At 42.3% G+C, this 140,539-nt stretch overlaps 1 protein-coding gene across 3 annotated transcripts; it reads left to right on the plus strand.

Moving 5' to 3' along the window:
- The first annotated feature begins 596 nt into the window (after window positions 1-596).
- MST1R (macrophage stimulating 1 receptor) lies at window positions 597-84,157 on the plus strand. 3 transcript variants are annotated; one of them, XM_089525989.1, is made up of 21 exons: window positions 597-743; window positions 3,806-5,118; window positions 31,817-32,005; window positions 33,013-33,138; window positions 34,743-34,913; window positions 36,781-36,959; window positions 41,993-42,167; window positions 43,832-43,977; window positions 45,605-45,766; window positions 54,952-55,045; window positions 56,112-56,339; window positions 56,908-57,054; window positions 62,460-62,616; window positions 63,525-63,617; window positions 64,427-64,630; window positions 69,362-69,442; window positions 70,776-70,957; window positions 74,085-74,194; window positions 77,836-78,001; window positions 81,080-81,216; window positions 83,470-84,157. In XM_089525989.1, exons 2-21 carry the CDS (start codon window positions 3,916-3,918, stop codon window positions 83,702-83,704), a joined length of 4,185 nt encoding a protein of 1,394 aa, XP_089382115.1. In that variant the 5' UTR covers window positions 597-743; window positions 3,806-3,915; the 3' UTR covers window positions 83,705-84,157. The 3 variants fall into 3 exon arrangements, with proteins under 3 accessions (XP_089382115.1, XP_089382123.1, XP_089382133.1); XM_089525997.1 differs by having other exon boundaries at window positions 64,430-64,630; XM_089526007.1 differs by having other exon boundaries at window positions 3,806-3,868.
- The last annotated feature ends 56,382 nt before the right edge of the window (window positions 84,158-140,539 follow it).

Raw genomic sequence — 140,539 nt, forward strand, 5'->3', positions numbered from 1 at the left:
TATTTGAAGGGGTGTCACACTGAGGAGGGAGCAAGCTTGCTTTCTGCTGCTCCAGAGACTAGGACCCGGAGCAATGGATGCAAGCGGCAAGAAAAGAGATTCCAACACAACATTAGGAGGAACTTCTATCCTGACAGTCAGGGCTGTTGGACAGTGAAAGGGTGGTGGAGGCTCCCTCCTTAGTGGTCTTTAAACAGAGGCCGGAGGGCCATGTGTGTGGGGGGGTGCTTTGACTGAGAGTTCCTGCATGGCAGCATGGGGCTGGACTGGGGGGTCCAGCTGCGGGGCGGCCAGGCAGAGAAGGGAGGAGGAGGAGGCGAGGCTGCCTGGTCCCCTCCCTCCCGGCTCTCTCCCCGCCCGCTCCCCTCCTGCTGCTCCTGCTCCTGCTGCTGCTGCTCCTCCTTCCCTGGGAGCCTCCGTCCTGGGCAGCAGCAGCAGCAGCAGGTGGGGAAGCAGCAGCAGCAGCAGCAGCAGCGCAGTCCCTGGGTCTGGGCCACGAGGGCTGCGGACTAGGGCTAAGTCCAGGCGCCCAGAAGGAAGGGAGCCAGCCAGCAGCAGGAGGCGCCCCCCCCCCCCGGCATCCTTCCTTCCTCGGTTTCTTCGACCCACTGGGTGACCTTGGTCGAGCCACACTCTCTCAGCCTCAGGGGATGGCCGTGGCAAATCCCCTCTGAAGAAAGATGCCAAGGGAGCATGCCAAGTTACACAGCGACAAGAACAAGCTCCAAGCCTGCCGAAGGGAGGTGAGGATGGGTTGCTGCTGGGGGGGTTTGTCGAGGTTGGCCCCTCTTGCCCTGGGCTGTGTCCACACTGGAGAGATAATCCGGTTTGGCACCGCTTTAGCTATTTTCTGGCTGAAGGCTATGGAATTCTGGGAGTTGGAGTTTGTTGTGGGGCCCAGAGGGCCCCACAACAAACTCCAACTCCCAGAATTCCATAGCCTTCAGCCAGACAAAGAGTTAAAGTGTGGCCAAACCGGGTTATTTCTCCAGTGTTGAGATAGCTGTAACCACTATGCCACAATGGCTCTAAATGTAACGCATGGCAAGGTCAGGGAGAGAAGCCTCTTTTGGCACAGTGTCCTTCAGAAAGCATTTAAAAACAACAACTTTTGTCTCCTGACTTCCTGGAATTCTGTACTCTCTAGACTTTAGGCTGCTGGTGTCCATCTAGTTGTGCTGCTGTTTTGCTGGATCTGTGATTTTTAAGGGGATAAAACGATTTCACAGGAGCCCCCTTGAACGTTCAAAGGTGAAAGGGGAGGCAGAAATGTTTCAACGAAGAAATAAAACACATGTGTAGCGTGTGCTACGCAGGTAGTCTAGCAAAGGGACGACTTGGACTGGCTGTGGTTTCCCAACTGGCACACATCCCTGGGTAAATCTGGATGTATTGTTATGTAGTGTGCAAAGCAAACCCCCCTTTCATTCCTTCTGACTTTTCAGTTGTGTACTGGAGAAACTCAATGGGTGATTTCAGTCACAGGCCTATACTTACTAAATTGAGATTCAATTCTACAGTCTTACTTGGCACATCTTAGTGAATATGCATAAAGACCCTTGCACTTACCGTATATACTCAGCTATAAATTGACCAAATTTATAAGTCGAGGGCAAGTTTTGGGGCCAAAATTACGGATTTTGATATGACCTGTGGAAAAGTCGAGGGTAAAACTTAGGGGCATGTTACAAAGAATCTAATGATACAAAACAAAATAATGTCAAAGAGCCTACAAAATCCCAGCCAACCTAACTCTGTGCCTACTCCCAAGGCTGGATGGATGAGAGAGTAAGTAAAGGCAAGCTTCCAGGACAGATTATACTCTTGCCTTTCACCATGGTTCCTTCTTTTAAATAAGAGTTAAAATACATTGCTTGACCTGTGATAAGTCAACTCAGGTTTTTTGGGGTCATTTTTTTGACCTACATTTCTAGACTTATGTATTATACAGTAAATTAGATGAGACTTATTTATTCAGTTGAATATGCTTAAGCGATTCTCATTGATTCACTGGATCTACACTAGTTAAGATTAACAACAAGATTTCGGCCTTGGAGCTAATGTAAATCCACTTCTGGGGTGAGCCAGCACTTTTATAGAAATCTGGGTGTTCCATTTTTACCTGCCAGACACACCCAGAAAGACGCATTTGCACAGGAGCCTTTTCCGCTTGCATACAAATGTACATTGTCATAAGTGATAACTAAGAATTGCTGTTTGGCCAATTACTTATAATGTATGTATCATTTGTTAATTCAAAACAGAAAGTGTAAGAGAGGCGATTTAAAATTGGCTTGCATTCTAAGTAATATAGGTCTAAAATTCCAGTTATGGACATGGGAAGCAATACTTTTGAAACTGGTTACATTTCAGACAGCTCCCACTCTGATTTATTCATAACATTTTTAGGGGAAGGAGAGTGTTTGTTTTATTTTAATTTTCATGAGGCTTTCACTATGATGTGGGCTATGAAATGTATTGTGTCTCTAAATACCACTTACTCCTAAACTATCTGTTGATCGCTTCCTCTCATGCATATGTCTACGCATATACATGCAGTGCATAAGATTTCACATTGGTATGGGACAGAAAACATGAGCTTCTGATTACGTGATTTAGCAGCAATAGAAATGTTGTTTAGGAGAGGCCAACTAGAGAAGGCTGTAGTAAAATCTCTGAAATAAAGTGTTGTTTTGGGAGGGTGAGGACAAAACAGCATCCTTGGTGTACTCTCCAAAGCTGTTGTTTGTAAGGTAATCTTTGGGTGATGTGCAGTTCCTTTCTGTTTGCATAGTTAAATTAGAGAAATGTCAGCAATGAAATTATTCCCAAGTTCAAAAAATATTTATTCATTTTTTTCCAGTTACAAGCTGACCTGATTTTTGATTTTGTCCAATTTGCAATCATTCACTAAAACAGAATAAGAATTAACAGGATAGATGCAAAACAAAGTTATAAGACATCACACTCTATCTTGCACACCTTTCTGCCTGAATCCTGCCCATAGTTCTTTTTCTGTGTGTTATTTAGAGCATTGATTACTCACAGCAACAGACTTATAGAGGCTATTATTGTAAGGGACCTGGGCAGTTCATCGATTGCATAGACAAACAAAATCTCTTCCTTTGTCCAATGAATGCAAGTAACTTGTACATTTTGTTTTATTTTTTCTATTTGCTAAAGTCCAAATTGCTTGTGTCAGTGGAATGACATTGGGTATTCTGAACAATGAGGCTTCCTCCCCCCCCCCCCCCGACTTTCCAGTGTAGTGTTTTAGCAGCAGCCCAGAAGCAGAAACTGATCCGTATCTGTAGCAGGGCTAGGAATTTTTTGGCCCTTCAGATATTTTTGAATGCAAGTCCCAGAAGCCCCATACAACACAGCCAATGGTGAGGAATATTGGGAGTTGTAAATGAACAACATCTGGACGGCTGCACAAAACACTCTGAGCTATAGGCTGGTACGGTATGAAGGTTGCAGTTCTCTTTTGTGGACCATGTAGGGGTATTCTTCCAAAATCAACAGTGCTACTAACTGTATGTGTTCAATTGCAGATACTGTGTGATAATTTAAATCCTCATAGATAATGCACAAGTGTGATAAATCTTTCAAATGCTGTATGAGATTTAAAAAGAACCTCCATGTAGAAAGGTCTTTGGAACTGAATCCTTCACATAAGGAAGTATCATCTTTTTAATTAAAACATGCATCTATTCTACCAATTGTTCAGCAGTGTTAAAATGTAGGTATCACTCTTTAAAACATTGCTGCAATATTACTCATTTGTGTTCTCTGTCTTTTTCAGCTCTAATGCAATGAGAACCTATACCAGATGGAGTGCAGATCCGCACAGAACTGAAGAACTGAGGTAGCGGCTGATATCTGGGACTCTGTATTATTATTCCCTCCTTTATTATGGATACCTCATTTTTGTTTAGCCTCATGTTGGGGCTGCTGCCCATAAGAATCAATGGGAACACTTGGCAATGCCCACATATTTCCTATAACCAGACTAGTAATTATTCAGTGAAATACAATATCCCTACATTCATAGCAGAGAGCTCTATCCAGAACATAGTAAGCTATGAGCCTGCTAATGCTATCTTTGTTGCAGTTCGGAACAAGATCTACATATTGAATTCAGAGCTAAAAATCCTCTCCAGTATAGTGACTGGACCTTGGGGCAGTGCCAATTGTACAATCTGTGCCCTGTGCCCAGTGAAAGGACCAATGGATTTTGAAGAAACAGATAACAAAGTGTTGGTGATGGATCCTTCTGAACCCTGGCTTTACAGCTGTGGGAGTTCTCAACATGGAATCTGTTTCCTGCATGAAATTGAAATAGTGGACAATGTTGCTTCAGTTACAAAAACCTCATGCTTGTATTCAGCTCAGCTTAACAAACCTTCTAAGTGTCCGGATTGTGTGGCCAGTCCCTTAGGCACTAGAGTTGTAGTTATTGATCAGTCTGCTTCATACTTTTACATTGCATCTTCTATCAACAGGAGCACCGCAGAAACATATAGTCCCAAATCAGTGTCTATACGGAGACTGAAAAGTACACTGGATGGGTTTTACCATTCTTTCCATTCCTTAACTGTGCTACCTGAGTATCAAGACCCATATCCCATTGACTATGTGTATTCCTTTAACAGTGAGGACTATGTATATTTCCTAACAGTCCAAAGAGAAAGTCTCAGCTCCAGGTTGTACCACACTAGGATAGCACGGCTCAGCACTAAAGAGAGTGAAGTACGCATGTACCGTGAACTGAACTTGGAGTGCCGTTTTGGGCACAAGCGAAAGAGGAGCCTTGTAGTGAACCCCAGGGAAGTGGCCTTTAATGTCTTGCAGGCAGCTCATGCTACCCAACCTGGCTCAAAACTGGCTGAAGAGCTTACTCTGAGTGTCAGAGAACTGGTTCTCTTTGGTGTGTTTGCTGAAAGCCAGGCAGAAAGCAAGGTGCCCCAAAAGAACTCTGCAGTTTGTGCTTTTCCTGTGAGCAAGATCAATGAAGCTATTGATAATGGAATGACAAAATGCTGCAGCTCAAGTTTCCATGACGAGATTTTTCGAGGTCTATCATTTTACCAGGATACGGAGTATTGTCCACATAATGTAAGTCCCCAAAGTAAACACTTTCTGTTGTTTTGTGATGTGTTGATGGGTACACTTGTGCATAATAACTTCAGAGTTTCTGCCTAGTATTGCTTGATGTTGTTGTTATTAATCCCTTATACACATGCTTTAATCTGCTAAATGTTTATAGGATTTATTCATCTTTATCACAAAATAGTTCATTTTAAAAATGGGAAATTAACTGTGTACCAAGATCACAACAGCATTGTTAAAGGTTAATAATAATAATAACAGAAGACTCTACAAGTGGAAGCTGGTAATAGAAAGAGACTACATATGCATTAGATGCATAGCCCAGCATTTCAGGAGCCAATCCAGGGTGGCTTCAGACTTTGTGAACTGTCAGTCAGAATATTTGTCAGTTTAGGGAATTTAAAAAGTACAAACCCACTGGGTGATCATGAATTAGGAACACCCTCTCAACCTCAAAAGAAGACAATGGCAAATCCCCTCTGAACAAATGTTCCAAGAAAACTCTAATATAGGGTCTTCAGAAATTATGTGCCTTTCAAGTCACATAAAAACAACAAAACCGAATGCATTCTGTTTTCTTAATGAGGGTTTTTTGTTAGTGGCTGTATTTATTGGTTCAGATTTTTCAGTATATCCAGGTTTTCAAAAAAATTGTTGTATGCCTTCAGGTCATTTCTCACTTACAGCAACCCTAAGGCAAATGTATCATGGGTTTTCTTGGCAAGATTTGTTCAGAGGAGGTCTGTCATTGCTTTCTCCTGAGACTGAGAGCATGTGACTTGCCCAAGGTCACCCAGTGGGTTCCATGGCTGAACAGGATTCAAAACGGTCTCCAGAGTCATAGTCCAGCATTAAAATCACTACACCACGCTGTCTGTGTTTCAAAGGGTTACCCTCACAAAAGTTTATCAATAATGTACACATAAACATTTTAAAAACAGCACTGCCAGAATGGAGGTAGTTAAAGAAAACAGACTGTTGAGAGTTGAACAAAACTGGGAAGACCAAGGATACACCCATTGAACTTTGAGGATCATTCAACTCAGTAATTACCTTTAGCAGCCTACTTCATAGGGCTGTTGTAAGGATAAACATGGGATGGAGCACAATATGTGCTGCTTCAAGCTCCTTAGAGGAAAGTCAAGATATAAATATCATAAATAATATCATAGCCTTCAGCCAGAAATTAGCTATCTGGTGTGGGAATGGCTAGCATGAACAAGTACATTCTATAAAGCATTCTTAAAGATCTGAACAAAGATATAAGGCACAAAGTAGCAAGAAAGGAGTTCCTTAATTGAAGACGCTTACTGAATGCTGGCAAAGAATTTTATCATACCACATTTGTAAAGCTGGGCTTTATTGGCAAAAGATTATTAATCCAATATGGGTGTACCTTGCAACAAGCGTAGGGCACAGCAGGAAATCACTAGTGGTGGCTGGGATCCAGGTCCACACCCATTTGGAGGTGTAGGCGGTAGGAAGATCAAATCTGTCTCTGCCTTGCAAAATCTTTCTGCTGGGATGGGCTGGAAATGTGCTACTGGTGTGTGTTCTTTGGACAGAACAGAAGTCTGGGAGTTGAATTCAAAAAGCAACAATCTTTGCGGGGGGGGGGGGGGGTCGTCTACCAAAAGCAAAAATAGTTAGGCTGATCATAAGAAAAGTTCCAAAATCCATGTTAACATAATACCCTTGGCTGGCATAATAAAAGTTGTTACACACCTGTGTGGATTTTGTTCTTAGGGTTATATTGTTGTTCCTCAGTGCTGCTGTACGTGTGCACTTGCTTATTTTGTTACTAGATATCTGGAGGGGAATCTGGAAGCGGCAGTCCTAATGTACATGCAGAATGGTTCAGATGATACTCTTGTTCCCTTATCTTTTGTTCTGAAGTTCTTCTGCATGTGCAAATAGTACTGTGTTAGAACTGGGATCTCTGGAATACTGGCCAAATTTGTATCCTTTGCCTCCTAAAGTCCAATTTTCAACTGGTAAAATCTAAAAGGATGGCCTGGTTTACATGATATGTTGATTGAGATGGGTGTCTCCACACTGCACAATTATAACAGTTTGATACAACTTTAACTGCCATGGCTCCATCCTATAGAATCCTAGGATTTGTAGTTTTGGCATCTGAAACGGTAATAAATGGCTATAATTTTACAGTTTAATTGTGCATTATCCTCATAAAAGAATAAAGTAGTCAAAGTTAACATCTGAACTGAACCAGAAACTAAAAAGGATTATTTCTGAAATTTTTTAAACAGTTTGTGGCTTCATTGTTGCAAATAAACTTTTATAGTTTGGAATTTTATTTTAGTGCTTTCAGATAAAACCCATTAAAACAGTAACAGAAATAAATAAGCCTTTGAAAGTGAGTCCTGCTTCTCACACAGCAGGGGAATGAAAAAATGGACTTTTCAGCCAGGAATGGAATCTAGAAATCCAAATATTTAGAGGAGTTACATTCTGATGGCCAGATATTAGAAATATGCAGCTTATATGAATGAAAGTAATAACTGAATTTGAATGTATGCAAGAGGCCTTAACCAGCTGTTTGCAGCTGCCTAGTCTTTCTAATCTTTAAGGCTGCAGCATTTCCCCCTTGAATTGTGTTAATAATATTCCTGTCATCTTTATTATACTTTAGTTGCTAATACTTTCAGTACATCATGTTCTCCTGGTGGCATGGAAACAGAGAGCAGATTTAAGCATTGAAAATAAGTGTAACAGTGCTTCTTGGGCAGGGCTTCTTCAAAATCCATTGTTACTTGATGTAGATTACAAGATTTAAAAGTCTGTTTGAGAGATTGTGTCTTCTGACCACTGGAAAAGGTTCCCTGGATCTGATTTTGTGGGATGAAGATGGTTAGCTGAAGTTTATAACAACATTTGAAGTTTTAAACAACCCACATAAAAATGGTAGAAAAGAGGTAATGCATTTAACTAATCACTAATAAGCAATCCCATAATTTACATTAGAAGGGATAATTAACTATTTAGTTTACATTAAATTGCTGTTTAAATTTAAGTTAAATAACTTCACTAGATGCCTTAGCAAAATGAAACTGAAAAATACAATCCATGATTATTGCAGTCATGCAGTGGGTCCTTGGTATTTGCTGGAGTTTGGTTCCAGGAGCTCTGTGGATACCAAAATCCATGGATGCTCAAGTCCCATTAAATAAAATGGCATAGTAAAATTGTGTCTCTTCTATAAAATGGCAAAATGGCAAAATCAAGATTTACTTGAATCTGTGGATACAGAAGGCCAACTGTACTTATCCTCTTACTTTTTAAACAATTCCAAATGTATCACAGCAAAATTTCTAGGGTGAAGAGCTTCAAAGTTGAATTTCCTGGAACAGACATGGAGCCTCTATGTTATGTCTGATGCAGAAAACAGGAAGACGAAGAGCCTGTACAGACTTGCAGATAGCACTGGCCGGTGGGTGGAGTCAGGGCTCAGCATCCTGACACTGAATGCCCTAACTCCACCTCCAGGGCATCATGATGCCGCACGTTGCTGCAGATGGCGTGTGGCATCATGGCGCCTCTCCAGCACTGCATCCACATGATGCAGCACCAAAGGGGCGTCATAAAGCCGCACCACTGTAGCTATGGAGCCCTTTGGAGGGCACCAAAAAGAGCCGCTTTTTGCGGCTCCTTTTTGCACTCTCCAGAGGTCGGATCGGGGCCGCGGCATGAGGTTGCTGCGGCCTTGATCTGGCCAGGAAAGGGGCAGCTGCATGCCACCCCTTAGGGGTAATCTGCATAGCCCCTAACTCTTCCAAGCTGCCCTTTGTTGTTGTGGTTAACTTCCCTCAAGTTGGCTTTGACTCATGGCACCACCATGAATAAGACACCTTCAAGGCCCCTTATTTTCAACTCATCTGTTCAGGTCCTGCAGGTTCAGGACAATAGCTGAGTTTAACCATCTGGCATTCGGTCTTCCTCTCTTTCTAATACCCTCCACCCTTTTTAGCGTTATTGTCTTTTCTAGTGAGTGATGCTTCTTCATGATGTAGCCAAAGTATGACAGCCTCAATTTAGTAATCTTGGGGGTCAAGTAGAGTGGCAGCCTGGAGTGGCCTCTGGCTACGCTAGCCCTCGTCGTTTCCCATTCAGCACATGACCGTGGTGACTAGATGCTGCGGTCCTGAGGCCAGCCACTGCTGTGGTCCTGAATGGGCTACCAGCAGCAAGCACTTTTTTGCACTCTTTTTGTGGCCGGCTTTGGGCTGCCTTTGGCTGCCACAGAGCAACTTCTGCCCAGTTAGGGGGCATGTGTCATCTGTACATCATGCCCTCAGATCAGCCTGAAGTTGGTGCTTTTGGCCTGTGTGTTTTGGACCTTGGTTGCCAGGGAGAGGTCAGACTTGAGCTGTTCTAGTACCCATTTGTTATCTTTTTGGCTGTCCACAGTATCCTCAGCACTGTTCTCCAGCACCACAGCTGTAATGAGTTGATTTTCTTTCTATTGGCTTTCTTCACTGTCCAGCTCTCACATTCGTACATAGTGATGGGAATTACAGTGGCTTGGATGTTCCTAACTTTGGTGTTAGTTTAATATATTGGCACTTTTAAGATTTTGTCCAATTTTTTCATAGCTGTCCTTCCCACTCCTAGTTTTCTTCTGAGTTTTTACTGCAATCCCTGTTCTGATAAATTATTGATCCAAGGTATCAGAACTCTTTAACTATTTCAATTTCCACATAATCTACATTGAATTCTTGTAGTTCCTCCATGGTCCTCCTTTGTTTTCTTGATCTTCAGTAACAAATCTGCCTTAGCACTTTTCTTTAATCATTGTTTCAAGTCTTTGATGTTTTCTGCTAGTAGTATAGTGCTGTCTGCATATCTTGTTTTATTGTTTCTGTTCCTTCCCTCAATCTTCACTTCTCCTTCCTCTAAGTCTAGACCTGCTCTGTTTATATTTTCTGCAAACAGGTTGAATAGATAGGGTGATATATTGCAGCCTTTTCTGACCATTCTTCTGATTGGGACCCATTCTGTTTCTTCATATTCTTTTCTGACAGTAGCGTCTTGTCCTGAGTACAGGTTGGTTCTCAGGATAACCAAGTGTAATGTTACACCCTTTACTGTAGTCTATAAAGTAAATGCTGATTTTCTTCTGGAATTTCCTGGTGCATTCCATTGTCCATCATATGTTTACAATGTGATTCCTAAAGCCTCTTCCTTTCCTGAACCCAACTTGCACCTCTGGAATTTTTCTCTCTGTATGTGGTAGGAGTCTCAGCTGTCCTTAGTTGCTTTAAAATGTTTTAACCTTGCATTTAACTAAATGGTCATGAAATCTGTTGGCTATTAGCTCTGTCTCTGTTTTAGGTAATGAATAACTTAATTCTTGAATTCTTGGATTCTAATTTTAGTTTTTAAAAAATCTAATTAAGTTTCAAGGATGGTCAGAGGTCTTTCTCATACTGACACACAAGAAGAGAATTGAGGTCACTGGAAAGTTGACTGTGAATAACTTACCTAGTAATTTGCAGATGAAATCACTTGTGTCTGCTCTGGCTGGCATGCTACAGTTAAGACAGGTATAGAGGATGTACCTTTGGTCTCTGCTTCTCAAGAGATAATAAATACTTCTAACTACAGTATGTGGAAATATAGAGGAGTCTTGGAGAAGTGAACACCACTGTGTATATGTATTAGACTCTTTCCCTTTCCAGCTTATTAAAGATCCAGAAGAAGACTGGCTAAATGAGTAGAAGGAGTGGTCAATGCTTCCCTAAAACAAGGCAGAGTTCAGTTGTGCTTAAAGGAGATAGTTACAAGTCCATTATAGAAAAAGCTCTTCCTGGATCCTCCCATGTTAGACAACTACCAGCCAGTTTCCATCATTCCATTTTGAGTGAGGTACTGGAATATATGGTTACTCCCCAGATCCACGTATTCCTGATAAGAATGATTATCAAGACCTATTTCAATCTGGTTTTTAGCCTGCCTATATGATAGAGACAGTTTTGGTCACCCCAGTGGATGACATATGAGAGGAACTAGACAGGAGGAGTGTGTCCCTCTTGGTTCTGCTGGCCCTCTCAGCAGCTTTCAGTACCATCTACCATCATTCAAGTCCATCTTGCAAGGAAGGAACCTGAAGGTACTGCTTTATGACGACTCTGCTCCTTCCTGGAGGGCTGAACCCAGAAAGTGGTGTTATATAAAGCCCAATATGGCTTGGGTTTAGGTCAATTGAAGGACTGTATTAGCCTGTGTGTATCTGCACATGTCTAAAAATCTTCAGTGAAGACCTTTCTCTCTATTCTGTTACTTTCACAGGTATTTCTGGTTGGAACACAGGCCAAGCCTTCTTGATGACTGTTCCCAGATTTTCTTTCTACGGCCTATACAGATGGGTAGGCTATCATGGGTGTCCCTTGGTATCCTGCTTGTATTTCTGACCTGGTTCTGTCCCTGGGCCAGCCATGATGGGTGCTGTTGTGCCATGGTGCCATGCCACCTGCTACCATGCCGAGAGAAGGCCCCTGCTGTAGCCTGTAAGGTTAAAAACAGGGCTGCACTCACATGGCCAGGCACCCCATTCCACCATCACAGGCTGTAGTAGGGGCCTTCAGATTGGATATAGCAGTAGCAGCTGGTAAGGGGTGCACAGGACCATGTGGCCAGCGGGCTATTGTAGCAGAGTCGGGGTATGATGTCCACACAACACACACCCCGACTCTGCCCCCAGGGCAGCGTGACGTTGTGTGCTGCACCACATGACAGGCAGCCTCATGGCGCTCCTCTGGCACTGCATCTATGGCGTCAGTGGCTATGGCGCCCTTTCCACAGTGCAGAATGGAGCTGCTTTTCTATATTAATTTTGCACCTCCTTTTTGCGCCACGGAAAGGCGAGATAGTGCGGTTGCTGCAGCCCCAGTCTGACGCAGAGAGAGGCGGCTACAGGTTGCCCTTTAGGGGGCCGTCTGAACAACATCTGAGTCCACTTTCTCAGGTGCACTTTCTCATGCATCTGAGGAAGCAGACCAAGTTTACAAAAGCTTGTGCTACAACTTTTGCTCATTTAGTCTCAAAGGTGCTACAAGATTCCTTTGCATACCAATATTCTAGACTAGCATGGCTTTGACTCTGGACTCTACCCCAATTTAAGTCTCAAGGTAACATATAAATAAATAAAACAATAAAAAGGACATGATATAAATAAAATAATTATAATAAGATAAGTTTACCCTTTTTGTTAGAACATTTCCAACTTAACTGATACCTTAACTTCATTTTAACTTGTCACTTGATTTCTGTGGCCCCTCATAGTCATGCTCACATTTAGGGCTCTTCCAGTGGCCACTGCTATACATGTTGGCATGGCCAGTGCAATGTAGCTTCTGTTTGTTAAAAGTTTCTTAATAATTTCATAGAATCATAGAGTTGGAAGAGACCGCAAGGGCCATCCAGTCCAACCCCCTACCATGCAGGAAATGCAGATCAAAGCATCCCCGACAGATGGCCATCCAGCGTCCGTTTCAAGACCTCCAAGGAGGGAGACTCCACTACACTCCGAGGAAGTGTGTTCCACTGTCGAACAGCCCTTACTGTCAGGAAATTCCTCCTAATGTTGAGGTGGAATCTCTTTTCCTGCAGCTTGCATCCATTGCTCCGGGTCCTAGTCTCTGGAGCAGCAGAGAACAAGCTTGCTCCCTCCTCAATATGACATCCCTTCAAATATTTAAATAGGGCTATCATATCACCTCTTAACCTTCTTTTCTCCAGGCTAAACATACCCAGCTCCCTAAGGCGTTCCTCATAGGGCTTGGTTTCCAGACCTTTCACCATTTTAGTCGCCCTCCTTTGGACACGCGCCAGTTTCTCAGTGTCCTTTTTGAATTGTGGCGCCCAGAACTGGACACAATATTCCAGGTGGGGCCTGACCAGAGCAGAATATAGTGGCACTATTACTTCCCTTGATCTAGACACTATACTTCTATTGATGCAGCCTAAAATCGCATTGGCCTTGTTAGCTGCCGCATCGCACTGTTGACTCATGTTCAACTTGTGGTCTACTTGGACTCCTAGATCCCATATGTAACAAAAGTCACTTATTAAGGAAAAGAAATGAAGTCACATTCAGCCACACTGAGGTCAAAATAGCCATAGAAAAATCTGTGTTTCCCAATTAAAATGATACCCCAGCAGTTCATCAATTTATTATGCTTTGGTTGATTTAATTTTGTAGATCATGCTGTATAAAGATTGCAGTCCTAGTGAGTGCTAGTATGAAACATAGTTTTGCTGGAGCAGTTTATTGCGGCAATTCCAAAGGAGTTAAATTTTTGGCTTAATACACTGAAACTGGAAAAAAAAACATTCACATGTTCTGCGAATAGAATTAGATGTAGCTAGCAATTTCAAGTCACAACTTGGCTAGTTGAGACCCAGCTTCCACACACACCCTCCTAGCTCCCTAAGTCTACACAATCAAAACAAACATGTTGCCAAGATGAATGAATATCACAGGCTGTGTAGTTTTGTGGTTGTAGTTTAAGGATTATGCAAGGAGCCTTAGTCACCCCCACTTCCTCTTCCCTCTGTATCCTTACATGGGTTTCTTCCTGGATGACAGATTTCCTCACTGAATAAGTATAAATGAAATCCCTATGTACGACACTCAGAAAACAAAGCTCTCTGTGTGTGTGTGTGTGTGTGTGTGTATTTTCCAACAGTACACTGCTAAGTAAAAAGTATTTATGTCACAGTGATGTCTATTTAAAATGGGTATTTCTACATAATCAAGTATCTCCCATCTCTAATTTGTTTGGCACACATTTCACAATGCAGCTTCCATTAAGGCTGCTGGACAGATCTGGAAGTATCCCAGTTGTCCAGCATAAAAACAGTACTATTTTATTCCTACAGCAAATGAGTCTTTACTTAGTTTAGGGAAGGAGTATGTGCAACCTTCCTAATATTGCTGGATTGTAGCTCTTGTCCTGCTTTTAGGGATGCCATATCCCGCCTGCAGGCGGGACAGTCCCATTTTTGGCAGTTCCAGCCTGGTCCCGGCCCGGTTACTGCCAATTCACGGTTTTGGTACCGGCCACCCGCCTCCGCCTCCCCGCGCTCCGCTTCCATGCGACCGTGCCAGGCAGTTGCCCGGGCCGCAACTGGTGGAAGCACGTAGTTGCCCTGCTTGTGCACCCGCGTGTGGGGCTAAAAAGGGAGCTCGTCCCCTTGAGGCTGGCTGGCCAATGGCAGAACAGAGGGGGCAGGGCAGTTTCCAGCCCCAGTCTGCCATTGGCCAACCTCAAGGAGGAGGCGGAGCCTCAGAGGAGGAGGAGGAAGAACACCGAGGAGGAGGGAAAAGGGCCCATTCCTGGCACCACATGGTGCTGAGGAGGAGGCGGATGAAGAGTAGGTGGGTGGCCATTTCCTAAGTGAAAACTGATATTTTTTCTAGTGTGGTTTTTTTGTGGCTTTTAATGCTAACAGGCCTCCCTTGTTGTGACAATGATAGTGATGATGATGGTGATATTGATATCAGCCAGCTTAAGAGGCATGCACCCACTGTTTCTGAAGCCGAGAGAGTGTGACTTTCCAAAGTGCATTTTTTGTGTATTTTTGGTGCTTTTAATGCTAACAAGTCTGTTACAACAAAACAATGATGATGATTATGGTGATATTGATATCAGCAAGCCTCTGAGGCATGGCCAATGTAAGTTGCTCTGAGTTTTACAAACTCATGAGCAGTGAAGAAAAATCAAAGTATCTTGACCAAGTACACACTTCTGAGAAGTACAGTTGGTGCAAGACACCTGAAACCGAAGGCACATCCACTTCTTGTTAAGCCACCTTGACATGTTAAATATGCATAGCCATGTTAACCCATATTCAGTGTTAAACCCAAAGGGTTTGGTTATGCAATAAGCCTCTGAAATATTCAAGAGGCCATGTTAAATAAAGCCATGTTCAATGCCCAAATGTGCTGTCGTGTGTGCTTTGGAATGGGGGGGGGTTTGGTTGGCCAGAAGGGGAAGTACATTTCTGCCATCTGTCTAGGAATAATGCCATAATGTCCTCCATTTTGAGCATGCCTAAGAAACGTGTTTATATTAATGCTTTTTTAAATTATTTTTTTTAGTTGGTCGCATGTCTTTCATCCTAAAAATATGTCCTACATTTGGGGGGTAAATTTTGTCCTACATTTGTCCCAGTTTGGAGCTTGACAGTTATGGCAACCCTACCTGCTTACCTCTACTGAGGGCAGCACAGCAAGGGAGTGTACAAAGGAATAGTTCAGAGTCTAGTTCAAAGGTCATACAATACCAATCAATCAGTCACAGCAAAGGGCAGCGGCAAGAACGTAGTCACAAAGCAAGTCCAGAGGTCATGAATCCAAGAGCAAGGAACAGGAACAATAAGGCTGCAAGTCTGGTTGTCAGCTGCAAAGAATCTCTGCAGCTGGAGGTTTTTTAAAAGGCCTCAGCTTCTCTCAGCTGAAACCTATTAGCTCTCTTCTTGGCTTCTAGCCTGGAAGAATGCCTCAAAGACTCCTTGACCTGTCTTCGCTCCACAGATCCTAGCACCTGTAGCCTAGAGTCCATAGAGTGTTTCTCCCTCTGCAGTTTCCTGAGCCTCATCTGAGACTGCTGAGCCAGGCAGCCCCAGATCTGGCTCCTCCATGTCTTCAGAGTCTGAGTCCTCAGGCTGTGCCTCTAAGTTGGGCCCAGGGCAGTCCATGACAGCTCTCAGCATTCCTTTCCATTTACTATGGTGGATAGAGCTGATGGGAGTGATGATCCAACAACAGTTGGATTCCTCTGTGTTCCCTGTGACTGCTTTGTATAGTGGATTAATTGCCATTAGAATGTGTGTGCGAAAATAAGTCCATGCATGTCATGTGCTTGGTTTCATTGGTCACATCTTGTGATCTGAATGGTGCTGAAAGGAGAGGACCTGTGCCATTTGTAGAAGCCTGTGTTGATTGGGTCTTTCTGCATGACAGGAGGTTGGACTTGATGGCCCTTGTTGTTTCTTCCAACTCTGTGATTCTATGTGCATGCTGAAAGCACATGATTAGGGAGCTTTGGCCAGATTTCCTAATCACATGAATAGTCCCTAATGCTTACGCTGACTCTTTTATAATTTCTGCTGAATCAGACCTTGAACATTTAGGACTTTATCACACAGGGGAAAATCGGAGGATTCAAAAAGCATTATCCAGGGAAAGTTGTGCAACCCCCATGAAAGATTTGTTGCTATTATCCTCTGGTTATTCCCAGGATAAGGCCTCTCTAATCATGACATCATGTGATAAGCTTAACCATGACTGCACGACTTTTCTTGGATAATTCCTTTTGAATCCTCAATTTCCCATGTGTGATAAAGTCCTTAGTTTTCAAAGACAGCACCATATGTACTTCACTGCAAAGCCCACCATTGTCACAGTTTATTGCTGTTAACAGTAAAAAAAAGTAACATTTAATGAGACAATGAAGTTTATCACACGGCAGGAAAATGTCTTTCTCCCATCCTTAAATTCTGTTAATGACCCATTACTCTTTATGGATAGGAGAAGAACAGGATAAGCATACAGGGGTGTCATAATCTTCCCCTTGATCGTGCCATTTACATGATTAAAGGACAGGAAAAGGATGCTTACCTGTTCTGTGTGATAAACTCCTAGTCTCATATTTTTCAATTCTGTGCTAAATGTATGCTAAAATGTATGTGGGGAGGAGCGAGCATGTGTGTGCTCCCCATTTCTATATTAATTTTCTTTTGATGCTTGTAATGAGAATGGGCCTGATAATTTGAGGGGTGATATTTTCCTTGTTTCAAATAATACAGCGGGCCCTTGGTATCCACTGGGGTTTGGTTCCAGACCCTCCATGGATACCAAAATTCATGGATGCTCAAGTCCCATTAAATACAGTGACATAGTAAAATAGTGTCCCTTATATAAAATGGCAAAATCAAGGTTTGCTTATCGGAATATATACATGTTTTGAATATTTTCAAGCCCATGGATGGTTGAATCCATGGATATAATATCAGTGGACACCAAGGGCCAACTGTTCTAGCAACAACGCATAAGGCTCACACAAAGAGATTCTCTCCTTTGAGAGAATCAGGAAACTGTCCTTGAATATACTGCTGTAACGTAGTCCCAAAACGTCTGTATTAATGGATAATGCCTGTCTTCCAGTTCTTCAGTTAGTTGAGAACATGATCCCTTATGGTGTTGCCAAGAAAAAAGGATGGGCAGTCAAGTAGGCTTAATACTGCCATATTTTTGCCTGAATTTTTGCCTGAATTCCTAACACATTTTCAGGAAAAAAAATGGCATAAGTATGCAATATTGTTTCATGCAGGTTTATTCTAGGCTGCAAAAAGGGAGACCTCTACACTTAGCAGTGGTTTGATTTCATCCTCTGGTTTCAATATAGCACTGTATATCTAATTGTTCCGTTGGCTTTCTTTTTATATCTATTTCTCAGCCTCTTTCTCTTTCTGATTTCTCTGTGCTATAGTCTAAAAATAATTACTAGAACAGGTTGCTCCTACCTGCTCTGTTGGCAATGGGAATTAACCTATCTATTGCAACTTGCTTCTCTTTGCACTAGAATGGGCCTTCATGGTAAATAACCTGTGTTGCAAAGTCACTAAAGATTAAAGTGTCGGAGTTAAAAAAAAAGCACGGATTTCTTAAAAGAATACTTTATTATCTTAAGAGTGATGTAATGAGATGCTGTAATCTCCCTTTTCAGAGTTGCATTTCTTTGTTGACAAAGGTGGCTGCAGAGTTTAATCCTTAGCTTGGGTTTTAGGACTTCTGAAAGCTGAAACAATTCTGGCATAGCACAAAAGCTGGGTCATTAAGGGTGGAAAGTGACAGTTTACTTAAAGGCTTAGCGATCAGAAGCTGTAATTTCAGTCCATGTAGAATGCAAAGTGCACACAATTATTGACATCTTTTCCAGATTAGTACGTATTTTCCTTGGATTCATTGCCTGAAGTTATTCCTTGGTTCACAAAGGAACTTAAAGAAACAAATTCATCCATGCATTCTGTGTTCCAAGCATATGCAGCATTGTTTCTGTACAAGACAATTTTTTAAGTATTCTTTTTATTTTAGTTATGATGTCCCACACAGTGGACATTCAAATGTTAGTAGGTTTACACACAAAAGAGTAATAGTAATCATTTAAAAACCCTTATTATTTAATATAGTGTTCTAGTTCTAAAGTTTTATTCTATCTATGCTTTGATATGAATCTTCTTTAAGCTTCTGTAGTCTGATAATGTCACTTCTAGTTTTGAAAAATAGGCCTAAAACAGGTCAAGAAGAAGGAAATACAACAAAGTGGACAATCACTAGGGTTGTCGTATTTCACTTCCTCAAATCTGGTGATCAGTGATGATGATGATTTCATCCTATTCAAATTATGCTAATTCTCATTATGCAAAATAGACACATTTTTCTTCCACTATGGCCTGTTACAGACAGCCAAAATAAAGCTGCTTCGAGTCACTTTGGAGGTATGTTGTTTCAATGATGCATGTGTCCTAAGAGTCTGGAAGCTTCACCAAAGCTGCACTCCAGTCCTTAGGACTGGAGTGTGGCTTTGGTGCGGCCTTTGGATTCTTAGGACGCATGTATCATTGAAATACCATACCTCCAAAGTGACTTGAAGCAGCTTTATTTTGGCTGTCTGTAACAGGCCTATGTTTCAGCCAGCATACTGTCTTGTACAGACAGTCTGAATGGTATTTTCATCAGATAAGTTTTTTTTTTTAAAAAAATTCTTGCACCCTTGCAAAAAAAAATTCTGCTATTAATACCACTCATTCTCCCATCTCTCCTACTCCCTCCCTTGGAGAAACTGTGGCCTTGTTTCTTGCATCCTACATCACTTGCTTTCCTATTACTCCTACTATCTCTCACACCTTTCCTCATACTCTTGCAAGGCTCTTTGCAATGTATTTATCCATTGCTTCTTTCATTCTGCTTCTTGCACCATCCAATATCCCTTTTCTTCTACTCTTTCCCCAGCTTTCCATGCACCCTTGTTATGTGTCCTTCCCTTGCTTGCAGCCCCCAATTTTCTCCATTCACTCTTTCTCCCCTGCACCCGAAAGGCACGGACAGACATGTTTCTTGCAGAACATTATGATGTAACAATGCCTGAATGTTTTGCCCCATATCTTGGTTTCTGTTGTGGCTAGAATCTTACTTTTAAAGAGAAAGAAAGAAAGAAAAGCTTGAAATCCAGGCTAAATGGTGGTGCAAATAGGCATTCAGTGGCATGCCTAGAATCTGAGTAAAATTTGGCTACCTGGGTGGTATGGCACCCCTAACAATCATACTCCTTTGAGGATGTAATGGACTATTTGGGAGCAAGAAATAGCAGCCTTTGAGAGTCCTAGCAAATACAAATACAAATACAGCCCCATGAACTCTCAAATTGCCCACCTCTGCTATAATGTGTGACTGTATCAGGAGCAAAAGTATTGTGTATTAATGGCATTCTCAGATCTGCAAGGACCAACATGGCTAAAATCCATTTGGAATATCAGCACTATTACGTAAATAACCCATTTCAGAGCATCAACCTAAGGGCTCATTCCAACTTACATTTAAACCAGTTTAATTCACTCCGTGTTGGTAAATCAATTCCAAAAGGTCTGTCGTTCCCACTATGAAAGCAGATCTTTTGCTTATTTCCCTGTAATCACTTTTTTGGCACGATTGTCATTCCCCACTAGTTTGCACTGCTTCAAAATGCATGTCAATCATCTGTGCATCATCAGTGACATAAGCGGCAGCCCGAACAGCCTGGCTTGTAGTCTCTCTCTCTGTCTCTCTCTCTCTCTCTCTCTGTGTATGATTCGATTAATTGGTTTTGCAACTACTTTTCTCACTGATTGCAGGTATTTGCAAAATCAATGAATCGAATCTTCTATCAATTTTATTATTATTTTTTTAAAAAAATACATGCACCCATAGGTCACACCACAAGCACAAAGGCAGTGCTGAGTGGGAAGGGGAGGGGGATGCTGGATCTACCAAAAACTGAGGAGGGATGGTAAACATTCATATCTGTTGTTCCCACTTGTTGAAAATGCTTCAGAATTGATTATTTTCAAAAGAACCGCCAAAGAACTAGTGTCAGGAAAGAGCGTTTTGTTTGTTTGTTTGTTTTTGCATTTGCCTCACTTCATCGTGATTGAAACTGATCACAGTAGGATTGGAACTGATTTCAAATGGGAACAATGGTCATTTAACCTGATCAGCAATTTAATTCATAGTGGGAACGCAGCCTTAGGGTTGCTAGGGTAAGATACCATTCTTCTTGGAACACGAAACAGTTTAATATGCTATGTATATTGCCCAGTGTCTTTCTGTGTAAAGTGTTGATACTGAGGAGGAATCAGGTGGCAGTGGAGAATATCTCTACTTTTAGTCCTTTTTTTAAGATATGGAATCAATGGAATTCTGGAGTTGATGGCTCTTGCTAGATTTATGATTCTCTCCCCACCTCCCTCAATGCACAAAAGTTTAAAAACTTAAGGGAACTGAATTAATTTTTCCATCTGTGTGACTATTATATTGATTGTGAAAGAGGAAAAATGAGTTGTTTAGCAGTATTAGGAAACCAGAGGGAGACTTTCAGGGTTAGGACTAAATTTTGCTGAATCAAAGCAGTCCAAACCTCTTTTGTTATTGTCAAATTGTTTCCTAGGCATTTGGCAACAGGCTCATAGCATGGGTACTTTACATTGACTGGTACTGGTGGGAGCCTTACATCACTTGAGGTTAGCTCTGACATTAGAAAGAATGAGGCAACTGCCTTGAATACAGAGAAGCAGCAGATACAACTAGGTGGCAGCCTCCCAGTTGTTCCTCCTGAGGCCCCAGGTGTTGCTATTTTTTGGGGGAAGACTTACTTGTCTATGACCCTCTCCAGACAGGCCCTTTGCGGCGCGTCCATGACGTGTTAGGGTTGCCTTGGGGCGGCGCATGCACACACACCGCAACCCTAGCACGTTGTGTACGCGCCGCGGTTATGCAGTGCCTTACACACGGCGCGCGTAACCATTACATCGCAGCTGTGCAGCTTCCATACAGCGCTGCGACGTTTGCGGTGCAGCAAAAAGGAGCCACTTTTTGAGCTCCTTTTCTGCTGCGCAGTTGCACCGCACAATTTGTATGCTGCGGCGCAGCTGCACAGCAAGAGACAGGCGCTGAGAAGGCGCCTTTTCTAGGCTGTCTGTACCCCACCTATGCCACACAACCTGCCCCTTGCATCCTAAACTAGCTCTTTGATACTAGGAAAAACATTATTCCATCACCAGTGTTGAGGTAAGATTCAGCAACCAGTGGTATCATCTCATGTGTGTGGAACAGGGACAGAGTGCCACCCTGTTGTTGTTTTTATATCAGGCCGTAAATTGTATTGGGACAGCCCTGAATTACAGTGTGTGCATTCTCTTCCTTGCCTTTGATGTTTGTGGATAATATTACTTGTTTGGACCAAAACTAAAGCTTGTGCTGGCTGAATTAGTTTTCAAATGTCTACTAATTGTAGCATTACAACTTTTTGAACACTCTATTCACTTGCCATCCTGGTGGTCATGTTAAAAATAACAATGCTCTTGCCTTTTTTGCACAAGCACTGAGCATGAGACAGTTAAAGCAAGATACTATTCACCTAATTACATGTGCTATTATTTGCAATTAACAATTGCATAAGGAGGAAAGGCTACTTGTTTTTCCCTCTGACATGAGGCTTGGTTGACATCATTGAGTTCTCTGTCCAAAAATGAGGACTTCATGTCCATTTGGACACACAACTGTTACGCTAAAAATGTGTTGGAGTGGTATGCTCTGATCAGTGCAGGAAAGGGGAATTTTTATCCCAATATGTATACATCTCAGCATTTTTCAGAGGATACTCCAATGCTAACTGAAATCACATTGTAGGATGTGGCATATAGGCAGATCAGCGTGAATTCAAAAAACCTAATTTGAATGCAGACTACAGTGTAGTATCTCCTGATCTATCTAGCCTTTTATTTCTCAGATTCTGAAAAGGTAAACTAGGATATATTATGGAACATATATCAGAAAATTCAGTCATAGAATCATAAGAGTTGGAAGAGACCGCAAGGGCCATCCAGTCCAACCCCCCTGCCATGCAGGAAATCCAAATCAAAGCATCCCCGACAGATGGTCATCCAGCCTCTTTTTAAAGACCTCTAAGGAAGGAGACTCCACTATACTCCAAGGGAGTTTGTTCCACTGTCAAACAGCCCTTACTGTCAGGAAGTTCCTCCTAATGTTGAGGTGGAATCTCTTTTCCTGTAGTTTGCATCCATTGCTCCGGGTCCTAGTCTCTGGAGCAAAAGAGAAGAGGACCAGCCCTCCCTTCAGCCACCATCTGGGAGAGAGAGGCAGGCGAGCTCCAACTGCCTTCCTCGAAGAGGACCAGCCCTCCCTTCAGCCACCATCTGGGAGAGAGAGGCAGGTGAGCTCCAACTGCCTTCCTCGAAGAGGACCAGCCCTCCCTTCAGCCACCATCTGGGAGAGAGAGGCAGGTGAGCTCCAACTGCCTTCCTCGAAGAGGACCAGCCCTCCCTTCAGCCACCATCTGGGAGAGAGAGGCAGGTGAGCTCCAACTGCCTTCCTCGAAGAGGACCAGCCCTCCCTTCAGCCACCATCTGGGAGAGAGAGGCAGGTGAGCTCCAACTGCCTTCCTCGAAGAGGACCAGCCCTCCCTTCAGCCACCATCTGGGAGAGAGAGGCAGGTGAGCTCCAACTGCCTTCCTCGAAGAGGACCAGCCCTCCCTTCAGCCACCATCTGGGAGAGAGAGGCAGGCGAGCTCCAACTGCCTTCCTCGAAGAGGACCAGCCCTCCCTTCAGCCACCATCTTGAAGGGGAGAGAGGCAGGCGAGCTCCACCAGGCCTGCCTGAAAGAAGCAGAGCCCTCCCTCCGGTCCATCTGCCTTGGTCCAGGCCTCAGAGGGAGTGAAGAATGCTGGACCTGATCCCCTCCCCCCTCACCATTCCCTTCTCCTTTTATGTCATGTCTTTTAGATTGTAAGCCTGCGGGCAGGGAACTGTCTGGTTAAAAATAATAATAAATGTAAGCCGCCCTGATAGCCATTAGGGCTGAAGGGCGGGATATAAATACCTAAATAAAAAAATAAAAATAATTAAAAAAAAAACTACTTAGCTCCCTCCTCAATATGACATCCCTTCAAGTATTTAAACAGGGCTATCATATCACCTCTTAACCTTCTCTTCTCCAGGCTAAACATACCCAACTCCCTAAGTCATTCCTCATAGGGCATGGTTTCCAGACCCTTCACCATTTTAGTCGCCCGCCTTTGGACACGCTCCTGTTTTTCAACATCCTGAAACTATGAGAGAAGCTGGAACTTTTTGTCAGGTAGATAAAGTGCTATACCTTAGATCTGAGAGACCTCTGTCTGCTATGGATTCTTTGTATGACTTTGGAAAATTACTATCTGCCATTCTCAGTTTTTCGTGTTATTTTAAAAAGTAGCAATGTATGACTAGCCTTACAAGTTCCCTAGAAGCAACTGTACGAGTACATCATGGTGATGACACGATGCAGCCATTGCTCTCCAAAGTCCTATGGAGATTATCACACGGAGGATAAAGATGGGAATGAAGATAGGGAGCAAGCGGGAGGACCCTCAGCCCCATTGCCTTGGAGTCAGCTCAGCTGATCCAGCCCCAGGGTGATGGGGCCGAGATAGGGAGCAAGTGAGGGGACCCTCTGCTTCCTCTCTTGGCCCCATTGCCTTGGAGCCGACTCAGCTGATCCAGCCCCAAGCCTACAGGGCCAAGAGGGGAAGCAAGTGGGCAGCCAATAGCCATGGCAGGGGAGGGGCGTGTGCCCAGCAGGAGGGGAGCTTGCCATGGTGGCTGGCTGGCGGGGCACAGATTACTAGCCATAATGGCCACCGCACCCTGGCTCACTCTCCCCAAACTGAGGGAAGGCCCCTCCCAGCCGTTGAGGCAAAGCTATGCCTAGGTGGAGAAGAAGGAGGTAAGGATGGAGGGGACAGAAAGGAGCGTGGGGAGAGGGACTTGAATATCTGTGGAACGCATCCCCTGTGAATTCAGAGGAAGAACTGCATTGAGATTGGTTCATAAACAATCTTATGTTGGAAAGGAACAATGAGATATGCAAAGTGTCAGGATGGAACAATGCAGGATCAGATTGTCATGATGGGGAAATGCAAAGGAGACTGTGAAGAACTCCAAAAATTATTTCTTCCAATTTTGTGAATGGTCAGTAAATATCAGATGAGATTGAATTTGTGAAGTCATTTGTGCAGGAACATACAGAGTTCTGACTTCACATATAAACATCTGGGGGTAGAGCTTGGAAAAGTTACTTTTTAATTAAAACTCTCAGAATATTCCATCTAGCATAGAAAACAGCCATGTTGGGAGCTGTAGTCCCCCAAAAATATTTGGGGGGGCTCTGGTTAGCAACTAGATTGACATTAACAGCCCCAGAAAGAGTCATACTGAAAGACTGTTTTGTTTGCTTAATCATTTTCAGCCTGTCTGCCTTTCTGTATGGAAGTGTATAGCAACTCATAATAAAACAACCACAAAACCAAAATAAAATCATAAAATAACAAGTCAACCATAAGACAGTAAAAGACAGCAGCTCAGCCTTCAAAGAGACCAAACCAGGGGAAATGTCTTGAAATGCCATTGTCTTAACTGTTTCCTTGTGACAACAAAATCAATGCTGAGGATTACTAGGAAGAGGCCTGAAAATAAATGAAAAAGCATCATGATGTTACTATGTGACTACAGACATTCACAATGCTGTGTACTGTTATGAATATTCTATAAAAATAGGGGGATCATAACTCAGTGGCAGTGACAGATCACATGCTTTTCTTGTAAAAGGTAGCAGGTTAATTTCTTGGCAATTCCAGGAAGGGTTGGGAAAAACCTGTCTGAGACTAGCAATCAATGCAGACTGCTGTAAAAAGGATGCATGCCACACATGAAGGAGAGGGAGAAGAGTAACACACAGGGATTAGGGACCATGATGTAATGTAGATTATCCAGATAGCTGATGAAGAAATACAGAAAGTGGGAAGAGGGATTTATGTTTCTGGCTTAAATAAGAACAATTCAATTATTCAGTTTAGTATAGTCCGTCCTCGCCTTACGCGGGGGATCTGTTCTGGATCCCTCTGCATAAGGCGAATTCTGCCTATGCTCGAGCCCCATTGGAAACAATGGGGCTCGTGCGCAGCGGCGTGGGCGCACGCGGGGTGCAATAGGCATGCGCGCCCATTCAATTGAATGGGACATTCCGCCCCGCGCGTGCCCCATGGCTTGAGCGCATATGCTCAAGGCCGCGTATGGCACGCCCGCGTATGGCACGGGCGCACTGTAAGATATCTAATAAGGTTTTAAATAATAGCTCCAGTATGATATAGCTCCTGCCCCTCCCCATTCCATTTCCCTGACATCCATTGTTTTTTAACTGCACTTTTGAGATGTAAAACTCCACATCTTATACCATGCAGTGTATAGATTGTGGTGCTGAAGTGATCAAATCGAGCAGGAGCACTATTTGGTGTTTTGCCCCTTTGTCTTTCCTCTAAATCAGGGGTAGGCAACCTTTTTGAGCCGGGGGCCGGGTTGCTGTCTCTCAGACAACTGGGGGGCCAAAGCCAAAAAATAATTAATTAATTTTTATAAATAAATAAATAAATAAATAAACCAGGACAAATGTAGGACAAACATTTCAAATGGAGGACATTTTTATAAAAATGGAGGACATGCTATAAATTTGCTGATTTTTTTTTTAAAAATGTTAATATAAATGCATATTTCAGAGGCTTCTATAGATAATTGCCCCTCTTGTCTGCCGCTTGCCCCTCCTTGCCCGCCTCCTCCTGATAGGCCAAAGGCACCACGCCCTCACGCGAGAGGCCAAAGGCTCCAGCGGCAATCGGCAGCAGGACCAGGCTGGGGCCGGTCCCAAGGCCTTGCCGGGCCGCAGGTTGCCTACCCCTGCTCTAAATCATCACCCAGGAATGCTGACATTCCTTCTTTCTGAAGCCCTCTTGCCACTAGTCTTTCCAGCGCTGAGACCATACCCTCCTTCTTCAGATTTGTGGCTTTAAAAAAAATTCCAGTCAGGACATGTGCACCCTTATAATATGTTGGACTGAAGGAAGATGAGACAAATTTCTGGATCCTACTTTGATTTATGGGTCTTGGGCAGTCAATCCTAAGTGAGCGATAGCAGGGATAAGCAGAAAAGTTGATAAATGGGAGCAGAAAACCCATCCAGGGAAGTCCCACATTGAATACCTTTCAGAACATAGAAAGGTGAGGCCCTGAGTCAGCAGAGTATTGTAACTGACTAATGGCTACATGACAAGACTGTAACTGGTTTCAGTTTTATGACTTCCGCACAAGGCCCCCTGAGAGCAGTAATGGAGAGCTTGTGTGTGGAATGATCACGAGCTGAGAATACTTATTACCCTTTAAGAAACTCATTCACTCCAAGAGAGGTTTTCACAAACTACTTCGTCCCATAATTATACCCCACAGCTATCTTGTTAGAATGTCAGATTATTCACACAGTTTTCTGTGGTTTCTTCATTGTAATAGCCTCAGGGTGACTTAACCCTGTCCATCTACATTCAATGCAAAATGGAGTACAGAATGTTATGGGAATTTCTGCTGGTACTTGCCTCTTCCATAATATAAATAGGAATTGTTAGGTTTGTAAGTGCGTAACCACCTAAGAGAGGTTTTGCTTAAAACAAAACATAGGTGCATTTGGAGCATACAGATAAATGATCCAGATGTTAATGGAAAGCATTCTGATATTTGATTGCTCTCTCTCTCTCTCTCTCTCTCTCTCTCTCTCTCTCTGTGTGTGTGTGTGAGAGAGAGAGAGAGAGAGAGAGAGAGAGAGAGAGAGAGAGAGAGAGAGAGAGAGAGAGGGTGTTCGGGGGCGGGAATAATGTTTGAAGTTCAGTATCTCCTCCAGATTAAGGACTCCTCTGCAGAGCTAGGCAGAACCTATGACTAGCTGTGTACTTGGTTTCTGACCCGATTCAGGCATAACAGAAAGCCATGGTTAATAATTGACTAATTAATAACTGCAGTATGCCTGAGGCTCATCTACTCCACCTCCGTCTTTTTTGCACCTGCAAGAAGCTTAAACTTCTAATTTGAAACAAGAAATTGAGCTCTATTATACCTGAAGAGGAGTTTATTTATTTAAAACTGTGGTTACTGAGAAGAGGGTTGCCATAAGTCAGGACCTCCAAACCGGGACAAATGTAGGACAAATGCAGGACAACATTTTCAAATGTAGGACACATTTTTTAAAATGGAGGACACGCAAAAAAATCGAGGCTTTTTTAGAAATGTTAATATAAATGCATGTTTCTTAGGCATGATCAAAATGGAGGACATTTTGACATTATTCGTAGACAGATCGCTGAAATGTACTTCCCTTTCTGGCCACCCCCCTCTCCCCATTCCAAACAGCACATTTGAGCATTGAACATGGCTTTATTTTAACATTGCCTCTTGCATATTTCAGAGGCTTATTCCACAACCAAACCATTTGGGTTTAACACTGAACATGGGTTAACATGGCTATGCATATAGAACATGCTCAAGGGACTTTGGTTTTTCTTCATTTTGGCTTGTTTTGTCTGTATTCCTCCCCACTAAATAAAGAAGACATGAAATGGAGTTAATGGGTACAAGTTGTTCAACAAAAAAGTCTTGTGAGACTCTGTAGGCAAGAGGTGCACCATGTTAAGAACTGCATTAAGCACACTTAGGCTGCTGCCACACTGCTTTCACTCTCATCACTCCATCCTATGGAATCCTGGGATTTGTAGTTTGTTGTGGTGCCAAGGCTGGGCTTTGAAATCTCAGGCATAAGAGAGGCAAAAGGCTTGGGCTGCATCTACACTGGAGAAATAATCTGGTTTCAGACCACTTTAACTGCCTCGGCTGAATGCTATGGAATTCTGGGAATGGTGCTCTGTTCCAGCTCCACAGCAGAATGGCAGTTAAACCCCTGGAAAGCTCTCTGACTTGGGTGACCAATGCCCTCACCCCAAAATGTAGGGCACCCAAGCAAAAAATGTAGGACATGGCCAAAAATAAAAGCTAAAAACACCCATGTACTTATAAATCCATGCTTCTTAGCCATGATCCAAATGGAGGACATTTTGAAATTTGACAGAAGAGGGCATGTCCTGGAAAAGGAGGAGGATGCCTGGTCACCTTGTCTCTGGTCCAAAATACACTGCAGAAATAAAACAATGCTGGACTGAAATGCCCAGAGTTCCTCACCAAAGCTGCATCCACACTGAGGAAATAATCCAGTTTGAGAGTGACTTAACTGTCCTGGGTTAGTGCTGGGGAATGCTGGGAATTGTAGTACATTGTGGCCCCAGAGCTATCTCTAACAGGGAGTCCCATAACCCTCCAAACGTAGTTGAACTGCAGTGCCCAGAATTCCTCCCCAGGTGCATCCACACTGAGGAAATGGTCCAGTTTGAGACTGCTCAGCGCTGGGGAATCCTGGGAATTGTAGTCTATTGTGGCCTCAGAGCCATCACTGTCTCCCAAACACTAGCATTCCCAGGATTATTATTCCTGCAGTGTGTGAGAGAGATATAAAAGCTAGGGACTGGATTCATTTGGAGGATCTCTGTGTCCAAAACACACTGCTTGGACTGCCAGGGCTCAGTGCTATGGAATCCTGGGAATTGTAGTTTATTGTGGCACCAGAGCTCTCTGACAGAGAAGGCCAAATGCCTCACAGACACCAGAATTCCAGAGCATCGAGCTTTGGCAGTTAAAGGGGTCTCAAAGTGCGGGGGGGGGGGGGGGAGAGAAAAGCCAGAGAGTGTGAATGAGCAGCTCACCTTGGCTGTGGGGCTGCTCTGAGAGGAGGAGGAGGAGGAGGAGGAGGAGGGAGGGAGCCAAGGGAAGTGGCCAGGACCATCCGGAGGAGGAGCCCCTGCTTTCCCTCATCATCGCAGCCTCCTCACTGCTGGCAAGAGGCTCTGCCCCCAGGCAACGCCACCTCTGTGGACCATTCAGCCTCCTTTTGTCAAAAAAGCTCTGGTGCCACAAGAAACTACAATTCCCAGAATCCCATAGCACTGAGCCATGGATGTTTAAGGGGGGGGGGTCAAACTATTTCTGCAGCCTTCTGCTACCCCAAAGCCCTTCCTATTTACAAGGCAAAATCTCTTCCTTCACCAAGCCATTGAAAACCAACCCAAGCGGAGGGCTGATTGCTTCTTTCCCATTGGTCAGCTTCGGGAGAAATTTGCATATTACAAGTAAAGGTGTTTAGGGCCTCAAAAACGATCCTGTGATAAAGAATTACAACAGTACTGAGTGGTAGACATTTAAAAGATGAGGCATTTAGACTCCCAGTGAAACATGAACGATTTATGGCTTTTTTTTCCTTTTCTCACTGTAACCTGGAAAGTAAGGCCTCTTGCAAGACATATATACCAACGTGGGCGGGCAAAAGCTCTGAGTGGCAGATGTCCTGAAGACCTGCTCTCTAGGCTACGCCAGTGCGCCAGGTGGGGAGAGTGGCGCACAGCCGCGCAGGACTGTGGGGAAGGAGGCAGGGGAAGGCCGAACCGGACCGGGACCGGGAGGGGCTCCCCAAAAGCGGGTTTGTCACGGGGGCCGCCAGGTTATGGCATCCCTAACTGAGAAGCAAAGATCAAAGTTCAGTTTCAAATTTTTAATCCACAGTTTAACCAAAAATTTTGGCCTGTTACAGACAGCCAAAATAAAGCTGCTTCGAGTCACAGTGGAGGTATGGTGTTTCAATGATGCATGCGTCCTAAAAGTCCAGAAGCCACACCAAAGCCACGCTCCAGTCTGGAGCATGGCTTTGGTGCGACTTCTGGACTCTTAGGATACATGCATCATTGAAACACCATACCTCCACTGTGACTCAAAGCAGCTTTATTTTGGCTGTCTGTAACAGGCCAGTGTTCCCTGACTTAGTTTTTGCAGTTTGATATGACCTGCACTTAGAGTAAAACCAGAAACAGATGTGTCCATTCTTGGTAAATCTAAGGCTTGCAAAGCTCACGCATGTAGCAAGAAACCATAGTTTCCAGTTAACCTTTGAACTGGGTCCTTTGCATGACACTTGTCCAAGTGTTTTTTTCCTCATCAACATTGTGAAATATCCCATCTGATTTTTCTTTTCTTTTAAAAAAGTTGGCTAGATGTGTATTTCACTGCTGTGATTTATATTAGGACAATTTATTTTTCTTCTCTCATAAATTACTCTCTCTCCCTTTCTGAGATTGTCATTAGGATGTTCTATTTCCTTTTGCTTTGGTTTCTGCTTCTGCCTCATTAATGTGAGTTAATTGAAACTCCAGATATCTTTTCCATTTCACAACAGTACCTTGCACAATTTTTTTGTCCATAAGCTTACTGTGTTTACAGTAATTGGCTGCTCTCTGTAGCAACTGGGTCTTGATTTTTTCCAGGTCCTGCGTGTGACTGAACACCATTTGGTTATTTGAATGCTAGGAATCTCAAAGGTTATCCAGGACCAGTTTCATTTGTGTGTGAACTGAGCTGTATACATTTGGAAGACAATGTCCCAGGGCACTGCCATGATGATAACAGGAGTGTCCTGCCACCAAAATGTTTTGTGCATTACCTTTGATGTCATCTTGTTAGAATAATTTAGCCAACAAATAAGTGAATCCCAATAGGTTCAGCCATGAAATACTGCATATATAATACACACAAGGCTTCTGTTGTGATTTGGAGGATGATAGTATTGGGTAGTACTGGGTAGATAATTAATACTGAAAAGGAAAAGAGAATATAGGTTGGTAGATAATTAAATAAAGGAGGTAATTATTTATTTGGGATCTATATCGACCATGAGCTCATCCCCAGGAAAATTTCTCGAAGAAAATTATGGAATTTTAGAACTTTCTGTCTTACACTTTGTGGTCTTAGCAGCAGCAGTAGAAGAAGAAGTGTGTGTGTGTGTGTGTATATAAAGACCAAATATTTTGTATTGATCCTTACTATATCCATAGCTTAGTCTAACAGTCTAACCAAATCAGAAGCAAACTGTCCGCTCCTATTATCATGTGCCAGAGCAAGCAGACAATGTTTCTAAGGCCTTTGGTGCTGTCTAAAACAGATGGTAAATCAGGTTCATTTGTTTGGGGAATTTATACTCTTTACTCATATTTCCAAAGCAGGTAGGTGAAGCAGGAGTCTATTTGGCATCTTATCTCACAGACATGATGCCCAGACTGAGGAAATAAGCCTGGAGCAATGTCTGTATAAGACCAAGTAGGCATTTGTTCATTCTTCAGGTTAGCTGGCATGGCTAACCTGACAGCATTACTGCAGGCTCTGGACATTACACAGCTGACATTGAAACACAGCAGAGATCAAGTGAAGACACTCCCTGTCCAACAGCTGTCCTGGTGATACAGGGCAAAAATGCATAAGCCCTTCTTCGATCAGAAGGCTACTGCACCTTAACCATGATGTAGAACAGGGAGTGTCAGCTGACACAGCCACAGCATTCATGACCCTGATGTTTTATATTCTCAGTTATCTAAAACTACTTCTGTTCTTTGTCATACCAGGTGAATTATTCTGCTGTGGTGGTGGACACCAGCTGCCAAAGGAAACCCACCTATATTGCTACAGATAGCTACAGATTAGACCTTTTTAATGGACGCATGTCTGACGTGCTATTGACATCCATCTATGTAACAGTAATAGATGAGGTGACTGTGGCTCACCTTGGCACATCAGAAGGGCGTATATTACAGGTCAGTTAAATTCCAACTTTCAGCACTGGTGTATCTATATTTCCATGTATCAGTTGTGTTGATAATATGGTGAACCTCTTGGTGCTGTGAACTACCACAAATGTTTAAATGTCTTTTTGTGTTGCATGGCTGGGGAACAAATAATTAAATTGGTTAATATTTACAAAGTTTTATTTATATTTTGCTCTTTTCCTGTAAGAAACATTGCCAAATCTAATTCTTTTAGGGGCTTAGCACTAGGCCCTGTATAGACCGGCCTAAAAGGCCAGCTGCAGGGGGGGGGGGGGCAGAGTGAGGGCGACACATCCACATGACATTTGCCCCAACTCCACCCCAGGGCGCCATGAGGCTGTGAGCCCCTCCACATGGCGCATGGCATCATGGTGCTCCTCTGGCACTGTGAACATACCACGCAGTGCTGAAGGAGTGCCACCAAGCCATGGCAACGCAGCTATGGTGCCCTTTCTGGGCACAAAAAGGAGCTTCTTTTTGCTGCTCCTTTTTGCGCCCTGGAAAGGCCAGATTAGGGCCACAGCGTGCGGTTGCCGTGGCCCCAATCTGGCTGAAACGGGTGGCTCCATGCTACCTCATTGGGGCTGTCTGAATAGCCCCTTAATGAGGTCATTCACAGTACCATCACTAAATTATCACACACACACACACACACACACACACACAGAGTTCCTTGTTCATATTTAAGCCAATCAAAATGCTGTCAAGTATTGTAAGAGTAGCTGCTCGGGTTGTATTCATTGCTGTTATGGGTTGTATTGGGGCTGTTGGCTAACGATGAGCATGGATCCCTAGTGCCCAATTCAAAGGTAATATGCATTTGTTTCAGCATCTCACAGTACTTCACAGTGCTTTGAGCTGATCATGGACATATGAAGCTACAGTTCTCTGGCTCCTAATTAACAGTCTCAGCAGACTAGTGTCCTTGACAAATTAGTAAGCATATTCTCTTCAGCTCTTCCTGCTATAATCAAAACAGCTGTTTGTGTTTCCAGGTAGTGCTTCAGGGATCCAGTGTTTACACAGTGAGAGTGGCCAACTTCTCTTTGGGAGAGAAATTACCAGTTTTGCGAGAGGTCAGCAAGCTGAACGACTCTTTGTTGTTTGCAGCAGGAAATAAGGTGAGAGATATGAAGTGCTTACACCTGACTATACTTGTCTTGCCATGCCTATTTCTGGAAATAAAATGGATTATCCCAAAAATTGTTCTTATTCTACATTAAAACAGAATGGTAAGGCTATGTAGCCTATAATCCAATAGTTCAGTCAGACTCAGGGCACATGTTCAGCAAAATCTAGTGGGAGAAGCTTTCTTCACTAGCTAAAAATGTACATATGGTTTAAACCAGGGATTCAAACCCTGGTCTCCTGATTTGTAGTCTAGTGCTGAAACCACAACACCTCACAGGCTCTTATGACTGACCCTATCATTTTCATAAAGAACTAGCTTGTTTGCTATGTCAGAATAACATCTGTTTCCCACTTTAGGTCCATAATGGTTTATTTTTACCAGTAGCTACTTTTCAACATATTTATTTGATTTGATTTATATCCCACTTTCCCCAATATCGTAACCAAAGCAGCAACATGTCCTTTCACTATCATTTCTTTGGTTCTTTTAGCCTTAGGAATTAGTGTTTCTGTTGGAATCCTTTGAAGCTGATGATCTTTAGCCATTGATTATCACTCCTAGAATGTTATGCTTCCATTGAACATTTGGTGCTTCCAGCATGACATTGATTCTGCCTCATTTTCCACTTTTGACAGCCATATAGTTACCTTCCCAGCCTTTTGTAGGCTTTCCAAATACAAAGGGCCCTTGGATTTTATAAAGAGCCTTTTAGCACTTTCTGCTATCTGCTCATGCGTCCAGCCATTCTAGCATTTCTAGAAATCCCTGTTCTGGAGAGACAACTGCAGAACTCAAGGCTGTTGAGGACCCCTTACAAAGACCAGAATGTTATGAAACCACACACTTTGCTCTACTGCCTTGATATTCAGAAGCCATGACAGATGGACAAGTAAGGCCACCCCTTTAAAAGGAGTGTCTATTTGGATAGAGCTGTTACTAACAATTTGCAGTGATACAGACTCAAGGCAGTTGACTCAGACTCAAGTCAGACTCAGTTCACTGTATCTAATTAACCTGGATGTGGCTCAGCAATAAATAAAATAAAATAAAATAAATAAAAATAGTGCACTGACTCGACTTGTATACTTTTAGTGACTGACTTGCTGGCATCATCCATTTTGAGCAACAGGCAAGACCTTCCCAGAGAATGCAGGGTGATTTCTTGGAGGGAAACAGCAAATGCGTTAGGCAATGGGCTTGAAGTGGAAGTATCCTTCTAAAGTATTTGAAAGGCTTTAGAAAGCTCCTCTAAGGTGCAGACTGGCTGCCAAGCAGACATCAACCCTCACCTCAAGTCCATTGCTTAAAACGCTTGCTGTAGCCCTTTGAGAAATGTGCCCCACCTGCTCATTTTTTTGTTAAAAGTTTGCCTCCAGACTTGAGCCTCAACTTGAGACTCGAAAGTAGAGACTTGGAGTAAAAGACTTCAATACATCACTGACATTTTGACTGTTTTATTTTTGTTGTAGAGCACCCTAAGAATATGATTAATCGGTGATATGAAAATACTTTAAATAAATAAATAAATTGACAAGTGAAGTGGCTGTCACTCTCTTCAACAAGTGGTCTGTATTCTCTCTGCCCACCTTTCAGGTCTTCCAGATAAAACAGATTGGTCCAGGCTGCCACCATTTCCTGACATGCTTCCGCTGCCTGAAGGCAGAGCGTTTTATGCAATGTGGCTGGTGTGGAAATTCATGTACCCGTCAGGAAGAGTGCAAGGGAAACTGGAACCAGGAGAGCTGCTCCCCTGTCCTCACAGATGTATGCAACTCTCTCCTTATGGTTGTGATTGATCATTAGCAGATCAGCATTGTTGCTAATGTTCAGTGTGCCTGTGCTAACTGAGCCACTTGGTGCTTTGAGACGATCTTAATTCAATTCTTCTTTGTAAATGCCTATTTTATTATTCCTATTTGCCAAACATGTGCCATAGAACCTGAAGAATATTTGGCATCTTGGCATAATGCCTGTATTTTCTGATACATGCTTTTTCTATCAAACTTACAATCTGATTGTTTGTGTGTTGCATAAATAGTGTTCTGTTCTGTTGGGATTGTTTTTTCCTTCTTTCTTAATTTTGTGCTTAATACATTTTTTGGGGGGGGTTCCTTCAAGGCTGGCTTTAGCGTGGAGTCATTTAGCAATGTTCCTTCCTGCTGTATTTTTTTCTTGAAAGTTCAGTGGAAATGTTCATAGGCCTAATATAATTTAAGACTGTCTTTATATTGCAAACTCATACTTCATGTAATTTGGAATCATTGGCTGTATTTCCCTCAAACGCCTTCACATTTTATCACACGGGAGGGAAGCACCCAAAACCCATGCATGAATGGGGTTTAAATCCCGGGAAAATCCTGCAAGAGCAGGATTGTTTTCAGACATGTCATGTGAATTAAGCATTAATGCGACATCAACCCGTACAAAAAGCGGCAAAATCGTGCTGCTTTTTAACTTTGAGATTTCCCCGAAATTAAAAAGCAGTGTGATTTGGCAACTTTTTGCGTGGGTTAATGGTGCATTAATGCTTAATTTGGGTGATGTCATCTGAAAACAATCCCACTCTTGCAGGATTTCCCCAGGTCTAAGCCCCAATTATGGATGGGATTTGGGTGCTTTCCTCCCGTGTGATAAACTCGCATTTTTTGCACGGTCATTCTGATTTAACTTCTGTGGATTCCTGAGATTTGTTATTTGGTGTTACACTAGAGCTCTCTGGCAGAGAAAGTATTGCTCCTTAAATTACAGATCCCAAGATTCCATAGGATGGAATCATGGTAGCTAAAGTGGAATCATAATGCTATCATTGTTCAGTATGAAGAGAGGCCAGGAAGTTATTTCTAAGCAGGATTGAAGAATTTTCACTTATAAAGTGGGCCATGTCTTGGTTCTGACTTTCTGTACAGCAGACTATAGGTGCTTATTTGTTCATTTGGGATCTCATGGTCTTCACATACTTCTGAGTTTTTAAAAAGTTTCCTGATATCCATAGAGAGTCACTTCATTTATACAGAGGCAGCCCCTTTACTTGCCCGGCGCAGTAATGCCATTTCTTTTGACTTCAAAAAGAAGCTATGGAACACCTTGGTAAAGGAATCCATTTCAGTAATTTAAACTTTAAATTACTTTCCCATTATACATTTTTAAACAAAAAAAGTAACTGAGGGGAAGCTTGTTAAAAGAAATCCATTGATTCCCTTGAATGTTTATTTCATTTGTAACATCTGCTTCTTGGTTTATATATAAACAACAAAGGCAGCTGTGCTGATCCATGAGGGGAAAATCCAAAATTTGCATTTTCATGTTACCTTTATTAAGACCAACCAAAATGCTTCAAGAGTGAAAGCATATAAATCCAAAAACTGCAATTGCATGTTACCTTTATTAGGACTAACCAAAATGCTTCAAGAGTGAAAGCACATAGGCCCAATGCAATAATCAGAAGGAGAAAAACTTCTCACCCCCCTGTATACTCTCGCTGGGTAGGACGTTATGCCTGTTACACTGTATGGTATTAATGACTGGTTTTTGCTTGTATTCAGAGCTTCAGTAATTGATGGGGAAATGATAGAGCTGTTCAATACCTAATGGTGTATATATGTGATTGTTTGTATATTTTCTGCTCTTACAGTTTCACCCTAGAAGTGCACCAGTTTATGGCAGCACTAAGGTGACTCTCTGTGGCATGGGATTTCAGTCACGTCCATATTTCTCTGGCACTGATATCCCACTGGCAAACCCCACTGATTACTGGGTTACAGTGGGCCAAAGGAAGTGCACTGTGCTGTTTGAAGAGAGCCTGGCAAACAGGTAACAGTTGAAAATAAAAGAATGTGAGATCTATAGCTTGTCCTTCTTCCTTCTGTACAGTTCATTTTCTTATTCCTATGTTTAACATCATGCACAGAGAATAGCCTTTGTAAATTTGCCCCACAAATATTCAGAAAGGTACTGTATGTACTCGACTGTAAGTCGAGCTCACGTATAAGTTGAGGTCGGGTGTGGGGCCAAAATTAGGGATTTTGATATGACCCATGGGTAAGTCAAGTGTAAAACTTAGACACATGTAACAAAGGATCTAAAGGATGAAGCAAAGGAAAACAATGCCAAAGAATGTACAAAAAGCCAGCTTGATGAATAACTTTTTTTACTCACACTAAATGCTGAATGGATGAGAGAGTAGAAGGGAGTCTGTGCTTCCAGGACAGATTACACTCTTGCCTTTCACCAGGGGATGGTTCCTTATTACACACACACACACACACACACACACACACACACGTTAAAGTACAGTACTTACATTGTCCCATGGATAAGTCAGCTCAGGTTTTTTGGTCAATTTTTTTACTAATAATTCTAGAGTTATCCATGAGTATATATAGTATGTAGAGAGGAATTTTGTGTATTGCTCCTTGTTTAAGGTACTTCATTTCCTCATAGATTTGCCACCTATGCATCTTTGAGAATACTTGTGTAACATATCTGCTTGGGTTGCTTTGGGTGGTATTTAGTAGTCAATATTATTATATTTTAATTTTGGAGGCCAGTCAATTTTTAGGTTGTAAAATGCTCTGAGCCTTCAAAACAGGCCAAACTATAAATCAAATGTTGGGAATGTGTGGCTTATGGGTCATATAGGGCTAGCCCAGGACCATTTTTACAACCCCCTCAAATTCCCCATTTCAGTTTTTAAAAACTCAAAACATCATCCTTCTCTACACACACCAGAACAGGCTAGGAAGCTGAATAAATCAGAAGTTGGGGGGGGGGGGAGATTGTTGAGTTGTGTGTGCGTGTGTGTGTGTGTGATATATATGAAATTTTTCAGAGGATACAATGGGAATAGGCCCAGCCAAGCAATTGGACAGTATGTTTCTCCTGCCTCTGATAGTTTCCTTGTTGTTGTTGTTGTTGTGTGCCTTCAAGTCGTTTCTGTATCATGGGGTTTTCTTTGCAAGTTTCTTCAGAGAGGTTTTTCTACTGTCATCCTCCGAGGCTGAGGGAGTGTTACTTGCTTAGGGTCACCCAGTGGGTTTACAAGGCCAAAACAGGACTTGAATCCTGGTCTACACAGTCATGCTCAAATTACTACACCATGCTGCCTCTGCCCTTACTATGAATATATGTCCTATAATTATTATTTTATATTCCATCTCCTTTAGGAATTCATTTTATAGATTTGCTTTACAAATTGAAACTCAGGTCTGAAGAACATTTATTAGTAGGAGTTGTGGGGTAGTTTTTATTTGTCCCAGACTTTTTCATGGTTCTTCAGCTCCAAACGGCTAGTACTTTTGGGCTTTGTCTTCAGTGTTTCCCACCAGTGATATGTGCCAGGGAGATGCTGGGCCTCATTCCCACTATGGTTTAAACCGGATTGTGATTTGGTACAATCCGGTTTAAACAAGCATGGTTCCCACTTAATCTGGACCGCGGAAGTGATTCAGAAAGGGACACCATGCTCTAGACCCATTTAACCCACGTCAAAAAGGCGCTGTTTTTTCCGCTCCTTTTGGGTTGAATCAATTTATTTTCAAATAAATCGATTCAGCCCAAGTGAGAACCAGGTGGATTCGAATCTGCCTCGATTTCCCATCCCCGGCCTCTTCTTATCTCCTTCAACCCTGGCCTGCCTCTCCTCTGTCCAGCCTGCTTCCTTCTGTCCTGGCCTTCTGCGCCCCCAGCCTCCTTGCCCCTCCATCACGGCCTGCCTCCTTCCACCCTGGCCTGCCTCTCTTCCATCCTCCCTGGCTTTTATTCATGGATAGGTCCCAGAGTGGAGAAAGCCAGGGAAGCTGGGGCACGGAGAAGGCTGGGGAAGTCCGAAGGCCCGTCCCTGACTTCACCAGCCCCGATTGGCGCAAATAGTAATGGGAACCACGCTTCGCTTTGGAACTAATCCATCAATTCGGATCACGCACCAAATTGTCGGTAAGTGGGAATGAGGCCCTGAAGAATTTTATCAAATCCTTACTGACAACAGCATAGTGCTCTCAGCTGGCGGTTCCCATCTTATGCTTAATTTTAGTGCTACCCTTAAAGAACAGAAAGCCAACAGTGGTCTAGTGATCGTTTCTTCTACTTCTGGTGTCTCCATGAAGGAAGGTGGCAACAGACAGGTGACAGCTGTAGAAAATATAGATATGTGGAAGCTTTAGTGGAATCCTAGAAATAAATAGTGAACAGTGTTGTTTCTTTCAACTCTACACTTGGGTTTGTTTGTTTGTTTGTGGATGTTTTTTCTGTTACTTATCTTAAATGGCTTTTTGGTGTGTTATATTTTCTTCACAACTCCCTAAGCACCATTAGGCAGAAATTATAATATAAATAAAACATTGTGGGTTTTAAATGTATTTATCTAGAACTCTCTGGATGAAAATGAGCATACTGAAGAGTGTAGTTTTGCTGTCTTTTGTGAAATGCTACAGTTTCTGCAGAATCTTGGGTTCTTAAGTACTTTTTTTAAAAAACACCCTCTTCTGGTGTTTGTGTTTGCAGAAGCATTAGCTTTTCTATGGAGAAATTGGTTCCATGGGGCTTTGGTTCTCCTCACTTAGCAAAGGGGCTTCGGTTCTCCTCACTTAGCAAAACATCACCATTTAGCTTCAAAGCCCATGTTTCTTTTCTCATGCAAAATTTCCCACTCCACTTTCTTCTCCAGACCCTTACAAAAAAGCAAAATTAGAATTGCACCAAAGAAGAAACATTTATATACCATTTGTTTGTTTATGTAACCTGTGGAAAATGCATATTTATAGTTTGTACAAATTTCCTCATTTTGATTCATATACTCCAAAATGTGGAGTTTATGATTAAAATATAGTTTGCTAGAATTCATTCTAATAACTTTTTCTACATGTGTGAGGTACTATAATGATATCATAGGCATTATATTGCAATATAGGAGCAGCCTTACACTCATGTTGAAATCAGGATAGGAGACATTTCTGTGTGTCATAGTGTACACATTGGCAGCCTTCCCAGAACGGAAGTGAAGCAGCAATGTCTGCTGTTCCCTAATAGCACAGAGTTAGACTTCACCTCCATGACCTGGACCAGACAGTCATCCTTCTGAACTCTGATCTGAATTAAAAAAACAACAACAACAAGCCAACTATGTATGATGACTGGCAGCTATTTCCTCAAAAAGACTAAATGAATGGGAAAGGATAAAGGAACACCTTACAAGAAGTGTGTAGTGCTGATCAGCAGAGATGTATAGAAAGAAATAATAGGGTTTACACTGGCTGGATCTTGCTGTAACCTGTTTTCCACTTCTAACTCTGGATCACCAAATGGTCTAAAAGGAAAAAGGAAGTGTTTCAATAAATAATTCAGGAGTGATTCAGTCAGTCCAGACTGGAGTTCCCAACACCTCTGGAATTTTAAAGACATTATGTGGATGTAACCACAAAATGTCTCCCCCATGTTTTGTCTCTCTTTTTTACACACATATGCCTACATGTGCGTATATACACACAATGATACTGAGAACAGAGAGGGGGGAACAAAGGGGGGCATGCAGAGGGAGTTTAAGAGAAGGAAAAAACAGCAGGAGAATGTGGGAATGTGGGAAACAGGAAAAATAAAGGAAGGCGAATGAGAAAACAGCCAGAAAGAGATGGAAAATAGAATGGGAAAACAAAGTGTGTATGGTGGTAGTGCTAAGGAATGGAATGAAAGCAAGTGGAAGAAGGAAGAGAGAGAGAAAGGCAGGGCATACAAGGAGGGGAAGGGGAGGAGAAAAGCAGAAAAAAGTCCAGATTATTTCCAGATTGGACCTCCTTGCTATGCCTGGCTTACAGCTGCCACAAAGGAGGGTGGGCCCTCTGTTCCTCTGTGGTGAAGGTAAAAGTGGCAACATTTACAAAACAGTGAGGGCTCAAATCTTACACTTGCAGAAAATCTACAGATCTGAATCCACCCCACAATGTACAAGTATGCATTCAAGAATCTTGTTGCTAAAATCCATTTATTTCTAAATCCTAGCAACATCCTACTTACACATCCTCATGTCATTCTGTCTTTAAAGCTGAATGTTCAGTCTCACCTGTATCTTGGGAATCCACCTGAATACTCATGAGTACCTTTCTGATTACCTTGGAGGTCAGAGAAGGATGAGTTTATAACAAAGATACTTCATATCAACTATTTATTTGCTATCAAAATGTTCCTAAACCTGTCACTTGGCCCTTTGCAGCGTCATGGCGACATGCTAGGGTTGCCTCGGGACAGTACATGTGATGAGGACAGCACAGCTGCGTAGCACCATCTACATGGCACACGCAGCTATGACGTCGCAGCAACACAGCTTCCAAACAGCGCTGCGCAGCTGCAACGCCATCACACCGTCTCTGGTGGTTTGTGGCGGCGCAACTGCACCACAAAAAGGAGCCACTTCTGGGTGCTCCTTTTTTGCTATGCAGCAGTGTCACGCAATTTGGTTGCTGCGGTGCTGTCGCGGAGCAAAAAGAGGTGCCTCCCCGGCGCCTCTTTGGCACTCTGTACCGCACCTTGATTAACCTTCTAGGGCTTTCATAGCAAACAGGGAGAAATAATCAAAAGGCATATACTCTAGCCCAATGGCTTTAGGAACACAATGTTGACTACTGCAGAAAGTAACAGTAGTAAAATGTTCTGCTCCTGAGACCAGCCAGGAATCGAAAGTTACATGCCTTGTTTATTTCTCCCAGCTAGCTGCAGTTCATTGTTCCAAGAGATTCATGGTATGCAAGTCAACTCTTTAGAAAACAATAATTTAGAAGGTTAAAAATGTGTTCAACAGGTCAATCTTTCATGTCATTTGAAGTACTTCTATCTCTCCCACTCTTTCTGTTTTCAAGGTACAGCCAAGTGCCACACTGGAAGGATTTTGTTGAGGTTATTGTCTGCACTTTGACATCAGAGGGGAAAGAGAAGCTGCAGGAGCCTCAAGAGGTAACACTCATCATTGCTGAGAAGAAAGGGACCCCATTTTATATCAGTGGAACTTCAGTACTCACTGGCTTTCTATTTATGGTGAGTTTAATTTTCCTCCTATTTGAGCATCATAGCTGTAACTGCCTCACTCATGTTATAACAACAACAATAATAATAATTTATAGCCTTCCAAATCACAGAGAATCCGGGCAGGTTACAACAGTAAAAATACATTAAAAATACAATAAAATACAAAATTAATCCCTTCCCAACCCAATGGTAAAACTGTAAATTAAATAATCAGAGTTAAAAACAATAAAATACAATACATAATTAGCTTACAATTAGAGGGAAAATGTGGCTGGCAGAGAGACGTAAATCACAATTGAAATCATACTCATAGATGGGGAGAGGAAGCTAGGGTTTGTTAACTAGGTTGGGAATGCCTGCTGGAAGAGATTCGTCTTAAGACCCTTTTTGAAAGCTGCAGGAGTAGAGATGTGGCGGATCTCCTCCGGCAGGTCATTCCACAACTTCGGAGCAGCAGTAGAGAAGGCCCTTTGGGTGACTGCAGTTAGCCTAGCTCTTTTTGGCTGAAGTAGGTTCTTCTTCTAGGGCCTCAATTTACGGGGCAGACAGCACGGAAGAAGGTGTTCCCTTAAGTATTCTGGACCCAAACCACGTAGAGCTTTAAAGGTAATCACCAACACTTTGTACCTTGCCTGGAAACTAATTGGCAACCAGTGTTATGTAGTTGTGGGCAACACATGAGCCTCCAGATGTTTTTGAACCCACATTCTTCACTATTGGCTATGCTGGCTAGAACTGACAAGAACTGCAGTCAAACAATATCTGGGGGGGGGGGGGGGGAATGATTCCAACCCTGATACAGTGGGAATGTACTTGATAGATTTGCTGATGAAAGCCAGAATATTTTATATCTGTTCTGTGTATAGAGCTTGTACTGTAGGGCTGGAGTGGGAAACCTATGTCTCTCCAGATGTTGTTGGGCTACAGATTCCCTTACCAGTTGCTATGGTTTGGCATCCAATGGGTTCTGGAGTGCCATGGCTTCCCATCCCTGATGCATAGATATCATGCAATATTACATCTGCACAATTTGAATCCTTTAGCAAAAAGGCCATAGGTCAGTTACTGATCACATGTTTAGCATTCATACATTCCCAGGAACAATAATGGTTGCTCTGCTGAAAGAACTACCTGTAGAAGGCTCCAGAAGGATCTTTGCTTGAGATCTTGCTGGTATTTTTTCTGGTCCTTTAATAACAGCTCTTGAATTCTTAAGAAATGTGCAGTAAAAAGTGTTGCCTGTTTTATTTATTTATTTATTTATTTATTTATTTATTTATTACAATATTCTTGCAGAAGAGGAGTGAACTTTAATTTGTTTCAGGCTTGAAAAGTCTCAATTCTTGATGTTACACTGTACAGCTTTACTGCTAAATGTGAGGTTTAATTTCCTTCACAGAATGTAAAGGCTAAAAATAACTTTTAGATCTGTAAAGACTAAGTTCTTGCAAAATATTGGGACTCACCTGTTTTTAGTTATTCCATGTTGATAATACTCCAGAAAGAGAACTTGCAGTTCCTAGAGTTTCTTTCTTTATTTCTGTTGTGCTGCTGCATTTGTAGTCAGAATTTGCCATTATACTTTACCTAATACTCCTTTAACACAGCTTGAATTAATTGTCATTTGACTTTGACTTGGTGAGTATAAAGTTTATTCTCTTTCTCATCATCAGTTGCCAAAAATAACTTCCATTCACCCTGTGTATGGTCCATTGGCTGGAGGAACAGAGATCTCTATCCGAGGACAAAACCTCCTGGTGGGAGGCACAAGGAAGGTTATGGTTAATGGCCTAGATTGTCCCTTGGAAAGCAGAGAAAGGTATGCCAAACACAGAACAGAACCAGGATCATTGCACTGACTTGTCAGACAGGGAACTGGGTACAAAGCCTTTTGTAAAGACTGGAGCAATTTATTGGAATTGGGACAGATTTAGAAAGTTGGTTGATCAATATTTGACAGCATTCTGAGTAGTCTAAATTAAAGCAGTTAGAAATGCATCATTTTTTAACAGCATGGTATCAGCTGAGAAGCATGTGGATTAACAAGACATGTTAGGATGGTTTGTGATTGACATATCAGAAATGAATGGGAACGTCCACTCTTCAGGTGTGAAGACTAGTACATGTAGCTTTTAAACCACAACTACAGCTAGAAAAAAGTGCCTTTGGTGATATTTATCAAATCACGCCACCACGAACCTATACCTACTCTGTCCCCAAAGTGTGGTTAGGACACTCCTTTTCATTGCTCACAATCACACTAGTCCTCAAGTGCAAAATGTCTCTGCCGGGGGCAGTTATGATATTGGCAGTTATATGGTATCAGTGTCTTCTTCTTTTCCTCCTGACCTCCCGCTGCTCACTATTCCCAAGTAAGCTTTTTTCCTATTTCTTTTCTTTCTTTTTTTAAACCTAAATTTTATTAGCAGAACTTTGGAACTGCATGAAAAAGTGGAAATAAAAATAAAATTTTAAAATAACTAAAGTCATGTAGGACAGGGAGGCAGGGTTAAGGGAAAGTCCAGAAGAGACTGCAATGGCAGAAACAGCCCCCAGTTGTGTGACTGACAAGACGTTTTATAATGGCTGCTCTGAAACCAGTGTGTTTCCTATTTTTTTAACTGACATGATTGAAACGAGGACGGGGATTGTGTAGTAATGTTCTGTATTTCTAGGAAAAGGAAGCAAATCAAAGAACTGAATTTTCCCACTGACAAAGTGTGTCCAGTCAGTTTTTAAAGTTAAAAATATATCTTTCTAGCCTCTAATGATGCAAGATGATACAACAGGCAACTTTATCCTGTGTTCCTTTGTATGCAGAATTGTGGCTGGCTAACGCTACCTACATGTCTCATACTTTCCTAGTGAGTTACAGTAAGTGAAAGCAGGGTAGCTGGCTGTTGGTTTGGGGAAGTGGTCAGTCATATCATTCTGCCATCATTTTTTATTCTGAATGTGTCATGTTCCCAGGATAATTCTTATTTTAAGAAAAGGCATATGAGGAGGATCACAGCAATTGCCGTGCCAAGTACCTTCTGTCTATATGATATTGAAGCTATATTCTATCTTCAACCCATTAGTTTTAACAGGTTCCTCAAAGGGACTGAAGAATTGCCTAAGATCAAATTACCAACCTAGTTAGTTAGAAAATAACATGCTTTCCCCATTACGTCTATGTAGAAGTACATCCAGATTAGATAATGTGGGGAGGACAAAAGCAATTTCATTAGTAGTATATGGAGGGTGAACATGTCTTCCTAAGTAGTTATAGTATCTCTCTTAAACTAGATTTGTGTTACAGTCCTTGTACCGTGTTATATCAGCCTTCCTATATGGTGAATCCTCTCAGCTCTCATACTGAAGACACACAGTATGCTGCATGGAACTTCTGCTGACATGAGGACAGTTTGTACAGCTGACCAGTCATTTTCATTTTATTTTCTCAGCCAGAGAGAAGAAAACGTAATTTGCATCACTCCTCCTGCAACCCACCTATCCAACACGTCTGTGACTGTAATAATTGATGGGGAGCAGTTTGTTTCTCCACAGCGCTTCTGGTATCGAGAAGACCCCCACATACGAGATATCTTCCCAAACTGCAGCTATGAGTGAGCCTGTTTTTTCATTCATAATCTAATTTCTGAGAAAATCTCTTTTTTCCATTGCAAATAATTTATAATAATAATGAAAAGAATATATTATTTATTATTAACATGTTGTTGTTATTGTTGTATTTCTTACCAGCCTCTCCCCAAGACTTGAGGCAGGGTACAACATAGATTAAATTACAATATATAACTAAACACATGAAGTGTTAAAACACATAAACATAGGATTAAGACGAGCATTGCACATTAAAATCATCCAGACATAAAATTAAAATATTTCATTTCAATCCCTGTTCTAGTCTGCTGTGGCATACGTCATGTACCATGTTATTCATGAAATAGTATCTAAAGTCTTCAACCATTTAACTGCAATCCTATACTCATTTACCTGGGAGGAAGCATCAATGAATATAGTGAAAGTCTTTGTTGCTTCTGTTGTTGTTGTGTGCCTTCAAATTGTTGCCAACCTATTGTCATAGAATCATAGAATCATAGAACCGTAGAGTTGGAAGAGACCACTAGGGCCATCCAGTCCAACCCCCTGCCATGCAGGAAATCCAAATCAAAGCATCCCTGACAGATGGCCATCCAGCCTCTGTTTAAAGACCTCCAAGGAAGGAGACTCTATCACCTTCCGAGGAAGTGCATTCCACTGTCGAACAGCCCTTACTGTCAGGAAGTTCCTCCTAATGTTCAGGTGGAATCTCTTTTCCTGTAGCTTGCATCCATTGTTCCGGGTCCTGTTCTCTGGAGCAGCAGAAAACAAGCTTGCTCCCTCTTCAATATGACATCCTTTCAAATATTTAAACAGGGCTATCATATCACCTCTTAACCTTCTTTTCTCCAGGCTAAACATCCCCAGCTCCCTAAGTCGTTCCTCATAGGGCATGGTTTCCAGACCCTTCACCATTTTTGTCGCCCTCCTTTGGACACGCTCCAGTTTCTCAATGTCCTTTCTGAATTGTGGTGCCCAGAACTGGACACAATATTCTAGGTGGGGCCTGACCAGAGCAGAATACAGTGGCACTATTACTTCTCTTGATCTAGACACTATACTTCTATTGATGCAGCCTAAAATAGCATTGGCCTTTTTAGCTGCCGCATCACACTGTTCACTCATGTTCAACTTGTGGTCTACTTGGACTCCTAGATCCCTTTCACACGTAGTTTCATTCAGCCAGGTGTCACCCATCCTATATCTGTGCATTTTATTTTTCCGCCCTAAGTGCAATACCTTACATTTCTTTGTGTTGAATTTCATTTTGTTAGCTTTGGCCCAGCTTTCTAGTCTATTCAGGTCATTTTGAATCTTGATCCTGTCCTCTGGGGTATTAGCTATTCCCCCTAATTTGGTGTCATCTGCAAATTTGATAAGTATGCTCCCAATTCTGTCATCCAGGTCATTGATAAAGATGTTGAATAGCACTGGGCCCAGGACAGAGCCCTGTGGGACCCCACTAGTCACTTCTCTCCAGGATGAAAAGGAGCCATTGTTGAGCACCCTTTGGGTTCGGCCGGTCAACCAATTACAGATCCATTTAACAGTTTCTTTGTCTTGCCCACATTTTACAAGCTTGTTTGCAAGAATGTCATGGGAAACCTTGTCAAAGGCCTTACTGAAATCAAGATATACTATATCCACAGCATTCCCTTCATCTACCAAGCTGGTAATTTTATCAAAGAAAGAGATTAGGTTTGTCTGGCATGACTTGTTTCTCTGAAACCCATGTTGACTTTTTGTGATTATGGCATTGCCTTCTAGATGTTCACAGACTCTCTGTTTAATGATCTGCTCCAGAATCTTTCCTGGTATTGATGTCAGACTAACTGGACAATAATTGTTGGGATCCTCTTTTTTCCCCTTTTTGAAGATGGGGACAACGTTTGCCCTCCTCCAGTCGGCTGGGATCTCTCCTGTTCTCCAGGAGTTTTCAAAGATTATTGCCAATGGCTCTGATATTACTTTTGCCAGTTCTTTTAATACCCTTGGATGGAGTTCATCTGGTCCTGGAGACTTAAATTCATTTAGATTAACAAGGTGTTCCTCTACTATCTCTTTACTTGTTCTGTGCTGAAATTCCCCTATTTTGTCCTCTGCTCCATTATCCTCAGGTTGAGCACCCTTTGCCTTTTCTGAGAAGACTGAGGCAAAGAAGGTGTTGAGTAATTCTGCCTTTTCTCTATCTCCTGTTAGCATTTTGCCATCTTCTCCACGCAGTGGCCCTACCGTTTCCTTCTTCTTCCTCTTGCTGCGGACATATCCAAAAAAGCCCTTTTTATTGTTCTTAACCTCTCTAGCAAGCCTGAGTTCATTCTGCGCTTTAGCTTTTCTGACTTTACCCCTACACATGCCTGCTATTTCTTTGAATTCCTTTTTCGTGATTTCCCCCTTTTTCCATTTCTTATACATGTTCCGTTTCAAACTTAGCTCAGTTGAAAGTTCCTTAGTCATTCATCCTGGTTTCTTGAGACACCTCCCATTTTTCTTTCTCACTGGAACTGTTTGAAATTGTGCCTTCAGTATCTCCCTTTTGAGAAACTCCCATCCATCCTGAGCTCCTTTATCTTTTAGTATTTCTGACCATGGAATCGCCCTTAATACTTCTCTAAGTTTACTGAAATTCGCTCTCCTAAAGTCTAGGATGCGTGTCTGACTATGCCTGGCTTCTCCTTTCCACTGTATTACAAACTCCAGGAGAACATGGTCACTTCCACCTAATGATCCCACCACTTGCACCCCATTAACCAAGTCATCCTTGTTGGTTAGGATCAGATCTAAAATAGCTGACCCCCTTGTTGCCTCTTCCACCTTTTGGACCATGAAATTGTCTTCCAGGCAAGTGAGGAATTTGCTAGACCTTGAGGATTTTGCTGAGTTTGACTTCCAGCAAATATCAGGATAGTTGAAGTCGCCCATCACTACTACATCTCTCTTTTCTGACTGTGTGGTCATCTGTTCTAGAAAGATATCATCCAATTCCTCAGTCTGACTTGGGGGTCTGTAGTAGACTCCCACCGTAACATCCTTGTTGTTTCCCTCCCCTTTGATTCTTATCCAGATGCTCTCCACCTGGCTTCCATGGCTTCCATGATTGATGTCCAGGATCTCTTCACTGGTGTAAATATCTCTGACATATAGTGCTATTCCTCCTCCTTTCCTGTTTGGCCTATTTCTCTTAATAAGGTTATACCCCTCTATTTCCACATTCCAATCATGAGACTCATCCCACCAGGTTTCAGTGATGCCTATTATATCATATTTGCTTTCTTGTACTAGGAGTTCGAGTTCATCTTGCTTATTTCCCATGCTCTGTGCATTAGTGTAGAGACATCGCAGACCATGGTTCCCTTTTACTTGCTGCCTGTGCAAGTTTTTTTGCCTCCCACTGTTGGGTCCTTGCACTGTTTGCCTTGTTTCCTCTGTGTCAGTTTGACTATTTTTGCCATCCCTTTCGCCTTCCTTAATATTGTCTCCCTTCCCCTCGGAACTCAGTTTAAAGCTCTCCTGATCAAGTTCTTGAGACTGTTGGCAAAAACATTTCTTCCAACTGGCGTGAGATGCAACCTGTCTGTTGCAAGAAGTCTCTCCTCATGGAACCGCAGCCCATGATCAAAGAATCCAAATCCTGTCCATGCTGCTCTTCTTCATCCTCCTTGATAAGGGAAAGAGCTTCGAATCGATTCTCTAGCTGCAAGCTCCCCGAACAATTCCTTCTTGGCTTACTTCTCTTTGTGACATTCCTCCAGCTGTCTGCCTCCTCTGTTTGGCAAGTGACCTCTTCCACCCTAGCATCTTCCTCTGCGTGGTACTCATCCAGGATGGTTAGTTCTATTGTGTCCAGGAAATCCTCTTGTTCCCTAATCTGCTGAAGTGTAGCTACTCTGGACTCCAGCTGCTGCACTTTCTCCTCCAAGAGTGCTACCAACTTGCACTTGGTGCATGTGAAGTTCTCCACTTCTGTAGGCAAGAAGAGAAACATCCCACAAGAGTTGCAGGTGACTGCAGCAGATCCCTCGTTGTCCATACTGCAAAGTCTTTAGTAATGAGTATAACAGTCAATCTGCTGGGAATACTTGTTGAAAGGAATGTACTGGCTGCTATCTTACACTTAAAGGGAAGGTTCTGTTTCAATATTTGATTCTAACCTGATGCCACTTGAGGAGAGTTGTTGAGTTAAAGAAAACAACGGCGCGCGGCTCTGGAAGTTGGTATATAAAGCTAGTCTGCTAGCTCCGCCCCCTTGTGACTCACAGATGTGACTCACAGAAGCTCCTCCCCTTCAGCAACGAGCACACGGTCTCAAGCACACGGTCTCAAAATGGCTGCCAAGCAGCTCCTCTCCTTCTCCTCTCTCTGGCCGGACTGTTCTGGAAGGCTCTGAAAGTTGGTATATAAAGCTAGTCTGCTAGCTCCGCCCCCTTGTGACTCACAGATGTGACTCACAGAAGCTCCGCCCCTTCAGCAACGAGCACACGGTCTCAAGCACACGGTCTCAAAATGGCTGCCAAGCAGCTCCTCTCCTTCTCCTCTCTCTGGCCGGACTGTTCTGGAAGGCTCTGGAAGTTGGTATATAAAGCTAGTCTGCTAGCTCCGCCCCCTTGTGACTCACAGATGTGACTCACAGAAGCTCCGCCCCTTCAGCAACGAGCACACGGTCTCAAAATGGCTGCCAAGCAGCCTTCTCCTCTCTCTGGCCGGACTGTCAACCAAAGGTGAGCCTATCATGGGGCAAGATTTGTTCAGATTAGGTTTGCGTTTGTCCTCCTCTGAAGCTGAGAGAGTGTGACATGCTAAGGCCACCCAGTGAGTTTCCACAGCCAAGTAGGCATTCGGATCCTGGTTTCCAGAATCATAATCCAATGCCCAAACCTCCACACCATGCTGGTTCTTCTTCATGGTCTCTGTACCTCACACAATTGGGTACTGCACCTGCGCAGAGACTCCATTCGGAAGCTGAAAAGCTGAGCAGATTGATGGAAGCCCCTCCCACTCCCATGCACTGAGCATGCCCAACCCCGCCAATCTAGCTCCTCCTTCAGTTCTCTTTTGTCCGCCGCAAGAGAAACTTCTCCTTTGGTTTGCTCCTGAACTGAGTAGATTTCTACTGTACAGTAGATTTTTTGTTTCTTTTTCCTTTCCCTTTCTGTGTAGTAGATTTTTGTCTTTTTCTCCCTCTTTTTGAGCATTGCTCTCTAAAATTTTTGATTATTGTGAGAGAGAAGTGTTGCCGGCCTGGACGGGCCTACCACTTCCCGGTCTCTTATGGCCACCCTTTTTAAGCATTGTTCTGAATGTGACTGGAAAATTGCTTTCAATTATGGTCATTCTAAATGCCTTTTTTGTTTAGGGGAAGCCCATATCTTTGATAAGTGCCCCCATTGTAGAGCTTTTACTGCGGTGACTCTCAGGAATAGAGCCTCCAAACTTAAATCTTTCTTGTGGGAGCGCTCCCTTTCTGTTGCCCCAAAATCCGCTCTGGCTTTAGATCCTTTGGATAAAATTCCCATCCACAAACTTCCAAGGATTCCCAAAATTTCAAGGCCTTTGACGTCGACAACTGCTACCTCGACATCAGTGTTGACATCGATTTCAGCTCCCACATCATCGGTGGCATCGACGTTGACGACCTCGATGTCGCAGCCATCTTCTTCAGAGTCATCATTGCCACAAGAGGTCCCCTCTGTTTCTCAACAGAGACCTCAGAAAGCCAAAAAGAGGCCTGACGCTTCTCCTGTCTCTAACAAACCCAAGAAGAAGCCTAAAACTAAGGTGGCGGCTGCCCCTACAACCACCTCGGCCCTGGTGCCAATGTCAACCTCGACTTTGTTGACTGCTCTGGCATTGACATTGATAGCTGCGGCTAAGCTTGATTCTACATTGGCTTTCTTTATGCCCGCCTCAACATCAGCGGATGATTTACCATCCCCCATCCCAGTCACTGTTTTAGACTCAGCATCAGGGGTTCTTGGCTCAACATTGACGGCTATCTCTATGCCTACTCCTTCGACTGTCGCCACTCTGATCCTGACAACAATATCTCATCTGCCTCCTGTCCCAACTAGGTTACCGGCACAGATACTGGCAACCCCATTGAGAGCTTACAGACACTCCTTTTTGCCTCTGCCTCTTCGAAGGCAGTCACCGACCAGAGCCTACAGATCCCCTTCGCCTCGAGACCGAGACGGATATAGACATGGCCTACCTCATTCCTCGGGGTCCTACTTCACTCATTATCGAGCTGAAGAATATTGGAGAGAACAGCCTTCCTCATACAGATCCTACTCTCCTTCCTATAGAGATCGGTATCATTACCACGACCTCTGTGATGACTCTCCTTCTCATTATCGATGCCGCTCCTTAACGTCGTTCTCCATCACCTTCTTGGCATCCTTGGTCTCACTCTCCTAGAGATGATGACCACTACCACACTCCATTGCCACCACCTCGTATTACAGCCCCTTATTATTATTATTATTCTCAACCACGTTCTGGAAACTCATCCCAATATAAGGGCTCTTCACAACAGTCTTCAAGAAGACCCTATAAACAACACAATAAAGAACAAAACAATCAGCAACAACGTCAAAATCAACAACAATCTTCGAAGAAGCCTTCTTCCTCTTCTAAGTCCCATTTTTGACAACTGCACCGAGACGACGACACCATCGTCCATCCTCTCTTTCCCTCTGTCTGCTCCCCAAACCAGACTATCCAGCTTTTACAACCAATGGTGTCAAATCACCTCCAACACCTGGCTCCTTACCATTATTCGTTTGGGTTACGCCATAGAATTCTCAAATATTCCTCCACACTACGTTTTCTGTTCCACTCCGTCTTCCCCTGCGCTCCAGGAAGAGATCGTCTCCCTTCTCGACAAAGGTGCCATCCAACGCATTTCACCCTGTTGCAGGCTGGACAGCTTCTTTTCTTGGTACTTCACAGTTCCGAAACGAGGTGGTGGGCTCTGTCCCATTCTGGCCTTGAGAGGGGTCAACTCTTACATCAAACTTCCCAAGTTCAAGATGGTAACTCACCAGTCAATTCTCCCCTTCCTCCATCAAGGAGATTGGTTTACGTCGATCGATCTGAAAGATGCGTACTTCCACATCAGCATCAGACCACAACACCACAAATTTCTTCGATTTGCTGTTGATGGAGTTCTCTTTCAATATACTGTTCTTCCCTTCGGCCTCTCCTCCGCCCCACGTGTGTTCACCAAATGCATGGCGGCAGTCATCTCTCACCTTTGAATACAGGGAATAATGATTTTCCTGTATCTCGATGACTGGCTGCTGGTGTCGTCCTCTCGAACTCAGTTGTTCAAAGACATTCATATCACTTTGTCTCTCATCACCGACTTGGGCCTCACCCTCAATCCCACCAAGTCTATCCTTCAACCAGTCAGAGTGATAGAATATCTAGGCACATCTCTGGACTCTATCATGGCACATGACTATCTGCCTATCAAAAAGGCAGACTCCCTCTGGGATCATCTCCGTCTGGTCCTCTCCAAGATCTGTCCTACAGCAAGGGACATACAGCATCTTCTAGGCTACATGGCATCCACCACAACTGTGGTCTATCTTTCCCACCTGAGGTTCAGGCCCCTCCAAAGATGGTTTCTTTCTGTCTTCAATCACCTCGAAGACAAACAATCCAAGAGACTTGCCATTCCCCAACAGGTCAAGGACTCTCTCTCCTGGTGGCTTGTTCCTGACAATGTCCTCAAGGGGATGCCCTTCCAGGCCCTGGAACCTTCTACGATGGTCACCACAGACGCATCCACAATGGGCTGGGGCACTCACCTCAAAGATCTCTGCGTTCAAGGTCATTGGTCTCCCTCAGAGAGAGAGATGCCCATCAACGCCCTCGAGCTCCTGGCTGTGATCAAAGCCTTTCGGGCCTTCGAACCCCATCTTCTTCACAGAGTTGTACAAGTGGTAACAGACAACACAACAACAGTTTGTTACATCAACAAACAGGGTGGCACACATTCCTCTGTCCTACTTCATCTAGCCCAACAGCTTTGGACTTGTTGCCATCATCGTTTCATCCACCCGGTGGCGACTCATCTCGCCAGCAAAGACAATGTCTTGGCAGACTCTCTCAGCAGCAACAAGGTCCTTCAATACGAATGGACACTGTCTGCTCAAGCCTTCCAACTTCTCACCTCCCGATGGAGGACTCCATCCTTGGACCTCTTCGCCACTCCGGACAATGCCCAGTGCCCACAATTCTGCACCAGGGTGGGCAGGAAATACAGCTCCCTGGGAGATGCAGTCCTACGCAGTTGGAACCAAGACTTCCTCTATGCCTTCCCTCCACTACCACTTGTAGCAAAGATTGTGAACAAGATGACCAGAGACAGAGCCAACGTGATTCTGCTGGCCTCCTTCTGGCCAAGACAACCCTGGTTCACCCCCCTGCTCCACCTGTCCAGGGGTCAATACTTCAAACTCCCAAATTGGCTGGACCTTCTGTCTCACTCTCACGGAGCAGTCCTTCATTCAGACATCCTCAGTTTACACTTGACAGCTTGGAGGATCAGACCCTGAACTCTCCCGAATTGCTCAAGGTCTTGTCAGCTTCTAGAAAAGACTCTACTAAACGATCCTACCCCTACACATGGAATCGTTTTTGTGATTTTGCTACCACTAGAGCTGAACTCTCCAGTCCTGAAGGAGGAGCTACATTGGCGAGGTTGGGCATGCTCAGTGGATGGGAATGGATGGGGCTTCCGCCAGTCTGCTCAGCTTTTCAGCTTCTGAATGGATTCTCTGCGCAGGCGCAGTACCCAATTGTGTGAGGGTACAGATGACCACTCGAAGAACCACAGTTACAGACGAGTAACCTGTTCTTCTCACTTCTTTGTAAACATATATGGGCTCACACCATAAGAATCTCATTTAACCAAAGGGAATGTCTTTAAGAACTCAGTCCTCAGGAATAAGTACAATTTATTTCAGTGGTGGACCTTCTCCCAGGTAAAAATGCATAGGATTGCAGCTAGATTTTTTGTGAGATGTCAGATTCTGGCAGCCCTAGATGCTGGTAGCTTTTGGGAACTCTAACTAGTTTCATGTACTTTACTGCATCATCACTATATGCCTGCAGAATGTCTTGGTATGGAATTCTTTATCTGTCTTCATTTCATAGCTTTCTAATGTTTTTTGTTTTTTGGCAGCGGGTCAGATATTTTCATTCATGGCACCAGTTTGGATTCAGTGTATAACCCCAGAGTACAATTTGAATCTGCAGGAGTAATGACCAATGCTAAAGTGAGTATTCCTCATGAAGAAACATGCTCAGAATGTCTTCATGTGTGCAACCATACACACACTTATTAGATAGTAAGTTCCGTTGGACTCTATGGGACTCCCATTTGAATAAATCGGCTGTTTAGTATTGTCCCACACACGTAAAAGACTGGATCAGATGGATATTTCCCCATACTTGTCCTTAAATACTCATAAATGCCCAGCTGTGCCTGAAAGTACACACAGGGTATGTTTTATTCTGTCTTTAGTGATAACATTTTTAAAAAATGGAATGTAAATTTATTGTAATTTTTTCTTGGGTATCTTACACTATTTTTGGTTCTCCCCACCCCCGCTATATTTCAAATAACTGATTTTTTTTCTTTTACATTTTATTTGCTTCTGCTTACTGTAAAAAAATTCAACCAGTTTAATTACAATTGTAGGATTCGTACCCACTCAGTGTATTAGGGTGGACAATGTGTAGCCCTCCAGATAAGGAATCCATGGATCGAGAGGGTCAATTGTAATTTGTAATTTATAACTGTAATTTAAATTTCCTTTCCCCCTTGCTGATTCAAATTCCCTTAATTTAAACCAGCCCTGTGGCCAGCATGCTAGAACAGTTGTGTCAAGGAAGCCAATGACATGTTCAGCTACAGGTACAGAACAGGCAATACTACTTCATAGAAAGCATAACGAATCTATGGAATTTGTGTGTCCATGTCTTTTGGGGTGCACACGGTGGCCATCAACTATTCACTGTGTCACCTCTGGAGCTAGCAGGACCTCACCCAATTCCCCACCAGACCAACTGATCACAGGAGCCCTATTCACTTGCTGGAAATGAGAGAACTGAGAACTGAAATGGCATTACACTTCTTTACACTAAGCAATCTCCCCCTACACTCCAAACCCTGAATTTCTTTCTTGCCACTTTCCCCATTTAGTCTCACTTGTTTCAGTAATATGGACACCTCAGCTGAACCCAGTATTCCAGCAGTGGACAGATAAATGTAATCAAGCAAAATGAAGCTAAACCATTTCTTTGATTCAACCGTGTTGGTTTCTGCTGTGATGTCTTTAGGAATGCAAAGGGCCTCAGACTGCAAAAAGACTGGTGTGTCAGGGTCCTGCCTATTCATTTGAAAACAAGGCAAACAGTGTACAAGGGAACCTGAATATTTTGATGGATGGAGTTGCTGTGCACAAGGTGTTTCGTATCCGCTACTACCCCAAGCCAGTTATCTACACCTTCAAGCAGGAAGACAAATTGTACAAACTCAACCAAGGGCAGGATGAGATTGCGATCCGTGTAAGTAATGGTATTCCCTACTCAAGGTCTAGGCCCTTTTGTAGGAAAGTACTGTAGACTGGGAGTAAAAGAGCAAATTATGAATCAGGTATAGATCCCATCTCATCTTAAACACTAAGCAGAGTCAGTCTGGGTTAGTGCTTGGATGGGAGAACACCAACAAATACCAGGTGCTGTAGGGGAAAGGCAATGGCAAGCCTCTGAAGAAATCTTACCAAGAAAACCCCATGATACGGTCACCTTGGGGTTGCCATAAGTCAGAAATTACTTAAAGGCACACAACAACAACAATGGAAACAAAAAGGAATAGATTGCCATAAGAGATATCTTCACTTTTAGGAAAACAGCTAGGCATTAGGATGGGGATGCTGAAGCACTAAGAGAGTTTTGCCAAGCATAGAATATTTTCTTGAGAGGCAAAGGCATATATGTATCTAGAACAGGATTAAGTTGGGACAAACAGTGTGATCTGAGCTTTAGCCAGGGGACTCAGAAGTATTGTAAGTGGAGGGGCAAGAATGGTATTTTCCCTTAAGCCATGTCTGTATTTTTTTAAATGTTTGTACAGCACGAAGGGCTGGATGCTCTGGCAAGTTGCATGCCAATCTCCATGACAGTGGCTGGCACAGATTGCCACCCCAGTGTGCTGAGGAATGAGGTGACGTGTCGAATCCCCAAACACCTCGTCATCCCTCTGGATGGTGTGCCAGCAAAGGTAGAGCAACAGTTCTCTGCAACTACCTTCAGTGACATGTGACAAAATGTCCTCTTCCCTGCCTCCTCTGGGCTGTCCTTCTCTCTGCAACTTGCTGCTTGCTTCAGCCATTCCCCTCTTGCCCAATCTGCATGCTTCCCGCCTCCCTTCTCTTTGGTCCTTGTTCGGTTTCCTGTTATTGGCCACAGAAATTATGGGAAACCTGACATGCCAGAAACTGTCCAACAGCTAGATGACATCTCCATCCATTCTCATTCTGGCTAGCTTCTTCCATATGCTTCCACATGTCTTTCCTTTCTTTGTACAAAGGGGTAGAGAAAGTGGAAGGAACTACAGGCCCCGGGGGTGAGTCTGGATTTCTTAGAGTCCAAGTCTGTTCCAGTGGGCTTTGTCAGATGGCTATGCTCTCTTCCTCATGGCACCAACGTTGGTTGATTTCCCCCTTTCTTGCACATTTTTTCCATTCCAAAAGACTAAAATGCCTCTCTGATGGATCAGTGACTGATAGTAAAAGCTTTACAGTAAAAAATGCTGGTATTTTTGGTCTTATTTCTTTGCCTTTTTCCTCACCCACTACTGGAATGCAGACCCTGAAAACGTCTCTGAAATGGAATTTGGCCCTTGTACTGAATGAGGTTCTCCATTCTTCCAGTAGTGCATGTTTAGTAAGGAGTGAAGGAAATAGCTAAGGTTGATGAGGCACTAAGGGGGAAATTCCCTTAAGTTATGTGGAAGTTTCATCCCTCGTCATCTTGGGATGGATTTGATGAACACTATTATGAAGTCTGCCCTTCTTAGCCACTTGTGAGCTCAGAGCAGACTTAATTCTGACCTTTAAGGAAAGTTTGTTTTGTTTATTTAAAAGAATGGCCTGCTGTTTCCAGATCAAACAAGCCAAAGTTCAGTTATAATAGCAAAACATTGGGCAATATTCCTGACTTCCGTTGGCACTGATTCTTTAACTCATTTATCATTAGGGAAGTAATATTCCACTCTGAAATACAATAGGGGCTTTTGACAGTCCTTTCCAGGTTTCCTTTATGACCAACAGATGTAGGGTAAGGGTGCAGACAAGTGGGGTAGAAACAGTAAAGGCTTAAAACAGGCAGTTGGAAGTGGATAATCAGTCCTGACAGTATGGAGTTTCAACCATATGCTAAAAAACAATGACAGTACTTAGCCTTGCAATCACATCCCTACCCCCATTCCAGATGGCACGGTTTTCATGGACACACCCAGTATAACTCCAGATGCTTTCACCTGATCAGGCTCTGCAAGTTTCTCTCAGTGACATTGCTGCTACCAACCAGTGTTGGAATGCATGTACATTTTTTCTTCTCTCTCTCTTTCTCTTTTTGCATGCTTGCTCATTTCAGCATTTAGTGTTGTATATCAAACATTGAAATAGTTCAAGATTTTCCATACTTTGATTCAATCAATTAATCAGAATGGAGACTGCAGTCAATAAATCAGAAGAAAGGTAGGACCTGGAAAGACAGCTCTTTATCCTGAAGTGTCAAGATATATAATTAAATACTATACTTAGGATTGTCCATTCCATCGTATTTTCTATGTATGGTTGTGAAAGCTGGATGATGAAGAAAGCTGACAGGAAGAATATCAACTCATTTGAAATGTGGTGCTGGGATAGAGTTTTATGGATACAGTGGACTGCTGCAAAGATAAACAAATGGACCCTAGAGCAAATCAAAACTGAACTCTCCCTAGAAATCAAGATGATTAAACTGAGGCTGTCATAGTTTGGCCATATCATGAGAAGACATGACTCACTAAAAAAGACAATAATGCTTAGCAAAGTAGAAGGCAGTAGGAAAAGAGAAAAACTGCATTCCTGATGGATAGACTTAGTCAAGGAATCTATGGACCTGATTTGCAAGACCTGACTAGGGTGGCCGATGATAGGGTGACTTGGAAATGTCATTCACAGGGTTGCCGTAAGATCAAAGGCAATTTGATGGCAATTAACAATAAAGAAGGCAAATCGAGCACTACCCAAAGGAGGAGGCAGTTACCCCTGATCTTGATGACATACGAGAGGGATGTCTGTTATCTCTCCTATAAACTTTGTGGGGCAGAATTAGACTGTGTAGCACTGTGATGGTTTCTAACTCACTCCTGGATTTTATTCATTATCTCCTAATGTCGTCTTCTGTCCCCTTATCTGTTGGAGTTCCTCAGGGCTCTGTTTTGGGTCCCCTTCTGTTCTCTTTATACACACTCTCCCTTGGCAAACTTATCAGTTCTTTTGGTTTCTCCTACCATCTTTACGTCGATGATACCCAACTGTACCTTTCCACCCCTAATCTTTTGCCAGAGCTAGAGCAGCAAGTGTCATCCTGTTTAACAGCTGTCTCCCACTGGATGCACCAAGCTCAATATGTCCAAGACAGAGCTTCTTGTTTTCCCTCCTAAGCCCACCCTTCACTACTCCTTTTCTATTTCTGTCAATAACATCTCTATCCAGCCGGTCCAGGAAGCCCGCAGTCTCGGTTTCATCTTTGACTCCTCTTTGTCATTTATCCCTCAGATCCAGACTACAGCCAAAGTCTGCAGATTTTTTCTCTATAATATCGCCAAAATCCGTCCATATCTCTCAGCTTCTACCACAAAGACACTGGTCCATGCCCTAGTGGTCTCACGACTAGACTACTGTAACCTCCTCTTGGCAGGGCTTCCCCTCTCTCATCTCCACCCATTAATTTCTGTTCAGCATTCAGCTGCACACATTATTTCACTCGCTCGCCGTTATGATCATGTCTCCCCTCTGTTGTCTTCCCTTCACTGGCTCCCTCTTCCTTTCCGCATCAGGTACAAACTTTTGCTACTCACCTTTAAAGCCCTGCATGGGCTGGCCCCTCTTTATTTAACTGATCTTCTCACTCCCTACATCCCTACTCGCACTCTCCGCTCTGGTAGCCAAAGTCTCCTCTCTCAACCCAGGATCTTCTCTGCCCCGTCCTGGATCCGTCCCTTCTCTCTTGCTGCCCCTCATTCCTGGAACCTTCTTCCTCTGCATGCATGGCTCATCACTTCCCTAACCAGCTTTAAGGCTGAGCTGAAAACCATATTGTTTAGGGAAGCGTTCTCAGGGAATTTGTGATTGTCATCTGGCTGTCTGACAATATTTGATGTGATGTGATTTGTTTTATATTTGATGTTTTTAATTTGTTTTTTCTTTTCTATATGGTAATTTTATCTATTCCTCTTTTATTGTTATCTTAGAATGTATGCCTTGGGCAGGCTTTTATATACTTTTTAATTTTACCGACTTTGTACAGCGCTGTGTATAATTACAGCGCTTTAGAAATAAAGTTTAATAATAATAATAATAATAATAATTGAGAAAGAGTCATTTAATGATTTCATTACCACCTTTTGTCCACTCAAAATTATTCTCTCAAAAATGTCAAGGGGAAAAGAGATATTTCACTAGAATGAAACAATCTTGTGCAGTGATGGAGCCCTACACTTACCCTTTCCCACCATCTCTTCTTACCTTGTTCTTTTGATCCTCACCTCTTCTTTCCTGGTGCCATCCTGGTAGGAAATGGATCATACAAGAGGTACTCTGATAGTACCCTTCCAGAGTGTAGTCACAATAGACAGCATATCTCCAGCTGAATCCTTACAAGACATCCATGCCTGGATGAAGCAAAAGTTTTGAGCAACCTACACAGTTGCTCTGGAGTTCTTTGCACAACCTTCGGTATTCAAGTGATTCCCTCTTTGTCTGTCTGACAGCCTGTTTTCTACAACAGCAGGAGCATAAGTTTACTAGTGTGCAATACTGTATACACACATGTATAAGATTAGAAATTTTAGTCAAAAAATTGATCCAGAAAACCTGGATTGACTCATCTATGGGTCAATGTAAATTCTTATCAAAAAGTAACCATCCCCTGTGGTAGTGAAATGCAGGAGCACCTAAAAGAAGCACCAGCACATTCTACTCTCTCCTGCAGCACCTCTGCCCACCTATTTGAATGCTTGAGTGGGAAAAATTGCAGCAGCGGCTATTCTTTGACACTTCTCCTCAAAGGAGTGCCAAGAGAAGTCAGGCTTTGAAAAGTTTGAATAAGGCATATGTGTATGTCAGTTTTTCTGCATTAAAATCAGGTGATGTTATCACATTAAACGTGAAGACTATGATCACTGCGAATATAGGCATGGTACAGACTGCCCCAAAGAGGCGGCCTGCAGCCGTCACTGTTCACGCCAGATTGGCAGCCCCTGTGGCCCCAATCTGGCGTTTTTCCAGGCCAAAGAGAAGTGGCAAAATGCTACTTCTCTTTGGCCTGGAAAAGGGGTGCCCTGGTGCCTTAGGCGTCCAGAGCACCCCAGTGGGGCCGGCGCTACAGAGGAGAAAGGGGTGGCTCCTTTCCCTTCTGGATCATTGGCGCGGCCGTTTGATTGCCGCGCTAATGATGCGTGCACTGAAAAAGAGCTCTGTGTTGGAGTTCTTTTCCGCGCCGCCGCCAGGCTGCCATAAGCAGCCTGGGGTGGCGCAAAGACGTCACATCTGCGCTGTGCTGTTTGGACATGGTGCATGTGTGATGTCATCATGGCAGCACCCATGTGGACAGGATGCTGCCATGATGCCACCGCTGGCACATTCTAGGGTTAGGGACCCTAAAATCGGCACCAGCACACCACAAAATGGCAGTCTGTACCACGCCATAGTCACCATTTTCTTTGTTTTGCCTTTTCATACTTTTTTACATGTGCACATTTTCTTAACCCTGCCCATACCTAGTCACATATCGTACAGCCATCCTTTGCTTTAGTTCAGGGGTAGGCAATCTTTTTGAGCTGGGGGCCGGGTTGCTGTCCCTCAGACAACTGGGGGGCCGAAGCCAAAAAATAAATAATTAATATATTTTTTAAAAAATTAAATATATAAATAAACCAGGACAAATGTAGGACAAAATTTTCAAATGGAAGACACTTTTTTTTAAAAAAATGTTAATATAAATGCATGTTTCTGAGGCTTCTATAGACAATTGCCCCCCAAAGGCCCTGGCGGCAATCGGCGGCAGGACCGGGCTGGGGCCGGTCCCAAGGCCTCGCCGGGCCGCAGGTTGCCTACCCCTGCTTTAGTTTCTTCCTCCTCTATCCAGTCTTTAGGATGAGCCAAACAGTTATGCCTGCCGGAATTTTGTAAGTTCTTTGACATCTTTTTTCCTTTGCTTTGTCCTTTGTTACATGCCCCTAAATTTATCCTCAATTTGTCCATGGTTATATGAAAATCCATAATTTTAATCCCAAAACCTGCCCTCGATTTATACATATACACCTGCTGTCCATTGGCTCCTTCTTGGCCATTGGATGTCATTATTTTAGCATGGCTGATAACCTGCTTCCAACACATGTTTTCCTTTTTTTAGATTTGTGTCAATGGAAACTGCACAGACCTAGGTGTTGTGGTTGTGGTGTCCTCCTTCTCCCCAGTTGCTGTTGCCTTGGGGACCATTGTAGCTGTCCTGTTCCTCTGTCTCTTGGCATTTCTGCTCATGAAATACTTTAAAAAGAAGAAGAAAACAGGTAATTGCAAACTTGTCATCACACTTTCCAATCAAAGAAAGGCTTTCAAGTAATGATATTCATTCAATCACATTTCTCCATTATTTTATTGACAGAATTGGGCTCATTCATATGACCCAAAAGATCTGGTAAATGTTGGGATATTCTGTTTCTGAATGTCAGGCCTTGTAACACCTCATAATGGTTATTCCCATGCCTGTATCCAGTCATATCCTAAATATATTGGGGTTTCAGCCACGCTTTATTTCTTGCTTAAGGTGTGGTTAAGTTTCCCCACCCACCCCCTCATCACCCTTCGAACTGAATATCCCTCATGCTCTTCTCCAAATATTCTCATTTCCTATCTGGCACATTTATTTTTTTTAAAAATGTTTTTGTAATCACAATACAGAGGTGCCATAGAGGTAAAGCACCATACTAGTTTAGCACTATATTTGTAGAAAGTCAAGGGAAGATAGAAAAGAAAAGATCATGCTGTGAATGCACATAATGGAAGTGTTTAACCTGGTAACCAGAAATGTAGTGAGGGAAGGAAGAAGGTCAGAGGAGAATATCCATGGCAAAGATCACACCCCTATTTAAGACACAACCAATGAGACTACTCAGGACTACAGAAGAAACTGAGACAGTAGATGCAAATGTGGGGATTTACTCCTGCTTATATCAGAAACTCCCCGGGCTAAAAAGAAACTAGCCCTTGCTTTAAAAACTTGCAACTACTCCCAGAAATTCATGAGAAGTAAGCAAGGACAGCAGGTACATTGTATGTATATTTTTTAAAAATCCCAAAAGGCACAGGACCAACTCCTGAAAAATCTAAAGGTTTTTTTGGCCAGTCTGGATGAGTATTGATTTGCATCTGATTGTGAACACTGATCTGAATATTGACATGTTTTTTGTTTTGACAGGAACTGAGAATTTAGAAAGACTTTCAAGCTTCAACAGGGGCACACCAAACATCCCTCTCCTTCCTTTCAGCACTGGCTATATGGATGCTGCTGGTAAAGATGCATAAAAAGATACTCTTTATAACTACTAGTATTTTGAAGCAGGTGTGGTGGAAGCTTATGAAGCATAACTCAGCTGTGGTAGACATTGGCCTGTCCTAGGGACTTCTCAGCAGGGATTATGCTTAGCATGGACAGCAAGCTTAATGAAGTGATATTTTTTACCCTGCACTAGCAGTGATGTTTCAGGTTAGTGCCAAGATTCATGGCACCAGTTCTGTATCTAAAGTAATCCATGCAGTGTATTTCTAGAAAAGAAAATCGCTATATTGAAGCACCTGATGTTTTCATTGTCTAGTGCAAGGGAGGGGCAACTGGGGAAAGATCAGGGGGCTGCATCATTCCCCTGCACCCACTGGAGGCCGATCACACCTTGATGCCACTGAATTTGCTGTTGTGATGGTGAGAGGTAGACCATAACGCTTTCTGGAAGCTTGATTACTGTTGTTAAAAAGTTGCATGAATTGTTTTAAAGTAGCTGGATGCTACTACCATTGCAAATACTGCTGCAGCAGGAGCAAGACATGTGTGAAAATAGGCAAGATTTTGCTCATATTTAGTCTAGTGATTGTCTTTCTCTCCTGGTTATCTTATGTACTTTAACTGTGGTGCTCTAACAAACATGTGGTGCTCTAAAAAAACATATAGATTATAATCTTCCCAGAAAAAATGAAAGCAAGCAATGAATGGATTTTTTTTCAAAGACCTATGGCTAAGAGCAATAAATATTTTTATTTGGAATAAATTTTGATGACATCTAATTTTAATGTTCTCTCTATTATTCATTGATGGCATTACCTAAGCAGCATCTCCAAACAGAGCCTCCTCTGAAGCACGGTTTGGAAGTGTCTCTTATACAGGGAGCAGTGATGGTTCTGTTGTGCCCTTCATGCGAGTGCCTTCTTACTCGATTAAAAATTTTCGTCCAGAGCTCTTGGAAGAGGTGAAGGATGTTCTAATCCCAGAAGAGCAGCTGGTCATGCATCAGGACCAGATCATTGGCAAAGGTGAGCCCTGGTGAGATTGTGTTGTGCCTTCCAGCCACAGAGTGCAAAGCTTTGTCACTTAGGTACATTTTACAACCCTTGTTCAAAGAATGACCCTTTACCAGGTGTTTCTTACAAGGCATTATATGTTTTCTCTCTAAGTGTTTCTTTAGCTATTCCCTATTACTTCTTGTTGGTTTATGAGGCTTATTGGAGACTGTTAAGTAGTATAAGTGGTTGCTCTTCTTACTGAAATTCCACTGTAGCCTTGTTTGTTTTGCCAGAAAAAGTAGTGAGAAAAGATGGAAATTTTACTTCTTCTCAATTCCTATGAATAAACACCATGTTTTAACAGAAAGTTGGAAAAGGAAATGAACAATAAAAAAAAACCACCAACCAGAGCAAATTTCTATAATCCTCTTACTCAGTTCAAGAACCTTTTCTGCAAAAAGAACTTAGCACCAGGAGCCAGATAGTACCTTGAGAGAGACTGTGGGATACAATCAACCACAGACTGTTGGGTTTAGATTCAAGGGGGTATTGAAATCATCTCCCTAAAATCCACTTCTCACTGTCCTGTTCCAATACCATTTGTTTTTATTTGTGTGTAATGCATTTTTATTCAGCTCTTTTCTAAGATGCTCAGGGTAATGTTTTAGCCATGTTATAGTCTTGTGAAATTGGGTCTGGAAGATAATAACTTCCAAAGACCAACTATAGGAGTCATGATGACTGAGGTGAGGCTTGACTGGCAGATTTTACTTGTTTTCTTAGGCTTTTCCAGATACATAAGGGAGTCCAGTTTGGGCTGTTTTGAGCATTCAGGGTTTAGAGCATGATATGTGATTGCTATCACTTGGTTGAAGTGCAGTATTCCTTGATTCACTTTCAACAACTCAAGTTTAATGCTGAACCTAGGTAGAGGGAGGCAGGGGGGATCAGGCAAAGGATGCAAAGAAGGACATTTGTTATTGTGTGGGTGACTCCAGATCCTTAAATGAGGGCTCCCTAGTTTGTCCAAAGCAAGACTTAGCCACTATACTGCGTCAGATTAAAAATGGATACAGTTCATGCTCAGATGCCTTAATACGCAATCACCTATCCATTTGTCTGCTCATGTTTAAAAACAGAAACACTGGTAATTCATTTCAGTGCCCAGGAGGATTAAGGACCAGTGACAGTTTTGTGATTTAAAATCTTTTCTTAGCTGTTTACTTGCTTTGAATAGATGCAGAAGAAATAATTTACCATTCTGCTTTACAGAAGCCTGTTTTATAACTGGAAATTATTACCAAGCCCCAGTCGACTAGTTTTCATAAGTTAAACTAGCTCCAAGTTCTTCATCGTTTCTGAATTTCACATTCATTCCAGCCATGCTATGATCTTCACTAAAGTTTGTTGAGTGTAACTGACAAAAAGGTTAAAAACACTGGCAGCTGTTTCCTTGTTTTTTACATCCATTCAAGATGACTAGTAGTTGCTAGTTCTGTAAAATTCTGTGGTTTTTGTTCATGAGTTTATTACAACATTTGTATCAATAAATTGAATATAGTATGTTCTCAGCGTCATTAAATTTGTTCTGATAGTGATTATAATAAAGAAGGAGAAGGTGAGAAGTAGATCAGGACTTTCTGGGCACCTTTGGAAGATATGTAATAGATTGGCTTGAGTGTCTGACTCTCTGAAATTTATTGCACTGCCCTTTCCTGTCCTTTCCTGCAGAACTAGGTGCGGGATGAAAACTTTTAAACACAAATTTTATTGCACACCTCCATGCCCATGTAGGAGGCATCCTGTACCTGATCATGGCACCTTGTATCTGATCTGGATATCTTCTGCACCTTTCATACAATGGGAAAATCCCGTTCTTTCAAAAAGTGCTGGAGAAGTCCAGATAAGGTATGGGATGCCATGATCAGGTATGTGATGCCTCCTGCCTGGGCACGGAGGCTTGCATTAAAATCTACATTTAAATTTTTTCACCTTGCACCTAGCTCAGGAGGAAAGGATGGGAAAGGGGAGTGCAATAAACTCCCATATTTAAAAATAGCAACACCTTATTTAGTCTTAGTGGCACACTCATGCTAATAAACTCAAGAATATGAGAGCTCCACACTCGTCCTCGCGGTATTATTGAAATAGTCCTCCTGAATAATCATTCTGATCCTCTCCACTTCTCACCAGCAACAGAATGGCCATGGAGTGGGGCTATCACCACAGAACCATGACTTCTGGGCATGTTAACTTTGGTCATTGTAGAGGCGGGAGAAAAATACCAATGTCTACATCCACAAAAATTATGCAAGCATAAGATGTACTTATGCTTGTGTATGCTGCTAATATTATTATATTTATTTGTACCCCTCTTTTCTCCCCAAATTGGGACTCAAAGCAGCTAATAGGATGCCAGCCTCCGAGTGCTGGTGTTTGGGGAGAAAGTATGTTAGAGGTGAAGGAACAGTATGTATGGGACAGCATTCCTGGGTCAAGGTTTTCTTTGCTTTCTGGAATGTTAACACATCCTCTTGTTCTCATGGCAGCTGGGAGAAAGTTCAATAAAGAACTAATCTATCACAATGCGAAATAATTTTCCATCAGAACTTCTACTAGTATTTTAATATTCACTCTATCTAAATATCTGACTTTGAATTGTTGGTACCATAGAAACTATTCACTATATATCTGCTAACCACACTATAATGTGACATTGCTTGGTTATCTCTTTATTATGTTGTCATACAGAGGATTACAGAACTCTTTCCCTTTTTCATGATTTCTCATTCCCTGAACCTTTAAAATACAATAGAATAGTGCTGTTGCTTCAGATAATTCTGCTCATACCAAATTTTAATATGAGCTTCTTTTAAACAAAGCATTCAAATATCACATTATTTCAGACTAATACTGTAATATATATTATCTCATCCCCAGAAAACCCTTTCTCATTGGAGCAAGTTTTGTGTTGCCTGATGATATTCCTTTAATAATTTCTCATACTGAAATTTCTTCACTGCCTGATAATTCTGTACTGTCTTCAGATCACTTTTTATTGTTAGGTTTATATGGCTTTTTATGCTGCCATATAAACCTAACAATTAATAATCATAACAACAACAATAATAATTTTATTTATATATCCCACCTCTTCCAAGGATTGAAGCGGGATTACATCATTAAAATAATACAATGCAATTGAACAGTCAATAAAATACTAATAATGAATTATACATCCCCATTAGTTCCTTAAAATCTCCAAACATCAATTCATATACCATCATACTTAGAGAGGGGGTCTTAATCATCATCTCTATACCAAATCCGATGGGAAAGCCCACCAGAAGAGATCCGTCTTTAGTGCCTTCTTAAAGGCATCTAAGGTAGTGATAAGACGGATCTCCTCTGGCAGACTATTCCATAATTTAGGGGCTGCAGCAGTGAATGCTCTATGAGAAGTTGTGGTTAATCAAGTATTACAATGTTCCAACCAATTCTTTCCTGATGTTCTGAGAGTGCGGGGCAGATTATGTAGGGAGAGGCATTCCCACAGGTAACTCAGGCCCAAGCCATGTGGGCTTTAAAGGTAATAACCAACACTTTGTATTGTGCACAGAAGCTAACTAGCAGCCAGTGTAGACATTTTAACACGGGTGTTATATGGTCAAACCTAGAAGTACCAATCTGGCTGCTGCATTTTAGATTAGTTGAAGCTTCCAAACTTGGTACAAGGGTAGCCCCAAGTAGAGCACATTACAGAAATCTAAACAAGAGGTTACCAGTGCATGTACTATGCTTCAGTATAAACCTAACAATTGTTCCTTGTCATTCTGTAATGCTAAACTTACTTTATTATATGCAATAACAATTGATCTATCTAAAAATCTATTCACTGATGTTTATTGCTAATATTCTTTTACATAATTATAATATCTTAGTTTTTTATATTGGCTCTGATTATTGTACACAGATTAATCTCTGAGACAGAATGAGAAATCACACTGTGTCCATTTATATACAAAACCAGTACAGGACTGAACTTTAGTATGCAAACTTGTTTAGTTTCTGTAAGGATCTAGTACATGAACCATATTTCCTGATTTTACAACAGGCTAAAGTCTTAAAGATAAGGCATATGATCAGCAGTATCTCTAACAAGTGTATCACTTTGCTCAAGTAATAGTACCAATGTCCCCTAGTTTTAAAAACAAACAAATGACACATTCAAAATGAATATGTCAAAGGCAGGAGAGGAAGCTGGAAGGAAGGATTTGTTGTAATATGTTCATCAGTTTGTATGTTCTTCTGGCAAATGGTTAATAAACGAACACATAGCATGGGAAGTGTGACTATTGGCTTGACAGTGGCTTTGTATTACCATCTTGTTCCCACAGAAGGGAGGAAAGAGGCAAATGAAGTAAAGCTTTATTAGACCAACTCCTGTTTGAAGTGTTGAAAGTGCAGACTTTGTGATTACATAGACCTTCCTTCAGGCATAAATATTTAAAGAGAATAACATTTGAAAAGGTTGTTAGCTTGGTAAATTAGACAGGTTTTTGCAGTGTTATCCTTTCATGCCCAGGTGCTTCCAGAGCAGAAATAAGGTGTGTATATCTCTCATTATGCTGTATTCAGAGCTTCGCAGCCTGCTGGTTGAAACCTGTTGCAAAAGCTCAAGGGAATAGACTGGATAGTATGTGCTGATTTCCCTACTGACATATGTATGTAGTACAGCTTGTTGTTCCTCTCCCTATCCAGGGCATTTTGGGAGTGTTTATCATGGAACATACATAGATTCATCTCAGAGAGAAATACGCTGCGCTGTTAAATCCCTGAACCGTGAGTAACTCTCCTTTATTTCTGAGCAATGGTGGCTGTATTTATGAGCAGTGGTGGGTAGTGGCTTCTGCATCACTGGAATAGTAAATCTTCTGTGAGGTTTAGCCTGAGCGTTGAAGGAAGTAGAAACTATTGAAGGAACTATTACTTTCCCCTAAATAGGTACATTGGATAGCTCTTTTAAGGGTTGAACTATAACACAAAGTGTATCCACTGATCCACTGAAATGAGAGCAGCCAGCTACTGCTGCTTACTATCGTGGAAAAGGAAGCCAAAGGGATCACAAGCCAGTTTCTTATCATTCATCTCTATTTTCATTGATGAATGTCCCAGTGTTGCTGCTGATGTTGTTTAAAATCTGAATCACTTTATGGGTCCCTCAATCAGAATTGAATAATAAAAATGTGGTGGTAGTGGTTCAAAATGACAAGTGAGTAGGCCATTCTACCCTAATCCCTGGGTAAGAGGTATCAGGCTGCTGCAGCTGGACTCAAGTTGACGTAGGTACAGAATTGTAGAGAAATATGTGCCAAGGTGATTGTTGAAGAAGGCCTTTAGATGACTTCCCCAGCAGTGGGTGCCTTAACTTGGATGCTGAAGGGGAAACTGTCCTACTTCGCATTTTTCTTATGCTTACTCAGTGTCACACAGGATAAGAAGACACAATTAGTTTAAGTATCAGTTTCTGCAGAAAAACCTTGGTGTCCCTTTGCAGGGACAATCTACTCAGTTTAGGGTAGGGGAAACACTGACATCATTCAAACTCAGTCTCAGTGCCACAGAATTTTACTAAAGTATGCTGTTAAAGATTACCTGAGGAAGCTCTCACTCTTTCTCTTTGACACACAGTAGGAGACAGCCCTAGATGAGAAAGTGGAGAGATAGAGATGCTCTTGCTTCCTAATCATCATAAGTGAGACATAGGTCCATACCAGGCTTCCAGTGGAGCCAGTCATCCCTCAGGGCTTTGAGTCTTTGAGTGACGCATATTTGTTGGCTGGCAAACTTTCATCTTACAAACTAAGCATGGAAAGCAGAGACATACATGTACCTTCCATCTCTGCACAGTTTTCCTGCTCTGGTAGTCCAGTCCTTTCTTATTTCTCTCTTGGCATCAAGTGTTAGGGTTTCCTTTCCTGATTGTGTTTTTGTTTTTGAGAACTTCCACTAATCTATTTCCAGTTTCATGTTAATGCCTCTGTGCTTCATTGGACTCTCCCCCTGCATTCCAGTAACCTACTTTCTAATAGTTTTATGGTGGCTTGGCACTAATGGGGGTGATCTGTTTCTTCAATACATATACACTGCCTCTCTTCTGTGCCCTTCCTGCCAGGCATCACTGATTTGGATGAGGTGGAAGAGTTCTTGAAAGAGGGGATTCTGATGAAAAGCTTCCATCACCCTCATGTCCTCTCTCTCATTGGGATTACCCTTCCTAAAGAGGGTCTCCCTCGAGTAGTGCTACCATACATGAAGCATGGAGATCTGCGGCATTTCATCCGTTCTGAGGAGAGGGTAAGTATTATCTCCCACATCAGGCCAACCCTTGCTGTTTTTGCTTCTGGATGACAATCCAGAGGCAATCAATTGATATCCTGATCCTAAACCTACCTTTGAGCTGAAAGTGGTCCACCTCCTCTCTGTAAAGGAGAATAGTTTTTGCAGCAGAGGTGCAACCTTAAATCTTCCAGATGGTGATGAACTGTTACTCCCATCATGGTTTGCCACTGGGCTGTTGACTAGGGTGGATGAGAACTGGAGTTCACCAACACCTGGCGGGCCACAGTTTCTCTAGTTCAGGGGTAAGAGAAGATGTTACTTATTGTTCTCTTTGAATATAGTCTGCTTTTTCTTTGGCCTTGTGACGCACCACCCAGCACTCACACAGTGAAGGTATCTTTTTGTTTCCTCAGTATAGGATTTGCATGCACATCTCCTCTGCTATGTGTTTAACACTCTGGGGTGAGCAGTGAAGCTTCTTTCTGGGAGTGGAGGGCAAAAATGTGATGAACTCCACCCTGTAGCACAGCAGATCTTGCTAGCTAAAGCATTTTTGCCCTCCACTTCCAGAAAGCATTTCACATGTACAAACTATTTTATTTCCAGCAGCTTCTACTGCTGCAGTGGGTGTGGGAGTTCCAGGGTCCCTAAAGCAGAAGTTGTTTTGTATTTGGCTTTTTTTTGGGGGGGGGTATTTTTGCTGAGTCTAAGGCTTCTTAAGCAGTAGGAACGTGAGCTGGGAGCTGATGCATCTGCTGCTAGAGAGGCACATAACTTGGTTTTTATCTTCCTCCAATCCTGGTCAGTGGAGAATTGGCTTCTTTTTTCTTCTAAGAGCTGCACTAATCACCTTTACTTCAGCAATGCAAATATAAAACCATCATAGAGTCACTGTAGATTGTCTGTCTCTCCTCTATGGTCATGTTCAGCCTAGTTGTTTACAAAGATCAAATAACTAGTACATACTGTATATTGATGATTGCAGAAAAGTCAATATCTTTGTTGCTGTTCAAAAAAAAATACATTTTGCCATCTTTATCAATAACCTTTTGCTTTCATTCACACAGAACTCTGCCTTAAGTGCTAGAAAGTGCCCCTGGTTCTTCCAACTTTGTGGTTCCGTTTCACTCCAATCCCCCCAGTTCAGCTGATCATTTTCATTCTCTCAACAGGGCTTCTTCTGACTTTTCCCATGTTTAGGTGATGTCTTAGAGCAGGGCTACCTGTATTTACATGAATATGAGTAACAAAACCAGACATCAGCTTTGAAAGGGCATGATTTGCCACTCGTGTTTTCTTTTCTGTGTAATTCTCCCCATGCCTTTAAGCTGATTTACTTCCCATGAGGTTCAATAGGTATTTTTTTTTTTTGACACTGTGAGAACAAATTAGATTGGGGGGGGGCTCTGCAGATGAAAAGTTGAGCTCTGTGCCTCAAGCAGGTGTGGCTCTCCAGATGTTTTTGCAAAATTCCTCAAATTTGCTTATGTTGATTGGAGCTGATGGGAGTTACAGGCCCAAATCATCCAAAGAGACACAGTTCCGCATCTTTGGCCTAGAGAAAGTGACCATCAGTGTCTTGTTACATTTTTGTTCAAACAATTAGCCTTTCTGCCCTGTAGTGTTGTCATTTAAAGGCATAGTGTGCTGATGCAGGCCATTGCATGTAACCCTCATGTAGATTGTCAGATATGTGAGAAGTGAATATGTATATTTCACCATGCATGCACATGGGCTTGTTTTCCCTGCAGATTTCTTCCAATTTTCTACTTGGAAGTATTTTCTGTAATCACAGAACACATGGAATGTTGCATAATATGCAACATGTCCTTTGGTGCATACAGCCCATTACCATGAAAAGTTTTAAGATGGGAAAGATACAAACACTTCAGGCCATTGCCATCTTGTCTGAGTCTGCAGCCTCTGCAATGTCATCTGGCAACACTTTCTGTATCTGTCTCAAAGAATTTGAGAGCAAACCCTCAGGCAATGACCTCTTGTAAGGAATGATTATATGCAGAGACTGGAATTTTAAAGGGAATCTAAGCCAAGGCTTTAAATTTTTTTCAGCTAGCTGTCACTACCAAGGCTTCAGGGATGGAGGTACAGAGGGAAGCTTTCTCAGAAAAGCACTTAATGAACAATGTTTACTTTTAACATCCTTATGCTTTCCCTCACATTAGCTGCAGTTTTAGGAGTGGAACATTTTTATAGCAGTTGCACCTTGGGAAAAGAAAGACTTCTCCATCAACCCCACTATGTTGCTCACCCTTAGACGGTTGATGCCATTAAAACACAGTATGGCATGTCATTTTGTGCATATCTCAGGCACTTATTGGATGCATTTTGTAATGTCATTAGTAATCAACAGCAAAACTCCTTCTCTCCTTGTACTTTTCATATTCAGTTAGTTGCTTTAAATCATGCCTAGTTTTGAAATGTTTACAGTTGGAATCAGTTTAGAGGTTATTCCCATGCTTCCTTTAAACCCACTGCAGAGGAGAGTGTGGCTTTTTAAATAAGAAGTGTATAGTAGCAAGGCCCTTCCATGGGCCCAGCATCTATTAAATGCACACCTAAAATCCCACTATTTTTGCTCAAACATTGCTTGAAGGACAAGGAGGGAAGTGTGACGGAACATTTTGTGAGAGCAGATGGAGAGGCAGTGAGACCCTTTGCCCACTAGGAGGCCACACAGCCATACATATGTAAGAAATGACTGGAACTGTATAAAGGAACTTTCACACAAGACTGTATTTCTGCATGGATAACAATGCTGCGTACACCTTTATGTGCATTTCTTCTTAAATTATGAGTAAGTGTTTGCTTTCCCACATGCCCCACAACAGGAGGAACTCAGTAATTGGGAGAAAGATCGTGCAGCATGTTTATATTTATAGATGAATGTGCTCACTGTGAATGACAGTATATATGCAGGATATACTCAGTTTTGTTTCTGAACATGAGCTCTGAGTTGAACATTTGTCCTGCATGAAGCAGCTCTTAAATTAGCTTCATCTGTGCTGACTTGACAGAGATACAAGGAGATGTCTTAAGACCTTGCAAGGGGCAATAACTCCTGAGTTAGATGGAAAATTCATTTTCAGTTTCCGAAATAGTTCCTTTTTTTTCAAACCCCCAGAACCCTACTGTGAAGGATTTAATTGGCTTTGGGCTGCAAGTAGCTCGAGGCATGGAATATTTGGCCCAGAAGAAGTTTGTACACAGAGACCTTGCTGCTAGAAATTGCATGTAAGTACTAAAATGTGTGTGTTTGTGTGTGCACATGTGCCTGAACTTTGAACTTCTTGGGTCAATTTGTCAGGCTTATATTTTTAGCGGATCTCTTTTCAGTATTTCAGTAGACTTAGTCTACGAAAACTTATGCTATGAAATTGTTTCTCTTAGTTAGTCTGAAAGGTACTACAAGATCCTTTGCACACCTAATTCCTTCCTTGGTGACAGTTGGCATTCCACTTCTTCCTCTTGTACATAAGCTTGTCTAAAATGCTGACTTGTCAGCAGAGTCCAATCATATGTTACATATAAATCTAACATCAGTATTAGTCAGTTAAACTTTCCACAGGATGCCTAACCACTAAGTTGAACTTTATGTTATTGTAAATAGACATCAAGTCACTTTGATTTATGGAAACCTTATAAATGAGAGTCCCTGTAATCAACTGCCTTACTTGATTTTTGAAAACTTATGTCTATGGCTTCGTTGGTTGAATTAATCTATCTGTAACTAGAGGCCTGTACAAATAGGCCAAAATCAAGCAGTTTTGGGTCACTTTTGGAGGTATACTGTTTAAATGATGCATGCATCCTAAGAGTCTGGAAACCGCACCAAAGCCATGCTCCAGTCCTCCATAACTGCCATCTGCCGGCCTGAGAGGGAATTCACCAGGCAGGTCCAGCTCCATCAGGGCCAGCCTGAAGGAAGGAGACTCCACCCTCCATAACTGCCATCCGCCGGCCTGAGAGGGAGTTCCCCAGGCAGTCCAACTCCATCAGGGCCAGCCTGGAAGAAGGAAGAGCCCTCCCTCCAATCCATCTGCCTTGGTCCAGGCCTCAGAGGGAGAGAAGAACCACTGGACTTCATCCCCTTTCCCTCCACCATTCCCTTCTCCTTTTGTTTCGTGTCTTTTAGATTGTAAACCTGAGGGCAGGGAACTGTCTGATTAAAAACAATAATTGTAAGCTGCCCTGAGAGCTTTTAGGGCTGAAGGGCGGGATATAAATACCTAAATAAATAAATAAATAAATATTAAGCATAATTGACCAGAAACCAGAAGAACTATGGTCGGAGGCCAGGGATATAATAAAGGAACAATGCAGAAAGACACTTGCAGTGGCCAAAAAGAAAGAAGACACAGTGGATAACAGATGAAATGTTTCAAGCAATAATGGAAAGAAGAAAAGTAAAACAAAAGGGAGATAGGAACAAAATCAGAACCATGAATGTATCTGTTCAATGACTAGTGCACAAGAATAAAGAGGACTGCTATAACAATCAGTGCAGAGAAATAGAACACTATAACAAAACAAAACAAAAAAAAAGATGAGAGATCTATTTCACAAGAAAAGGGAAATCAATGGGAAGTTCAAACCAAAGACCGGGATGCTGTATGATGAGAAAAGGAACACACTACAGGATCAGGAAGAAATAAAAAGATGGTGGATACAATATACAGAAGAACTATATAAAAGAGATGAAAAAGATGAATGACACATGGAATGAAGAATCATATGAAGATGAACCCCAAATTCTAGAAAGCAAGGTGGAAGCTACAATAAGAAATTGGGAAGAATAAATCACACTGCTATACTTCACACATATAGAATGAACCCTAGTGTTAGCTAAAATATGCCAACAAATATGGAATGCAACATGCTGGCAAACAGACTGGAAACATTCAGTGTACATCCCCATTCACAAAAAAGGAGACACAAAAGACTGCAGCAACTATAGGACCATAGCTTTAATTTTCCATGCAAGCAAAATCATGTTTAAAATTCTGCAACATAGACTCCAATTACATATGGCAAAATCTCAGAAGTGCAAGTGGGGTTCAGGAAAGGTAGGGGAACTAGGGGCCACATTGCAAACATTCAATGGCTAATGGGGCACACCAAGGAATTCCAAAAGAAAATCAATATGTGCTTTATAGACTATTGCAAAGCCTTTGACTGCCGAGATCATAAAAAGCTATGGAACGCTCTTAAAGACATGGGAGTGCCACTACATTTGACCGTCCTGATGAGAAATCTGTATTTAGGACAAGAGGCTACTGTAAGAACAGAATACAGAGAAACAGAATAGTTCCTAGTTAGCAAAGGGGTCTGGCAAGCCTGCATTTAATCATGCTACTTGTTCAAGTCGCACAATATGTTAAAGTAGCTACTTGTTTATCATGCTGCTTGTGCAACTTGTACACAGGAAAATATTATATGAAGGACAAGCTTAGACTTGGGGGAAAAAAGGAGTAGATATGAAGAAGGAACATCAACAATTTGAGATATGCAGCTGACAACATATTACTAGTGGAAAACATCATAGACTTGGAACAATTACCAAGGAAGGTCAAGGAAGAAAGTGCAAAGGCAAGCTTGCTGCTGAATTTGAAGAAAACAAAAATAATGACAGTGGAGGACCTACATAAATTCAACTTAGACAATGAGGAAATCTGAATGCAGTTCTCCCTCTCTTTTCACGGCCTTGGGATCCACGACCTTGGTCTTCATGGATGGTGAGCAGGGAAGGAACAAGATTGTGTGCGTGCAAGAGCATGTGGCCATTGAAATACATGGGGCCCCAATATTGATGAGTTTTTAAATTCATGGGGGGTGGGGAACAGATCCCCCTCGAATTGAAAGGGATGACTGTAGTTAAAGAATTCTCATACCTTGGATCAAACATTGATCAGAATGGGGACTGTAGTCAAGAGATAAGAAGAAAACTAGAAATGGGAAGGGCAGCAATGAAAGAACTAGATAAGATCTTAAAGAACAAAGATTGAGCACTAAAGTTAGAATCATCCAAAGTACGGTATTCCCCATCATTATGTATGGATGTGAGAGCTGGACAGTGAGCAGATAAAAAGAAAATCAATTCATTTGAGCTGTGGTACTAGAGAAGATTGCTGAAGATACTGTATACAATCTAAAAGACAAACAGATCAAGGCCGAAATCCCCCTAGAACCCAAGATGATCAAATTGAGGCCGACGTATTTTGGCCACATCATGAGAAGGCACAACTCATTGGGAAAGACAATAATGCTAGGAAAGGTAGAGGGTAGTAAAAAGAGAGGAAGACCACATGCCAGATGGCTAGATTCAATTAGGGGGATCACAGGCATGAATCTGCAAGACCTAAGCAGAGCAGTGGAAGATAGGGGGTCTTGGAGATGTCTCGTCTACAGGGTTGCCATGAGTCCAGGTCGACTTGAGGACAGTTAACAACAAAAAAGTCACCTACTTGCATATGCCAGTCCTGATCACATGCTTACTTTAGAGTAAAACTAAGGTGATCTTTAGCAGCATGCTACATATTTAACATAACATGTAGTTTCACCCTCAGTGCTGTAAATTTGTGTTAGGTAGGTGAAGAAGGCCTTTTTGCAAGGATTGCTCCCATATTCATTTTCCTTAGTGGGTAACACATTCTGTGTAGCGCTACGTGTCTGCCTCTTGCCCACTCCAAAAGCTAAATTGGAAGCCACTAATTGTTTCTTGGCCTTGAATATTTGTAAGCACTATTGTTTTTCCCCCGTACCAGATTAAAATGACTAAAATGCTTAAGGGGACTTCCATCTCAAAAGATAAGTAGTTTATATGGCTGCCAAGTTTCTTCTAAGACATTTATTCCTTTTTTCTCTTTGCTTGCCAGGTTGGATGAGACCTACACAGTAAAGGTGGCCGACTTTGGCCTAGCCAGAGATGTTTTTGATAAGGAGTATTACAGCATCAAGCGACATCGCAGAGCAAAGCTCCCTGTTAAATGGATGGCACTCGAGAGCTTGCGGACCCAAAAGTTTACCACAAAGTCTGATGTAGTAAGTCCATACAAAGGCAACACATACTGTTTGAACATGGGAACCAAGGTGCTAATAGTTATTGTTGTTGTTAGCATTTTTTCATCCTGCTTGTGCAGTCAGGGATAGGGAATCTGTCGGCACCCAGATATTTTGACTGCAGCTTCCATGATTCCTCACCATTAGGTATGCTAGTTAAAACTCATTAGAGCTGTAATCCCACAATAATTTAAGAGCACACATTCTCCAGTCTCTAGTCTGTACCAAGAAGCCCCTCTTCTATTCTCTTGAACCTTGAATTCTCTTGAACCTTTTTCATTTAGAAAAAAAGAGTGTCAACCCATACTGAAGACAACAAATTTAGAGCAAAAGCAAATCCCACTATTAAAAGACCAGCTTGATGAAACAGTGGTTTTATGCAAACATAACACAAAACTATAGTTTAGTACTGTGAAAATGAGTTTTGGGAATTGTGTGCTCCTTCCTCCCTCCAGAACAGTTGCATGGAGGAGACTAGTGGCTTTTGCTTCCGTTTTAAGCTGACCAAGTGAGAACTGTGGTTAGTGCTAATTATGGTTTAGGAGAACAAGCCAAGATAATTTACTATGACTTTGTTTTCCTGAATATAGGCAACATTATCTATAGGCCGAGCTGACACAGCTGGTCTCGGAGCTGCTGCTGAAGTTCCCTAGGCTTCTTGTTCTGGGGGACCTCAACATCTCCTTCGTGGCCAGCCATAGTCCATCTGGTGCGGCTTGGGAGTTCATGGATACCATGACTGCCATGGGCCTGTCTCAACTGGTTATGGGGCCGACGCATTCTGCTGATAATACACTCGATATGGTCTTTTGTACGGACACGGAAAGTCCGTGGGCGGAAGTAACAAATATTTCCGCCTTGTCATGGACGGACCATTTCCTGGTAGAGGCTAAAATCAAGGCATCTACCCAGATCCCTCCTGGGGGTGGCGGACCTATTAGAATGGTCCACCCTCAAAGGCTGATGGAGCCCAAAAGGTTCCAAGAAGCCCTAGAGGGGTATATGGTTGGATCTGACGGCGATTCTGTTGATGCCCTGACTACCATCTGGGACACTGATCTCTCCAGGGCTATACACAGTATCGCTCCCAAGCGTCCTCTCAGGCCTGCTTCCAAAAAACAGCCCTGGTATACGGAAGATCTCCAGGCAAGGAAGCGGGTCCTGCGACGACTAGAGCGCAAATGGCAGAGACATCAGGGCTTAGCCGACAAGGCACTCCTGGACTCTCTTTTGGAGGACTACGGAGTGGCGATAGACGCAGCAAAGAACTCGTTCTATGCTGCGCGTATCGCGTCCGTGGAGTCGCGTCCAGCAGAGCTGTTCAGGGTAGTAAGTTGCTTACCCAGCTTCCTTCCTCCCTGAACTCTATTTTGGAACCATCCAAGGCCTGCTGTGACCAATTTAACAACTTCTTCGTGGATAAAACCTCTCGGATAAGGGCTGATCTCGACGCCAGTATTGGGTCAGAAACCAGAGTAGAGGTCTCCAGAGCTTCCGTGGACTCAATTGTACTGGATCATTTTGAGCCTGTAAGTACTGAGGATGTGGACAAGATCCTTAGAAGTGTTAGGAAGACAACTTGCTCTCTCGATCCCTGTCCCTCGTGGCTAGTGGCTCAGGGGGGAGCAGTTGTAACCACTATGTTACACCACATAATTAATACATCATTTAGGGATGGGCAATTTCCATCCAGCTTAAAATTAGCCATTGTAAAACTGCTGATTAAAAAGCCCTCCCTTGACCCCCTGATGCATAACAATTATCGGCCTATTTCGCTACTGCCTTTCTTGGGGAAGGTGATCGAGAGGGCTTTTGCAATCCAGCTTCAATCGATCTTGGATGATACTGATTATCTGGACCCGTTTCAAACCGGCTTCTGGGTGGGCTATGGAGTTGAGACTGCCATGGTCGCCCTGGTGGATGATCTTCGTCTGGGCATGGACAGGGGTAGCGTGTCCCTGTTAGTGCTCTTGGACATCTCAGCGGCTTTCGATACCATTGACCATGGTATTCTTCTGGAACGCCTGAGGGAGTTGGGAATCAGGGGCACTGTGCTCCAGTGGTTCCGTTCCTACCTCTCGGGTAGATTCCAGATGGTGCAGCTGGGGGACGTGTGCTCCGATAAGAGGGCCCTTACATCTGGTGTCCCTCAAGGAGCCATTCTGTCCCCCATGCTATTCAACATTTACATGAAACCACTGGGAGAGATCATCCGGAGATACGGGGCGCGGTGTTATCAGTACGCTGATGACACTCAGATATGTTTCTCTGTGTCTCCGACTGATGCAGTGACCAGGAATGGCATCTCTCCTCTAGATGCCTGTCTGGACTCGGTAATGGGCTGGATGAGGGAAAACAGACTCAGTTTGAATCCAGAGAAAACGGAAGTGCTCGTGATAGGCTCCCCCGCTCTGGGGTTGGATGTTTGTCCACCTGTCCTGAACGGGGTCACGCTCCCCTTGAAGGACTCCGTTCGCAGTTTGGGGGTGCTCCTGGACTCGCCGCTCCACCTTACATCTTCGGTTGATACGCCAGCTGCGACCCTTCCTGGGCCGGGGGGACCTTGAAACGGTGGTACATGCTCTGGTAACCTCTCGTTTGGATTTCTGTAATGCGCTCTACATGGGGCAACCCCATGTAGCTGGAGGATCAATTGAGCCTTTACTAGATGCCTATTTATTTATTTAATAAGAATTTTTATCCTTGTTCATTCAAAAGGATAATTATCAGAGCAGCTTACAAACAACATGTAATAAAATCCTACTCTCAGGCTTTAAAAAAAATTGATGTTTGCTGTTTGGTTTCTAGTTTTAGTTTTCTAGTTTGGTTGCTAGTTCTAAAAGACAAAATATGTGGGAAAATTTAATCAGAATCCCTTTCAGAGTGGGATAATTGGCTGGAAGTTTGTGGAAGGGACAGTCCAGTTGTTGCAGACTCTCATTTTGACTCTGCCTATCCCAATATCTGTTTGCACTTCATTTGTGGATCTCAGATCTAGATTGCCACTAGTGGATTATACTGTACATGTTTTCCAACTAAACATTGTGCTCTTTTGCCTAGTGGTCTTTTGGGGTGCTCATGTGGGAACTGATGACACGAGGGGCCTCTCCCTACCCTGAAGTAGACCCATATGATATCACCCGCTATTTATTGCAAGGAAGGAGGTTGCCCCATCCTGAATACTGTCCAGATTCTCTGTGAGTATAAATGTGGCTTTGGTTGGACCCTTCAAAATGCTTTCTTAAGGAAGGATGAGTTACTTAGTCCTTAAAACTATGTGGAATGATAGGAGTGTTGTAGCGGCCTCCAGCAGGTCTCCCTGAAAGGGAAAATAAGAACCCTAGAATGTGATTACATCAAGTTGTGTGGAGACAAACAGGCAGTCTCCTGTGTCATATGAGGGAAAGATGTGGGAGGGCACAGTACAAAGTAGATGACTCTGGTTTCTGCAATTCTAACTGAAGTTAGAATTGTGCAAGCTTCTCGGCAACCATTACTGCTAAAAAAAAAACAACCTTTGATTTATTTCTGCCTCAAATTCCCTCATCCCCCCAGTGGATAAGGGGAAAAAAATTTCCCCAAAAAACACTACTTTTTGGATGTTGGGGGGGGGGGCGCTGGGGGCCTCATAAATTTCCTTGGGGGCCTTATGTGCATTGCAGGTTGCTATTGACCCCAAACGAACAACAAAATTCTAAGAGCTGCAAAAGCTAAAATGATTCTCACCATGGTGGGGTGTGTAAGAGGTGACATGATAGTCATTTTTAAATGTTTTTAAATATTTGAAGGGATATCATATTGAAGAAGGGGCAAGCTTATTTTCTGCTGCTCCAAAGACTAGGACATAGAGCAGTGGATTCAAACTATAGGAAAAGAGATTCCACTTAAACATTACGAAGAACCTCCTGATGGTAAGAGCTGTGGAATAACCTGCCTCGGTATGTGATGGAGTGTCCTTTGAAGGTTTTTAAGCAGAGGCTGTGTGACCATCTGCTTAATTGCTTTGATTGTGCTTTCCTGCATGACAGCGGGTTGGACTTGTGGTCTCTTCCAACCCTATATTCTGTCAGTTGATAAGATCTTAATAGTACCTACCCAATGTTTGGGCTTCTAGGATTTGTTCTGATAGGTGAGTAAGTGTTGGCAAGATACAAAATAAATTATCTTTAAACATATGATAAACTGAAAAAAACAAAACATGCAGGCACCACCACATTGTAAAAATTAGTTGAGTCCATCAGCTTTTTGAATTCTTTTAAAGCCCACAGAACATGCACTATAAAATCAGGTGCAGTATTTCTTGGAATTATCATGACCACCTAGATGGAAAGCTTTCTTGCCCTCCTTGCTTTTTTTTTTACACTGTGCCCTTAATATCTAGTGAGATTTGTTCCAGGACCCCCATAGATACCAAAATCCATGCATGCTTAAGTCCCATTATGTACAGTGAAGTAGTAAAATGGTGTCCCTTATATAAAATGGCAAAATCAAGTTTTGCTTTTGGGAATTTAAAAAACTATATATTTTCAAGCTGTGGATAGTTGAATCTGTGAATGCAGAATTCGTGGATATGGAGGGCCAGGTGTACAGCCTTTCATTTCAGTTAGATGGGTTAGTTCTCGGGGATTCGCAGTGTCTCAGCCATTCTCAAATAGTAGGCTCTTTCACATTACCCAATTATAGTTCTGTCCTTGCACTTTAACTCTGAGGGTAGCCTTCTGTGGAAACCTAGGATTCCTGGTTTGATGAAGCACTAACACTCTCTAGCTGAGAATTCTAAATGCCTTTCTCTGAACTGCATATCCTAGGATTCCATAAGATGGAAGCATTGGCAGTTAGACTGAAATCATAGTGCTATAACTGTGTAGTGTGCAAGGGACCAATTTCTCTATCCTCCTTTCCTAAGCCCAATTGCCATGGAAATCCTAGAAAATGCCATACAAGAAGTGAACAGGAACTGAAAAGTCATAGCATTTACTGTGGGTCAGGGGGTTTTGGAGAATGAAAACCATTGAGACAAAAAATTGGTATGCATGGCACCTTGGAAAAGTGCATTAGTTACCCTGGGAATGTCCAAGAGAAGGTGTATGGCTGGCTGTTGTTGCTGTGTACCTTCATGTCATTTCCAGCTTATGGCAATCCTAATGTGAATCTATCATGGGGATTTCTCAGCAAAATTTGTTCAGAGTGGGTTTACCTCCCTCTGAGGCTGAGAGAGTATGTTTTTCCCAAGGTCACCCAGTGGGTTTCCCTAGCTGAGCAGAGATTCGAACCCTGGTCTCCAGAGTTGTAGTCCACTGCTAAAACCACTACACCGTGCTGGGTCTCCTGTATGGACAACACCAAAATACTAGACCACCTTTAAGAAATGAAGCTAGAGGTTTTGGACTGGTATTCTTCCTGTCCTTCTATGTATTATTCTAATACAACTATTTGTTTGTTCTGTGTAGATACAGCATAATGCTGAACTGCTGGACACCAAGTCCTGAGGAGCGGCCATCGTTCTCTGTCTTGATTGAGGAAGTGGAACACATTCTATCCTGCCTAAAAGGGGAGCATTATATCAACCTCAATGTCACCTATGTCAACCTTGATCAAGGCCAGCCCTTCCCCCCTTTAATAAGCTGTGATGATGAACTGGAATCCAGTGGGCTAAGCGAAGAGGAGTGTACAGTAGTCACCTAAGAGATGAGACTTTTCTGAAGAAGCACATTGTTAAGTTGAGCATAATACTGTGAAAGCATGTGCTGAATATCTGCCTGTGGCTTCCCTCCTCAGACTGAAGTGGTATCTTCACTCACTCTGGTCAGACCTTGGAGCTTGGAGACAGATCTTATCCACCTTCTGGGTCCAACAAATCTGTGGCCAAGGATTCAGAGTCCTTCTATGACATTTATATCTCTATAGCCTCCACTTTACTGAGGTTGAGGAGTCAACAGAGGCAGATGGGAAACAGGAATTTTTTAAAAAACAGAGATAAGCTCATCCTCCTGTAACAGTTGGGGCAGGTCCCCTTAATCACATAGAAACAGAGACATATTCAGAACACAGCTTTATTAAGTACTATAAAGTAATTTAATGTCTCAGCCTGTGGCTGAATATGTATATAACAGAATAAATGGATTTATAAAGTGCTCATATCACAGACTTCTTTGTACAGTGAACTTTTTTGCAAGCCCACCATAGGTAAGCTAATCACCAAATGGTGAGGGGTGTCATACTTTTGGAAGAGCCACTTCAAAGGTGAATAAGGAGAGGGGTCACCCCACTTACTGGAAAGATGGAAGGAAAGTACGGTTGCCAGCCTGCATCATACATAGGTGTTTTAAGTAATTTTTGAAACCAGAGTTTTGGTTATTATTTGCTGACAAGAGAGATATGTTCGAAAAAGAGCCAGAGGGTTAGACTGAGACAGGAAAAAGGCATTGAGAGGGCAGAGGGAAAAATGGGAGTAGAGAGGACAAGAAGGTGTTGACTGCTCCCAAGCCACCTCCCATTTCAGAAAGTATTAGTTGGCTTTAGATGGGCTGAAGTTACATCTACTGATCACCATGGCAGTGAATAGAAAAACAATAGTAATCCAGGACTTAGATTAGCGTGCCCACTTGGACACGGGATTGGATGAGATTTGAGGCAGTAAATATTTCTCAGCTTTGTTCTGAACAACTTGGAAAGAGCTGCCTGTTTGAAAGTCTGTACTTTCCCATACCAGTCTCTACAGCGTTTAAGGCCTTCTCCTAAAGAGACACATTTGGTGGAAACGCAAGATGGAACACCCTGATGAGAAAGACCAGAATGCTCTTCCTGAGGGGCTGTACAGACCAGCCATTAAGGCCGACCTGAGGGCGGAGTCAGGGTATGGCATCCATACTACTCATGCCCCAATTCCACCCTCAGGCCAGCGTGATGCCGCACACCATACCACATGGTGCACGGCATCAGTACTCCTCTGACGTTGCATCTGGATGATGCAGTGTCAAAGGAGGGCCAAAAAGCCACGCCACTGACAGCAATAGCACCCTTTGTGTGGCACAGAAAGAAGCCACTTTTTGCACTGTGGAAAGGCAGGATCAGGGCCATGGCGTGCGGTTGCCGTGGCCCTGATCTGAGACTAAAGGGGCTGCTGCAGGCCACCCTTTATGGGTTGTCTGTACAGCCCCTGAATTACTAAGGGGCTATACAGACCAGCAAGAAATGTTGGCATCGGGATGGAGTAGGGGCATGGCAACCACACACAGCATATCCTGACTCTGCCCCAATGCAGAGCTGTGCCAAAGAATCAGTGCAAAGCTGCTGCCGCTGCAGCAAGGACAGATTTTCGCCACTTTAAGAAAGAGTGGCCTTTTGCCGGGCCTGCAATGTGCAGTTGTTGTGAGCCCGATTCAGCGCTCCCAGGGAAAGTGTGGAGCTGCTCTATCAGGGCAGTCTATATAGCCCCTAAAACTATAGCGGGGAATTGAAGAAGCTATATTACAAGTGCAGGAGGAATGGAGTGAAGTGAAGTGAATATCACACAAAATTTAACAGAGACAACTTTCACTACCAACCAACCTACCTACCAACCAACCAACCAAGATTATCTAGAGAGACCATTAGTGTCAGTAATTTGAGTCTCTGTTTAGATGACTATAAAAAGAAAAATGGGGAGAGAACGAATCTAGTAGCACGTTTGAGACTAAGGACATTACTGCAAGTGGCCCCATTCTCACAGCAGTCATGCTTTTAATAAAAAATGGGAACTTGCTGTTTTTAGGCAGCCATCACCATACCTCTCGCAATTGCATGCCTGGGACTACTGCCCCAATCATGCTGTCTTCCTGAACTACCTTAACCTTGGATGTTGGCACCATGTGACTGGCAATTGTGCAACTGCCCTGGGAGGGACGTTTGCATATGTGGTCTTGCACAGTTGCCAGATCATTCACAGATTTCTCCTGAATGAAAAGGGACAGGTGGGGGATAGGGCAGCTACAGGTTGGAGGTGATATAATGCAATGAATATCGCCAAAGCTGCTTCATTCCCAGTGTGCTCTCAGTTTAAAAGCCATGTGTAATCTAGATTGAGGCTTTATTTTAGCATGATCAATCCAGATTGAGGCTTTATTTTAACATGAGCAATTATGGATTTCAATCCACTTTTTCAAATGCACTAATGGAAAACAAAATTAATGCCAGAGATGTTTAAACATAAAAAGGAGGAAGGGAGGGGGATGAAAAAATGAATATGACAGCTACTCCCATATCTGTATAAATATGTCTTATAACCTGAGGCTTTAATATCATTTTTACGGCATCAGAAGAAGTGGGTTTATGTCCACAAAAGCTCATACTAAAATAAAAACCATTTAGGGGGGAAAAACCCCACTATGTTTCAAGAAACTGAAGCTGCATCTGCACTGCAGAAATAATCCAGTTTGACCCTAGTTTAACTGTCATAGCTCAATGCTGTAGAATTCTGGGAATTGTGGTTTTATGGGACATTTTGGCTTCTCTGTTGATATTTTGGGTGATGAACCTTGCCCATGATTCCAGTCTGGTGCCAAACGATTCTCTCTCCAACACAGGAACAGAGCGAAACTCCAAATACAAGCTTTCAGCTTGCTGGAACAATGCCTGGAGAAACAGCTGCTATATCAAAGAATCACTCTCCAGCAGTTCACTCCTTAGAGAGCTTTATTACTTTATTTCAAAAAAACCCCACGAGCTAGTCACTACTATACAAAAACTCTTACTGTCATACCACACTATCTCAAAACTCCCAAACTCCCACAATCCACCAGAACAGCGTTTTCCTTATATACAGTATTACCATGACCACTAAGACCAGCCTCTTCCTATACAAGTTGCTATGCGCCACAGACACCAATCCCTCTTGAGACTGAAGACATAGCATATTCACATTTAGTCCTGACTCAGTTGACATCTGGCTGCTGCTCTGGACTGCAACTGTAGCCAATTTAGGCTTCTGCAGCCATTGCCACATCTGAACATTTTCACCATCAATATATTAGCAACAACATAGGTGCCACAACAAACTACAGTTCCCAGAATTGCATAGCATTGAGCCCAGGCAGTTAAAATGGTCTCAAACTGGATTATTTCCCCTGTGTGGAAGTAGCCTAACACTGCTACTTCTTTGGAAGATATTTAAGCAGTTGTGTTGTTGTGGGGCAGGATCAGAGTGTAATAGGATATAGAATGAATCAAACCATGACACTTGCAATGAGCCTCCAAAGAGATGCATGAGATGATCCAAAGAGATGCATGAGATGATACAGATCCATCAAGCAGCCAGTCTATTTGTCCAGAGGTGTAAAAGCATTTAATTCTGCTTATCTGAAAGCCAGTTCCCTTGAAACAGGAATATTTTCTTGTATTTATTATTAAGATAAAAACACATCCTAGATGTAAAGAAAAAGGCTGTTGAGCTATTCACCAGGCAGGTATGTGGACAAATGTTACCACCTTCCACCATAAGATGAATAAAATCTACAAGTGAGTCCTGAATCCTCCATCTTGCCTTTCCAACAACTTGCTTTTCCTAAATGAGTGGCAGCTGGCTACCTGGTGCAATGATACTGTTTGTGCCACCATTTCTCCCGCAAGAGTCCTTTCCATCTTTCCCTGTACATACAGGCTGCTCTGTTTTGAGGGCATGATAACTTGCAGTCCTGTGTATATTTATTGAGAATTAAATCCTGTTGTGTTCAGTGGGGCTTACTCTGTAGCAGAGATGTTTAGGGTTGCAAAATGAAAGGAAGGTAGGGATATGAAGAAGGTAACTATAAAATGCAATACCCTGTGGGAGCAAAGGATTATTTGTCTCTTCTTGTGTTCTCTCTGACACCTGAGACAACACCGAGGAAAGTGGAGTGAGCAGCTTTATTTACGCTTACCTGGACATCTGAATGCCTTCAAACAGATAAAGCAAAGATGAAGCTCTCCATGGACAACTGATAGCCCATGTTCTGCAGTGAAAACATGTTGAAGAATTTCATATTGTACAGAATCTGTGGCATCCCAGTGTAAAAGAAACCTCTGAGGTCAGCCTAAAACCCTTTCAACTGGATTAGTTTAAGAGCCAAACAGGGGTATTATTAATTTATTGGGGTGTGTTTATCCCACCATTCAATGAAAAAAAATCCAGTTCGAGGTGGCTTAAACATAAATTGCAAGGGGGAAAAAAGAAATCTTACACAAACTAAGCATGGAAAGCAAGTGTTCTACAACTGAGCTATGCTCCTTCCTAAACCTTGTGCCCTTTGTTTATTCACTTAAGGCTCAGATCTCATTGTGTAACAATTTATACAATGGTATAATAATTTATACAAAATAAATAACAAAAGAGGTAAGCTTACTAAGAAACACAGTGGGCTACTCTGGGACTGGGCAAGGCAGAAAGATAGAAACTGGTCACAAAAGGAAACAAAATTAAAACTTGTATTTTAACACATAGGCTCCTAATCTCAGTCCTAAAGTCTAATCATGTAGAGAAGAAACTTGGAAGACTTGAGATCCACCTGGTGTGATTTGGAGTCTTCTGTCAGAGCCCACCCGTGCCCTCTGTGAAAGACATGGCAGTGCCCCTGAATTTCCTTCTGTGTTCTTCACACAGCTATCTATGTGTACAGCCCCAGCCCTTCTGTGTGTTTGTTGTACCAGCTGGATAGTCTCTATGTGCTCATTAACTATCCACATAGGCTTTGAACACAAGATCATCCAGACGGTACAGTAAATGTATGTAGGTTTCCGTAGTGGCATTACTAGGGCTGGTGTCACCCAGTGCGGTAACTCATGGTGTCACACACACACACTCTGACCTCCTCCCATACCACACCATACAAAATCCTTAGTAATGTTTTTTGTACGTACTAATGTTACTCGTTAATTATAATTCCTGTATGTTACTGAATGTAATGGTAATAGTTGTGACATAACCTACCTTGTTTGTTTGTTGTGCTCCTTCAGATTGTTTGCAACTTAAACCTAAGGGTTTTCTTGGCAAGATTTGTTCAGAGGAGGTTTGTCATTGGCTTCCCCTGAGGCTGAGAGCATGTGACTTGCCCAAGGTCACCCAGTGGGTTTCATGGCCAAGCTGAGAATTGAGCCCAGGTCTCCAGAGTTGCAGTCCAGCTCTCAAAGCACACACACCACACTGGCTCGCTAAACAACTAGCAAAATTAAAATTATACCTTTAAATTACAATATCATACACACAGCCTAAATGTATTTACTTATACATAGTTTCATGTAGTTGAAGTGAAAATTGGTAAAATATGAGGTTTTTAAATTTTAAAATTTGTTTAAATTCGTTTAAATTTAAATTTAAACGTGATGCTTTGGTTTAAAAAAAAATAAAAACTGGGCCTTCTCTCTTTTTTTCTCCCACTAAGCCTCACTCCACTCACACCATCTCCTCAGCATTTTAAAGGGACACAGGCGAATGCCACAGCCCGTGTCTGTCCAAAGGCAGATGCTTGAAGAGCAATGGTGTCACTCTCTTAAAATGTCACTTTGTGCAGTCCACACACACCTGCACCCTGCTAGTGACACCACTGGGTTTCAGTCCAGGGCTGATGACACACAAGTGTTCCCTCTCCTCTGCCACCCCAGGAACACTCCCTGTAGGTGTGACAATCTAAATAATATTCTTGCACCACATTCCTTAATACCACATAAATTCTTCATCACAGGAAGGTCCCAGAAATTCTCTCTGTGTCTCATGTGCACAGAACATTTTCTAAGACAATTTCTACCAAGGCAGCCCTTGAGATCCTCTGCAAAGGCTGGTGAAGAGGAGTGGGGAATAGGAGTGGCAAGCCCACCTCTTGTAGTTAACTTGTCACAGGATGCCTGAATTGGTCCTTTCGAGTAGCCCCTTTGCAGCTCAGCCTAGAATTTAGAAGTAATGAAATGATGATCCCATTGTACACTTGATACACTGTGTCACTGCAGCTGGAATGGGGAACATTCATTCATAAATGACCACCAGTGTTTCTAAACAAGGTCTTGTCACCACATCAAAAGCCTACTCTTCTTATCCTCTCCCAGAAGCTGTATTTAAATCTAGTGACAATTCTCCCACCCCACCCCGCCAATGGAGTTTGACTATTCATAGTCAGTTGCTGCTCTAGTTTGCAGGAAGGCGGCAGATGCTTCTCTAAGCACTAACACTCTATTTAAAAGCTTTCTAATAGCAGCAAATCATTCCTTAAATTCCTGCTTCTTCAGCTTGACTAGCTCAAGCTTATTGCTAATAAGAACCTTAAGTGTTGCCTCTTTCCTGCTCAGCATCTGTCAGCTAAGTACAATGATGGTTCACCAAGGGGGGCTAAGAGACTTTCTCTTTAGACCATTAGACATGAGGCTGGCCCTACCATTAGGCATTGCAAAGCAACAATCTCAAGCTGCAGGTGTTGGGGGCACATACACAGAGAGAACATGTCTGTGGTGGTGGACTAGCCATTCGCTTCTGCTGGGGAACAAAATTGTGTGCACCACTTCTGTACCCCGTGAACTAGCCTGTACCTCCTTCTGTACCTCCTGTAATTTGTACTGAAATAAAATTCAACTGCCAGACCAACTGAATGGCTGGGAACTGCAAAGCCATCACCCCCATCACCCAAGCTACCAGGGAACATAAGTATTGAAAGGAGATATTGGCAAGGCATAAAAGCAATGCTATGGGGAATGGTGGCAGAGATCAGCCCCAGTAAGCCATTTGGGCCCTAAGAGTTGTACCAACCATGCTGAGGAACAATAGGGAAAATGACACCTGCCAAAAAGCCAGGCACTTAGAAAGATTGTGGGAGGTCCTTGAGGTTCTCTAGGAGCATCAGCCTGTTACTCTGTGCTCCTGTACATAAACCAGGCTGGGGGGGGGGGGGGCTTTGAGAAAACATACAAAAAGCTCTTGAGTCTCTTGATGTTCATATTATGTGTTGTTTATTTGCTTTGGCTGCACTTGCCTGGAACTCAGGGTAATCTGTCAAAAAAGTTCTGGCCCCATGCATCAGTCCAGACCTTGCTGACTCTAGCAGCAGTTTCTTCATTTATTACAATCTATAGCATGAACTCAGGTCAATGGGAAGAAGAGGTTGGTACTTGCAAGACAAATCTCAAAATGACTTCCCAAGGAAACCATGATTGGCTAAGACTCTGAATAGCCCTTTTCTTCCAAAGATTTTAGTTCAGTGATGGGAATCATGTGCATCTCCAGATACCATGGGACTGCAGCTTCCATTAGTCCTAGCAAGCATAGCCAGTGGAAAGAAATGCTGAGAACTGTAGTATAACAACATAAATGTAGACAGCTCCACGATTCCCACCCCCATAGGGTCTGCCATTTTGCTTAAAGTCATATGAATGGGAGTGTATAGTTTATGACTTCAAGCAAGCCTACCCCAGCATATTGTTCAACAGCTGTATAGTTTTCTAATACCAATGCCTCTCCTCCATCACAGCTGTGCAGGCATTATAAGAGGGGTGCATTTGGCCTCTGGATGGAGGAAGGACAAAAAGACTTCTGGAGATCTTTACAATAAAAGTATAGTGTCTAGATCAAGGGAAGTAATTGTGCCACTGTATTCTGCTTTGGTCAGGCCCCACCTGGAATATTGTGTCCAGTGCTGGGCACCACAATTCAAAAAGGACATTGAGAAACTGGAGCGTGTCCAAAGGAGGGCAACTAAAATGGTGAAGGGTCTGGAAACCATGCCCTATGAGGAACGACTTAGGGAGCTGGGGATGTTTAGCCTGGAGAAGAGAAGGTTAAGAGGTGATATGATAGCCCTGTTTAAATATTTGAAGGGATGTCATATTGAGGAGGGAGCAGGCTTGTTTTCTGCTGCTCCAGAAAGCAGGACCCAGAACAATGGATGCAAGCTACAGGAAAAGAGGTTCCACCTCAACATTAGGAGGAACTTCCTGACAGTAAGGGCTGTTCGACAGCGGAACACACTCCCTCCTCGGAGTGTGGTGGAGTCTCCCTCTTGATGGCCAGCTGTTGGGGATGCTTTGATTGAGATTCCCTGCATAGCATGGGGTTGGACAGGATGGCCCCTGTGGTCTGTTCTAACTCTATGATTCTATGATTCTATGAACCTGCCACCTTGGAGCTCAGCTAATGAGGGACAGGATGGACAAGGACATTAAGGTCCTGAGATCAGTTGCATCCCTGAGATTGGTGTCACTGGCCTTCCTCCCCACTCCTTGCCTTCCTCCCCACTCCTACCTGCCCAGATGGCTGCAGCACCATGAAGGCAGCTCTCCACCCCCACACCCCCACAAGACCTTTGTGGTGTGCCATGGTTGGACCTTGAAGGCCCCACCCTCTCAGCATCTGCCACTATGGGGGAGTTGAAGCTAGAGTCTCTGGAAGGTCCATTTGAGGTCCTGTGCAGCTTCTGGTTGAGCAGGAAGGCACCCTTTCTCATTCACCCTGTGGACAGCCCCACTGGGTGACACCTCCCTCTGGGGTGTCACCCAGTGTGGGCCGTACTCCCTGCACCACCCTTGTGACACTGCTACCTGCAGTCACTCAGGAACAGTATGGAACCAGAACATTCACTTGGAACTCTGTAAGATGAGTAGCATTTCCCATCTTTCTCTTGTCATTGGATTTTGGTTTTCAAAGTCTTTTTTTACCCACTCTATACTATTGACTGGGAAGGAAGACAGTCATTAGGCTCCTCACCACTTAGAGCCTGGTTTAAACTGAGAACAATCAGCAGGCAACTGTAGACAAAAGAAGGCATGGGAAAGGATGAATCTTAGCTGAACAATCTCAGGAGAACTGGGAGCAGTTACTCTTTGATACAGCTATTCTAGACATCCTGATATCCTGAACTTGTAGTCCAAAAAAGTAAAAAAAAAGGAACTTTTCCTGGTACTGAACCTGAGGTGCCAGAAGGGTGATGGAAGCTTCCTTTTACCTTTATGGCTTTGCATCCCAGGGGAGAGACTAGAACCCGCTTGGGCATGCTTGACTCACCTACGAGTCTCAAAATTTCTGAGCTCACAGAAGTGGGACAGTTTTCCTTAAGTGAGACTGAGAAGATCTAGAAGCAGTTCAGGCAAGCACTTCCAGTCTCCCAAGCCAGAAAGTCAGAGAGTTGCTAAGTCACATGTGTCCCAGTTTTCATCTGATATGTTGCAGGGTATACACATTTATGAAAGCCAGCATGCTGTAGTAGTCTGAGCGTTGGACCAGGACTCAGGGAGACAATGTTGCAGGGTATGCACATTTATGAAAGCCAGTATAGTGTAGTGGTCTGAGCATTGGACCATGACTCAGGGAGACTAGAGTTCAAATCCTCACTCAGTCATAGAGACCCACTGGATGACCATAGGTTAGAAATAACTTGAAGGCACACAGCAACAACAACGTTGATTTATATCTTCTCTCCACAACCTGAAAACATCACCCAAGGAGACTTTCTGCTGTGCTTTCTGCAACTGGACTTGTTTATCTCGGATTGGCATTCTTAGTCATAAGTGAGCTTGTAGAAAGCGCGGGATGAGTCCTTCCTGAATCTTCATTCGTGAAGAAAAGCCAAAGAGAGAGCTACATATCTATACATTTCAGATGTTTAATTAATTAAGTTGTGGGCTTTGTTTACTCCTCATGCCTCACTCTTCCTGGATGTGAATGCAACATTGTCCTAAGCACTTACCACCTTTGTCCTGTTCACTGATCCCAGCTGCTATTTTTGTTTCCTTAAAGGTAGAGAGAAATATTTACAGAACCCTAAGGAAATGCTTCTGAAAATTAAAGTTAGGAAATGTTGCAGTACACTGTCTACAAAAACAGAAAGGGTAGCAAAGTGGCCCTTTGGGCCAAACTGTATTTGCTGCTGCTGGGAAGGAATTGCAGTTTGTTTTCACCTAGTGTAGAGCAACTCATTTTGGGTCAACATCTAGGAAGCAGGCAAACACTAGTCTTACATTTCAAAAATGCTCCACCAGAATTTTGAGTTTCCAGAAAGCAGCCAATGTTAGCTCTCACACATTGTAAGACAGCAGCGCTCACATCTAAAGTGATGGTTACATTTAGCTATCAGTGCTTGGCAAGAAATCAAGGTTGCAGGGTCTTAGTCACCACAGTAACGGTGAGTAGATGGGTACCAACAGAGCTGAAATAATATATAAAAGGGGGGGGGGAACTGCAGTGAGTTACTTCTATTCAAATGTTTTGATTAAAACACATTTGTCATTTCTTAGGGGGGAGAGAAAGAGAATGAGAATTCAATGGTCATTTCATTATTCATACATTCAGGAACCTGCTTTTGCATCATAGGAGGTTCACTAGCCTCAAGGAGAAGTTGCCAGGTTACCTGTGAGTCATTGCTTGGTTAACCCAGGAACAAGATGAAAGGACGTTATTCAAACTGATCATTCAAAGTAACAAGGGAGCAAGGTACTGAAAATAAAAGATGACGTGCCAGTAACACATAGTTTGATGATCTTCACAGTGTCATAAAACAGAATTTGGATATACACTGAAGCATTTGAGTGCCCAAATTATGCCTGGCAATGCAATGTTTTATCTCAAGCAGAGATGCCTGAACTCTTAAAACTGTAAACTGGTGATGTTTAGATAGAGATAAAGAGCATCTGAAAAAGAGAGATAAAAATATGTGAGCACAGTTTTTGCTTTCTAAATTCTGTAACACACCTCCTCACACAGGATCAGGGCCCCTTGAGAGGTCAGCACCCCAAATTTTAAATTCTGCAGCAAGGAAACATGCATTCACCTGTAATTACAATTTCCCCCCTCCAGTATGGCTTTTTAACACCTTGCCTGATGAAGAATCCAGTGAAGCTTGGAAAGTTTGCAACATTTTGCATTTTGGTTGTTCTAATAAAGGTGTTTGGTGGATTTTGGATGTTACTGGAGTTTGCTATATGGCCAACACCGCTAACCCTGGATATGTTTTACAGTAAATATATGTTATCCAACAAAATGGTGGTTTTCCATGGAATGTCAATGTGAGCTATGATCAACAGCCAGAATTCAGAGGTCTAAGTGAATATACCACATTTCACAAGGTGAAATGATCTGTTGGTTTCATAGGAAAAATAGATGGGTCCCGGTAAAAAAACCTACAAAAGCATAGAAGGCTGAGTGGAGCTTGAAGCCCTCCTCTAGGATTGAATTTACAAATTTGTGGCTGCAGTACTGGCATTTAACCACTGTGCCACTAGGTCTCTTTGTACTCAATACCTCAGGTTCTCAAACTGTGGGACATGATCTCTGTGAGGAGATTCTGACTAAGCAGTACAAATTTCCTGATGGAGTTGCTGTTCAACAGTTGAATAGGCTATCTTGGCAAGCAGTAGAATCTCTCCATTGGAGGTTTTAAAACAGAGATTGATAAACCACCTGTTAAGGATGTATGTAGAGAGATCTTGTAGCACCTCTGAGACTAACTGTAAGAAAGAAGTTGGCAGCATGAGTTTTCATAGACTTCAGTTGAAAGCTCATGCTGCCAACTTCTTTCTTTCAGTTAGTCTCAAAGATGCTACAAGATCTCTCTACATACTGATTCCACAGACTAACAAAGCTATATCTGAATTCTACCTATTAAGGATGTGCAACTTGTTGACTCCTGCATAGCTGAACTAGATAACTGCTAATGATTCCATCTAATCATGCGATTCCATCATTGTCACTATGTGTTAAGAGCCGCTGAACTCTCTTCATGAGCAATGAGGAACCATGGCAAGAGCCTCCAAAAGAAATTTTGCAAGACAGAACAAGAGTGCTTTTGGGTTCCAGTTGGAGATCCTCTCAAAATTGACTCTTTTCAATAAAGATAATGGTATAACAAAATTTTAAAGTTGTCATTTTTCCTTCTTTGTAGAAAAATATGTTTATGATAAAATATGAGCAAAGTCCTTTCTTGTCATTTCTGCCATCCTGATTTGTGAGGAAACATTCTAAATGGATAGTTTCAAAAAAGAACTTGTCAAACTGAGACACAGAAATATATAGGAGAATTTTTTTTGAAGATGTTAGCCACAGGTCTGCATTTGTTGATGTTCTCAGTTCAGATGGTATGGAGGGGTATTTCTTGCAGGCTGGCCCCTCTTCTTTCTGGCCATATGGATAATGAGAGATTCTCAAAGTCCAGGAAATTTAACTTCCATTTGCAACACAAACAGATACTTCCTTTGCAGTCCATCCTTTGTGAAGCTGCAGGCCCCTCTGTTAGGCAAAGAACACTGAGTTTCTCAGGAAGCCTTCATTTTGCTTTTACGTGGTATTGAGGTAAAACATGCCAATGCAGTTCCAATTTTTTTAAAAAAATGTTTCACCTACCTTTGTTGGAGGTAGAAAAATCAAATAGTACAATCCCAGTCCACTGGCTCTCGCTTTAGGATTCCCCTGTTGTGGCTATAATGCAGTATCTTCAAATCCAGAGAACATATCCAGGGGTAGCCATGTTGGCCATATAGCAAAGCCATGTTGACCATATAGCAAAATCCAATAACATCCAAAATTCACCAAACAATTATGGCTTTATGCACAATATGCCAAGCAAATGCACAATATACATGTTGCAAGCTTTCAAAGCTCCACTGGCTTCTGGAAGGGACAGCCTGAATGAATAACCCCTCCATATCATCCAAATAGAGACAAACAACAACAAAATGCAGGCCTATGGCTAACACCTTCAATTTTTTCCCCTCCTGTATGGCTTTTTAACACCTTGCCTGATGAAGAATCCTGTGAAGCTTGGAAAGTTTGCAGCAGATATATTGTGCATTTTGGTTGTTCTAATAAAGGTGTTTGGTGGATTGTGGATGTTATTGGAGTTTGCTATATGGCCAACACGGCTAACCCTGGATATGTTTTACAGTAAATATATGTTATACAATGAAATGGTGGTCTTCCTGATTACAGTGTCAATGTGGGCTATGATCAACAGCCAGAATACAGAAGTCTAAGTGAATATACCCCATTTCACAAGGTGAAATGATTTGTTGGTTTCATAGGAAAAATAGATGGATCCTAGTAAAAAGCCAAGAAAATACTTGCTACATGACTGCTAACCTTTGTAAAATAAAACAATGGAAGGGGGGCAGTGAGAACTTTTTTTTCCTTTGGAAGGAGGGGACTGTCAAAAATTCACAGGACCCTTCTTGGCTTTCCAGATCCTGGACTGATGTATTGGCTGAACATCACTTATAGGCCCTGACCATGGCAAACTATCTTGATAGTTTGATAGTCAATGAGAGTCTATATCAGGAGCCTATCATACACTCTTTGCCAAGCCAACGTGCCTCCCTCCTCTAACCACAGCTCTGCACTGCTCTTAATTTACTGCAGTGGCCAACAACATATTTCTGGCCTTCAGCATCTTCTCACGGCACTGGCTGCAATTATTGTACAGGCTCTGCTTCCTCCACGGCTCCTTATTCATTTCCTTCACTATCAGTTTGTTGCAGACTCTGCAGTGATAGTTCTGTCTATATTTGAAATGCTCCAGAGATGTATTCTTTGCTAGGTCTGAGAGGCATCAGCCATCATCAGTAGGTTTTACCAGTTTGTCAGCAACAGCAGCTTTGTATTGTGAAAACTTTAGTTGGAAGATAGCCTTGCCTACTTTCCTATTTTGTCAAAAGGAAGAATGTGAACCCATTGTTCCTTGAGTTCACTTGTTGCTGATATTGTTATGTGCCTTCAACTCATCTCTGACTTATGGCAATCCTAAGATAACCTTATCATGGGGCTTTCTTGGCAGGATTTGTTCAGAGAAGATTTGTCCTTGCTTTCCTCTGAGGCTGAGAGAGTGTAAATTGCCCAAGATTGCCTAGTGGGTTTTCATAGAGCCTTTGTTGTTGAAGAGCGGGGTATAAATACTCCAAATAAATTAATAAATGAATACACCATACTGATTTCCTGGGTTCACTTCTGGACATATAAGTAGATTTGGATCAGACGCACAACCATGGTGCTTCACCTTGCAGGGGATTATGCCCTGTCCTTTTTAATCAAAAGTGAACTTTATAAACAAGTCCTAAGTTATTTTTGGTGGACTGCACTTTCTGAAATCCCCACTCAAGATGGCCCGGCATGGCTGGGGGCTCTGGGAGATGCCAGCTTTCTCAACATGGTATAACATTACAAAGTAGCCTCCATCAACCCTGAGTCCTTGGACTGCACACAAGTAGTCCCATTCTGTTCTGAGGTATCTGCACACAGGACTGCAGCCTATGACAGCCAGTTCCCATGTTGGTGGAAGTGGTGAATCCAATCCAAGTTTTAGTCCACACTCTAAAGTAGCTATACAAAGTGCTAAACCCTATCACCTTGAATATTTCTTTAAAGTTCTAGTGTATGTGTGTGTTTAACCCAGCAGCAGCAAAGCTTTTGATGGATTGTTCAAAAGCATCATACAAAATGATAATACTGCAGTCCATACCTACAGCGCATATAAATACCCTGTACGCTACACGATGGATGGCCTCCTGTGAGGAAGCTGTCTCAGGTAGTGGGTTTCAAGTGTTTTGAAACAGTAATTGTCACAAAGGTTGTAGCCTCCATGGGAAGGCATACGTCAACATCTCTCCCCACCACCTGCAGAGTGTGTGCCCTTTCAGTCAAGCTCAGTGGCACTCATGTAGAGAAGACAGCTTTTATTTAAAGATTGAAGAGACCTCAAGTAGACATTTGGATGAGAAACTAGGGAATGTACCTTCATGATGAACTTCTGTGATAGACAGGATACGACTTTGATAGGACACTGGTAGGTAGTTGCATGAGGAGGAGCCTAGGAGTAAATGATTCATTAAGCCTGCCTCCATGCTGTTGTTGTTAGCTGTTTTCGAGTCAATCTTGACTCATGAGTCATGGCAATGCTGTGAATGAGACATCTCCAAGCACTCCTATCCTCCACTTCCCTGCTCAGGTCATGCAGGCTCAGGCCCATGGTCTCCCTGACTGAGTCTATCTCTCTGTCATGTGGTCTTCCTCTTCTTCTACTTCACACCACCTTCATCAACATAATTGTCTTTTCTAATGAGTCCTGCCTTCTCATTATGTGGCTGAAATATAACAGCCTCCATTTAGTCATCTTGGCTTCCAGGGAGAGTTCTGACTTGATCTGCTATACGACCCATTTGTTGGTCTTTTTGGCTGCACATGGTATCCTCAGCACTCTTCTCCAGCACCACCTCTCAAATGAATAATTTTTCCTCCTGTTTGCTTTCTTCACTGTCCAGCTCTCATAGCTGTACATGGTAACAGGGAAAACAATGGCTTGAACAATTCTAACTTTAAAGTTCAGGAGGAGCCACTAAATGCATCTTGACAATGTAATCCCAGACATACCTACTCATTACTTAAGACCCACTGAGTTCAGTGGGATTTACTTCCAGGAAAATATGCACATGGGGGTACATCTTAAGTTACCCTCAGCCTATGGAGGGAGGATGGGCACTGATGTTGTTGGACTGCAGGTTGCAGCAGCACTAGCCAGTGCAGCAAATGATGAAGGGTCAATGATCATTGCAATCCAGCAATATCTGCCGCCTCCCTGTAAAAAACAAGTACCTGTCAAGATCAGGATCCCATGGACATGATGCAGTTTCCCCAAGAAAAAGACACCTTCCATTTTAGACAAGCAGTCCTAAACATTCAGTCCACACATACATCCCCCTGTCCATTTGGGCCAAGAAAAGGGAAGAAGGCAGGTAGGAATCTGATTGGGACCCTGGCATTTACCCATGGAAAATTTGCATGATTGGCTAAAAAGGATGAATAGATTTGTCACAGAGAAAACATGCTGCAGTGAATATACATCTAGAATGGCTAAGCTTGACATTTCAAAACTCTCTCAGTCTACTACCAAATGGAGCAGATGATAAAGCTAAGAAAGTGCTGGACTAATTAACTGGATCAAGCATATTTCCATTTTTCAGTCAGAGGTTATATCCATGTTTACACACAAATGCTTACTTTCCCTGATTTCTTTTGTCATGTGAAGCTGCTGAGACTCAGCAGATCAAGCTCCGCACATCACCTCATTCAGCCATTTGCCTGCTTCCTCTTAAATCAACAGTGTCAGGATGGGTGATAGACTCTGTTCATCTGTGTGTGCGTGCATGTGCACATGTGCATATAAATGTGCACTGGCATTTAAGTATGCATGAAGCCATTGGCAATTGCTCAGTTGTTGAATAGTTGCATCAAGATGGAAATAAATCTCATTAATTCAATCTGTCCATTGTAGCAATAGGACTGAGGTCTTCCTTGGCCTAAGCAGTGCATGGATGCCCCATGGGCTCCTATAACCCATTTTCAACAGTTGTTCTTGCTTCCATGAAAGATGCCTGGGCTGCGGAGGAGGAAATCAGATGTTGCTAATGGAATGTTACAGTATACAATGAAATCTATTCAGCATCTAGGATCCTGGCGAAGAGGATAAACTCTCCATGCCCCAGACCCCAAATACCACAGGGATAATATAAAATGTCAAGGCAGGATTAAGATGGCCAGTGAATTTCTGCTTTCTAATGACTTGCAAAGTACTTGAATGCTGTCCAAGATGATAAATTCCTGGAGAAGTATTTTCTACTGTGAGGACAGAATAAAAGCAGGAGGAGGATTGGCAAGGCTTCCTTGGAAATCGATTTGGACAGGGACTTGGTGATAGAAAGAGATTTTTCTTGCACTAAAGGCTGTGACATTTCTTTGTGCTAAAGGGAAGCCAGCTCTTCTGCTGGCAATGAGCTGCAACTTGTTTTAATAATCTCATTAAGGAGGGAAGAGAGAGGCAGAAATTGCTGATTATGCACCCAGAAGATGGTTGTGTGGCTTCAAGCAAGCAAGCACACAGAACAGAAGGAGAAAAAGAGCCTCCAGCCCATGGTGTTGTGCTAACAGGATTTGTTTTACGAAGCTGCTGTTGCTACCCAGGAAATTGGAACAAACAACAGTACAGTGCTGAAACTGTTCATTTTGAAGTGAACTCAAAAGCGAAGGTGGTAAGGCAGCTGTATGAAAGGGGGAAGTGGAGCTGTAATTATTCGTTGCTCCTTCCTGCCACTAAGTAGAGGTTATTACAGAAAATGCAGGCATCTGAGACGGCTGTGCAGAAGTATTAGCTTTGTGGGGGAGCCCACAGGTTGGATCTGCTCTACACTGCAATTAACTTTCTGACTGGGATGGCAAGACTTGTTGCCCACGCTGTAGTGCGGGAGAGCACTGTAATAGACTGCTTATATTTTTGGAAGCTTTGTAAATAATGCATAGAATGGGAGTGGGTGCAGGGGCATCGCTAGAGGGTAGCAGGTGCAAACTATACTGGGTGACATTTCAGAGGAAGGTGAACACCTGGTTGGGTGGTTGCTCTCATCCATCTTGGATGAGGGCCAGGGCTCTGCCATCATTGCTGCTGCCGCTGCCGCCTCCTCCTCCTCCTCCTCCTCCTCCTCCCCCTCCCCCTCCCCCTCCTCCTCCTCCCCCTCCTCCTCTTCCTCCTCCTCCTCAGAGTTGCTGCTGCCATCACAGCCTCACAAAAAGAAGCTGGTCCTTCTTCACCTTTCCTTGATGGTTATTCCCCTCCAAGGATCTTGCCCAAGAGAAGCAAAGACACACATAGTGTTTTTTGTGGGTTTTTCGGGCTATGTGGCCATGTTCTAGAAGAGTTTATTCCTGACGTTTCATCAGCATCTGTGGTTGGCATCTTCAGAGAAGTTGCTTTCTCTGAAGATGCCAGCCACAGATGCTGGCGAAATGTCAGGAATAAACTCTTCTAGAACATAGCCACATAGCCTGAAAAACCCACAAAAAACTATGGATGCCGGCCATGAAAGCCTTCGACTTCACACACATAGTGCTCAAGAGGAGGAGGAAGAGGAGGAGGAGGTGGCAGCGACAGCGGCCCCCACATGCCACCTTAGCTGCCCCATCAGCCCCTGGCCCTGGCAATGGCACCCAACCCTGGCCCAGCCTGAGATTTCCTTCTGCCTTCCTAGCCTTCTTGAGTGTCCTTCCTTTAGGAGATTATCAGATGGGGATGAAACATCCTTGTCCTGTCCTTTTCCCGTTCTCATAGTGTGATTGTGAGAAGATTTTCATATGACATAGTGCTTATCTGAATATTATCCCATCCAGAAAGAGTGATTGACTGCACTTGTGCGAAAGACTTTCAAACAATGTCACACTGATCCTGTCATTGTCCCATCATTGTCCCTTCATTGAAGCAGCATTGCTCGGCATTTTGCATTAGCAGGGGGTTGCATTAATGCAATGCCACTTCAATGATGTGACAACTGCACTGCAATCTGAAAGCCTTTCACAGGATTGCAGTCAAAGACAGGATAAGGAAGTGGGCTGGGTGGGATCCCATCCTTATCTTGTCCCCGTGTGATAATCTCCTTAGTAGCTACCTCCATTTTATCTCAGGTTCTTCTCATGTGGGGAAATTGAGCACGCTCCCCAGGGCTGCCACACTCAGAAGGAAGCTTAGACAGGCCGGGCAGGCAGGTCTGGCCACATTAACATGGAATTTGTTTTAATTATTGCAGTAATTTAATTCTTTTTTAATGTACTATTTTTGTGTGCTTTTAATTGTACTGTTTTTTAATATTGTAAGCTGCTCTGAATCCCAGTCTTGGGAGAATGAATATCATAATAATATAAATTGCCCTCTCCACAGGAGAAGATTTGAAATGCTCAATATACATTTCAAAATTCATTTGGCACTATCTGCAGTAAACTCAGGCTCCTCGAAACAGCACATTTTAGAAGAGCAACAACTTCTTTACACTAGTCTACAGCAGTGCCCAGTGCCAGATTTACATACCAACTAAATACAGTATGAGTCAGAGCCTCAGATTATAAGGGGAATGTAGATACAAAAATACCAAAAATTACAGTTCAATTTTACTGTTTTACATTTAGTTTTACATGACTGTTAAAGCAAAGCACACTTGCTTTGCTAATCCTATGTGGCCTCTAAAATCTGGCACAGCTTTGAGTCTCAGCATGTTTTAATCAGGGACCCTTTTCCCATACATAATTATAACACACAGATCTGCTTTCATTGCCATGGCTGCGCCCTAAGGGATCCTGAGGTTTATAGTTTGGGGAAGTCCTAATGCTCTCTGGCTGAGAATTTTAATTACCCTCCAAAACTCCAAGTTCCAAGATTCCATAGGGCAGAACCATGGCAGTTAAAGTGGAACTATAAATTCTGTCCTTCTCACATAAAGATGAGGGAAATGATGTTCTTTCTCTGATATAAATTTCCCTTCCCAATCCACAAGCCCCCACATGCTGTTCTTCCTCTCTCCCTCCAGAGTTAATAGCAGTTGTGGTGGAATTGTTGTTGTTGTTGTTGTTGTTGTGCACCTTCAAGTAGTTTCCAACTTATGGCAACCTTAAGGCTACCACAACCCCATATCATGGGGTTTTCTTGGCAAGATTTGTTCAGATGAGATTTGCCATTGTCTTCTCCTGAAGCTGAGAGCATGTGACTTGGCCAAGATCACCCAATGAGTTTAATGGCCAAGCTGGGAATTGAACCCTGGTCTCCAGAGTCACAGTCTCAAACCACAACACTCAAACCACTATGCCACAGTGGCAGGATAAGTATGGTTTTCATCAGCAGAAAGTCATGGCAAAAATGGACTCAACACCCATTTCCCATAGAATCAGTGCTCCAATCTTTAAAGCATAACAATGTATATAGCCCAGAAACCCCATCTAATACAATAGCCTCATATTTTCCAACTTTAGTCGACCAAGTGTTTATGGGAAATCCAGAAGCAGCGCCCTCTCCTTGTTTTTGCTCTGCAGACATTAGGGGCAGATGCCTCCTTAGCAAGGAGGTTCTATGCAGGCCCCTTAGCCAATGGCACACCCTCCTCCTCCTCTTCCTCAATCTATTTATTTATTTATTTATTTAGGTATTTATATCCTGCCCTTCAGCCCTAATGGCTCTCAGGGCAGCTTACAATAATATTTTTAATCAGACAGTTCCCTGCCCTCAGGCTTACAATCTAAAAGACACGAAACAAAAGGAGAAGGGAATCTATTTGTCTACTTTCCTTCAAGTCTCTGTACATCAAGGTTCTGAAATTATTCTGGAGATAGAGCTCAACATCTTGGATAGATCCTTCAATTTTGAGACTGAAATCTAGAGCAGATTCATGACCGCATCAAAGCTACCGGCTCCACTGTTCTAAAACCATCTAAGCATGTGGTCATCAACACATTTTATGGCAGTGAATTCTATAGAACTCCTCTGTGTTTAGAAGCATTCTTGCTCTCCTCCTTATGAGAAAGAATTTATTCTATAAAAGGGCTGGCTGCGGAGTCTTAGGTTTCAACCAGACCCGTGTTGCAAATTATTTGGGGGATATTAGGAGTGAGGGCTAACATGATGAGAGCACAGCTATTTGCTCTCCCTATCCAGAAGAGGATTAAACTGTTGGTCAAGGTCACTGACACAAGGATGAGAAAAGCAGTGAGCCTGAATAGGAGCCTAGTGTCAAGGCAACAGAAATCCTGCCAATGTTGGATAATGAAACAATGGTAGAAATTGTTTATAGCTGCCATTGTGGAACTGGTTAGCATTAGAAGCATGAGTCTATGATGGGAAACAGTGTGTCTGAGAACAGGATACAATTGTTCCGGTGTCCCTTAAAAATGTTCTCCTTACTGTTTTGGTAAGAATCTGGAGGAAGTGGTTGGGCCAGAGCTTAGAAATGTACTTTTTAGATTACAACTCCTAGAATCCCAAGACAGCTTCACCACTGAATGAAGATTCTAAGTGTTAAAAATAATCTTTAGATGCTCCAAACTGGTTGCTTATTGTTCCAATTACATGCTAGTCCTGTGCTCAGAATAAATGATCCCTATACATATTCAATCCATTTCCTTCATTTGGAATCTGATAATTAAAGTTTTGCAAAAAGTGGAAACATTTGGCAAACCGTGGTATGGAGCCAAGAATCTAATTAGTGTGCAGACAGATGAGGATAGAGGTAAATGTCCCACCAAGCAGTTGTGTCTACAGTGTTTGCATCTGTGTCTGTCCCTACACAGTATGTGACACATCTAGAATCAGCAAACTATCTGTTGGCAAATGTGCTGATCACACCATTGCCTAAAGTAGAGCAGGGGTGCCTGCAGAGGTTGAAAAAGTTACTTTCTTTATTACAAACCCCAGAATTTGCCAGCCAACAAGGCTGTATACTCCTATAAATGGATATGTGTAGGCTGGGCTATTGCCTTCTCTTAATAGAACTGATCAAGGAAATGGGCATCACCATTCCAGCAAGAAAGAAGAAATGCCTTTAGAAATGTCTGACCATACTAAAAGAAAAAAAGTGTTCAAGAGAGAACTTGGACTGTGTGCCATCACAATACACACACACACACACACACACACACATTAAGGCCAGAACTGCTGCCAACCAACTCTTGATGATTGTTCACCTTAAGTTTTATATTGATCAAGCTATTGCATAAGGATTTTTGAACATGTTTGTGGCACTTACACATTGCCTTTCTTCACACAACCTAGAGTGAAAAAGGCAAGCCACTGGAATTGACATTTAAACTTCACACAACATTTGCAGTGAATGAAAGAATCATATTGATCAGAATGTGCATCAACTTTCAAATCTCTGTCTTCTGTTTTCTGTATCACACCCTATCTCAGGAGAAAACCATTCTACCTGTGAGCCTTCCAGACAATGGCCTAAATTATGTTATTAGTCCAGACTAGAGTAGAGCCATTGAATATTTAGATTTATCTATGTGGTGACTCACTTTTCAGCAATTAATTCAATAGGTCTAGTCTAGAGGGAAGTAACAAACAGGATTACACTCAGTGTGTGTGTATGAAAGTGGAAAGGTGAGTGAGAGTGTTGGAGGAAGGGAATCACTCTTCATAATAGAAGTTCACAGGCACATGATGTTGCAGCAATACCTGCTTCCATTACAGAAGACTCACCATTTCCAACCAGTTAGTTGGTGGGAATTTCAAAATAAACCAATGTACTATGTAAGAAGCGCAATGCATGGCTATATATATAACCCTTGCACACACATATCCACATATTTTACTCAGGAATAAAATGTGTGCAGTCCTAAGAGATTATCAGACGGTGAAAAAGACATCCTTGTCTCATCCTTTTCCCATCCTTATCATGAAAAAATTTTCATACAACATAGCACTTATCCTATCAGGTTCCTGTCACTGAACTACAATTGACCATGATGGTGCAAAAGACTTTCATACAACGTCATGCTTATCCTGTTATTGTCCATCATTGAAGTGGAATTATCCTGTCATTTTGTGCTAATGGGAGTTTGTGTTAATACAATTCCACTTCAGTTCCACTTCAATGATAGGATCATGACAGGATAAGTGCGATGTGTATGAAATACTTTTGCATGATCATGATAAGGCTGGGATAAGAATGGGAGAGTGACTGCTTTGCTGCTGTCCCCATCTGATAATCTCCCCAGTCTGGACTGAGACCAACATAGTGCCAGTGGAGGGTTCAGTTTCCTTGATCTGTTTTTAAATTTTATTTTAAAATATTTTTATTTCTCAAACATGGTCTTTTAAAAGTTCCATGAGTGTGGATTGAGTTCTCCCTTTCTTCTTAACTGCCCCCCCCATGTGTGTAGGGGGTGGGGTGGGGGGATGTGTGAATTTTTAAATAAAAAACAAAGGGAGAAGTTTACGCCTCACTCACTCATGCATGCTGTCTCAAACTGGACTGGGTCTAGGAGCACACATTCTTGAGTTTTGTTTTGTTGTGTTTTGAGGATATGCAGCTGCATGTGTGAGTGTGTGTGTTCAAGTTGCCTGTTAACTTATGGCAACCCCATGAATTTTATAAGGTTTTCTTAGCAAGGAATACTCAGAAGTGGTTTTGCCAATCTCTTTCTCTGAAAATAGCCTACAGTGCCTGGTGTTCATTGGCGGTCTCCCGTCCAAGTACTAACCAGAGCCAATCTTGTTCAGCTTCCAAGACCAGATGGGATCTGATGTCTTCAGGGTATTTAGACTACATGTTATTTTATAATATTTTATTATATTTTTCTCCCTTCACCCAATATTGGAAGTAAGGGTGTGTTTGACACAGAATGTAGTTTGCCCTCTTTCATTTCTCCCCCCCCCCCAAAAAAAACCACCAGGCATCTAAATGATCTCATGCTCAGCTAAGGGTGTGGGGTGCAAAGAAAGCCATTCCCTTTTGCCGCCATGGCTTTCACCTTCTTCATGGCTTTCCTGTGATGTCTGGGATGTTATGAAAAACAGGCACACACCTTCAACCCCAGCCATATAACTTGATTTTATTTTTAAAGTAACTGCCACTTACCAGTGTGTTCTTAAAAATGCAGTGTTGTTTGCTCAGTCTAACACTGCATAACTGAGCTAGGAAAGGATCCCTTCAGCCCTTTGAAAGTGGCTGCCTGAAACTGGGAATGCAAAGGCCACAGAATGTTCATGTACCCTTTCATATCTCCTCTTCTTTTCTTTCTTGGGGAATTTTCAACCACTTGGTTCACAGCCAACCATATCTGATTCCAGAAGCTAAGCAGGGTTGGGTCTATTTAGTGCTTGGTCAAGAGACCTGAGTAAATATTAGGGCTAAAAAAACATTCCTCCTGAAACCCTGCTGAGTTTCAGAATGTCAACATTGGCAATACTGGGCCCAGTAGGCCAACCCTCTCACTTAGAATAAGGGAGTTTTCTCTGTTCTAATGGGCCTGTGCATTTGCCCATTCCTGGTGCTGTCCTGTCAAGGTCTGGTACTTAGAAAAAAGGAGGAGAAGATTCTCAGCATCAGTTAGATCCTTATTCCAACTTTCCTGGCATAGCTGAGACCCCACACACTCCATAATAGTGTGGAAGCTTGGTAGAATCCTTCTTCTCAGTGGAAGATGATTCAAAGAATATAATATCAAGGCATTGTGGAGAGACACAATGTGCAACCTCCCCAGATGGGTGCTTTGGACTCACCGAAGCATTTATTTCATCCAATGTGTAGGATTATTAATTCAATAATCAGTTGTGGTACACAGATTAGGAGGCAAACAAACAAGTTATCCTCCCACCCCACCCCCAAGCCAGGTTATCTTTTGATATATCTTTTCTCTTCCACTGAAAGTAGCAAGCAACCTTGGACAGCCCAAATATTTCCCAGCAGTGGGGGGGGGGGGGACATTATGAGAATTGAAAGAAAGTGCCTATAGATCTGCCTCCTTTTACGCAGCACAAGGGCTTTCTTTTCAACCATTCTATTCTCTCTGCAGTAGAGAATGGAAGCATTCTTTCTAACTCCATTTTCAAGTTTAAGTGGCTGATTCAGATGTTACTAAGAGACCCACTGCTGTTAACTCATATCACAGAAGGATGAGAGGTGACAATAATGGTGACCTTCAGGTTTCCATTTCTGGTGCAGGGAAACTTATGGCTCAAGACATTGTTTGGTAGATATATTCCTTTGCGCACCTTCTGTGGCAGATGGGAAAAGGCTCAGACGGAGCAATGGAATTTTGTATCAGAATCCACCAAAATTTGGTAACTGGAGCCTACACAAGCATAATTTCTTCATAAAAGATGAGGAGAAGAGAGAAATTGTTCACATATAATCCCTGGTCTCCTTCATATTGTACAATTATAACCTTTGATCCCACTTTAACTGCCATTTTTGCATCCTATGGAATTCTGGGTTTTGTAGTGTGGGAAGTACTAGAGCTCTCTAACAGAGAATTCTATATAGTTCATCAAACTATAGATCCCAGGATTCTCTAGGGTTGATAGAGTAAATCCTCAAACATGAGCCAATGCTGGCTTCTGGGCCAGTGTGGTACAATGGCAGTGTATAACTTAAACCAGGGAGGCCAAAGTTCAAATTTGTGGTCAGTTCTGTGGCTGCTTGCACTCCACCCAGAAAGAGAAACATAAAGAATGATTTCTGATGTAAACAGAATGACAAAAAAGCTATCCTGAGCAGGAGGAACTGTAGGCCAGGTGACCTGTGTACCTGCTGCATGTGAATTCCTGGTGCCACTTATGGTGGATATTGGGCAGGTTGAAGGCCTCCTAATCTCTCTCCTCCTTGTTCATTATCTTTCAATCAGAATTGAACTGGACAAAACGGAGAATACCTTTGAAAAGAAGACAGACATCTGGCAACCCTTCCAATAGAAGACATATGACCACCCTTCTGTTGATCAAGTAAAGCTCAGCCTTGGGCCAGGAATGGAGTCATTGAAGAGGAATAGCTGCAGCTACTACTACTGTCAGATGCATTGCTTTAGTTTTTTGAGGAGTTCCCTCATCCCATCAAGCCTTGATCTTGCTCCATCTCCCTTGGACACTGGAATGTTCCACTGACCTTTAAGGTTTATTCCTTGAATTCTTTTCTTACAGCATTATTCAAAACTTCCAGGGTGAAAGTAAAAGTAAAGAAACAAGTGGGCATCCCTGCCTACCTGAGGTATTATGTGATTTAATAATTTCGCCATTTTATAGTCATTATTCAGTAAAGAAATAGACAATATAATTCTTGGGATCTGTCAAATCTCAATTTTCTTTTGGAATCAAAGATATGCTTGTTTTGTTTCAAGTGTCTGGTATCTTCCCAGGCTTTAAAAAAGAGTCCATGGATTGTTGTAATGGCAGAAATAGTTGGTTTTCCAAACATTTATAACAGGAGGTTGACAGACCATCTAGTCCTGGAGATTTTCCTGGTTTTATTTTCCTTATAGCTTCTATTATTTCTGCCACTGTAGTAGGAGCATTGAATCTGGATTTTGAATATCTGTAAATTTATCCAAAATTTTAATACTCAAATATTGATCGATCATCTCTATTGAGATTTGTTATTCTTTAAAATAAAACTGTACAGTATTTTTTTTAAAAAATCTTCTTAATTGTTGAAATATTTGTGGTTATTTTTTTCCATTATGAATCTTTAAAATCATTATTCGTTCTGTATTATTTACCACACATCTTGTAATAAATTTCATTTAATGTCCAACAAATGCTCCTTTCTTTATTGCCTTTAGGTTTAATGAGACTGGATTATGGTCAGAAAAGATCTTTGGTAAAACCTATTTTTAATTGTGTTACATAGTTCCTTCAAAATCAAGAACATATCAGTCCTGGAAAAAGAAGTATGCCTTTTTGGGGGGAGGAAATAATATTGTGTCACCATATTTGAACCTCCAAGTATCGTGGAGGTTCAAATTGTCCATATACAGTGGGCCCTTCTCTTACGTGGGGGATCCATTCTGGAACCCCTCCCCATGTAAGAGCGTATGCTGGAAGCCTCGTATGGCGCACCTGTGTATGATGCAGGCGCTCTGTACAGTATTCAAAAAAGGATTTTGGTAATTTCCCATTAACAAATTTTGCCTTCTTTGAACTTCTATCAATTTTTGGATTAATTACATCATTCCAATCTCCACAAAAAATTCAGTTGTCCTAGGAGAAATGTAAAATTGACTCTAACAAATTTCCACAAAAAGTCATCTTGTTTTATATAGTGTAAATTCCTACAAAGTTTTTGAGCCTTGCCATTCCACTCCTATATATTGTTTCTCTATCTTTTAAAAAAATTCAGCTATTAAATTCTGATTTACATAAATTACTACCCCATATTTTTCTTGTTCACAGAGAAATAAAAATGTTTGCCTAATTTAAAACTCATTAAAAAAAATTGTCACCTTTTTCTTAATATGTGTCTCTTGTAAGTAAAGGAAGCCATGCCTACATTGCTCCAAATAGTGAAAAATCTTTCTTTTCGCTGGTGAATTCAAGCCTTGTATATTCCATGAGACACTTTAAATCAGCCATTAGGCCATTACGTTATTTGAGTCCTTATCCGAATCACCTCTTTTTGGTGAAAAGGCTTTTTGCTCCTCTTTATCACCTTTTTCATCTCCTGATCTTTGTCCTGAGCTGTGATCAGAGGATTTCTCCTCCTTCTTATCTCCATTTCCACTTTTTCTAGATCCCTTTTATATTTATTTAAGAAATCTTTCACCTTCTGAATAGTGTTTAATGACAAATCTCCTCTGTCTAAAATGAAAGCACTTTCCAGTTTCTCCCATCTAAACTGAATACTGTAGCACTTTAGCTTAACAGTCAGAAAGGTATAGTCTTTTCTTTTTCTCCAATTCTGTCTGATATAACCTTATATCAGCTTCCCATCCATCTTCATTTTGTCCCCTCTCTTCCACCTGCAGTGAAACAACAGAGCTTTTGTCAAACTACATGTGAGGAGCAGGAATCAGTCCTGCAGGTGTAATCCTCTGAGACTGGGGAGACAATTCAAACTGTTTTTTTTGTGGGTTTTTCTGGCTATGTGGCCATGTTCTAGAAGAGTTTCTTTCTGACGTTTCACCAGCATCTGTGGCTGGCATCTCTGGCACAGATGCTGGCGAAACGTCAGAAAGAAACTCTGCTAGAACATGGCCACAAAGCCCGAAAAACCCACAAAAAACTATGGATGCCGGCCATGAAAGCCTTTGACTTTAAATTCAAACTGGTTTACACCTCCCCAAACTGTTGATCACCAGTGATCCCAGTGCCTGTATCCTCAGCAGAAGTACCAGGGAACCCTGCTATACATTGCCATTTCAAACCAGAAGTGTTTCAAATATGATTTAGACTATTTTAATTTTGTCCTTTTAAACAGAATCGTGTTTTTTAAAAAAAATAAAATAAAATCGACTTTTGTACTGATAAGATTCTTAGTTGTACTTTGTTTTCATTTGTTCATAGCCACCTTGGATTTTATGCTGGGAGCAAGGTAGGATATTAATTAATTAATTCATACAATAATATGTAGCCTGGTGAAGGACTCAAAGGCTTTTTGAGGAAGCCAATCCTTTTTATGAGAGACAGTGTGACACAATGGTTTGAACATTGGAGTATGTTTCTGAAGACCAAGTTTAAAATCCCTGCTTCACCATGAAACCCACTAGATGGCCTTGGCAAGTCATATGCTCTCATCTGCAGGGGAAGGTAATGGCAATCTTCCTCTGAACAAATCTTGCAACAAACAAACAAACATGATAGAGTTGCCTTAGGGTTGCCATAAATTGGAAACTACTTGAAGGCACACAACAACAATAACAACAACAGTTCCTTTTTACAGCTAACAGTGGATGTCTCAGTGCTTCTCCACTACTCCATACCTAGTTGCTCTAAACAGACATATGTCACCACAGTGTCATATATCTCTGGTGCTCAGTCCCCACAAGGAAATAGCTCCTGTAACCCAGTCTTTCCCAATGACCAGTAGTAAGGGATTATGGGAGTTAGTCCAGCAATACCTGGAGACCCAGTGGTACTGAAGTAACTGGTCCTAGAATTTTCTAATGTTCTTGGAAGCTAGAGAATATGATTCCAGAATCCAGAGTTGAGAATGGTTACTTTGTGAACAACAACTTGTTGAATTCTTCAGCCAGTATGGCCAATGCTATGCTGCTGTGGGATTTGGGGAATTGTTATCCAAAAAGGTAATGTTCCCAAGCTCTGCCAGAAGCATCCACATTCAGAAAGATGACAAGTGCAAACAATCCATGGGGATTTCAAAGTGCTAAATGGTTTCTTCTTACGTATATAATATGCACTGCAAGTCTGCTTGTGATGCATTTCTTCCTTGTAGCGAGGAATCTCTGTGCCTCCTTTTTGTCTTGTCTACTCTCTTTCTCACTCATAGTTTTCCTTATAGGTGGAGTCCTTCTTTTATGGGATTAAGAATGGGAGTAGAGAGCACACTGTAGAATAAGTAGTTAACTAGATGCTTTTTATTAGATTTATCTTAAGGAAGGCTCTCGGATTCATGATCTTGTCAGCTGATTCAGATATAATTTAAACTCCAAGTTCTACCCTCAGCCCTCATCACCAGTCACCATCTCAGCTGCCCAGCAATGCTGACCTCATACTGAGGGATCCAACAGCATATTTAAAAATAGTACTTCCCCAAGCTCATGCCACAGCTTGGCTACATGATGTGCTCTATCACAGTTCTGGAACAAAAACAGCTGCTTTCAGATCAGATCACAGGGTGACATCCACCCAGCAACACAATGAAGCAGCTGGAAAACCCGGAGCTTCAAATAGCAGCACTTTGCAACAAGGCCTTCAAGCATAACTGAGAGGCAGAAGTTGTGCGCCAAAGATGCAGCTGATCGTGTATGGCAGCTCCAAATAAGAGATTTTAATTTTTAGTCCTGCGAGAAATCTTCACATTGTAATTACAGAACACCATGCCATCTTCATTTCTTCTCCCCATCATCCCACCCCTTGAGTTTATAATAGATGTCTCCCAGCTTTAATTACAGAAATCAATCTTGGACGTCAGTGTTCTGAATTGTTATCTCATTGTCTGACCCAGTGATCTGATGCTTTTGCAGCTGTTGCCCTAGTAGGGACAACTTCCAAAGCTTAAGAAAGTTAATTGTTTGGAATATAATTCCCATAATCCCCCAGCCAGCATGGCCATTGCTGTTTAGGGGATTCTGGGACTTGTAATCCCCAAAGTAATCTTCCCAAGGTCTGAACACTTCAGCTTCATCCAGCTAAATCTTAAGGACCAGCTTCTGTTGCCTTCTGTTACCAGCACTAAAACTAGGCCAGCCCTGTCAGCAGTAGCTGGGATCAAACCTCCTGTCATCCAGAGGCTAAATGTTAGACTCTTGCATTTACTCAAGTGCCAGTAAATGGGAGCATGGTGTTTATGATAAGCCATAATGCCATCTGCATTATTTTTCTCTTAAACAGTAAGACACGTAATGACTTCCACCTGCACATTCAATCCAGTTTGTCTTGGAGTCAGGCAAAGATCCAGTCATTTAAACCAGAGATGGTGTTCAGTACCTTGGACAGTTCTTTTAAAGTCTGGAATAAATCCTGGAGTGGATTCACCAGGCCCCTGACATGAAAGCCAGAGGGTGCCATATAGACTGCCCCATTCTCAATATTCAATCCATCCTGCCTTTGGACATGGGATAGCACCTTCTTCTCTACTTTAGATCCACAAATGTCTTGGATCCACTCTAAATATGTTGGTCGTGGTTCCATTCTGAATACTGCATAATCCCCCTCTACACACACACAGTTGGTACTTGGTTTCAGCTCAGTCTAACCCAAGTTAGAACCTACACTATGTAAGGAAAACCCTATCAAAGATAAGGAGACCACATATATGCTATGTCCTTCCTCCAGTCCATCTCCCCTGATCCAGGCCTCAGAGGTAGAGAAGAACTGTTGGCCCTCATCCCCTTCCCCTTCTCCTTTTGTGTCGTGCCTTTTTAGATTGTAAGCCTTAGGGCAGGGAACCGTCCAATTAAAAAGATTGTATGTACAGTGCTGTGTAAATTTACAGCGCTTTATAAATAAAGGTTAATAATAATAATAATAATAATAATAATAATAATATACTGCATACTTGGTTCAGCATACATTATATATTCTGCCGTATGCATTTCTCAACATGCATTTTGCAATACGTATATCGATTTTTGTGCTACGCATTTCTCAGTATGCATTTTGAAAACCTGCATTTCTCTGTAGATATTTTGAACTTCACTCTGTAGATATTTTGCTTTTCAGGAGGGCATTTTGAAAACATGTGTTTTCCACTTTGCATTTTGCAGTATGCATTAATCACTATTCCCTCTGCAAAGTCAGCTGTATGAGCCCCGTACAAAGGCTTCCATGAAATCAGTGAGTAAGCTCCTTTTGGGAGTACAGGTAACACAAGCTCTCACAATGCTGGTGATTTTTGTGTCAAAATGAATAAGAATGTAGAAAACACACATGCACACACTTTGTTAACACATGTAGAACTGCAATGACCATTGCCCATAGATACACACAGGGGTCATTCACACTCCGTTATAACCCGAGTTGCATACCAGTTTAAAAAAGGGTAATTAACACTTGAATCAATTTGTAAACTGGTTTAAACGTGGGCCATTCATACTTGAATCAGATTTTTCCAACCGGATTGGAGTGGGCTCATGTCAAATCCCCCTTATCATGGGTTATCTGATATTGAGTTTTTCCTCATTTCTTTTTAAAAAAAGATTTTATCACGGTGCTGCCAACGGGAACTTGGCTCCCGATCAGATTCAGGGCTTCTTGAAGGGAGAGATCAATGGGAGAAGGTGGGCACAGTGGCAGAACGTTCCTATCCAGTGATTGCAAGCCTTGTCTTCAAATTTCCTGCTGGGATGCCCTTTAAACAGCAAAATAACCTCTTTGCTTTGCAAGCCTTCCACTCCCTTGCCTTTCAAATCCTCCATTCTTTTGCCTTGCACATTCTCCACTCCCTCTTTCTTTTCTTTCCTTTTTTCTTTTCCTTTTCTCCTTTCCCCCCCTCCTCTTTCCTTTTGCAAGCCAGACCATGTTTGCCTTTGCAAAGGGGTCCTTTCCTCTCTCTCCTCCAGCCAGGATTTCTCCTCTTTTTTGGGCCACATTTTGGGCCATTTGGAAAACTCCAGAGGATTTTTCGTCTTGATCTCTTCCTCCTTTTTCTCCTTCTTCCTGTAAGGCTGAGTTCTTCTCCCTTTTTATACATACACTCAGCTGTTTTCGTCTTCTGCTCTTTTCCCCCTAAGAATGCCATTGCCAGATGTTTGGGCCTTACCAAAGCCAGGGAAGGAGGGGGGTCTTCTGGGAACATTTTTAATAATTTTTTTCAACAGCTGTTTTTGTGTTCCCCAACCATGCCATTGCAAGAAGGAGTGGGTGGGTAGAGGGAGGGATGGGGGGGGGGGGAAGAAGAGGGTGGAGAAAAGAAGGAAGAAGGGAAGGAGAAGATCTGATGCTTCCAGCACTGCCAGCTCTGTGGGATTGGGGGTCACACATTTCCCCACATTTCCACTACAGGGCCCCCAAAATACACAGCCACACATTCACACCCACCCATCCTGTCACCTGTTTATTTGACATGGGAGCCTTTCCCTGCCCCCCCCCACCAGACACACACAGACACACCCACATTGTGCCAACCCACAATCCCAGGCACACTCCCCCCAAAAAAACCTCCCAAATGGGCAGAGGTGACAGCTCAGAGCCCAAGGGTCTCCCTGTCCAGTGTGGAAAGAAAGGGCTCTCCATAATCATCATCATCATCATCATCATCATCATCATCATCATGGCCATCATCATCCCAGATTCCAACACAACCAAGGAGGATTAAGGCTCCACAAAATGGAGGACATGACCCAATAAAAGTTAAAAGCACTCATAGAAAAATTAAATGCATGCTTCTCAGTCAGGCTCCAAAGGGAGGGGAGTCAGATGAAATGGAGGACAGGTCCTGGGAAAAGATGATGCTCTGGTCACCCTTTCCTCATCCCAGGATGACCAGATAGATGTTGTCCCCGCCGGGGGGGAGGGGGATACGGCACCAAAAAATGGAGGACGTCAAGGGCAATGAAGTACATGCCCCAATAAAAGCTCATATAAGTATAGAACACATGCTTCATAGTCCTACTCAAAATGGAGGACATTTTGGACCTTGTTCCTGGGCAATGATATGGTAGCCAGGGAAAGGGAGGAATTAACACTCAGAGGACAAGTATAACAATGGAAGTGGAATGACATGGATGCGGAACATTTGCTTGACAGACTCCCCCCCCCCCAGACCCGAACATGATTGAATGTGATTGATACGGAGGATCCATTTTGAATTGTTACTTTGGTCAGTGTGAACTTCAGGAGGGTTAAATTCCACCCGAGAAATTTGATCAGGGTAAGCATAGTGGGAACTTCAATTCAGGTCAGATTCCATTTTCAAATGCATTATCGAATCTCCCCAGATCTACCTGGCACAAAACACTAGTGTGAATGGACCCATACATTCCCATCTGATATTATCTAGTTTTACTTTTCTAGTAGACTAGTTCATTAGTTTTACCTTTCAAAGCTTTTATTCCACCCATAGGATGTCTGTACATATCCCCGTAGATTTAATAGATTCACAAGGCCGGCATAAATAATTGCTGGACTACTATACAGTAGTGGGATTACATACTATTACAAAATGCTGAATGAATGTGAAAGAAGCAGATGTGTCCCCTGAGCTCTGTCCATGGTCCTGAAAGGAAAAAAGCAGGTTTTTCCTATGAATTCTATTGGGTGCTCTTTGGTTTTTGTCTCTTTCATGGTCCTGAAACACCTACTACCAATTTTTGTTTTCAGAAATACTGACAAAGACCATGATGCAGCAAGGAAATCATATAAAAATATAAGAATGTCTAAAGCTGTAGTGTGGGAGTGGGAAATATCAAACTAGATTTTGGTTGTCACAGGCTATTCTCTGGCAACTCCCAGCAACAGCTGCAACACTTTAGTCCCATCGTCTAGAGGTTGTTTTTTTTAATCCCAATATTTATAGGAATGATCTGTCAAGAGTCTAAAGAGATACTTTGTCTTTCACAGTTAGATCTATGTTCTCTCATAATTTGTGAATGGTCAACTCACATCTGTAAGACAAAACAATTCGTGTCATATTCCTCCAGGGTGTAAATTGTTGATTCCATTTATGTGCATACTTTCTTTCATTCATTCATTTCCCTAAATACCATTGATAAGATTGGCTCTGAACACTTTGTTCACTTACTGAGGTAAGGAGACCACAGAGGGAGAATACATGTAGGCATGCAAAGGACATATGACCTAGGGAATGATCAAGAATACTAATAGTGTCTTAGAAGACATTTGTGATATGGAATCTCTGGCCACTAGCTTCCATGCACTCAGCAATGTGGATTCATGCTGTTGGCCAGAGACATTTTCAGCATGTGGCTGCTTGTCACTACCATGGATGCTGCTCAAGAAGCGATGGGCACTCTCTGCCTGAGCCCACCATAGGCATCAGACTAGAGGCTGATGTCTTGAGACAAGGCTGACCTTTTTCTGCTCAGCTCCTGCGTAAGTGCTAGGGCTAGAGCCACATCTCCAGTGAGGCAGAGACCAAGCATGATGCTGCATCCGGAGGAGGAAAATGCTGCCACCTTCTCTTGATAGTTAATTGCTTGGGGACCAAACCAAGTCACTTGAAAGGGAAGAAGGACTCAGACATTGTTAAACATCCCCTGCGGGGGTCATTAAAGTCAGAACAATCAGGGAGCAGATGTAAGGGAAGGCTGCTGATGGCCCTAAAATGATTGCTGACCTGTGGAAGCATCAATGCCAGAGATTGCAATCTGTGGTGGCAAGCAGTCCTCTCATCTAATCCTTCCTGAGAGGAAGACAGAATCTGACAGTGGAAAGAGAGTTTCCCACAGATTAACGGTCCCATGGCATATTTCTTTGAATTCAAATAATAGGTCTTAAGCTTTCTAGAGTTCATTGGTCTAATCCTGTGGCACTGCTTAGAGGGAAAGTAGAAAAGATATAGTTTAAATGCATATGATGGCAGATTATTCTCACATTCTTATGTTGCAGAAATCCTAACTGGGCAAGACAAAGACAAGCTTTGTAGCCAAGTATTTTTTTCTGAGCTGGCCTCACTGTCAGGGGGAGGGAGAAGAGTTGTAGTTCAAAAAAAGAAACTTTTCCAAGCTGTGAAATAGATTTAAAATGAAATGAAATGGTTGATGTTTATACTGCAATGAAGCTGTTAAAATCTTTATAGGACATTAATTAGAAATTCCCTGGTCCATCATACCTGGTCAAATGCTTAGCTAAACCTTCTAATTCTGTTCAGGCCCTTTAAAGTGTATGGGATTTCACTGTCCAAAGAGGCCCTGATGGACATTACCTAGTCATAGAATTCTTAAAAGCATGCACACTAGTGAATGTTAAAGTGTTAAAGGGCACTGTTGAACAGTAAATGAGGGGGTTGTGCCCTGAATTTCATGTGTCCAAATTCTTGAGAAAAATAAATGTCCCAATTACATGTTCAAGCATATACTTATTAACCTTAATTTTTTGAAAAATGACAGCCTCAGATCAAGTGGGTTGGTGTGTCAATGTTTAATGCTTTTTAATTAGCTCTGCAGAACGGTTATAAATTAGAAACACACATTCATTGTTTTCCAGATTGTTCATCCATGACACCTAAAAATATTTTTGGCAGCCTACTGACAATGAGAAAGAATGAGGTTCTTTTCCAGTTCATTAACTAAATGCTCTATTTAGAGTTATGGAGGCTTGTGCGGGTAGGGAAAAGAAGTTTACAAATTTTATCCCAGAACCCAATATTTAACTGGTATATAAAATAGGGTCAGGATTGCATTGTTAGGTTGGTTGGTGGGTAACCACTTGTATTAGGTTCTGCCATATGCTTGCAAGCTGCATTATTGCTTTCAGTTCTCATCCCTCCTCTAGGAACACATGTGGGATGGAGTGCAACAACATCTAGAAAGCTCCATGTCCTCCTCCTTCTCTTGAAACATTGGTAGGATGCTGAATTTGGAAATGTTACATTGTCTGGAATCCTCAAACAAGCATGATGATTCTGGAACTTACAGCCCTAGAAGTACTGTGCTCACAAATTACCTCTGGTAGGTTGGCATGTTAGATCCAGTTGGGTTATGGGGTTATAACTCAGCCAGTTTTCAGCCTCTAGCCTCTAACCCTCTCAATGCCAGGAACAGAAGAGCTATTGTAGTCTTTCTTATGAAACCTTCTTATTCTTATGAAAGAGTACAACAGTTGAAATTCAACCGGAACAATGAAGATGTGGGTGTTACGATAACATCTTCTGTGTTGTTATCTTTAAAAAACATAAAAAGAGAAAAGAAGAAAAACAAAAGAAGTAATAGTATCAACTCTATTCTCCTTTATTCAAATCTCATGTGATGTAATATCTGCAGTTCTGGATACCACTATTTAAGGACATCAACAAGCTGGAACATTTCCAGATAAGGCCAACCAAGATGGCAAAAGGATCTGAAAATGAAGTTCAAGCCTTATGAGGAATAGTTGAGGAAGGTAGATATATTTCAAGAAGACTGAGAGGTGATATGATAGTCTGTTTTCCAATAGTCTTCAGATAGTCTTCAAATATCTGAAGGACTGCAAAGAAAGCTGACAGGAAGAGAATCAACTAATTTTAAAAATGTGGTGCTGGAGGAGAATTTGACAGATTTCATGAGCTCCAAAAAAAAGGTGGATAAATGGGCTCCAAAGCAAATCTAGCTTGAAGTCAAAAGGTCCAAACTATCATACTCTGGACATATCATGAGATGACATGATTCATTAAAAAGATGATAATGCCCTGTAAAGTGAAAGGCAGTAGGAGAAAAGGGAGACTATGTTACAAGTGTATAGACTAAATCAAGCAAGTCACAGCCTCGAGTTTGTAAGAACTCAGCAAGGCTCTTAATTACAGGGTGTCTTGGAGGTCTTTCGTTCTTTGGGTCCCCATAGGTTAAAGCCAACAATTAACAACAATCACATGGAAGATGAAGTGTGTTTATTTTCTGCTGCTCCAGAGCGTAAGACTTGAGCCAATAGATTAAAATTAAAAGATGGCAGATTCTGAAGAAACATTAGCAAGATCTTCCTGGCAATAAGAGCTGTGTGACAGTGGGATGGAAGTTGGGGGGGGGGGGCTTTCTTTTAAACAGATGTTTAGTGTCTACCCTTCAGGGATGCTTTGAGTGTGGATTCTTGTACTGGCAGAGGCTTGGAGTATATGGTTCTTGGAGTAACTTCAGTCTCACAATTCCATGAGCCTTTGACTTTTGGGATTATGGTACATCATTTGAAAAAGACTTCTACAAGCCAGTGGAGGAACTATGGCAAAACCCTATAAACCAGGGCTTGCCTACAGAAAAGTGTTGTCCTTAATGAAGGAGGCATTAATCTGGTTGGATGACCATGGTGACTTTTCCCCCATTAGATCTGTTATATTTCTTCTTCTCCCAGTCCTGGCTAATGTAGTCCTCTTCTAAAATTGCAGATCAATACCTGGCATTGGCAACTGCTCACCTGACAGCTTCAGACAGTCTGTTTTCCAATAGTCCCTGCCAAAAGGAAAACAGAGGGCTTGATGCCACAAATTTTGTGATGCTGGAGGTGAGTGAAGCATGGTAGGTGAGAAGGGTTGACATTGTAACTTCAAAGTCCCAGCACAGAGATGGATGTCATTGTAAGCCGGAGTACCAGAATGTCCAGATATATAAAAATCTATTCAGGGGTAGTTGTGCTGGCTGTCTAGCAAAATACAACAAAATACAAAATCCACAAGCAGTGATACTTTTATTGGCCCAGCACCAAAACACAAAATACATCAAACAAGCTTTTGAAGTTTTGCTGGCCTTTTTATCAGGAAAAGAGACTGTACACAGAGCCCAAAAGTCCCATGCTCCCTGCAATCTTGCATTGTCCTGTACAGACAATGCAGATTATTAACCCAAGCTGGGATCAGTCTGTCTGTATGCTGATATGGTGGTTCCAAACTGATCTTGGTGCAAAGGGGTCTTGGCATGGGTTTGCTCAGCTGTGTGCCATGGAGTTTTGTGGAATTTCAGCAGTGATAGTTGGCACACTGCTTGGTCCTGTGCATCCTGCACCTGTCTCCATTGTCATGTCTTAACAGAAGTCCAACACCCCGTCACGGCCTATGATGTCCAAGGTTGTGCCTGGCTACATGATTGTATCCAGGCATCCCGTTTCCACCCTTACAGTCACTGATGGGGGGTTTCTGTGAAGATACAATGACAGAGACAGAGGCAGGGCACATGGTGGTAGCAGGTCCATGGTATGGTGGTGAGCAGAGCAGCCCAGAGATGGACACTGGTCAGAACCGGGACTGTGTTATCCAGAAATCAAGAGAAGTTATCATTCAGTTACTAGTGGAGTTGACATTTTATTATCAGTATTTTATTGCTATTTATTCATAGTCTAAGGGTCAATAAGGGGAGTGGCCTCTGCCTGCATTGAAATCTCTCAATACCACCTTAACAGACAGCATCACAAACAGAATGTAGGCCTGTGACTTCATCATCATTTTCCTCCTCTATGATTTTAACTTTTTTTTTCTGATGCAGTAACCAGTGAAGCTTCAAAGGCTTGCATCAGATATGTAGCATTATTTCATTTAGAACATAATTTAACAATGCAAGTTAATATAAATCTAAAAATGTAAAAATGCCAAGTCAATCATTTCTGACAGTTTTTGCAGTCATTAGCCCAAACACTTGAAACTCAGCAGAGGGTGACTTTTTACTGAGCAAACTGGGTAGAAAACAGCTGTCATGTTTTGCTTTTAAATATCTATTGTTGCTTTCATTGTTTTTAAAAGATGGATCTGATATTCCAAGATTATGGCTGAAAATACAAGAAAAGAGTATTACAGTTGAAAATACAAGAAAAAAGCCTGAAATAGTCCTAGAGTGGCTACTGAGAGCTACTTCCCAGGCAACTCCACAAATGTATCTTCTCCAAAGACGTTTTAATTCAAAAGTTACTCTTTTTTGACTACAGCTATCAGAATCTCCCAGCCAATATAGCTGGTGTTACTGCTGACTGGGGGATTCTGGGATTTATAGTCTTCACCAAAGGTGTAGCCCCCAATGAAATTTTCCCTCAGTCTTCAATTTTCTAGCATTGCAGTAACTTAAAATTTCAATTGAGCATTTAGAAATACAGTGTAGACATCCCAACAAATGTGGCAGGCAAAATGACCAAGGGAATGCAAACACAGCAAATATAAGAGTTGTAGGTTTGGATGATTTTCAGAGACTCACTCTCAGCAGTGGAGGAAAATTTCACTTGGAGGGACAGAATTTTTATTGAGGGCAATGGCCTCATCCTTCCCTTCCTTGTAGCTACACCCCTTGTCTCCAGAGGTCATTTTTCAAAGCTCTGCAATATGCTACATTGAGTATACTAGTTGAAAACGATAGGCAAAGAGATTATACAGGAAGGAGTTGGATACAAAAGGAAGCACCTTCTTTCCCATTGCCTGTACTGGTGAACTAGCCACTATAGAAATTCTTCTGCACCTGAAGGTCTACACAGGTGTCCACATGAAGGAGATCTACTGAGGAGTTCCTAAAGAGCTCCGAGTCCTGCATGCTGAAAATGCTATGCAAACAGGAAGAATGCAAGTATTGTGCAGACATTCCCTTATCTTATGAGAGAGATTCATAGTATAATTTGGTAGGGACTGCAGCGTGGGCGGCTTTGGCAAGTTTGGAGGGAGGGGTAGAAAGGGTGCTGACTAGGTGGGAGGGAACGGAGCACTGGGAAGACAGAGGAAGTGATTCATAAGATGTTGGTCCCAGCCCACTCTCAGCTATGTAGGAATGGCAGCCTGAGCTGGTAGGGGCTGTCATATTCTTTTGCTGGTTTCTTCTACCTCTTCTTTGTATGGAATGTCTTCCAGAAATGCCAGAGAAAGGAAGCGGAACTGGAAAGGGATGAGCACCGTGGAGGTTTTTAATGCAGGCCCATCTCAGATTTTAATGGATGTGACACTTACACAGATTTAGCATAGCAATTTAGCTGTTCAGCACTTTGTGGAACATTTGTTACAAATGTTACCATCTGTGAGACACTATACAATACATAAGAAAGCTTTAAAAAAAAAAGACTATCTATTCAAATATCGTTTTCCATGCCTTCGGCTCAAGCAAAATCCCCCCCCCCCCCCGATCTTCTCCATAGTCCTATGGATTTTGAAGATTTTTGCTCTGCTCTTCTATGCCTTCCACAAAACTTACTGCAAGGGGTTCTTTCAGATCTTTTTGAAATCTTAATACTTACCTGCTGCTTCTGGCAAATTATATCAATATATAATAATGTTATTGCAGACTCTTCCCCTGCAGTGCTCCCCCAGAGGTGCTGAGGTATGTTGCTGTGTTGTTGTTTCTTGTTAACTGCCCTGGAGTCAACTGCGCTTCATGGCAAACCCATGAATGAAACTCCATGGATACCAAAATCTGTGGATGTTCAAGTCCCATTAAATACAGTGGTTAGTAAAATGGTGTCCCTTCTAGAAAAGGGCAAAATTAAGGTTTACTGTTTGCAGTTAATATATTTTTTGGAATATTTTCAAGCTGTGAATGCTTGAATCTGTGGATAAAGAATCCATGGATATGGAAGGCCAACCGTGTATTCCTTCCTGTTATGGATAAAGCCTTACAAATGAATCTAATAGCAGATTGCACTCATTCCTGTTCCTTAAATAGCCCTGCAACATTTCCATCACCTTCACAATATTCTTTTATTTGTTGGGTGTTTTAAAAAAAAAAATGGGCCGAAGAGGACATGACATACAACCCATGGGTTATGTATTGCTCAGTCCTGCTCTACAAGTTTGTAAAAAAAAACCCAAAAAACAGAGGAGTGTGTGCCTGTGTGTGTACACATGCAGTGCGCAAATTTGGATTGCAATCTTGAGCCTGAAGAATAGCTACACATAAGGAAGATGTTCCTGGTTCAATAGGGAAACAGACTCTCTTGGCATGTAGTGGACTCTTGTTTCCTAAACAGAAGTTGGATAGCTGCCTGTCAGGGATGCTTTATTTCCTGCACTGGCAGCTGGTTGGATTACAGTACCCTTGTAACCCCCCTCCCCGATAATATGGGTATAGATAAAGATGCATAACTGATCCAGGCCTCTACTGCCTGTACACACACACACAAAACTTCCTCACCACTTTTCATGCAGATCTCAAGAACCTTTTTTTTCCGGTTGGCCTGCCTTCCGAGCTTCAAAGTATCTGCACTCCCAAAAAGTGATGATGGAAAATGACATGCTGTTCTGCACTTTCATGGTTATGCAGCACCTTCACCACTTCCTCCCAAAGAATTTGGCTTTTAAAGGCTGGAAACTGCCCTTGTTGGGGCCATCAGAGGGAAAAAGAGAGCAATCATCGGCCCCTCATAGAGCCCAGATTTAGCTCCAGCTGGGAGCCCCCTTCTCTCCTGCTGCCATCTGCAATTCCTGTGGCCACATGACGGAGAGTAAACTTGGCAGCCCCACCATTGAGCATCTAGCCACAGCCTGCTGTGCAAATTACCTGCTGAACCTTAGAACCAAAAAATTAGTGCCAGAAGCAGCTCCCCCTCCCCACTCCCCAGTCCTCTTCCAGGATGTCTTTGCAACTGTAAGCAGGGTCTGACTCATTTCTGACATTTGCACACTGCTCTGGGAGCTTTGTTGTCTGAAGAGCAGGCTGGAAAAGAATCATAAAATTAAATAAAATGTAGCCTTGTTCCACAAGACTCTCATGTCTCCTCTGTTTTGTAATAGGAGATGATACCCCACCCATGCATATGTGTGCAAATGTGTTCACACACTGTCACACACACACACACACACACACACAAGGTAGCAGCTGGTGGGCTCTGATGTTAACGGGGCTGTGAGTCTGCCCCAAATTTGAGTCCAAACTCTAAAGGGAATAAACCTCTTTTGAATATTATTTTGGAGATGTTTGGAGTTCAGAACCTTGGATAGTTCCTTTTAAAAACACAGGCTAAAACCTGGCGTAAATTCATCACCCCCACTGCCACCAGTCACCATGGTACACAAGAAAGCAGATCTTAGGAAAGGTACATTTTAGAAGACAACTCTCAGAATCCCCTAGCCAGTATCAACAGAGGTTAGGGTGAGGGTGGGATCACTTTATATCAGCTGCACACTTATCAAATTTGCAGATGACACCAAATTAGGAGGAATAGCTAATAGCCCAGAGGACAGGATCAAAATTCAAAATGACCTGAATAGACTTGAAAGCTGGGCCAAAGCTAACAAAATAAAATTCAACACGGACAAATGTAAGGTACTACACTTAGGACGGAAAAATAAAATGCACAGATATAGGATGGTGGATACCTGGCTGACTGAAACTACATGTGAAAGGGATCTGGGAGTCCAAGTGGACCACAAGTTGAACATGAGTCAACAGTGCGATGCGGCAGCTAAAAAGGCCAATGCAATTTTAGGCTGCATCAATAAAAGTATAGTGTCTAGATCAAGAGAAGTAATAGTGCCACTGTATTCTGCTCTGGTCAGGCCCCACCTGGAATATTGTGTCCAGTTCTGGGCACCACAATTTAAAAAGGATGTTGAGAAACTAGAGTGTGTCCAGAGGAGGGCGACTAAAATGGTGAAAGGTCTGGAAACCATGCCCTATGAGGAACAACTCAGGGAGCTGTGGATGTTTAGCCTGGAGAAAAGAAGGTTAAGAGGTGATATGATAGCCCTGTTTAAATATTTGAAAGGAAGTCATATTGAGGAGGGAGCAAGCTTGTTTTCTGCTGCTCCAGAGAACAGGACCCGGAACAATGGATGCAAGCTGCAGGAAAAGAGATTCCACCTCAACATTAGGAGGAACTTCCTGACAGTAAGGGCTGTTCGATAGTGGAACACACTCCCTCAGAGTGTAGTGGAGTCTCCTTCCTTGGAGGTCTTTAAGCAGAGGTTAGATGGCCATCTGTCGGGGATGCTTTGATTTGGATTTCCTGCATGGCAGGGGGTTGGACTGGATGGCCCTTGCGGTCTCTTCCAACTCTATGATTCTATGATTCTGTGTTGGTATCCTAATGGTCATGGTATAGCCTGACTTTGGCCTTTGTACTTAGTCATCACAGAGAAATGCTGACCGATGCTTACTGGCAATATATGATAGTTGACAAAAGGGTGTTTCAGAGATCAGAAATAGGAGCATTTTGCAAAACACAGCCTCTATGTAACTTGTGTAATGGGGCTAGGAAACTGATGAAGGGTGGCCATGCCTGCCCATTTTTAAGCTTTTAAATACTTATGGATTTTTAATTGTAATGTTCTTAGCATGCATTTTGCATAAGAGGCCTGGTGCATTATTCATTGCAGCAATGACAAGAGAAAGTTAATGAGTTTAGCAGGATAATTATTTTACAAGTTCCTGCACTTTGTAAAGTCTGAAACCCAGAGTGAGATGAGTAAAGCTGAGATTCAAGCTTGTATGGAAGTTGTACCCATTCCCCCAGAGGCCCATGCTGCTCACATGTGCAACATCAGAGAGTTCAACCTAGCCACACAACAGTTTTCACTTTATTATTTTGTATGTTCTACCATAGGTGGGATGGGGTGTTGGATTGCAATTCCTACCAATCCCAGTCAGTGTAGTGGTGAGGAATGCTAGGAGTTGCAGTCCAGCAACATATGGAGGACTGCTATTCACTGACCCTAGTTTTAGAAATTTCAAGACATTAAAAAAGGCACATGCTGGTAACATTCCAGTTTCCTTTACAAGGATTCAGTGCTGAGCAACCCTTCCAAAAGCAAGCTATTTTCCAGTCCTGAATGCACCTCCGTGCAGCAGTTCCAGGCATTACAACAAAAGAATTTGTCCTCCCTAGATAGTGGAAGTAGACTTCTTCCCTGGAAACAGACTTAGGTCAAAACACACTGCAGAAATAATCCAGTCTGAGACCGCTTTAACTGACTAGGCTCAATGCTAGGGTATTTTGGGAACTGTAGTTTTGTGAGATATTTAGCCTTCTCTGTCAAAGAGCTTTGTGCCACAATAAACTACAGTCCCCAGGATTTCCTAGCACTGTACCAGGGCAATTAAAGTGGTCTGAGACTGGATTATTTCCGCAGTGTGTTTTGGGCCTCAGTCTATGAAACCTTATGCTGTAAATTTCTTTCTCTCAGTTAGTCTCAAAAGTCCTACAATATTTCTTTGTATACTGATCCAGACTCACACAGCTATGTCTTTGAATTCTCCCATGACAGATGTGTGTCAGTGTCAATAATCCTGGACAAAGTTTGGACTCAGTACATGACAGCTTCCTATGTTCCCTTCAATATGCAAGACAGCAGCACTTCTGATCATGTGAAATTTTTTGGAGCAAAATCATTTGTGAAGAAAGACAGGCAAGAGGCAATAACAGTTTGGGAAAGACAATCCAAATATGAAAGATCAGAGTCAAGGTACATCCTTCATTATCCTGTGGAATGTGAAGATTTGAGAAAGCCTGGGTAGAACCAGGAAATCACATCCTTCAGAAGGCTGTGAATGTTATTAGAGAATGAGGAAGATATAATCTAGAGGCTGGTCTGTTGAAGAAGAGAGGGCTAGGATGAGATGGAGTTAGGGCAACTGGAGACAGAGTGGAGAAAAGAGGAAAACTGATAAATAGTTCAGAAAGTTCATGTTTAACTTAATTTTAAATAGTAAACATTAAAACAGCTACTTGTCAAGTATAGAGGTTGTCTTGAGCCCTGAATACCAGATCTAGAGTGGGATCCTGTAGTCAAAGGGCAAGGTGAGTGACAGGAGCCCTCAAGTGAGAACTACAAGGCCAGCCTGGATAGGGATCCCATCACACCCTGCTTTTAAATCTGAGACAACTAACAGAGATTTGGACTAAAATTTGGAACACATTCACCACTCCACTGACATCAGATCTACAAGAGGTGCTGAATTTGCTACTTATCAAAGTAGAGAATTTTCTTCAGGCAGAGATATGACCAATTGTAATTGGATATATGAAAGCAATTGCATCCCACTTTTCACTGCAAGAAGCATCTAGTCAGCAGATCCCAGTAGCTGCACAAATGTAGCTGCACAAATGCTGACACAGCAAATCTAAACATATTGTTATGACAGTTGGCTTGGCTATCCCTATTGTCCAGCCAACTACAATCTATTGGCCTGAAATGCCAGGAAGTTTTTTCTCAATAACTAGAATACAGTTTGGGGAAAAATCATTTTTAAGATTAAGCGCTCATCTACACGGCAGAAATAATGTCATTTGAAACCATTTTAACTGCCATGGCTCAATGCTATGGGATTCTGAGATATGTAGTTTTGTGAGGTGTTTAGCCTTCTCTGTCAGAAAGTTCTGGTGCCACAACACACTGCAAATCCCAGGATTCCATAACATTGAGCCATGGCAATTAAAGCAGTGTCAAATAGCAGTATTTCTGCTGTGCAGATTAGACCTAGAACACCCTGAATGCCCCAGGCAGCAGAGACACTGGCACTGGAGGATTTTGGGAATTGTAGTCTAAGAAATTAATTTTCCAAGCTCTGTGACTATCTAATCCAAAATATGTCCTTGTGAGTTCATTGGCTCCTGGTCCTGCAGGAAGTAATCCTAAAGGCAGAGAGTCCCACAGATACAATGCTCTAGTCTTGGAGGCCCTATTTCCCCCAAAGTTATGTCATCCTGGTATGGCTGACATTATCAACATAGCTTATGTCCCCCACCACCACCACCATATCTTTTCCTGATTTTATTGACCCCCATTACATAGGTATTGGTGGGGCTGTGAGATAAGTAAAAGTGGCTAAAAATTAATTTCCTCTCTTCCCACCCAGTGTCACACCCTCTTCATGTGCCTTTTGCCCCTTCATGTGGTTGGAAGGTCTTACTTTACAAGAAACCACCACAGAAACCTCCATGGTGGATGTGTTGGGCTTGGCAGTGTGTGTGGGGGGGGGGGGGGGGAGTCTGAGACTGGATCTCTATCTCTACTCTTCTTATGCCCCAAGGATTGTGTTCCCAAGAAACACGGGTTACAGCTTCAGTTAAGTTACAATCCTAAACATATTTATGTGGCAGATTCCAAGTCTGGTGTCTTTCAAAGGAACTGAAAATGTATACTTATTTTCATTTGCTTTTTGTTGAAAAGCTTTTCTTATATTTGCTGATGTGAGATATTTGAAATTACATTTTACTTTAGCAGGCATCGTTTAACAGTGTGTAAATCCAAGGTGCTTTTTTATTTATTACTGCATGTTACTGTTTTAATTTGTAAACTGCTTTGGGAAGACTGCAGACTTGAGAGTCAGCTAAGAATTGTATAACATCATATAAAACAAACTGAGCTAATTAAATTCTCAGTACAAAGAATGTACAAGATGAGATGGGACCTTTGTGCAGGTTTGTAATCTAAATATCCTTGATTTCAGGATCAAACTAATCAATATGCTTAGCAAGTATTTAGAGGAGCTGTTCCTGCAAGTGGTAGAAGACATCTGTTTATCATCACAGACGAGTTTCCTCACCTACGCAATTCAGTTTGTATCTAACATGCTCTTTTTTTCTTTCTTCTGCAATTGATCATTGAAAGATAAACACAGGCTTAGTTTACAAGTTTCATGCTAAGGCATGTATCTCTGAGAAAACTCCTTTGATTATATGACCCCAAGGCTCACCCTGCTTACCCTCCTCTGCCACCTTCTATTACCCCGAGCTTTAAAATGTTCTCTATTGTACTGCAACTTTCAGAATCCCCAGTTGGCTGGGGATTCTGGGAAATTATACTCCCAGAGAGTAAAATTTCCAAACTCAGCTCTTTCCCCATGAGCTGTTAGTTGTAAGTTCTGTCTACTTTATTCTAAAATATGTGTAGCCTAAATGCCCTTACCACTATGGCCCTTATCACAGGAAGGATTTTGCAGCTCTGATCCGAAGCCACTGCGGGTCCAACCATGTGAATTCAAGTTAAAATGTGATGTATTATCTCATGCGATTGCTTTCTATGGGGGGTTGTTCCAAGGCAGATCCACAGTCAATCCAAAATGACTTCTGATTTTTGTGAATTCGGTAACAAGTGAATTCACAAAAATTGTTTCCAAGCTCACTTCGGTTTCAATTTGAATTGCTCTGGTGTGAAATGCAACTTTGCTTCCATCCTGGTACACCCCCCCAAACCTCCAAGGTCCCACATTTCCCATGATGCTGCGCTGCAATTTTGCCTCATTTGCTTCCGGTACTTCTTGAAGAACGGAGGCTGCATAATATTTCAATAATAATAATAATAATAATAATGGAGAACAAGGCACTGCAAAATAATAATAATAATAATAATAATAATAATAATAATAATAATAATAATAATTTATTAGTTTGCTGAGGCACCAGAGCATTCTGGCAGAGAAAGGCTCAATGTCTCACAACACTACAGTTCCCAGAATTCCATAGCACTGAGCCAGGACAGTTAAAGTGGGGTCAAACCGGATAATTTCCCCAGTGCGGATGCAACCTAAGAGAAGGCAACTGTTACAAAGGGAAGGAGAGTGGATTGGATTCAAGGAGTTGGTACTTTAGGGAGCATGGAGAATAAGAGAAACTGGATCATTTCTGCACCCCTCCACAATGGGTCTCCTTCAGATCCAAAGGATTTACTTCCAAGTAAACCTGCAGCTTCTACACTGATTATTTTGCAGTGAAAGAATTATTATTATTATTATTATTATTATTATTAAGGAAATATTATTATTATTAATAAAAATTTCTTTCACTGCAAAATAATAGTAATAATAATTTTGCCGGTGATACATTCGGATGAAGCAGAGGGCATGTAGGGATAAGTGACATTCCCTATCATTCACATGAGGCTAGCATTCACATGAAACTGGAACCAAGAAGTGGCCCCCTTCTTCACCCTGGAAGCGCTAAGGTTCACGATGCGTTCAGACCCTCACTGAGAAGGGTCCCAATTCGCATTGGTGAATCCGCATGGTATGTATTGGTGTGGTAATTTAATGTGCACTCACCCTGCTTTGACTCAGGAATGGCCACAATTTCGTTCTTCACATGTGATAATTCATCACGTGAATTGCCTTGGATTCGAATTGACTCTGCTTCCCCTTCGCATTGGATTGGCTCTGGATTGGAGTTCCAGTTTCACATGTGATTAGGGCCTACATCTGTTATTGAACCAGACACCTTCATGTACTATGGTTTTGGAGCGAGGGAAGCAGTTTGAGCAGCATCCTGCTTACTCCTTGTACAAGAGTGAAAGTTACAAAAGTAATGCAGACATGTTCAGAGAGATTGTAGGAAAAATTGTATTATTATTATTACTATTATTATTATTATTAATTTGTTTTTTTAGCGCTGTAGATTTGCACAGTGCTGTGCATAAAACAATAAATATAAAAGAGTAAACCTGCCTATGGCGTACAATCTAAGAAATAATAGGATAATACATATAAAATACATAGCAATACAGGAAATGGTTCAATAAAACAGGCAACAAAAAAGAACATCAAATAGCAAGTGACAATCATGCAATGCCTGGGAACACTTCTCTGAACAGGATGGTCTTCAACTCCGTTTTGAAGCTGGTTAAAGAAGTGATGGCTCTTGCTCGCGGGGTAAGAAGGTTCCAGGAGTGAGGGGCAGCGAGTGAAAAGGGGCGAATCTGAGATGGCACAGAGGAAATCCTGGGCTGGGACAGTAGACCTTGACTACCAGAATGGAGGGCCTGAGTGGGAAGGTGAGGAGAAAGAAGGTCTAATAAATAAGGAGGGGCCAGCCCATGGAGGGCTTTAAACGTCAACAGCAGGAGCTTGTACAGTGGACCCTTGTTATACGCTGGGGTTTGGTTCCAAGATCCCCCGTGTATAACAAAATCTGTGTATGCTCAAGTCCCATTAAATGTAATGGCATAACAAAATGGTGTCCCTTATATAAAAAAGGAAAATCAAGGTAACTTTATACTTTTTTGGAACATTTTCAAACCGTGTATGCTTGAATCCGTGTATAAAAAATCCGTGTATAAGAAGGGCCGACTGAACTGAATACGGAAAGGGAGGGGGAGCCAGTGAAGGGATGCCAACAAAGGAGAGATATGGTCAGAGCGGTGGGTGGATGTGATAATGCGTGCAGCTGAATGCTGGACAGAGATTAAAGGATGGAGGTGAGAAAGAGGAAGCCCAGCCAGGAGGACGGTACAGTAATCAAGTCGTGAGACCACTAGGGCATGGACCAGGATCTTGGCAGTAGAGGCGGAGAGATATGGTCAGATTTTGGTAATATTGTATAAAAAGACTCTACAAGCCTTGGCTGTGGTCTGGATCTGAGGGATATACGACAGAGAAGAATCAAAGATAAAACCAAGACTGCAGGCTTGCTGGACTGGTTGAATAGAAATGTTGTCCACGGAGACAGAAAAGGAGTGTTGAAGGGTGGAGTTAGGAGGAAAGACAAGAAGCTCCGTCTTGGACATGTTGAGCTTCAAAAGCCAATGGTGCATCCACTGCAAGACAGCTGTGAGACAAGACGAAACTTGCTGTTCAAGGCTTGGAGAAAGGTCAGGGGTGGAAAGATATAACTGGGTGTCATCGGTGTACAGATGGTAGGAAAAACCAAAAGAGCTAGGAGGAGAGATCTTGAGCTAGGAGGAGAGATTGTGGGAGAGATCTTTCCTATAGCCTTGATTTCCAATTCATTTCTCTTTCCATTTGTGTCTTTGACTCAAGCTAACTCATAATCATTGCAGAATGTCTGAATCAGCCCTTTTTAAAATTGTGTCCTAACACAGCAGGAATGCAAGAAATGCTCTTTGGCTAAGAAACACTCTGTCAGAAAAGCAAAGCTTTGTATGAGAGCGAGAGGAGACCTGCTAGGCATGCTTGCTCTTTTAATTTGCCCCTCAGATGGCTTCATACTTGTTAAGTATTGGAAATGCCTAAAGGAGAAATGAGATGAATAAACCAAGATCCAGAACATTAAGCAGCCACCAATGTGTTTGAGTGAATCTCTGTGACCATTCAGCAGTGCCACTTCCAGCAACGTCATCCAGGATCCAAAATGGAATGATGATCCAGCATCTCTAAAGAAACCAAAGTGGATTGCTGAGTTCCATTGCTGCCTTTTCCCACTCTGACCCAGATGAGAACTGGAAAAGAAACATGAGCTGGGAACCTTGGGTGAGGTTAAGAGAACGTGATTTAACTGTGCAGACATGTCTACTCAGAAGTAAACTCCAGTTCACTCTATGGTGTGTATATAGAATCACTAGCAAAATCCTTCCTTTTTACAGTCTAAACAAGGTCACTGTTGATGCCTACATAGCCCACCAGAAATCATGTAGGAGACAGACTGGACTCTCTCTCTCTCTCTCTCTCTCTCTTTCTCAGGGTTGGCCCCTTTACAAAAGAACTGCAGCATTTTGCATGGATTACACTGCTGGAAGTGACATTTCTGGTTGGTCACAAAGGTTCACTCAAGTGCATGGCTGATTGGCATTCTGTTAGTGACTTAAGCATAGAGAAGTTGGCACGTTTGTCTGACATGGAAGTCCAAATACATTGGAAGGTTGTGGAGGCCAAATAGTTCATGTCACATCATTAGGCAATGCATGTGCATTACAGTTGTATGTTTCAAGGTGTTTGCCAATTCCATTGCACAGTGCTGCAAGTCACTAATACCATGAGTTATACTGTGTTTCCTTGATGTATAATCACAGCATAGATTGTTCCAGTAAAATATCTTGCAAGAACATTTCTGCACATCTAGATAACCCAGCTGGAGAAAGGAGAAGTCTAGAGTTCTCACCAAGGAAGTAAATGGCTGAGATCTTGAAGGATATCATGATGTAGCATCTCTGGGTAAATAATTTGCAGTGCTAACTTTAACTGGGGCCTTGTCTGAACTGGCTAGGATACTCCAGGAGCAGCCTGGAATATCCTGGACTCCCAGCTGCCACAACCTGTTCCCATTACTTCGGCTTCCATTTCTGCACTGTTGTCTGTTTCCCACCAGGCCCACTGAGACTCCCAGCACATCCAGTGCCGCCGTACTTACTTCTGAGGTCAGAACAAGGCATCATGAGCACAAGGCTGGGAGCTTCATTCTGACCTCAGAATAAATGACCCACAATGGTAATGAATACACTGGGTGGCTCATAGGGATACCCAGTGCCACTGTGACATGAAAACAGAGGGCTCCAAATCTTCCCAGAACATCTGGAATAACAGGTAAGTTTTTAAATTTTTTATTAAAGATGTTAAGCCCCATTTCTGGTGTGAATGTGCCAGTCGTAGTTCAGACTGCCAGCAGAAGAACCATGGTTTTGGATGCATGTTGCCCAAATAGGATAATGACAGCACAGGGGAGAAACAGGCCTTTTGACCCATGCAAGGCTATAGGCAAGGGAAATTCTTAATCCTCTAGCTCTTGATAGACCTTGGCTCCTCTCTCCTCTGACTATTGACCATGCCAGCTAGGACTGTTGGGTGTTGGAGTGCAAACACATCTGGATGGTCTCTAGCTTTTTATCTCTGCTTCAAATATGCTGGGGATGAATCACAGCTCAGAGTAAAACTCTGCAAAACAGGGGTAGTACCAAGATGCACCACCTCAGAGAGAACCCTGTGCCAAAATATGTCAGCAAAGGTGCCCAGCACAGTTAATATATTCATAGTTTGAGGAGAAAGATCATAGCTCTTGCAGGCAGGCAGCCCAACAACTTGCATCTCAAATTAAAAGGATCAGGTAGCACTGACAGGGAAGATTCCTGCCTGTATTATTGTCAATCAGAACAGGCAAATGGGCTAGATCGGCTAAATAGTTTGACTCAATATAAAGCAGGTTCCTGTGTTCTTCTTCTCTTGATGAGGAGTATGGTTTGAAGAGAACTTTGCTCTGCTTCTGGAGGCAATTAGCATAGAATGAGGAGCCTGTGGTCTTCCAGATGTTTTTGAGTTAAACTCCCATCAGTACTAGCCACCATGGCCAGTGGTCAGAAATAATGTGAGATGTAGTCCAGTAAAATCTGGAAGGCCACAGGTTGCCATTAATGGAATTAATCAATCAGTCATCTGTTTTAGCACAGAGTTGCTCCTTCTGTCTGATACAGCAGCTGGGATGATCAGCAACTGGTCTAGAGCCTTGAGGAGAAGTTACTGTGCAGAAAGAGTCCTTTGTTACCTAAACTTTAGAAAAAGAGACTGGGTTATAAAAGTATAAAAGATGAGAACACCCCAGTCAAAAGCTCTAACAGTCATGACTGGTAGCTCTAAGGGAGCAGTACGTTGCAACCCCTATGTACACTGTAACTCCTATCTCTTTGCAACAAGGACCTAGGAGTACAGGAAGGTATCCATGCATCAAAACACTAGTTTGTCAGTGTATAGAAGACCTTTACACAGTGGGAGGGGGACTCTGTAGCCTTCCAAATGTTATTATACCACATCTTTCATAATCCCCCATCATTGGCTATGCTGGCTAGTGCTGGAGACCAACAACACCTGGGGGTTCACATAAATCCAATCCAATATATCCAATCTAACTGAGAACAACCTTTTCTCTTCATCTTGATGGGTATGCTTCAGTAGTTTGATTAGTTGTAGGTTCAGCTTTCTCCAGCTTGACACCCTTCCCTCAACTGATGAGTTACAACTTCCATCATTTCTGATGGTCATGAAGAATTATGAGTGATAGGAGTTGTAGTTCAGCACATCTAGAGGATTCTGGATTTGAGAAGGGTGATCTAGGCTGGCCTTGAGGGACCATAATGTGCAAGTTGATGTACATGTTTACTCAGAATAAAGGAATTTCAAAAGTTACATTAATTTCCATGCCTGTTGTGATAATATATCATCTTTGCTTCTGGGAGAGGCAGTAGCCAATGCTTGAAACAAAAGGAAATACACCTGCAGCAGGCAGGTGTGGCTTATCTCTTAGCTGGAAACGTTCTCTCACCACTCAACATTACCAAGAGTCCTCTGATTTCTATTTTAATGGAACAAAAGCAAGGTTGGGTATGTGGGCACACACAATTCAGGCTCCAAGGCCATTCTCAAAAATGAACTGAATGTGAGTCCCCAGTATGATGCAGCAACAAGAAAGATTTCTGTGGCCCTTGACCAATCAATATAGTTATTTATGTGTATATTAGTGAGAACTGCAAATACTGTATCGAGTCTCGCTGGCCTCATTTTGTAAGAGGCACTAGAAGAATACAAAGAATGCAAGGAAAGGTGGTGCAATCTGACATAAAAGCTAAAGAGTAATTGTAACACTTCAGATGAGTGTCTTTATTTTGTGAAAGATAAAGGTAAAGGCACATGGAGATTAGGGATGTTGTCTCTGAGGATTGCAAGAGCATTTTTATCATAGGCACATCCTCCTTTCAGTTTGTCTTCATCTTGGGGCTCATTCCCACTTACAATTTTAAACTGGTTTGCAATTTGCCTTCACTTTGTGTCATTGAATCGGTTCCAAAAGGTCTGTAGTTCCCACTATGAAAGCAGATCTTTTCATTACTCCCTTGTAATCGCTTCTTTTTTTGGCATGATTGTAATTGCCACTAGTTTGTGCTGCTTCAAAATGCATGCCAATCATCTACGCATAATTGGTGACAGAAGGAAGGAGGGAGAAGGGGGAGGGAGGGTCGCGAGAGCCACGCACCCCCTCCCCAAAAATGGAGGACCGTCCAGGAAAAAATATATATGAAGAATGTCCCCATGTCAGTGCATTTCTCTTAGTCATGCTCAAAATGGAGGACCTTCAATATGTATGTATGTATAAAATTGTTTAACTCTTAATTTAGGGGAATTAAAATTGAATAGTAATCAAAGATATGTAATAAAACAATTTCTAAAACTGCCCATGCAGTGATTGCTTTTGGATGGAAAAAGAAATCAAACTGGGATAAGTCTTACTTGTTTAAATATATAAAAGAATATATATTATTTGATTTCCTTAGGGAAAGAAGACTTAAATATGATGGGGAAAGCAATAAAGAGTCATGGAAAGATAAATGGGAAATTGTGATTAAGAAAGTGGAAGGTAAAATGGGGTATGAACAAGTAAAAAAAAATATAATTAATGATATTTTCCACATCTCCGATAATGATTGGTAATATAATTGAAATGTATTTCCCTCAAATGCTGTTTGTGGGAGAGGGGAGAAAAGCACATTATGAAATATGGATTGTATAATTTGTACTATGTACTGTGTAATAAAAAATATTCTATATAGGATGTCCCCAAATCAAAGCCCAGAACACCGCTAGGACTGTCAATGCATAGCTCTTGGTCATGCTCAAAATAGAGCATCTTCCAAGGTATATGGAGGACTGTAGGAGAATTCTTCCTACGTGCTGACAGACAATGCTCTTGTTCATGCAAACATGAAAGTGCCCCCATGCCACCATTTATCGCTGGTCTATTCAGGGCCTTAGTTAGTGTTGATGTGTGAAAGCAGTAAATCTACTTACCAAAAATCAGTTTCCCAAAACTGTCTCTGAGAAGATTCCTTTTGTCATATGTGCAGTAGTGAGGACTCTTGTATTGATATATATAGTGTGCCATGAAACCATTGACTTAGCTCATACGTCTGCTAATGGATTGGAATTTATGGATATAATTCAATTCAGCTTTTTCTAGTCTTGCTTTGTAATTTCCTTGTTCAAGGACCACAACCTGTAAATCACTTACTGTGCATTCAGGAAGTTTGAAATGTTCTGCAACTGCTTTTTGGCACACTACATATATCAATACAAGAGTTCTCACTACTGCACATATAACAAAAGGAATCTGTTCAGAAACAGTTTTGAACTGACTTTGGGTAAGCAGACTATTGCTTTCACACATCAGTACTAAATGGCCACTGTAAACATTTGAAAGAACTGTATCACATTGTGCAGCCTTTTGAACATTTTGAACAAGGATCCTGATTTGCATCTTTCTGAATCCTATTACATTCCATCGCACTCTCAGAACTGTGTAAATATGCTTTATATCTGAGCATTTATTATCACTCTGTGGCTGCTGCCACACTGCAGAATTAATGCAGTTTGTCATGGCTTTACCTGTCTTGGTTCGAGTCTATGGAATCTTGGGATATTTAGTTTGTTGTGGCACCAGAGCTCTCTGACAGGGAAGGCTAAATATCTCAGAAAACTACAAATCCCAGAATTCCATAGCATTGAGCCATACCCATTAAAACAGTCTCAAGTGGCGTTAAATCTGCAGCATAGAGGCAGCCTTTATTGTGTCCAAAGTAGTGGGTTTATATCCACAAAATATTTGTTGTTGTGTGCCTTCAAATTGTTTCTGACTTATGGCGACCCTAAGGCCATGGGGTTTTCTTGGCAAGATTTGTTCAGAGGAGGTTTGCCACTGCCTTCCCCTGAGGCTGAGAGTATGTGACTTTTCCAAGGTCCCCCAGTGGGTTTTGTGGCTGAGCAGGGATCGAAAGCTCATACAAAAATAAAAAAAACATGTGAGTCTTAGAGGTGCTACCACATTTTTCTTTTTCTCTCCATTCCTTACTCCTTTTTATGCTGCTTTGTTTGTGCCAAGTATTTCACAGTCTTCTTTTCAAACCCTTTAACCCAGAGCAGAGGTGGGCAACTGGGAAAGGGAGAATGAGCCAATTCTCCTCCCACCAGACTCAGTCACTTCTTGTTACCACTTTGCCAGGGACTGCAAAGGAAAGTAGAGGTACTTGGAGTACAGGATTCTGGACTGCTTATGGGGCTTTGTTGTGTGCGTTCATATTTGGGGGAGGGAGCTTCTGTGTGGTTTAGGGGCAAAAACTGCAGAAAAAATTATGCCAGTTTTTTAAATTAGGGGGCTGGGGGTCTTGGACAGATTGGTAGGGGCTTCAGGGCAAAAAGATATGGTACAGGGCCATAGGTGGCACACAGGCTGCACTATGCCCACCTTGCCCTAGAGACTGAACATACAACTTTAAATTGTGGTAGCTGGTAGCTTCTATGTCAGTGGACAAATAAAACCCACTCTAATTTTTAGTCCAAACTTTAAGGGAGCTATCCCTCATCCTAATTATAACTGAGGGTAAGGGCTTGTTGAGTCAGCATGGTGTAGTGCAGTGGTTCTCAAATTATGGATCAGGACCCTGGGGGGGAGTACGGGAGTTGCTCAAGGAGGACACGAGACTTGGAGGTTTTGATTCTTCCTCTTTCTCCTCTTCCCAAACGTTTTATGTGTAAAACTGTCCTAATATGAATGATGTTATTTCCTTATAAAATGTTAAAATATGAATATACATGAATGTGTGAATGAAAATACAAATAAACAAAATATTTTTATTCATATACTACATTGAGTGTGTGTGGGGAAATGACATCCACATGTGGATGTAAAGAGGGATCCCAAGGGTAAAAGGTTTAAATACCACTGGTGTAGTGGTTTGAGAACTGGACTATGACTCTGGAGACCAGGGTTGGAATCCCTGATTGGCCATGGAAACCCACCAAACGACCTTTGGCAAGTCACACTCTCTCAGCCATAGATAAAGGCAAAAGCAAATTTCCTCTGAACAAAATCTTGCCAAGAAAACTCCATGATATGATCACTTTAGGGATGCCATATGTTGGAAACACATAACACTACTGGGTTTTATTACCTGTTTATTACTTTTAAAATTGAAACTAAAACCCAGGGTGGATTCTCTGACATGGAAGCCACCATGCATGCCAAATATGTGTTCTACTACTAAGTTATGACCCCCTCTCTCCAGGCCATTCTTCAAGCGTAGAAGAATCCCTTTTCAGTCACAAGCAGGAAAGGTAAGGCTGATTGTGTATCTTATTAATTTCCCCTTGCGTACCCAGCGAGTGTAGTGAGCAACACAGGAAGTCTGAACCAATTTGAAAGCAAATTTTGATTCCAAGGAAATCTTTCTTCGTCCAACACAGCAGTTCTCCTAAATTAGCTACGATGCAATGGAGATAAAACCCAGGGAGGCAAGGGCTGAGGATAAGAATGTTTGATGTCTTGTTTTAAAAGAACAGCCGCAGGAAACTGCTTGTTAGAACCAGATTTCCACCTGGGCCATTTGTGT

Source organism: Sceloporus occidentalis, unplaced genomic scaffold (assembly GCF_023333645.1).
Source record: "Sceloporus occidentalis isolate IW3139 unplaced genomic scaffold, rSceOcc1.0.p SCAF_1, whole genome shotgun sequence".
In the NCBI taxonomy this organism is placed as follows: domain Eukaryota; kingdom Metazoa; phylum Chordata; class Lepidosauria; order Squamata; family Phrynosomatidae; genus Sceloporus; species Sceloporus occidentalis.

Coding starts and splice junctions, on each gene's coding strand:
- MST1R (XM_089525989.1), top strand. CDS start 3,916: ATGGATACCTCATTTTTGTTTAGCCTCATGTTGGGGCTGCTGCCCATA. Junction 62,617..63,524: donor TAAAAAGAAGAAGAAAACAG/GTAATTGCAAAC, acceptor TTGTTTTGACAG/GAACTGAGAATTTAGAAAGA. Junction 74,195..77,835: donor CTTGCTGCTAGAAATTGCAT/GTAAGTACTAAA, acceptor TTTGCTTGCCAG/GTTGGATGAGACCTACACAG.